This window comes from Mixophyes fleayi, chromosome 11, assembly GCF_038048845.1.
Source record: "Mixophyes fleayi isolate aMixFle1 chromosome 11, aMixFle1.hap1, whole genome shotgun sequence".
NCBI classification, from domain to species: Eukaryota; Metazoa; Chordata; class Amphibia; order Anura; family Limnodynastidae; genus Mixophyes; species Mixophyes fleayi.
Genome location: NC_134412.1, coordinates 24,244,810 through 24,388,988, shown reverse-complemented (window position 1 = coordinate 24,388,988; position 144,179 = coordinate 24,244,810). Strand labels below are relative to the sequence as shown.

General features: G+C 42.3%; 2 protein-coding genes across 2 annotated transcripts; one reads left to right on the top strand and one right to left on the bottom strand.

The window, feature by feature from the left end:
• Window positions 1-23,166: 23,166 nt before the first annotated feature.
• KCNA7 (potassium voltage-gated channel subfamily A member 7) lies at window positions 23,167-88,631 on the bottom strand. Its single transcript, XM_075191596.1, has 2 exons — window positions 87,563-88,631; window positions 23,167-26,331 (listed from the first exon to the last, which is right to left on the bottom strand). Exons 1-2 carry the CDS (start codon window positions 88,160-88,162, stop codon window positions 25,486-25,488), a joined length of 1,446 nt encoding a protein of 481 aa, XP_075047697.1. The 5' UTR covers window positions 88,163-88,631; the 3' UTR covers window positions 23,167-25,485.
• Window positions 88,632-124,982: 36,351 nt separating this feature from the next.
• On the top strand, window positions 124,983-138,419 carry SNRNP70 (small nuclear ribonucleoprotein U1 subunit 70). The gene is made up of 10 exons (XM_075190105.1): window positions 124,983-125,122; window positions 127,383-127,538; window positions 127,645-127,707; window positions 129,418-129,472; window positions 129,618-129,682; window positions 129,965-130,027; window positions 130,842-130,923; window positions 136,037-136,138; window positions 136,327-136,414; window positions 137,343-138,419. Exons 2-10 carry the CDS (start codon window positions 127,392-127,394, stop codon window positions 138,091-138,093), a joined length of 1,416 nt encoding a protein of 471 aa, XP_075046206.1. The 5' UTR covers window positions 124,983-125,122; window positions 127,383-127,391; the 3' UTR covers window positions 138,094-138,419.
• The last annotated feature ends 5,760 nt before the right edge of the window (window positions 138,420-144,179 follow it).

Below are 144,179 nucleotides of genomic sequence, written 5' to 3'. Positions count from 1 at the left end.
ATCATCTGGCGCTATGACTACTGCAACCTCCTTCTATCTGGCATTCCCCTTGCCCATCTATCCACGCTTCAATCCATCTTTAATTCTGTAGCAAACTGATTTCTCCCACATTTACAGCACCTCTTTGAAAATTCATACACTAGCCCCCTTATCCACCAGAATCCAAATCAAATGACTCACACTTATCTGCAAATCCCTGAAAAATACCAGACTTTCATACATCTCAAGTCTCATTTCAAATACTCTCCCTCTTGTCCTCATAGATCTGTGACCTGTGCCTTGCCTCTAACTCCCATCTCCAAAACGTCATCTGTGCTGCTACCCACTTATGGAATGCTCTACCGCTATAATGTATAGTTCATATTTTTTATTAACCCTTTAATAATATTATGATTATTGCTGTTCCCCTTTGACCCCCATGATTACAACCTCATCTTTTCCTCAAGACAACTCCATTTCAGAAAGTAATTTCATATATAAACTGTATTTTTCCATTTACATTCACCATTGACTAAGGAGAAGTACAAATAAAAGGCCTAAATTATCAGCAGGTCAATGTATAGAAGAGATATTTTGGCACATCCATGGAAGGAGATCCTGAAACCTTGCACTGTTTAGAAGGTTACAGACTTTAATTGGGAAACCTCCCAATCTTACATAGTAAAGGGTTTTTAACTAATGGCTTTGATGGGTGCTGATCACATAAATGCATAGCTGGGAACTACTCACCCAGAAGATTTAACAGTGATTTACACTGGCAATTGAGAGGCAGGGATAATTGTGGGAGATAACAAAAAAAATAATTGGAGAACTCTCTCGCTTTCCACCATGCTACACCTCCTTTTCACAGCACAGTGCATCCATGGCAACAGCGATTACTGCACAAATAGTGCGCTATGCACTGTTGTGGCTTTGCCATGTTACAATACAAAGGATGAAAATTACTTTATTATTTTGCACATAAGGAAAACACTCGCTGTTTTCTCATGTAGCACACAAATACTTGATAGCTTATTTGTACACTGAAATTTAAAGTTGATTCCGTCACTTTCGACGGCTCCATGGTCATTCCTGCTGTTAAGTTGGTAATTTAAGGAGGCGCTGGCTGGACAATGTTGTTTAGAAAGCCTACTACATTGTCGAGCCGGGGCCTCTGTGAAAGGATTTCTAGGTCCTCAACGATAATGGTAATAATGATATGTGAAGGAGTTAAATATCTTGGTATTTGCCTTAAAAATATATTCAGCGTAATCACCAGCTCTAGCCTTGAACTATCTCAAAGACCCCGGATGGAGGCCTAGGACATGGGATCACGAATGATGGCATTGGGAGTACTGGCGCCAGCAAAGATGATAAGAAGAACCCATGATAAGAAGAACCCATAAAAGTGACATGAAGAGAACTAACTAACTTTGTCAGAAGATTTATATTTACTCAGGAAAATATCAATCATGTGTTTCTATCCTATAACCAGATCAAACGCTTTTTCATGTATAAATGTAACCCACTAATAAACGAGCACAGTTCAGTATACATTTTGACATTGGCATGTCTGTGTCTTGATTACTGATCTCCTGGTTAACCAGCATCTTATCTCACTGATATCTGAAGGGACTTGATAAAGGAAAGGTAAAATTACCCTAACATTACGTGGGGGCTCCAATAGCCGGGATCTCGGACAACCTATACAGATGACAAACAACGCCTGCAGCACCAGCTAGAATCACGGACAGCTCAAACCCCTACGGTGAGTAAATTCAGCTGTGATTTTTTTCCACTGATTTACTCTCTGTCCAGTATTCTTGTTGTGTGTCATGGCTGTTCATCTGTATATGGTAAGAGAGATTTCCTGAGCCCAGATATCTGTTTGATAGCATAAAAAACATTACCCATATGGTTGAATTTAATACATGTCAAAAGTACTCACGATTGCATTTTAATAATTCATTTGGTTATTGCTCAGACTGTTCATATGCTGTTATACTTAGAAAGCATTCTGGTGATACTCTTCTAACACTGAAAGCTGTAATTGATAAAACTGTTTTTGGATGTGTTGTGGATGCAAAGCAATATTATTGTATGGTAAATGGGCATTTAAATAAGGATATATATTGCAGCAAAATATAGGGTATTTTTGGTCTCAAGTGTTACTATATTGGCAAGTTAATCACATACCCCTTGAAGGGAAGCCTATCTGTCTGTACAGTATAAAGAAATTGCCATCTGGGTTACGTAATGAAATTGTAAAAGGATATTCTGGTGATTATGAAATAGGAAAGCAAAAATGGTTACAGCTGCAACAGAGATTTGCACAATTGTTCTTATTGTTTGTTTTCTGATTACATTTCTTTGTATAGTATGCAAATATTTTTCAGCCGGAATAGAAGGAATTAAGAGGTTTTTGAACAGTGGTATTGAGGTATAATTCTCTGCAAAGTACAGGTAACTGCTATAAGAGTGCATGCGGTAAAGCAACCCGACAGTACAGTATATTCAGAGATTGATCAACTTCGAATAAAATGGGGGCACAGACTAGCAAAGTTGTTGGGTCTATAAAACCCACAGAGATTAGAAAACAGAGAAGGAAAGAAATCTCTAAAAAATATAAAACTAATATTTGACAGAGCAGGTTTCCCACTAGAGGGTACACTAGATCCAGAAAAGTGGAAAAAGTTTCAAAACACTAATAAAGCATGGGTAAGCAGAAAAGGACATGCAGATGCGGTTAACATGTGGCATACAGTATCATTAGAAATTGAAGATGAGAAAAGGAAAAGAAGAGAGGATGCACACATAGGTACAGGTCTATCAGACATGCTACCACCTTATGTGGACCCTACAGCTCCACCGCAGCAATCAGACAATAAACCAGATACACCACCAGTACCTCAACAGGCAGGTCACATAGAACAGTTAGCAGCACAAGAGGGGCATTCGCAATTAGAAACTCATTCAGTGATTTCAGTGGACGCAGGTAACACTCCATCAATCACATTTCAAACCCCAAGTCAAATCCATTCTCAGTCTGCTAATAATTAAATAAATGATTATCCTGAGAGACAGTGTTTGCAATGTGAAAGATGTGTTCAAGGAGACTATGAGGAATGTCCATTTTGTGATAATCAAGCAGAATCTAATGTGCCTCCTTGTACAGATAATTATTGCAGGAAAAAGGAAAATGTTTCCAAGATACCAATGATGGTAAGCCGGTTGAAGGATCACAATATCAGTCCATTAAGAGAAACAACAAATCCAGGGGTGAGAAGGAGAATAACATTGGAAAAGCAGGTATTGCATGCTCACACTAATATGTATCCAGTCAGAATACAAAGAGTGCCTAACCCAAATTTTGATGTTAATGAGGCTGAAGGTGCTAATAATAGGAGACACTTACCTAACCCACAAGAAACCTATTCACCCTGGTATAAATCTGATATGCATACAATTATACAGGAAGCACCAGATCCTAGGAAAAGTCCGGCTGCATTTTCTGCCTATTTAACCAGAATACAGACAGTGTGGAATCCCTGTTGGATAAACCTGCAACAAGTATGCACACCGTTATTTGGGGTAGGAGTGATGACACAAATAATGGGGTTAACAGCAAGAGCCCCAGAAGGTGACAGGGGGGTTATTACTCATCCTGCACCCCCTGTAGAAGAAATAAATACGTATAACAGTGGTCTTGAATTTCTAGCTAGTACAATGGTGGTGTCATGAACAAAATTAAAAGCACCAGCAGCACCAGACATAACACAGAGAAATGATTCAGTAAGAATGTATTTGGAGAAATTAACAACCAGACAAAATGATGATGGTTTTTCTACAGAAACCCCAGATGGTCAAAGAATGTTGAAAACCAAGTTTTTGAATGGTTTAAAGAATGAGGTAAGAAGCCAACTCTTTACAGTAAGACCTGAGGCATTGTCTATGAAAATGTCATCTTTGCTACAGGTACTTGAAGGACTGGAGGACCAGGAAGCAGAAAAAATGGAAAAGAAGGCCCAAAAGACTCCTCAGGTAACTGTACACCTGGTACAGGGAAAAAGGAACATGGCAAGTAAGGCAGCAGCCTAAAGGAACAGAAACAGTAAGTGGAAGACAAAGGAATCAAGGTGAGGACATGACTGGCAGATGCTTTTGCTGTAAATTAACAGGTCACATGAAGAAGGACTGCAGTAAATACAAGAAATGGCAGCAGCAGCAAAGAGAAACTGGCAGTCCCCAGGGCACCATAAGCAGCAATCAATAAAGATATGGCTCCCTGTTGTCAACACCTTGTAGAGTTCTTGTAAACACCTCTGAAGAAGGTAAGCTGCCTGGAACTACTGTGCAAATTACACTGCCCACTGGTCAACAATTTGACTGCCTGATTGTCATGGGAGCAAGCCAAACAGTATTGAGACAAGATCAAGTACCACAAGAATTAGTGACCTCAGATTATGTAAAAGCATCAGGGTTGACAGGACAGCCTATACATCTTAGGAAAAGTAAAAAAGTGAAGATACAAGTAAACAAAGACTGTACTCCTGTCCCTATAGAGTTTCTCACTTCAAACACTTGTCCTGTAAATCTACTGGGTGCAGACATATTACCAGAGCCGTAACGACGGCGGTGCGCCGGGCGCAAGCCCAAGTGGGCGCAGCCGCCCGATACCTGACTCCGTGCCCAGAGGAATCGCCGCTCTAATTCAGCTCCCCTACAAGCAGCAATCCATTCCCGGCAATGCAGTGAAACGCATGTGAAAGCAGGAAGTTCGGCATACTATTGCAGTATGTTGATGACTTGCTGGTAGCTGCTGATAGTGAACAACAGTGTAAAGAAGAAACTGTTTATCTACTAACCTTTTTGGCCCAGCAGGACTGCAGAGTGTCCAAATCCAAGCTCCAAGCAGCTCAGAAGAAGGTAATTTTCTTAGGACACTGCATTTCACATGGCACTAAACATCTGACGCCACAAAGAGTACAAACGATACAACAGGTAAAAACACCTCAAACTGTAAAACAAACAAGGGCCTTCTTGGGCCTAATTGGCTACTGTAGAGACTGGATTCAATTAGCCTCAATATACATGCAAACACTATATAATAGTACAAAAAAGGAGGGCCCGTACCCAACCACACAAGAAATTGAAAACGCAGTACAATATCTTAAACAGGCCATTATGAATTCTCCAGCCCTGGGACTGCCAAACTATGACAAATCATTTAATCTTTTTTGTCATGAACATCAGGGACATGCAGCAGGGGTCCTTACACAAGAACATGGACACAAGCAAAGACCTCTGGCATACTATTCAGCAAATTTAGATCCTATAATTAAAGTTGCACCAACATGCATAAGGGCAGTAGCAGCTGCTGCAATCCTCAAAAACAAAAGCACAGATATTGTCCTTGATCACTCATTAATAATCCAAGTCCCCCATCCTCAGAGACATATATGTACTTGCAAATCAGTCACTGGGTCAGAACTCTCTCTAGGACCCCCCACTCCCTTACTTCACTCCCAACACCTGTCATTGATAGATTGACGAAGGGTAGCGGGAGAGGTGGAATAACATTCTGGTACCATTACATTTATTCCCTGATCCCCCCAATTAAAACATCTGCACAAACCCAGTGGGAGACGGATGTGAAGTTAGTGCTTACTGAGCGACAATGGGAAAGAATTTATGTAACTTCCTACCGTATGTTTAAATGCATTAACCATACCGAGATGCAGGTTAAAACTCCTCAACCGGCTATACCTTACCCCGGAACAGTTACACAAGTTCTGGCCAAGCCAATCAAAACTGTGCTGGCGTCAATGTGCCCAAACAGCAGATATCTTCCATGTATTCTGGTTATGTCCAGTGATCCAAAAGCTGTGGAGTGAGGTGTTTGCTTTGATTTCTTCAGTCTTGAAGACTCCTGTTGCTCCAGACCCAGCTTTAGCTCTCCTCCACATCTGCCCGACTTCTATTCCAAAGCAAGATCACTACATATTGGGTCACATTTTGATTGCTGCTAGAGCAGCAATAGCACAAAATTGGAAGTCTCAGGCTCCCCCTACCACTGCTCGTATCATCTCAAAGATACAGTACAGCTTTGAGATGGAAACAACAGACACGCCCTAAGCCTCGTCTGCATCAGCTCCCATCATGAAGTGGTTTAGGTGGCACGTTGTACATTACGGACGGCCCTGGGTCTCCTCAGGATATTTCTGCATAATCACATATGATGAAAAAATAATACTAACCTACAGGCTGACCTACCCATTTTCTGGGTGCCTTATGAATATAACACATTTACAATGGCAAGGGAAAGTGTTGATATTTTATAAGGACCAAATGTCACAGGTAGACTAAATGTTCAAGTATAATAACCTAAGTCTGCCTCAGTTAACCTTAATTATAGAGGAAATAGTAAAAATTATAAGTGAAACAATAATGCTGAGTGAACATTTAAAGCAGTTAAACTATACTAACAATCACGCAAAAATGGTAACGGTTATAGAAGGTAATGAATTAAAAGCTTTAGCCACCAAACTGAAGGATGATTTAGAGAAACATTGGTGGGATGTATTTACCGGATCATCTCCATCTATGACTGGTCTACTTAACTTACTAGTACACCCACTACTCATTATCACTGTGGTATTGATCATATTGATAGGATGGAACTGGTATATGTCATGTACGTTCAGAAAAGATATACAGAGATTACAGCAGAGGCATGAAGAAAAGATACTTTTTGAATAAACAGGGGCAGAAATGCTGATATCTGTACACGGTCCTGGGTGAATGGTGAAAGACCCTTGCTTTCTCACAACAGACTGTACAAAAGTAGTCTGGGCTGCGTTAGGCGTCACCATTTCCGGCCTTAACATTTTTAACCTTTTCTATATATTATTAAAAGGAGGGAGAATGTGAAAGGATTTCTAGGTCCTCAACGATAATGGTAATAATGATATGTGAAGGAGTTAAATATCTTGGTATTTGCCTTAAAAATACATTCAGCGTAATCACCAGCTACAGCCTTGAACTATCTCAAAGACCCCGGATGGAGGCCTAGGACATGGGATAATGAATGATAGCATTGGGAGTACTAGGACATGGGATCACGAATGATGGCAATGGGAGTACTGCAAAGATGATAAGAAGAACCCATGATAAGAAGAACCCATAAAAGTGACATGAAGAGAACTAACTAGCTTTGTCAGAAGATTTATATTTACTCAGGAAAACATCACTCATGTGTTTCTATCCTATAACCAGATCAAACGCTTTTTCATGTATAAATGTAACCCACTAATAAACGAACACAGTTCAGTATACATCTTGACATTGGCATGTCTGTGTCTTGATTACTGATCTCCTGGTTAACCAGCGTCTTATCTCACTGATATCTGAAGGGACTTCATAAAGGAGCGGTAAAATTACCCTAACACCTCCTTAAATTATCACCTTAACAGCAGCAACCACAGTGTGGCCCTCGAAAAGTGATGTAATTTTAGCGTGTCGGGATGTTCATTCATCGGAATTGTTGCACGTCTTTTTTCCAAGCTGCCGCGATTTCAGCTGTCGGGAATTACAGGTTCATTGTCATCATGTCGGGGATACGGATGTCGGAATTTTCAGCATCGATTTAAGGTACCAATCTGCTACAGGAAAGAGTAGGACACGACGTACACTTGCTGATGGGAGGGGCGGAACAGATATGTGCATCGTCGGCAGTGAAGTGGATGGTCCCAAGTTAGGTACCAGCCTGAAAGTAGCTGCTGGACGGAGGGGGTGGGGGTTCAGGGCATCTCAAAACTCCTCCCCTAAGTGCGGCCTGTGAGTGTACAGTCATATCATGCAAGTTCGGAATAGATCAAAAGGTTGATTAATATGTACTACAGAACGATAAAAATTGTGGATCTATTTAATCTGACCAAACAATTTTTGCCTGTAAAAGACAGAATACCTTATTAAACGAATTATTTCAATCAGATGTGTCACAGAAATTAAAACAACTTTTATTGTCAACAACAAAATATGGAACTCTCTGTTTCTGGTATTTCCAGTCCTTTTATCATGTATCCCAATTGAATTAAATAATTAAATGTTTTTCTCTTGCAATTTTAGGGTGGTGATAAATCTCTTAAAATGCCCATGTGGAAAGTCATACATGGATCAGACACGTAAATTACACTTACCATAGCATAAGAGTAAAAAGAGGTATTTTTCTGATATTGATATGACAAAGTCTGAGATATATGTATAGCGCAGCAGTTATTCAAATCTATTTATGACCCCTCACTGGTCAGGTGGTGTATATTAGAACAAATTAAATTACCAAAAAGGGGACGAGATGGTAAGATGGTGTTGCTACATTGTGACTGTTATTGGATAGGAAATAAAATACTTAATTTATCCAAGGGGTTGAATAAAGATTATGATCTTTCTTGTTTCCTGTAGGAATTAAGCCTGAGGTGATATAATCCTAGGGAAAAAATTTGTATATTGATCATCGCCTGTGTATTCCTGATATTTTCTGTACCAAATAGACGGCAATGTCATGATGTCTTTTTTTTGTACTTGCACCCCTTATTTTTGTCCCACTCTGCTACTTTTTCCTTTTCTGTACCCCCCTGCCCCCCTGCCTGTATTCAAATACAAATGCACCTCAGTAATACGTTTGGAGATGATTACGGTAGCAAGTCACGTGATGTAAAAGCGAACGCACGTGTCATAGTGTTTGTAATTGCTTTTTTACTTGATTTAGGAGCAATTGCACATTTTTACACTACATCCGTCTTTACTCCTAATTCACATCTGAACGCACATGGGTGCATTTCCTCAATTGCCCTCCTTGACCTTACTACTCCTAAACACTCATGTTTCATGACAGGACATCATATTACCTCTTTCACTGTATTACCCCATAAACCTGCTGTCAGGCCCCGTCCCCACACTCATCATCGGCGCCAGAGACAGACACCTTCCTCTGCCCGCAGCTCATCCCATTGCTAGGCAGTATACTTCAGTCCCCTGTATCTTGTGACACCTGCACTATTCCATGATAACAAAAAGCTCTTTAAAACATACTGTATGTCTTATTACACATTTATCAACAATAAAAAACAAACATTTAAAAAATGTTAATAACATAAATAAAATAAGAATAATATTTTTTAACTAACTAAATATATTGTAGAAGTATAGATTTGCTTTATGGGTATAGTTTGTTCCCACATTTTTCTAGCTCTGCAGATTTCAGAGGTGCTACCTCTGAATTCTTCAAAAGATTCATCTTAGTGTGAACACAGTACTAACCAGAGGACTGCATTTTGGAGGCACATGCAGATGTATTGGGGTATTTGGGGGAGGTGTTGCTTTACTGAAGGGCAAACACTGATTAGGCCCATTCAGGGCCTCTAAGAGGAATTTGGGTTCCCCAGTACAGAAAGTTTTTGGTGCCCCCTTCACAAATGAGTAGGATAAGGGTTGTGTGCTGCAGCTACGCAACGTGTCAGGCGCCGCACCGCTGCCCTCTGAGGGCGGATGCCTCTCCCTGCTTTCATCACGTCTGGTTGCCAGGTAACCAGACGCGACACTTCTGGCCAGACTGCCGGCTTGTCTGTGCAGGCGCGTCCCGTTGCAACGGGACGCTATTCTTATTCCAGTGCGTCCAGGGAATGGTTACCCATTTTGAGCTTTGCAAAGTTCTCTGACCGCCTCTCCTGCGGTAACCTCCTCTGCAGCAGCATCGTCCAGTGTGACCACAGTCTCCACTTCTTCGTCCAACTTGCGCATTCCGGCTCCGGAAAAATTTGATGGAGATCCTAAACGGTGCAGAGGCTTTTTGAACAAATGCGCCAAACAGTTTGAATGTAATCACGGGGCGTTTCCTTCGGAGCGGACCAAGGTAGCTTTCATCATTTCTTTGTTGACCGGCCAAGTCCTTGCCTGGGCCTCCCTACTGTGGGAATGTAATATGACCCTATTCTTGGTAGTTCTGTATCCTTCATCGAATCCTTCAGGAAGGTCTTTGACGAACCTGGGAGAGTGTCTTCTGCTGCTGCAAGTCTGCTATGTCTGGTACAGTTCTGTATACTGGCATCAGAATTAAAATGAAATAATGAAGCTTTGGTAGCAACATTTTGGAAAGGGTTGGTCGATCGGATCAAGAATGAACTCATTTTCAGAGAACTAACGTCAGATTTAGACACACTCATATCTCTGTGCATCAAAGTGGATCTGCGTTATCTAGAATGTACGCAGGAATGATCTTCCACCACGCGTTTTGTTCCACAACTGGCAGCCCAATTCCAGAATTCGGTCCTGCACCCGGAAGAACCAATGCAAATTGGACATTCTCAACTGTCTCCGGAGGAACGATTTAAGCAGTGACTCTGCCTTTACTGCGGTGATTCTGGTCACCTTCTCAAGGTTTGCCCTAAGAGACCGGGAAACCCCTTCTACTAGACGGTAGAAGGGAGGCCGCTTTAGGAGAATCCACTTTTGCTCCCTATTCCAAAAACACTTCTGGACTTCTCATGGCTGTCACCCTGGACACCCCTAGAGGACTTTATCCCACCACGGCTTTTGTGGATTCCGGCTCCTCCGGGAACTTCATCTCAGCAGTTCTCGCTTCTGGGCTCCAAATTCCTCTACAATCTTTGCATCAGCCGCTCTCACGGCAGTTGATGGTAATCGTGTCAGCAATGGTTCCATCTCCTTCGTTACTTCACCCATTCGGCTGATGGTAGAAGCCTTACACAGTGAGACTATCCAGTTTCTGGTTCTGCCTAAATCCATTAATTTACTCATCTTGGGTCTGCTGTGGCTTTGGATGCATTCACCTCAGTTGGACTGGGATTGTGCTCAGGTTACAGCTTGGGGTTCGTAGTGTCGTCATAGATGTCTGTCCTTGGTGTCGTTCCCCATGGATCGGGTGGCCTGCCATTCTATGTCTGCTGACTCTACTCTTCCTACAGTGTATGCTGCTTTCCAAGATGTCTTTAGCAAAACTGAGGCCGAAAGTCTTCCTCCTCATTGTTCTTGGGATTGACCTATTGAGTTAACGCCTCGTAATGCCCTTCGGCCTTTGTAATGCTCCTGCCATCTTTCAGTCGTTTGTCAACGAGATCTTCCAGGACCTATTGTATACTTTCATGGTAGTCTATCTGGATGACATTTTGGTGTTTTCCAAGGATCTTTCCTTCCATCATGAGCAGGTCAAAGAGGTCCTATTCAGACTACACAAACACTGCCTTTACTGCAAACTATAGAAATGCATCTTTGAGGTTCCAAAAGTGTCCTTTGTTGGATATTTATTGTTTCCGGCGAAGGATTACAGATGGATCCAGCTAAGCTGTCTGCTATTCTGTAATGGCCCCAACCCCAGGGTCTCAAAGCTATTCAGAGATTCAATGGTTTTTCCAAATATTACCGGCAATTTATCCAAGACTTTTCTACCGTTATTGCACTTATCACAGGATTAACGAAGAAATCCGCTAACCCCAGAGTTTGGTCTCCGGAGTCCATAGCAGCTTTTGGCACCTTAAAAAAAGCTTTCTCCTCTGCCCCAGTTCTTGCTCAACCTGATCAGGAACGACAATTCTTCTTGGAAGTTGATGCATCCTCTGTTGGTATTGGATAAGTTTTCTTTCAAAAATCCTCTTCGGGTACCCATACTCCTTGTGGATTCTTCTTCAGACGGTTTCTCCCCAGCAAAAGTAACTATGAAATTGGCGATAAGGATTTTCTGGCCATCAAATCCGCACTTGAGGAATGGCGTCATTTACTGGAGGGCGCTCTTTATCCAGTCACTGTATTTACAGACCATAGAAATCTGAGATTCTGAGGAGGCTCGCTTCCTTCTTTGCACGGTTCAATATGATCCTTACATTCTGTCCAGGGGCCAAAAACGGGCGGGCTGATGCGTTATCACGATTTTTTGATGATTCTGATCACTCCTCATGTATAGTAGCTCTCACCAGAACAGAGACCTGTACCCCCCCTTGTGGCCGATCCTGGGTGGAGGTTCATCATTGACTCAAGACCTTACATTGGACGCACTCTTCATGCATTGCTGGTCATGCAGGGACTAAGAAGGCCACCGCAATACTTTGTCGCCGGTTCTGGTGGCCTACAGGACATTCGTAAATTTATTGCTGCTTGTACAGTCTGTGCCCAACAAAAGTCTTACAGAAGAGCTCCTGTTGGCTTGCTTTATCCACTACCAATTCCCAATTCTCCCTTGAAGAATATTGCCATGGATTTTATTACAGACCTTCCCTCCAGTGCTGGATATATCACCATCTGGGTCGTCATTGAATGTTTTCCAAAATGGCTCACTTTGTCCCTCTATGTGGGCTACCTTCTGCTAGTCGTCTAGCTGATATCTTCATGAAGGAGATCTTCAGGATTCATGGCTGTCCCAAAGAGATCATCTCAGACCGAGGGGTCCAGTTTACTTCTTTTGGAGAGCCTTTTGTAAAAACCTTGGCATAGATCTAAAATTCTTTTCTGGATACCACTCGCAAACCAATGGCCAGACCGAACAGATAAACCAAGAACTGGAGACCTTCCTTCTGTGCTTTTCTTCTGCTGGCATACAAAGGGGCGTAGCCACATAGTGTTGGGGCGTGGTCAATATGGGGCATGGCTGCGCCTGTTTTGACATGAAATATTATGTATTAAAGCTGTGTTGCTCTCACCTACCAGTTTTTGCAGTTTTCACAACTTGGTACTGGATTCTTGTCTAGCTCCCGGAATATTGGGACCAGTTTGAAAAATGTATAGATACATAAAATATGGGGAAACTAGCAATACGTGAAGACAGTACATAACACAAATCATTTAGTATATAATACATACATTATAATAAAACATTACATTTATCACACCTTCCCCAGACACATCACGCCCTCCCCAGTCACATCACCCCCTCCCCCACGACACATCATGACACGCCCAGAAACATCATGACACGCCCAGCCCACTGTCTGTACTTACTTATGCTGTGCTGGTGCTGTTGACATCCAGAATATCTCAGTCTTGTGAGATTGCCTAATTTTGTGAGAATAAGAGCTCCTTGGCTCGTTCTGCAGCCAGTAGGAAATAGCTAGACAGTGTGATGTCTCACATTGTCTGGGCGACTGGAAGCAGCTAGCAGTTGAGAATATATATTTTTGTATGCTATTGTGTTATAATGTTATTGTGTTATATGTAATATTAGATTATATTGTCTCCGAAGGACAGAGGAAAAAACAGCTGGGCAAAGCCAATCCTCAACCAAGCGTAGGCAGCCCAACTTTGCCTACAGAAAGGTTGACATTCTGGTGAAGAGGTTGCACAATACAAGCCACCGGTTATCCGACCCAGCGAAGCACCTGATTTGGGAGGATATAACAGAGCAGGTCAGTGCTCTGGCTCCTATTTGGAGGTCCGTGACTGAGGTAAAAAAAAACTATAAGCGAACCCAAATGTTTTTCATTTATATTGTGCTCAGAAAACATTAGCAAAATGGCCACCTTCTTTCAATATTGTCAAAAACAAAAATGTTGTGCAAGACATGGAAAAAAACAAACCCAAAACATTTTCGAAATTACATTGTGACCTGTTTTATGGCTATGTAGCAGTCTGTAATTATTGTGCGACCTTGAAACCCCAAAACATTTATTTCTATATATATGTTTGCACCAGTATTTTTAACTTGTTTTAATATACATTGCAACATTCTTCAGTTTGGACTTTAAGCGGCGTCTTAAAGACAAACTTAGAAACCACCGTAGACATGGGGACAGGTGACTGTCACATGGAGTCCTTAGACCTCAGTCCTCTGAAGCAGATGTATTACTATGTATGTCTGTGATACCTTGGAGAATAACCAAGTTAAATGGATGCAAATGCAAAGTGAATACAACTTGCGTTTTTGTAAATCGAACGGGAATTGCACGCACGTCCGGCCGTATTATAGTATAAACGGTTATCAAGAAACATTTCCACTGGAAATCAGGTGTAGCATAAATTGCTATACAGTCCATGTATTGATCCAAAGCCGTGGCTTAGGGTGTGCAACAGAATTTCACAGAAATATGTCAGTATGTGGTGAGCAATGCCTGAGAGTAAATATAAATATTTTGGCATCCAAAGAAAGGACATTTAAAGGTTCTCATTTGTTGACCACATATGAAAATATTTAGGTCAGATATTTAGAAAGATTAAATTACACCTGAAAGAGCATAGGAGTAAAATTTGTTTCTTTTTCTGTTACTGATATGACCAGGTCTGAGATATATGTAGCATTTTTTAAAAATCTATTTATGACCCCTCACAGGTCAGGTGCTACAATACGTTCAGAAATTTATATGTTCATTGCATTTTTATTTGATCTTCTACTTGATTTCAGAGCAGTTACACTTTTTTGCACTACATCTGTCTTCACTCCTAATTCACATATGAACGCACATGTGAATCTGGAGGACAAGGATTGACGTAATTTTCCTCCTGGCCAGCAGCCTCTGCCTCATCCACCCATGGAACTCCACCCTGGATGGCAATACTGTAAAATATCACATACATAGGAATGATGTCGCCAACAATCTCCGGTGCACAAATAAGTGCTCCACCAGTCTGGTCAAGGGAATGGAATCTGGCTTTTAAAAGCCCCAAAGTCTGTTCTATAACCTTACAGGTTGAGGTATGGATGGAATTATATTCCATGTCCCATTCTATGGGTGTAAAATGGGAGTGGGGAGCCAAGGGCGGAAAGGGTAAGCACTGTCTCCTTTCAAGAGAGAGACAAAACATTTTTTTTTAAGAAAGAGTTTTGTTGAAACAATGTTAGAAAGAGTGAGGAATTTTACATGATATGCACTATTTAATCCTACAGTACTCCGCACTTTTTTTTATGTAAATACAGCATAATGCAAAGAGTGTTAAAATGTTGTTAATGTGTAAAACAAACTTTTATTACTGCAATGTATACAAATCTATTTAGGTTAGAAAAAGGGCTAACAATAAACAATTAGGTGAATGGCAATAGTACCTAATAGCCACGTGTTTCCAAGTGGTCTGGCCCCTCTTGCCTCTGTGCTAATATCCGCCACGTGCCTGATTGTCTGATCAAGTGCAAATGCTGTCTATTGGAAAAAATAGATGCATTAACCCCCGATGGGACCAGGACTATATATGAACCGTCTACTGCCCCTATAACATGCGGAAAGCCAGCTATGGTGGCAAACTGACACTTTATGGGCACAAGGGACTTCTCATTAAGTTATACAAAAGAAGCAGAAGTGTATATTAAGGAAATAGCAAAGCCTATTGCAGTTTTTTTGCAATTTTTAACCACTGTACACTTAAGCTAATCACCACACATGATCTCATTTTGTTTTTAATCATCATTTCGAGACTGTTTGAAACCAGCAACAATTTCTTTTAATGTATATCAATAAAATTAATGATTTTAACCACATGTGAACATCCCGGAGTGCCTTGATATATACTTCTGCGCATGCGCCATTTGGAAGACAAATAAATAAGTGGGAGTTGCTCAATCAATTTATAGGCCAATTGGAAGACGCAGCGGCCATCGTGTCCCTTATTTGTTGCTGGCCACCGCATATGTATGCGGCGGTCGTTACAAGGTTTCCCATGGAGGCCCCGCTGTGATTACGTCATACTGGGGGGAGAGGTACGTTTTCAGGAGAGCTCGCTCCTTCATAGTAATGTTGTAAGATTCTGTGTTAAAAATTCAAATACTAAAAAAGTTAATGAAGCGTGTACGTTTTTTAAAAAAATTTTAATTTTTTTTTATATCTCATGAACAGGGCAACAACACCGCAATGCTAATATAGTCAAAAAAGCATAACATTTTAAATAATGAAACCGTACTGCTAATGTATGGAAATGGAAGAACAGACAAACTAAAAAACATTAATAAAAGTATATTGCTATGCAAATGTCTGCAAATGCTTTGAACCATGAGAAAGACAACTTAACACATCAGCACATGCTAACGTATGCAATGCTTTGGAAATAGATAAAATTATTTTGTTTTGTTGATATTGAGACACACCTGTGAAAGTTTCACCTACCTTTTTTTAGTATGTACTATTTTGCTTATTAGTTGTTTATGTTTTGTTTGGCACATTGGCATCTCCCTCCCATGATCTTATATAGTGTTGTTTAATGAGATGAGTGGTGTCAGGTGTTCAAGTGAATTGTCAAGCATCCCATTGGATTGTGAGAGGCAATGCCGTGTTTGGTCATCACTATCATCTGTGTAACCCCTGTTAGTGCATGTAGTATGAGGTGCACAGTTTAGGCAGTGCACCTCCTTCTCAGCCCTGGGTAGCTCCTGGCGTGGATGTAGATGACCAGGGGGTCACATGCAGGATTTTTTTTACGCAGTCCCTGTGAAGATGATGGGACACAGGTGATGTAACTGGGTGGTGCAGTGCAATCAAATGCCGACCATCTCTATATTGCAAAATAAACTCTTTATTTACAACTCTTCTTCACTCCAGCACATTCTTAAACTGTTGTCGTGATAAATATGTACAGTTCCTATATACATCTCCTGTCTCCTCCTCCACAGTACTTAGGGGCTACACGGACAAAAGATTAATGGGGCAGTCACATCCAAAATGGTGGTTCTCTAGCTCACCCTCATCTTTCTCTCATAGCAGTGTTCACTCACCCTTCCTCTGCGGTGGTCATATCTCTCTCCCGCCCTCTGGGGGGGTAATATCTCTCTCCCGTCCTTTGGGGAAATGGGGGGGAGGGGGAATATCTCTCTCCTGTCCTCTGTAAGGGTAATACCTCTCTTCCTGCAGTTTAGTAAATATACCCCTAGTTCTCTATCAGTGCCTCACACTAATATAGTTCACCATTTATCAAATCATTATTATTAAAAGAAACAGTTTATTTATTTCTTTTTTTAAAGCCACTGTTGTTATTGGCACTAATTCTGTTGGGAGACATTGACAAGTGATCCCCGAGGAGAGTTTTAATGAGAAACCGCTGTCAGTTATTATTAAAATAAAAAAGTCTTCATAAGATAATCAAAACTACACATATTTTCCACAGTTTTGCAAAGACAGACATCATCCTCAAAGCAATAATTGTTATTAATAGTTACTGCTTTACAGATCTATTTAGAAGAAAACATGGAGTCAAATAGCTCAATGAAAAAAAACCAATATACCCACCTGAAGTAGCTCCAGTGTGAGATTAGGTAAGTAGAAAAGAATAAAAGCTGCTTCTGTGTACAACCAAAATAAATAGCATTTTAAATGTATGTCTTTAATTTTATACAGAACTGCGTTTCACACCACAGTCGTCCTGCATTAGGACCCTGACATCACTACTTTGTGCTGTTGGGAACCCTGCTCCTTCCACTATCTAATTCTCAGTCTGTGGCTTTCTATGTGCCTCAGTTCAACATACCATAGCATTGCCCCCATCACATGTAACTCTGTCTTTGCTAACTATTTTGTTTGTAGGGTGATGGTGGGGCAATTTAATTTTATAGTGGGGACTATTAATTTAAGATGGAGTGGTTTGGGGGCTATTAATTGAATGTGGGGCTGAGTTTGAGGAGCATAAGGTCTATTTATTAAATGTGAATATGAATTATTTAATGACAGTAACGGTTGCGGGAAATAGGTATATTTATTATACATAAATGCTGTTAATTTATTGCTGGGGCTATCTGGAGGGAGGAAAGTAGGTTTATTTTTTAAATCGGAATACTATTACTTTAATGTTGGGACTGGAGGAAGGCCTAAGTATTAATCGTGGGTCCTATTTAATTTTCTAAATGTATCCATTTTTTTTTTCCAAACGGGGTCCCCAACATTCCAGGATCCAGACAAGCTGCAACTAAAGAAACCAGCAGCCACAGGTGGTGAAAGTGACAAGAAACAGTAGGACAGTCTATCAAATGTTCTGATTTTAGTGGGACAATCCCGATTTTTGGTGACTGTTCTGCCCAATCTAAGGGGCAGGTTAAAACTGTGTAGTCTTTATATGCACACTGCGTTCTTTATATACTACACTATGGAGCTAGCTGTCCTTCGTGGGCTGACCACTCCCCCTATAGCTTCTGGTCTCGCCTCTATGATGGCTGGCCACACCCCCTCTGATGTGCCCCTAGCGTTGCAGTATCCCAGTGGGCCCTTCATGCTCCAGTCCCAAACTGCTTACAAGTGCAGTAGTAGGAAAAGTTCGGGGCATTGTGGATAAAAAAAATTGATTAACCCTCCATATAGCACAGTAGGTGCTGTGAAAGGTAATGGTCCCAGGCCTGAGAGATTGAGTGTTTTAATAACATATTTCTCTCTCTGCATAAAGGGCCTGTATAGTTCTAATTGATTCTTTTGGCTGGACCTGTTGACTTATATTTACCAATGACCTCCAACAAGAAGTTGGTTATTTATTTAAATCACAGTGCAGGGAGTTGTGGCTAGAGCTATGGTCCAGCTGCAAGTGACGAACCTCCCTTAGCTTAACACTACATAACTCAGGAAGGGCAGCTAGGAAGACTCCCTAGACATAATGAGGCACATTTGTTAAAACTACATACCACCCAACATTTGGGTAGGCAGCATTAGGATGAGGGGCATGGCCACAGCCTTAGGCGCGTGCATAATGCTTTTCTATCACCTGGCTTCCTCTTTCTCTCCTCCCATCCCCTTCAAACCCCTTCATTGTCATGAGCACCAGTGCCATGCAGAGCAGCAGTAAACAGAATACCTACCAACTTTCCCACCGATTGGGACAAAGCTGCCTTGCCAAATTGGGCACTGCTATTCCAGGATCAAGACAAGCAGCAAATGAGCTTAAGACATCGGCAGCCGCAGGTAGTGAAAGCTGCAAGAACAGGTAGGAGAGAGGAGGATGTAAGAGTTATTTTAATTTTACAAAAGTCAGGCGTGTGATGGGCTTTGAAGTGGGTATTGGGGGAGCAGGCTGAAGCTTTGACTTATGTGCAGAGAAACCTTGCACCAACCCTGGGTGGAACCCATGGTGTAGAAACAGATGGTGTGTAGGGGGTCTTCGTCATCTCCTCTCCTGAGTTGTGAAGATTGAAGGATGTTTATGTGGGAAAGAATACATATGAATGAGTAATCGCCAGAGCTGCTCTCAAACTACCTCCTGCCAGATTGCTGCCAGAGCCTTAACGAGGCAGGTGCGGGCGGTGCCGTCGCCTAGGGCGCAGTCCCTAGGGGGAGCAGTGGCCGACCGCACCTGCCTCTGAGGAGACTGAAAAAAAAAAAACAGACCTCAGAAACAGACTGCCGGCCGCCCGGCGCATCCAAAATGGCGGCCGGCACCCGACTCCACCCCCTTCTGAACTCTGCTCTCTGCCCCTCAGCGTCTGATGTCATGATGTTGCTAGGCAGCAGAGAAGCAGAGAGGAGCCAGGCAGTGACGGCTGGACAGGATGAAAGAGAAAAAAGGTAAGCTTCAAAACAGTGGAAGGGGGATGTGTGTTGCTATTATGGAGGGAGGGGATGGGTGGGCATGTGAGCTGCTATTATGGAGTGAGGGAGGGGAGGGGGGCATATAAGCTGTTATTATGGAGGGAGGGGAGGGGGGCATGTAAGCTGCTATTATGGAGGGAGGGAGGGGAGGGGGGCATATAAGCTGTTATTATGGAGGGAGGGGAGGGGGGCATGTAAGCTGTTATTAAGGAGGGGAGGGGGGCATGTAAGCTGCTATTATGGAGTGAGGGGAGGGGGGCATGTGAGCTGTTATTATGGAGGGAGGGGAGGGGGGCATGTAAGCTGCTATTATAGAGGGAGGGGAGTGGGGCATGTGTGATGCTATTATGGAGGGAGGGGTGTGTGCTGCTATTATGGAGGGAGGGGAGGGGGGCATGTAAGCTGCTATTATGGAGGGAGGGGAGTGGGGCATGTGAGCTGCTATTATGGTGGGAGGGGGGATTTAAGCTGCTATTATGGAGGGAGGGGAGGGGGGTGTATTAATATAATATATAACACAGGCTCGACCACAGGGTGCATTATTACAATGGGCATCGTTTGTATCAAACTGAGATTTATATATATGTGTGATCCTTTAAATTCAAGCCACTGCAGCCAAGACGCCATGAACTTGACATAATGATCTGCTTCAGACAATGAGATATCATCCATATCTATATAAACGTCTATCCTTGCTTACCACTTTTTTATGTTCGGGGGAGAGGAGGAGGACTCCAGTGAACAGGGATTACTGCTGTTGCAGTGTCATTGAGATATTTGAGCAGAGACTTCTTGTATTTACATATGGAAGTGTTGCATAGCCAGAAATCCATCCCATCTGGAACATCGGCTCCCAAGATCTGGCTGCGTACAGACAGACTTTTTGCCAGAATGGAGCGATGTTAGTACCATACATGAAGCATGTGCCATTCTTTAATTCTGTGTGCTAAACCCGCTCCCAATGGAGTCAGACTCCACCAATTTTTAGCTCTGCGACGCAGCAACGATGGAAATGAAATGTCCAGAAATGTTATACAGGTAGAATCACAAGGTCTGGGAATGTCCACCAATCCGTGTGTTGATTATTCCCTTAGTTTTCTATCCAATGGAGAGATTTTTTTCCACAAATGTTAAAACTTTAAAGCCAGCTCTGAGGTGGCACTAATATGCATATAATTTAGACATTATTTAATTGTGAATCACCTTTGTGTATTTATTTTTTCTGTAATAATTTTATTTTTGCTATTACTGCCAATCTAAATAAAGCAGCGAACCCATGAAAAAATTAGATGTGTGTTTTTGGGTTTGTTTTTATGTTTTTTTAACATAAATCACTTTGGCAGGCTACAAGGAGAACTATGTAGGATAGCTGCTTTTTTGTAGTGTGATGTTTAGATAAACGGGAGGGTGAGTTTGGTGGACCACACAGTCATTTTTGGACTTTAATAATGGTTGAAAGCCTTAATAACGCTGCAGTACCTCATCAACGTTTAGTGATTTGTTTCTCAGTCAATCTTTTAGATGTGTTATTTTAGGGGTAAATTTAAGAATCGTGTTTGGTGGCGGTTTGAAATCGCCGCCAGTTTAGTGCTCCAAACCGCTGCCTTTACTATATTGCGGTTTGAGGCTGCGATGTAAAATGCTTGGCAATGTGTGGCGGATTGGAATCAGCTAGACCACCGGCAGTTTAGTAAAATCGCTGGCACTTTGGTCAAAACTGACCTCAAAACCGCCAGGGAAAAGACAGGTTTTTCTGTACTTGCTTCTGATTGGCTTAATCACTCAAACATGCTGTTTGAGCTATCTGGCCAATCAGAACCTAAGAGGAGGCACTACTGACATATAAGTTATGGGGGCAATCATTATTTATTGATTAAGGGGCAAAATTAATTTATATTTGACATATGTGGGCAAATTTTATTTTTCATTAAATTAAAGAGTCAATATTATTGTACTATTATATCATGGGGGCACTATGTAGTGCCGCATGTGTGCATCATAAATAATTATTGCCCCCATTAGCAATCAAGTAATACTGCCCAGTTCATATAATTATATATTCATATTCCCCCCACAATATAATATGTCCCCATGATATAAAAAAAAATAAAACTTACCCCCATAAGCTAATTATAATATCATTTTGCCCCTTAATAATGATTACCCCCATTATTTATGTCTGAATTACCTCCTTAATTTATTTGTGAATGGTGCTTCCTCCTATGTATTGAATGGCCAGTGAGCGCAAACTGCATGCGGTAGGAGCAATCTCGCCTCTCGCAACCACCACTTGTTTTGGCCGTTTGGATGGCGGTTTTGCAGTACCCAGCTTAGTAAACCTGGCTGTTTGTATGTTCATCATTGTTAAAATCGGGATGACGATCTGTAAAGTGATGGATTAAAAAATGGTCATTCTGGACGTTTTAATGGCGGTTTGGCCTTTAGTAAATCCAGTTTCATCAAACCGTCCTTTAGTAAATATAGCCCTTAGACGTGCAAAATCTCATTGAAAGCATAGAGCAACTCGCAATCTCTGGCAGCTCCTAAACAACCATAAATTACCAGTTGTTTTGCATGGGAAATGTGGCTTTGCAGCTGCTTACTGACCCCTTGTATGCCATTTATAATTTTCATCCTGCAATATGAGGTGAATTGATGCACCTAACAAGTACTAAACTAAATATTAAAGGGACTCCCTGATCCGCTCAACTCTTCCCATTCGAAATTAAGTATCTGTGCGCCCCCTCATGCTGCTAGCTTGTCGAGCAAGTCCATTCACGTCCCATAGAAACGTCTCATTTGTTCAAAAACAGGCGTATGACTTCACGAAACGGCCTTTGCGCTGTGGGACAATGGCCACATTTTGCAATTACCCTAAAAGTGTTTATATAAAACAGTGAAACTATATAAAATGAAGCTAAACACAAAATAGGAAAACATCTATTTTAAATCCAGTGCTAACCTATATATGCCATTGAGATCAATAAATGGGTATTTCATAGGAATTTAACCAGTTCATTAAGTTCAGCTCTAGGGGCCTGATTCATTAAGGATTTAACTTGAGAAACTTCTTATTTAAGTCTCCTGGACAAAACCATGTTACAATGCAAGGGGTGCAAATTAGTATTCTGTTTTGCACATAAGTTAAATACTGACTGTTTTTTCATGTAGCACAAAAATACTTGATAGCTTATTTGTACACTGAAATTTAAAGTTGATATTTGTGTGCTACAGTCAGTATTTAACTTATGTGCAAAACAGAATACTAATTTGCACCCCTTGCATTGTAACATGGTTCTATCCAGGAGACTGAAATAAGAAGTTTCTCAAGTTAAGATCCTTAATGAATAAGGCCCTAGATATCTATTTTGAAAGAACATTATATGTCATTAAATAATGTAGGTAAAATGAAATAATGTAGGCATAAATTGCTATACAGTCCATTGTATTGATCCAAATCCGTAACTTAGGGTGCGCAATGGAATTTCACAGAAATATGTCAGCATGTGGTGAGCAATGCCTGAACAGGGTAAACAGAAATGTTTTGGCATCCAAAGAAAATACATGAAAGGTTCAATTTTCTTGACTTCATATCACAACATTTTGGGAGGCTTTAGTTTAATTTTAAAAATGTTTGTAAGAAACCGTTGTCAAAAACCCATAGAAAGTAGAGCCCCGTCCCTCCAAGGAATAACAACGTCTCTGCAATAAATAAATGGTTTATTATTAGATAAATATACATTTTTCCAAGATGCTGTTGTACTTACAAATATTAAGAAGTGGCCCATGACACTGGCCGAAGTGTATGTCTCAGTTTTATATAACAGTCTTGTGTAAACATTTTTCATAAGTATCTTCTTTTGCCCGTTACATTATAACAATCATATATGCACAAAAGCACTCAAAGAAAAAAAAAAACACCACCGTGGCTCTCTTAACAACAGAATTAATGCAGCTTGCAATACTGACAGCAAATTTGAAAGCGATGTCGGCGTTAATAGTCCACACTCTGAAGCCGCAGTCGTTGTTCTACAGTATTTTTCCTGGGAAGCTCTGAACTCCGAGATGTTTTCTATTATCCTATGTGTCATCAGGCCGTCACATCTCACAACACCACCCACCTCCGGGAGCAAAAACTTCTCCTCATTTGCTGCCTTGTAGGAGTGAAAGGCTCATTAAAACCACATAACTATGCCGTCTATTTCCTCCGGCCTTTTGGCAAGCTGGTTGATTGAATCAATTATAGCCCTGTGGTGGGTTCTTAATGACCATGACCTGACCACCTTCAGAGAGTTGTCAGAGGTAAAGATGGAAATTAATGCACCCCCCCCCTTGCACTTCCTCCTTGCAACACAGAAGTAATATATGGGATCTTTTGCTCCCAGAATGCTTCAGGAGTTGGGGTTTTAAGGATAAGGGTATCCCCCCTCCCCAGGATGTGTATGTATGTGTGTGTGTGTATATATATATATATATATATATATATGTGTGTGTGTAAGTATAAATATATATATAATACAATAATGCATTTATACTTGCGGTATATATTTACATTTATTCCCCGTTTGTCTATTCTTCTTTAATGTTACTGAGCTATGTGTATGATTTCCTTCACCATTGTCAATGGAGAAATAAAGAATTAACGGAGTGTCCGATGTCTCTTACAAGCTTTTCATGTCCTAATCGCACAATGACGTGCTATGTTAATGTGAGCCCTCATAACATGACGTCAGAGCGTGTGTTCCAGTAATCTAGGCTAACCTGTAACTATAGGAGACCATAATCCAGCCTTTGAAGTACTGCCATGTTGCACACATCACCTGTGCACATTATTAGGTCACTTTGAAATTAGAATGGTCAGGTGGAGACTAAAAGGAAACATTCTGGGGGAGATTGAGGCTTTGAGAGGATGGGTAGAACTAAGATCTCCAGTGAATAAACATACAAATGATTATTATGCTATGAAATGAAGACTTTCTGCTAAACTCTGAAAAAAATTATATGACCGAAGTTTATATTTCCTACACAGCCATTGGCGTGGGGCAAAAAAAAATGTGGCGTGAATGTTAATCAGGAAATACCGCAGGAGTTTTTTTATTTGGTATTGCATTAAAGAGGTAGCGGAAACTAATTTCTCCATCACACATGAATAGAGATCGCCTCTAGGTATTGTAGTGTAGATCATATATAAAAAGAAAGAAAACCATTGACAAGAATTTTGTAAACCCCAAGACTGTTAAACGGATTAAGTAAAAAAAAATATTTCCTATACTTACTATTTTTGGTTCCCTTCTAAGTGAAAACCAAGTTTTCCAGTCTTTAAGGATCACATTGTAATATTAATGTATAGTGGAGCAGTGTAATCTCATCGTTACATACAACTAATCTGGACAGGCAGACGTAGTTCGTTCTGCATTCCTACCCTAGGGTACCTATGCTGTCATATTTTTCTATTTAGTCACTTGCTGTTATTTGAGTCTGCTCTCCACTATCTGTTCCCCAGGCTCTCCAGCCTTTGTAATTTAATAGTATAGTTCTAATATTTCATTGCTGTGTGATGGCCAGCTGCAACCTCTGGGACATCGGTGGGAACCTCTTACTGGTATAAATGAATCTCCTTGTTGCAGAACCTCCAACTCGTAAGGATAAGTGCCAATCTCCAGGTCCAAAAGTCTTCAGCGTAACTCCCACATCATTTGTTTTTCTTGTGCACTCAAATGAGGTGTCTTGTGTTGTCCCTAATTTTGCATCCACCGATGAAGGCACTTCCTCAATACCATCTTTGGAAGCCATTGTGTAATATCGATGAAAACTATTAATATATTTCCAATGTCTGTGTAACTTAAAGAAAGCAGAGTATTATTTAATAGTTCAGCATGGTACTATGCATACATATCCAAATATTTGGACAACAAAATAAAAAAAGATGTAATTGGCTCTTCATGAACAGCTCTTAATTTAAGACTCCAAAATAAAGGATGATCAAGCGATATTAGTTGAGACCAAGCCACATTGTAAAAAGTCACACTTGCGTTATTATATGTGACTGTCCAGTATTCATATATTTATCATCCGTAAGTCCATCTAGGAGTTCACCCTTGGAATTACTGAATAAGTTCTTAATTTTGTCCTTCGCTCTGGGCTTTGGAGTATGTGGAGGACCGTTCGGACATGAGCCAACATGATTGTACTGGCCGATGTCTGAGCACTCAGTCTCACGATGGTAGAAGTAACTGAAGTTGGATACAATGACTGGCACAGGAAGAGAGATGGTTAACACACCTGCAATGGCACAGAGAGAACCGACCAATTTACCACCTACTGTCTCAGGAGACATGTCTCCGTAGCCTACCGTTGTCATTGTGACCACAGCCCACCAAAATGCCTCGGGGATACTTGTAAACTTTGTTTCTGCATGATCAGCTTCGGCAAAGTACACAGCGCTGGAGAAGAGAATAACTCCGATAAATAGAAAGAAGATGAGAAGCCCCAGTTCCCTCATACTTGCTTTCAGTGTTTGACCTAAGATCTGTAATCCTTTGGAGTGTCGGGAGAGCTTGAAGATACGAAAGACTCTGACCAAACGGATAACCCTGAGGATGGCCAGTGACATAGCTGGTTGGCCCACGCCTCGGTGACGAGCCAGTTCTGTGCCCAGAGTAACAAAATATGGTATGATTGCCATAAAGTCGATCATATTCATGATATCCTTGAAGAAGGCAGCTTTGCTGGGGCAAGCCATGAAGCGCACCGAGAGCTCAAACGAGAACCAGCAGATACATATTGTCTCCACAATGAAGAAAGGATCCTCAAATGGACTCTTCTCTTTAAATCCAACTGTGCTGTTAAGCCTATGGTGGGGCTGCACCTGCAACAAAAATAAATAAGCTATAATAGTAATAAAAAGACATGGAGACATTTAGAAAATCTGGAAGAATGCCATTCTCTTTAGATAGTGCTGAATAAAATACTACGTTACAATTAGACCATATTACTCAATAATACTAACTTGTAGTCTTGTGCCAAACTAATTTACCCCAAATGTACAATGTGTATATACAAATAAAAAAAAGAAACTATTGACAATAAGATGGTTAGAAATTGATTACTAATGTTCCTTCTGCCTTCTGGTAGTATATAAGTATATATTAGAATTGTAACTGACCTAAAAGAGTTGGAGATTTTACCTGTTGCCTTATTTCAGTTTAAAAAGACGTTAGTCTGAGCTTTTCATAGCCCCACCCCTTTCTTAATCACTACAATAAAACTTGGCAGGAAGCCAGGACTGTTGTAAGTTTCTTTTTCTTTTTTTTTTTACAGTTGTTGCATCAATTTTGCATGACTGTGCAAAACAGATAATTCTAAGGAGCACCTTCATGGTGTTAAGATTTTCCCTCAATCACCTCAATTTATATATAGACGTGGTGGCTGAGCGATACTCAGCTGCTCTGCAGAATACGTCCCTAGAGCAGTAAGGGTTAATGTAGTGCTTCATCAGGGAGGTCTCTCTAGTTGTACTTCCGTGTAAGCACAGTGGAACTGAATGCCAAGGCATCAAATCGTTCTGCATTGCTTAGTGATGTGCGATGTACTACGTTTATTTATTAGTGTATAATATATATATTCAGTATATACACAAGCACACACATACAATCAGGGTCGGACTGGCCCGCTGGGAAGCCGGGCTATCCTCCAGTAGGCCCTGGCCCCTGTAAACTCTGCCCCCTTCGTTGGTGAGGGGAGCAGGGTTTTTTTTAAAACAAAATATATATATATATATATACATATATATGCTTACCACGTCACAGTGCCTGTGCCCCTCCTCCCTCCTCTCTGCTCCATTCAATTTGAATGTCGGGCGTGACGTCATTAAGTCACGCCCAACATTGAGTGAGGAGCAGCGCAGAGAGGACCCAGCATGGAAGAAAGAAGACAAGAAGAGGAGAAAAGAGATGAAAGAAGCCAATAGGAAGGTAAGTAAAAGAACAGAGACAAGGGGAGGGAAACAGAAAGGGACAGAGTGATGAAGAAGAGGGAGGGAGGCACAGAGTGATGAAGAAGAGGGGGGACAGAAAGCCACAGAGTGATGAAGAGGAGGGCAGAAGGGGACAGAGTGATGAAGAAGAGGGGGGAGGCACAAAGTGATGAAGAAGAGCCGGGAAGGCACAGAGTGATAAAGAAGAGAGGGGGAAGGCACAAGTATTAATTGTGGGTCCTATTGATTTAACGCCGGGGCTGGTTGGATTTTTCTAAATGTACCCATTTTTTTCCCAAATAGAGCCCCCAACATTCCAGGATCCAGACAAGCCGCAACTAAAGAAACCAGCAGCCACAGGTGGTGAAAGTGACAAAAACAGGTAGGACAGTTTATCAAATGTTCTGATTCTAGTGGTGCAATCCCGATTTTTGGTGACTGTTCTGTCCAATCTAAGGGGCGGGTCATGACTGTGTATTCCTTATATACACACTGCATTTTTTATATGCTACACTATGGTGCTAGCTGTCCATCATGGGCTGACCACTCCCCCTCAAGTGTCTGGTCTCGCCTCAATGATGGCTTGGCACACCCCCTCTGGTGGGCCCCTAGCATTGCAGACCCGCGGTGGGCCCTTCATGCCCCAGTCCGACACTGCATACAATGGACACAAGGTTTACTTAATAACAGTACAGAAAGCACAAATGTCCCCCCTGTAAACAGTAAGTTAATTCTTGTGCAAATTTATCATGTGACTGCGGTTGGCGCTGCCAATATGAGAACTTGAGTGCCACAATGTCCCTGTCCATATGTTGTCATGTGACAGAAGATCAGCAGCAGCTATTTATATAGCGCCTCTAATTCCGCAGCGCTGTACAGAGAACTCACATCAGTCCCAGCACCACTGGAGCTTAAAGTCTAAATTCCCTAACATACACACAGACCAAGAGTGACTAAGGCCAAATTGACCTTAGTCACTCTGATAACAGCTAATTAACCTACCAGTATGGTTTTGGAGTGTGGGAGGAAACCGAAGCACCCGGAGGAAACCTACGCAAACCCGGAGAGAATATACAAGCTCCACACAGATAATATGACATGTCCCTATGCTCCACACAAGGTAAGAGAAGGAGGGGGCACAGTAGGAGTGGGAAGTGCATCAGAGGAGGAGATAGAGTTGCCTAACGCGCCCAGGTCTTTTGCGTCTGCCCTGCCTGTGGCATCTGCATCATGTTATATTACGTATCTATAATATCTACATAAAATGTATACTAATTAAGTTTGATGTATACATGAGTTTCCATTTTGAAAAGATCAGACACCTCGAATCGGGCAGAAGTATGAACAATGGAAGTGAGTGAGAAAAAGCGGAATTTAGGAGATAAAAGACAAAGGGGGAGTATGGATGGTGATCATGGCCGGCCTCCCATTTCATGTGATACTTAACAGTATAAAAGTAAAAGTAACGACATTACCAGTTACAAGAGGAATTATAATTATACAGACTCAATCAAGGTTGCACAATATTCCATTTCAATATAACAGGTTCTGTACAAACTGTCAATTAAATGTTACTTATCTTAGAACTCTGCGTTCAGAACCTGCTGTACTAATTCAGACATGAAAACAGACCCTGTGTAAGTGATGAGTACTAAAGAAAGTGAAATACAAGTTTCACTCATTGCCGCAAGCCGGAAATATATACTGCTGGGCAAACACACACAGAGTGTGGCTTAAATCGGGATCAGGGGCATTTGAAAATGTAACTATTTTATTTTTGGATACCGGTTTCCCTGAAACGCTTCATAAAACATCTGAGCAGTCAGAGTCACTTAATTCTGTAGTACCGCTGACCTTGCTTGTTCTCCCCACTTATGTCAGTAATACGGGTTTCATGGGGACATAACCTTTCACACCATAGAAATGGAGATTTATTTTCCAAATAAATGACTCACAGTCAATACTCATAGCCCTGTGTTTTTCCTTTCCAAGGTATGGTATGCTCGTAAAATGTAACTCTTGTACTCGGCCGAGTTTTAAATATAAAACGTACCAGTAAAATCATTTTGGGGTTTTAAAAGGGCACTCTTATGAAATTTCATCTCTACATGACTCTTAAAAAAAATAAATAAATAATAATAACCTCTTCCTCTAAGCTACAGCACCAATCAAACATTTGCTTTCATAAATCTAGTTTGCATTTCACTGATGAAAGCTGACATTGGATTGGTTGCTGTGGTTGTGTTAACTGTCTGATGGCATTTAATAAGCCTTATTTACTAATGTATTTGATAATTATTTTAATTAGAGTTAAGGTTGTTTCGTAATCAGAGGTGAGCGTGAATCTTCCATACTTCCTTATTTAAATTATATACTGTTTAAATAAGGGCATCCTGCAGCAGGCTACATCTGTTGCTTATCATGAGTTACTACCTATGCCAGTGGTTCCCAAACGGTGCGCCTAGGCTCACTGGGGTGCCTCAGCGATCTCATTGGGGTGCCTCGTGCCAGGGCCACTGGTAAGCAAGGTGGGGGTCTACTTGGTAATTATTTTGGCTTAAGGGTGCCTTGAAAAAAATATGTAAACCCTAAGGGTGCCTTGAACTGAAAAAGTTTGGGATCTATGCTGTCCTTCTCATAACAGCAGGTTTAAGATGTGAGACTGTGCTTCTGTACCATGAGCCTCTTAGAAATGGTTTACCCCACGGCTAAAAGTTGACTGCCCTTCCCTTTTCACAATTGACTTGGCGGCTCAAGACCTCTGTATTGTGCCTAACTCCAGTGCAAGACACAGGAATAATGATCTAAATTGACAAATAATCTGTCATTTTGTCATTTATGAACTTACATCTAGTAAAATGTTTTATTTACATGAGGAAATCATTAACAGCATTCCATAGAACAGCACTCACTCATTCAATGATCGATGCATTGCTATCCCGCCCCATCCTAAATATCTCCCTCCTCTCACTCCACCTACACTATATGGAAAAAAGTATTTGGCCACAACTGTTAATTATTGAATTGAGGTGTTTCAATCAGACCCGTTGCAAGAGGTGTATAAAATCAAGCACCTAGCCATGCAGTCTCCATTTGCAAACATTTGTGATACAAAATGGGTCTGCTAAGGTGCATGATGCGTAAAAGTCACCTTCGCTCTGCTGATTCCATGGATGAAGAGTTCTGAACTTCCACTGGCATTGATGTAAGCATGGAACCCCATTCCATTAAGCTCCGGACACAGTTTTTGTGTGTCGGGAGCTTAATGGAATGGATTTTCATGTACGAGAAGCTGCATGCAAGCCTCACATCACCAAGACCAATGCCAAGCATCGAATGGAGTGGTGTAAAGCACACCAACACTGGACTGTGGAGCAGTGGAAACGTGTTCTGTGGAATGACGAATCACGCTTCTCTGTTTGGCAGTCAGATGGGCGAGTCTAGGTTTGGAGGATGCCGGTTGAACGTTACTTACCTGACTCTAGTGAAGGGCAATCTTAATGCTTCAGCATACCAAGTAATTTTAGACAATGGCTATACTTCCAACTTTGTGGCAACAGTTTGGGGAAGGCCCTTTTCTATTCCAACATGACTGTGCCCCAGTGCACAAAGTTCGGTGTGGAAGAAGTTGACTGGCCCACACAGAGCCCTGACCTCAACCCCATCAAACACCTTTGGGATGAACTGGAACAGAGATTACGAGCCAGGCCTTCTTGTCCAACATCAGTGCCCGACCTCATAAATGCTCTACAGAGTGAATGGGCACAAATTCCCACAGAAACACTCAAAAATCTAGTGGAAAGCCTTCCAAGAAGAGTGGAAGCTGTTACCACTGCAAAAGGGGGACCAACTTCATATTAAAAAATATATGTTTTTGAATACAATGTCATTACAATCCCTGTTAGTGTAATGGTCAAGTGTCCGAATACTTATGTCTATGTAGTGTACCTCTCCCTTTCATTTCCCTGCACCTCAATCGTCTGCCCTTACGTCCCTCCTCTTAAATGTTATCTCTCACAAGTTTGGCCCTCTCTACCTCTTTCTATCTTCTCATCCTCGTTGTAATGTTTCTCTTTGTCCAAGTTGCTGAGGATTCTGAGGCGCCATATAAATAAAATAGAATGATGATGATGCTTTATATAAGAGAGCTAGCAACATTACTTCACCCTCCAACATTCCAAAACAAAATCTGATCTTGGTGGACACACCCTGTTTTGGCATGTGCTGGGAAGTCTAGATAAGTGTGTACCTCCCAACTATCGTGGTTTCAGAGGGACAGAATTTAGGGCTCTGTCCTACTGTCCCGTCTAGGGACATGTTTGTCCCGCAGGTGGGAATGTTGGTGTAGGTAGATAGATAATTGGCAGCTCTCTGGAGGTATGGTCACACCCCCATCATGGCGTGGTCATGCCCCCTCAAGATGTGGTCATGACCACTGAATTACAATCACTAGTTACCAAAGATAATCATATATTTCATAGTTGTTTATACAAATATTTACCATTGCAATTTCTTCTGGATTGCTAAATCTTCCCCAAACCCTCTCCCATAAAAACAAGATTCTAGTTCCATAGAATCTCGTGACAGTTGGGTGGTTTGACAGTATTCTAAAGCACTCATCTGACACTGCCGTAATGACTATATTACATTTAGAGATTGCAATCTCATATTACAGCCTGAAGCTCCAGCGGAACTCAACACCACGCAGCTAAAGAAAATGAAGGCCTTGTAAGTTAGCAGAAACTGGCCAGTACAATACATTTGTTACTGGCCCTTAAAATGTGTGATTGCCCTTGTCAACAAGGCTTTTCATAGGGTGCTCAGGGCAGCAACTTCTTGCCCCCCCACTAACCCCCACTGCTATTACACTCAAAAAGAAAGTTATATTAAAATTTCACTTGCTGTGGGTTGCACATGTCCTCCTCCGTGTTGTCTTCATGTCCATCCTTCTGCTACACCTGGCTCCCATACAAACGACACAGACAAACATGGCCCCCAAAAGCTTGCCCAGGACCCTACCACTACCTCGCCACCCCTGATTCTCAACACTTTGTTATATATACATATATATATATATATATATATATATATATATATATATATACTCCAGAAAGCAACAAAAATCCTGGCCCATTCACTCATCATTTCTTGCCTCAAACATTGCAACCTCCTTCTCCTTCTCGACTCTCACATTCCTGACCTTCAAACCATACAGAATGCTTCGGCTAAGCTTATCTTCCTCTCCCACCGCACCTCTTCCATTTCTCCTCTGTGTAAATCCCTTCATTGGCTCCTTGGCTGCCTGTCCATTTCAGAATTCAGCTCAAGTTCCTTTCCCTCACTTACAAAACCCTTACCAACGCTTCTCCCTCTTACATCTCTGACCTTGTCTCTAGGTACATACCTACCCGGACACTTCGCTCTGCCTCTGACCTCCGCCTCAATTCACCTTTCATTACCTCCTCCCATGCTCGCCTCCCAGACTTCTGTCGTGCTGCCCCCATTCTTTGGAACTCCCTACTCCGTCTCACTCAACTCTTCCCCAACCTTCAGTCCTTCAAACGCTCACTCAAAACTCATATTTTCAAGCTCACCTATCCTACCACCTTCTAACCATTCTATCCCTCACCTCCTCTTCCTCACATACCATCTCCATCTTCTCCCAGTTGATCTCACCCCTACCTCTAGAATGTAAGCCCTTGTGGGCAGGGTCCTCTTTACCTATTGTCCCACGCCTGTCTACTGTCTAAGTCCCATATATATATATATATATATATATATATATATATATATATATATATATATATATATATATATATATACATATATATAGTTTTGGCACATTGCGAGACGGTTAATAGTATAGGAAATAGCTAAGAATGTATTATTCTTAGATTTTCTAACAACTTTCACTGCCTGTTTTTATTACACTATCATCAATGAGCAGTTATACTTAGAGATGGGCGGGTCCGATTCCCCGAGAACCGAACCCACCCAAACTTTGGGTATCCGAGTACCGAGCTGAGTACCTCGGTACTCTCCCGCCCGCTCTGAATCCAAATCGAGGCCGAACGTCATCGTGGCGTCATCGGATCTCGGGGCTCGGTTCTCGCGATACTTCAACATTATAAATACATGCCTCTGCAGCAATCCATCGCCATTTGACAGAGGGAGAGAGCAGAGTGTAGTCACAGGCTGATTAGAGCAGGGACAGAGAATCCAATATTCTTCTTGCAATTGCTATAACAAAAATCGCTAGAGAAGAGAGGAGGATAGAGGTTTATTTTTATTTTTAATATTTGGCACTTCCCAGTGCTTTTGGGGTGTCCCCCATAATTGTGCATAAATATTTCTGGCTGTCAAAAGTCATATCTGTCAGCAGTATCTACCAACTAATTTTTAGCACTCCCTAGTGCTTTTGGGGTGTCCTCCCTAATTGTGCATAAATATTTCTGGCTTTCAAAAGTCATATCTGTCAGCAGTATCTACCAACTAATTTTTAGCACTCCTCAGTGCTTTTGGGGTGTCCCCCATAATTGTGCATAAATATTTCTGGCTTTCAAAAGTCATATCTGTCAGCAGTATCTACCAAATAATTTTTACCACTACAAGTGCTTTGCGCTCAGAATGGATTCAAAGCAGTCCACATATGATCAGAATGAGCAACCAGGTTCTGTCACCAGTCCTGATGTTAGTGTTCCCAGTACGTCATCTGACCAAGGCGATGTCAAACAGATTGTTTCCAATTCAGTGCAAAAATCAAAAACCAAAAACAAATTTACTGTATTGAAGCGAAAAAGAAGTGTTACTGAGCAAAAGTTAAGTGCCGATAAAAAAAAAAATTGCAAACATGCCATTCTACACCCGCAGTGGCAAAGAGAGAATGAGGCCTTCACCTTTGGCTATTAGTGGCAGATCCCAAAAAGTTACCCAGCCTACAATTGGTGCACAACTACTGTTACGCATCAAAAAGCCGAGCTGCAAGATAACAGTAAGGCATTAGAGGAGAATGTTTGCTCTGATTCACAAATGACAACAATCCCTGTGGAGAGGCCATCCAACAGTGGGATGTCTAATCGTGAGCATTCTGCTGATGTGTGCCTTAATAGCCCGAGTGTAGCTGGTGATACCCAAATTGAGGATGCCACTTTGGAATTAGAAGAGGATGAGGGGGAGATTTGTGTAGGCGACGAGGGCGCTAATGAGGATGTTGGTGAGGATGAGGTTGTTTGTGTAAGTCCTGCACCAGTGGCAGCAGTTATGGCACGTGACAAGAAAAAGGCCATTGTCATGCCTGGGCATAAAACAAAAAAATCCACTTCTTATGTGTGGAATTATTTCTACCCAAATCCAGACAACAATTGTATAGCAATTTGTAGTGTATGTCAAGCCACAGTCAGTTGAGGGAGGGACCTTAACCATCTTGGAACCTCGTCTATGTTACGCCATTTAACGAGAGTTCATGACAAAGTATTGGGAAAAGCTGAAAGTTCTTCCCAAAAGAATACAAGCACTCCATCATCAGCTAAGACCCTCCGCTCACCGACATCCCGACGGCTACAAAATACACCCACCACACCATCCTCATCAATATCCTCAGTAGTGCTCGGAATTAGCCCGGCATCCCACTTAAGGCTGGATGACTCCTGCACTATTATTGATTCCTCTGAAGAAAGCGTTAGTCCCACTGCTGCTGCTGTTGCTGCTGCTGGGGGTGAATCGTCATCCCAGAGGCAGGTCAAGAAAATGAGCAGTCCTACATTTCAGCAATTAACTGTGAAACAATCATTTGCGAGGGGAAGCAAATATGACAACAGTCACCCAGTCGCCAAGCGAATCACAGACGCCATGGCTGCAATGTTAGTGTTAGATCTGCGTCCAATCTCCACAATAAACGCAGCTGGTTTTTCACAGTTAATTGAGGTTTTGTGTCCGCGTTACAGAATTCCATCGCGACACCATTTCTCCCGTCAAGCAATTCCACAACTATACTAAAAAGTGTGTAAAAATGTAGAGATTGCGCTGAAAAATGCCATTCTGCCCACTGTCCACTTAACCACAGATATGTGGACAAGTGGAAGTGGCCAAACCAAAGACTATATGACTGTGACAGCCCACTGGGTTGGTCATTCACCTTCACCAGCAGGAACAGCAGCAGCATGTACACCACTACGTAACATTTTTCACAGGCAGGCCACTCTTTTATATCACCGGCTTCACTAACAGGCATACGGCTGACAATTTGTTACGCAAACTGAGAGATGTGATTGATGCATGGCTTATACCACTCGGACTCTCCCCAGGGTATGTCATTTCTGATAACGCCAACAATATATAGCGAGCATTACAGCTGGGTGATTTCCAACATATTCCCTGTTTTGCACACACAATCAACTTGGTGGTGCAGAGCTTCCTATGAAATAACCGTGGGGTGCAGGAGATGCTTTCGGTGGCTTGTAAAATTTCAGGCCGTTTCAGGCACTCAGCCACAGTATGTAGGAGATTACAGCAGCTTCAAGAGCAGTTTAACGTGCCCTGCCACCAACTTAAGCAAGAGGTGGTAACTCGGTGGAATTCCACCCTGTACATGCTTCAGAGGATGGAGGAACAGCGCAAAGTCATCCAAGCATATTGCACAAGCCATGACATTGGGAAAGGAGAGGGGATGTATTTCACTTTTGTACAGTGGGGAATCCTTTCAGTCCTGTGCAAGGTGCTGAAACCATTTGAAGTTGTGACGTGTGAGGGGAGTGCAGACTCTGCTAGTTTGAGCCAAGTCATTCCTTTAATTAAACTATTGGAAAAGCAGCTTGAGAAAATGCAGGAGGAGCTGAAAGCAAGCATTTCAGCAAAGTATGTTGGCCTTGTCGATCAAGTACTTAATTCGCTTCACAATGATCCTCGAGTTATTAAGATCTTGAACTCGGATCAGTACGTTTTGGCCACTGTGCTTGTTCCAAGGTTTAAAACCTACATTGAGTGTTTACTTGTAAATGAGCGAGATGTGAACTTTTGCAAGGAGCTATTGCTCAGCAAGTTGGCCGCTGAACTGGGCCTCGGCTTGACAACGTGTCCTCATTCACTTTCTCAAGCTGCTGCTGGTAAAAAATTAAATTTCCCAAAAAGAAGCAGGGAAGACGCAGGGGGCAGATCAGAATAATTTAACATCTGGGCTGGTTTGAAGGTTTTTTTCAAAAAAATGTGTCACTTTGCCCATAACTCCATCCAATACGAGTATAAACATGCAAAGGATGGTGGAGGATAACTTTCAAGAGGTAGTTGATATGGAAATGTCAGACTGTCCCTTTCTTTACTGGGAAGAAAAGCAGGCCATTTGGAAACCCATGTGCAAACTTGCTTTGCAATACCTTAGCTGTCCACCCTCCAGTGTGTACTCTGAACGAGTGTTCAGCATAGCAGGGAACTTAGTCAGTGATCGCCGTAGAAGGTTACTTCCCAAAAATGTGGAGAAAATGATGTTTATAAAAATTAACTACATCTTCCACGAGGAAGGCCATCACCATCCAAGACATCCAAGCACTGACTGTTCTCCAATGGCGGATTCAAGCGGCGATGAATTGATAGTCTGTGATGATGACGTACACACTGATGAGGGTGAGGATGAAGCTGAAGATGATGACGATAACATCTTTTTAAAACTTTCTATGTAAGTGTAGGGTGCAATCTACCCCCAAAGAGGAAATGGACTTGTGGCATTTCCATATCACGTACCGTCTTGAAAGGCTGCTGTTTGGCCAATTTCTCCTTAAGGGTAGGGTGTCATAGACAGAGTGACCCCAAACTGCCTTTGTCCATTTCTCTTAATATTGTACAGTCTATAATGGCTGAATTTTTTGGTATTTTATACAAGTGGAGGGGGGGCCTAGAGAGACAGAAACCAAACTGGCTTTCTACATTTAAATTAATATTGTACAGTCTATAACGGCTGAATTTTTTTGTATTTTCGACAAGTGGAGGGGGGCCTAGAGAGCCAGAAACCAAACTGGCTTTGTCCATTTCAATTAATATTGTACAGTCTGTAACGGCTGAATTTTTTGGTATTTTATACAAGTGGAGGGGGGGCCTAGAGAGACAGAAACCAAACTGACTTTCTCCATGTCAATTAATATTGTACAGTCTATAACGGCTGAATTTTTTTGTATTTTATACAAGTGGAGGGGAGCCTAGATAGACAGAAACCAAACTGGCTTTCTACATTTAAATTAATATTGTACAGTCTATAACGGCTGAATTTTTTTGTATTTTCGACAAGTGGAGGGGGGCCTAGAGAGCCAGAAACCAAACTGGCTTTGTCCATTTCAATTAATATTGTACAGTCTATAACGGCTGAATTTTTTGTTTTTTTAAACAAGTGGAGGGGGGCCTATAGAGACAGAAACCAAACTGGCTTTCTCCATGTCAATTAATATTGTACAGTCTATAATGGCTGAATTTTTTTGTTTTTTAAACAAGTAGAGGGGGGCCTATAGAGACAGAAAGCAAACTGCCTTTTTCCATTTCTTTACATATTTAACTATAAGTGTAGGGTGTAATATACATCCAAAGACGTTGGCTGCATTGCCAATATGCATAGATGGAGAGGAAGACAATCTGTTTTGTGTGTAGAATAAATGAAGGCCTACCAACGAAGAATTAAACAGTTTTTTGGATGATTTATTACCTCTACAATTAGATTACTTATCTTTAAAACAGTTGGAGCACTAAATTAGGTTATTTTAGGCCCAAAACCATTGATTTTCCAACAAAATAGCAAAACAAAACCAAAACCAAAAAATGCAATGGCGGTTTTGCAAAACCAAAACACGACGGTAATCCAGATCCAAAACCGAATCCAAAACCAAAACACGGGGGTCAGTGACCAGCTCTACTTATACTTAACATGTGGATACCACAGATCAACAGCAGCCGAACAATAAGAAAATATAAATTTTACCATTTTCTACAGAATAAACTAAGGTTTCAAAAATTCTGTCTCGGATACTGAGCAAACACCAACAACAAACTGTTCCATCATGTCCTGGATTAAGTGACACCAAGTAGTTGGTACACCTCAGAATGTTGTTAATCCTGACAAGAATAGATGTGTAACCATGATGATCCGTCATCCGACCCCAAACAGACCATGAAACGGGAGAGATCAGTTTCCTGCAGGAGAGCTCAAGTCGGAAACATCAAAAACATTTAGTTAAGTTATTTTTTGGTGGAAAGCATCGAATTTATTTATTTTTTTACTAATTCTTACCATAACTAATGTAGTAAATAAAAGCAAGAAGAAATAGGTGAATATAACTAAAGTGAGTTGGAAACAAACTACATAAAATACCCTGCTCAAAAAAGTGCCTCTTCTCGCGTGTGCATGGTTGATGATGGTGAAATGCAGGTGGTATCATGTTAAGTCATGTTGATACTTATGGTATGCACATAGAGCATACGAAGAAATGAGCTCTTGGTCAAGATATAGATAAAAATAGTCCTGTCTTCCAGCACAACCAAATGCTCTCGGCTGGCATTTAGTTCAGTGTCATGTGCTAACTGCCAGACAGATTTCAAGAATAGAATTTCACTTACGTTCCATAGGGCTGACCCTGTTTGAGAAGAGCAGATAAATTATATAACCATAGAAATGTTCTTCATTGAAGGCTTCCTGGAACTTCTGCAACACAATGGTCTTTTGTTAATAGTTTGTGCTATGTACAAGCTATAAGTACTGTGCAATCACAGGTGATAAAAGGAATGGGCATCAGAATGCATAACTTTATTACATCTTCTTTTCCCTCTTTCCTGTACAGTTATTTCATCAGATAAACATCCTACTTTGTGCTCCTTCAAACGTGCACTGAAAACTCACCTCTTCCGTAAAGCTTACCAACCATCTACTTGACCACCTCACCTCCTCCACTCGCTCTCCCTTCTCTCTTCTGGCTCCCCTTGTGCTTGTTCTGTCTACCCTCCTTTAGGATGTAAGCTCACATGAGCAGGGCCCTCTTCCCTCCTGTCTCCTCACCTGTTCTTCTGCTCCGTGCTTATTGCATCTGCCTGCCTGGAGTTTCTGAAGTATTGGTATTTTTTGTTTATTGTTCTGTACTGTTTCACCCTGTATAGTCTACTGTTTGTACTGTGTACGGCGCTGCGGAAATCTTGTGGCGCCTAACAAACAAAGGATAATAATAATAATAATAATAAACATTAAAACAGTTATTTACACAGGTGGCCACAAACAGGGGAGGGCTGGTAACGTTTATCCTGGGGGGCAAAACTCGACTCAACAGCCTATTAGGAACATTTTAAAGGAAAAATAATTTAAGTGTCCCAGTGACCAAGCCCAAGGTAGTCCGCTATGCGACCAGCCCGGCCTATCCCTGGCCACAAAAGCTAACACTCTTTTACTCTCATCCCTCATTTCTGAGCATCCAGTGTCTTCAGCTTGTCCCATGCTCTCACTCATCATTGGCACTCTCTCTCTGATGGCTGTCCTACTCTATTCCCCGACAGGACAGGGTTAATATAATCTTTACTGGCCTCATACATCGAACTCCCCCTCTGGGCACTCAGGCTAGTTTTACACTCGGCTGTCAGTACATTCTCTGCAGTCTAAAGGGAATTCTGCAGCACGTTGCTCATCTCCCGAGAATAGTCACGGTAGGGGCTCAAATGGGCTTGCACCCGAGTGCACCTTAGCTCTGCAATCCCACATGCACTACCTGAAACCCACCAGGGATCAGAGGAAGGACCTTCTAGGAACCTCAATCCTGCCACAGCCTATAACTCTGCATCCTGGGCCTGATTCATTAAGGATAACTTGATAAACTTCTTATTTCAGTCTCCTGGACAAAACCATGTTACAATGCAAGGGGTGCAAATTAGTATTCTGTTTTGCACATAAGTTAAATACTGACTGTTTTTTCATGTAGCACACAAATACTTGATAGCTTATTTGTACACTGAAATTTAAAGTTGATATTTGTGTGCTACATGAAAGTTAAGATCCTTAATGAATCAGGCACCCTGAGTTGATCCTTCACTCACCTAGGGCCTCACCCCTACTCCTGCAACTAAAACTCAGTTACATATAGATAATATATGCTGAGTGGCTTCAGTTCTGAACATAACAGATAACCTCCTCCAGCAGAGAATTATAGTGATCTTCCAGACAGTGATTACAGCCAGTTGCATACTGCACCTGCCGGTTAACAAGTTTACCATTCTATGTATAGAATATGTTGTGACGAGCCTTACCCCCAACCAGGAGCTGTATATCTGATCATAATCCCTCTCCCTGGCCACTGTAATTTACTGCTGAGTTCCCAGCTATGGCTAGATTTCCAGAAACGATGAACTTTCTCAAAGTGTGCTGCATTCTGTAATAAATATTAAGCGAAAAGAAAATTACATAGTAACATAGTTGATGAGGTTGAAAAAAGACACCAGTCCATCAAGTTCAACCTATTTTGGATCTCCTTCGATCCTGCACTTATATACATGGTAATGGAATTTGTTAGTCTGCAAGGCATGATATGTAAACCAAAAAAAAAAGTTCACTCTAGCATAGATTTCTCCTATAAGGACAGGTTTTTGTTGTATCCAAATCAGGGGCTTGGTATGTTAAACAGTCCGAGACTCATCTAGAAGTGGATGCATCGGCTCCTAACGTATGTATGAAAAGACGCACATAAAAAGAGCATGCATATATTCAGTCGGACTCATCCAAGATGTGCCTAGCTCAAACACAGTAGCATTGATGCCAGATATACATCAGGCATAGAAATAGGTATACTTAGGTCCCACAAAGGCACAGAGGTGAGGCAGTAAATGATGCATTACTGTACGTGTACACAATATAATCATGTGGGTGGGATACATATGTTCCACAGTTACATGATCACCATTTATATGGTCGACACCATCATATCGACAGGGTTGGAAAGTCAACAATAATGACATCGACTGTATTATTAGGTCGACAATTGAGATGTAGACAATTTTATTAGGTCGACAACTGAGATCTAGACAGTATTATTAGGTCGGCAATTGAGATGTAGACAGTATTATTAGGTCGATAATAAAATCCCTAATAGTAATTGTCGACCTAATAATACTGTCTACATCTCAATTGCCGACCTAATATTACTGTCTACATCTCAGTTGCCGATCTAATAAAACTGTCTACATCTCAATTGTCGACCTAATAAAATTGTCTACATCTCAATTGCCGACCTAATAATACTGTCTACGTTTCAACTGCCGACCTAATAATACTGTCTAGATCTCAGTTGTCGACCTAATAAAATTGTCTACATCTCAATTGTCGACCTAATAATACTGTCCATATCTCTATTTCCGACCTAATAATACTGTCTACATCTCAATTGTTGACCTAATATTACTGTCTACATCTCAGTTGCCGATCTAATAAAACTGTCTACATCTCAATTGTCGACCTAATAAAATTGTCTACATCTCAATTGCCGACCTAATAATACTGTCTACGTTTCAATTGCCGACCTAATAATACTGTCCATATCTCTATTTCCAACCTAAGAATACTGGCGCTTGCTTGCCTAGCATTTATTATTGCTTTGTTTTCTGTATAGGTTTTGGTGTTACCTATTGCTTTTGCTGCAAGCTGCCTATCAGTTTGTTACATTTTTTGCGCCAGGGACTTAGTCATTTTTGAGTTTTGACCTAATAATACTGTCTACATCTCAATTGTCGACCTAATAATACTGTCTACATCTCAGTTGCCGATCTAATAAAACTGTCTACATCTCAATTGTCAACCTAATAATACTGTCTACATCTTGGTTGTGGACATAATAATACTGTCTACATCTCTATTGCCAACCTAATAATACTGTCTACATTGAGATGCTCTCCTCGTGTTTGCGTGGGTTTCCTCCGGGTGCTCCTGTTTCCTCCCACACTTCAAAAACATACTTGTAGGTTAATTAACTTTTATCAAATTTTACCCTAGTCTCTCTGTCTGTCTGTGTATGTTAAGGAATTTAGACTGTAAGCTCCAGTGGGGCAGGAACTGATGTGAGTGAGTTCTCTGTACAGCGCTGCGAAATTAGTGGCGCTATATAAATAAATGGTGATGATGATGATGATATAGTATAGTTGGTAAGAATATTGCAGTAAAGTAAATGTCTTTCCCTTCAAACCCATAGTCTACGAGCATGATGCTGAATACCCCCCTAACCTCCATACTTCCCATATCACACACTCTCCACCCTTACATCATTCCATAATTTATGTTGCACTATACTACGCATTTTTTTGGTTTGCATTGTTTTTTCTATTATAAAGAGAATATAAAGACGACTATTGGTTATGAAATTTTCTGAACAATTTTTTTATTTTGTCTTTTATCTGATTCCACAATTTGAGTGATTCAGCTCTGAAAACATTGCATGCAACACCCAGGCCGACAGCACTAACTAATGTCTTAGTCTTTTTGGCCATATCCACTTCACATCCGTTCCATTAGCCTGAACATTAGCAGATGCAGCCAGTGAATGGGACAGGGCAGATTGGAACGTGCGACAAAATGCTGTACAATACAGTAACCTTTAGTAGAGTGATGGGCAACCTCTCTTTCTTCTAGGGCCGCACTTCCAACCCACCAACCTTCAAGAGGGCCACACAGAGGAGGGAGAGCCCACCAATGCTTAGTGCATTGCTGAGGAGGTACTTCCTCTTCCCCAATCTACACACAGGTCTTGCTGGTTATTACAAGAGAATAAACGTTGCTAGAATCAGAATTATCAGAATTCCATATGATGTACAGGTATTAGTCAGGTGCATGACCTTAGAGAAGGATACTATCTGACTCTCTGCCCCGCAACCAGAAGACCATCACTCATACAATAATAGACAGAACATTAAGCATTGAAGAGAAAACTGCCACAGCCTTTTATTTAAAATCACAGATATATTAAACAATTAATGGGAGAAACGTACCAGGAAACCCATTGCCCACCAGGCCATGTATAACCCCTCCAGATACTCCATAATCCAAGCATCACATTAAAAGATCCTTCAACCGGCCACCTAAAACCTCCCATCCTAGCGACAAATCCAAACAGGGGACTGAGAACAGGATCGCCACCCCAGCAAATCCCAGGCCGGCGCCACCATTACGCAGATTTAGGCAGCTGCCAAGGGTGCCAGCCTCTGGGGCATGGCACTGTGGCCAAGCAATCATTAATAATGTCTCAGTATGAAACATTATTTAATTTATCACGGGCGATATGATCGTTGCGGGCGCAATGTCCGCGTCCTATCTATTCTGCAGACTTTAAGTCTGCATTTCAAAACTGCCCAGCGCCAACGGACGGCTCCTGGTCCTGGCAGCATCGTTACGTCATGTCGCTGTCAGTGAAGAGGAGCCAACAGGCGCAGGTACTGAAAAAAGAGAAAAAGACTGAAGAAAGAAGCGAAGAACCAGAGAAAAGAAGAAGATAAGGTGAGTACATTAATAAAGAGAAAATAGGGGTAGAAGACGCTAAAGAAAATGGGGGGGGGATGCTACAGAAAGCGGAGGGGAGGAGGAGAGAATGCTACAGAAAACGGGGGGAGAGAATGCTACAGAAAACAGGGGAGTGTAGAGAATGCTACAGAAAACGGGGAGAGAACGCTACAGAAAACGGGGGGGGGGGGGGAGGAGGAGAGAATGCTACAGAAAACGGGGAGAAGTAGAGAATGCTACTGAAAACGGGGGGGAGGAGGAGAGAATGCTACAGAAAGTGGGGGGGGGGAGGAGGAGAGAATGCTACAGAAAGCGGGGGGGGGGAGGAGGAGAGAATGCTACTGAAAACGGGGGGGAGGAGAGAATGCTACTGAAAACAGGGGGAGAGAATGCTACAGAAAACAGAGGGGAGGAGGAGAGAATGTTACAGAAAGCGGGGGGGGGGAGGAGGAGAGAATGTTACAGAAAGCGGGGGGGGGGGGGGGGGAGAGAATGCTACAGAAAATGGGCGGAGGAGAGAATGCTACAGAAAACAGGGGGGAGGAAGAGGAGTCTATAGAAAACCTGGGGATGGATGGGGAAAGAGGAGGCTAAAAAAAATATTTTGACATTTACAGCACTGCATTGCTCGTAAATCAGATGGCAGACACTGTCTTGAGTCAGTGACAGATTTATTCCTGATAAAATAACTGTGGTTTTTAACTACCATGAATAGGTCACTGTAACCCAAGTGTCTGAGTCTGATCTGAGCTGACTAGTTCGCACTGACAGCTTGTTATATTGTTTTATAATCCTGAAGACAAATGCCTTCATAAAGGTTTGTGTGAGTGCAACAGGCACTATACCTGCCCCTCTCTCAGACTCCTCGTCCTGAAGGGCTCTTTTACAAATAATAATAAAAAAATTCCTTCTCCCTATTTACAGGGCAACTAAATATAAATCACAAGTTGTTTTATCCAAAATGAAATCGTTTACAAATAGGGGGGGGGGGGGGAGGAGAGGAGGCTATAGTAAATGGGGTGTTGGTATAGGAGACTACAGAAAACTGAGGTGGGGGTAGAGACTGGAAAATCTGGGGGGAGATGTGGCTGAAGAAAACTGCTAGAGAGGCGGTGGGGGGGGGGTGACGCTCAGAAACTCCCATGAGTTACAGATTATGGGGTTTATGTATTAAAACAATATGGTGACAATCCTTATGCAGCGAATGGCTGATCGCACTTTAATAAATAAACTCCTATTCATTTAAAGGAACTACATAGTTGAGGGACCATTTATGTTTTTTAATATTTGCCCACTATTTGGCTCTCCTCTGTTGCTGTCTATCATCATCATCATCATTTATTTATTTATATTAATATAATTAATTTTACATCTACAGAATACATTAACAATTGCAAATAAATATAGAAAAATCAGATTATCTGCATTTAGATTACCTTTCTCTATTTATTTGCACGTGTTAATGTATTGTGTAGATGCAAAATTAATTATACGAATATAAATAAACAAATGTTGATGATGATGATGATGATAGACAGCCAGAGAGGAGAGCCAAATAGTGGACAAATACTAAACAAATATAAATGATTGTTCAACTTTTAAGCATTAAACTCCAGTGTGCAAGAGTGGCATGTGAGAGGAAAGCAGCTTGGCAAGGAAGCATGTTGGGAGAAAAGCAGGTGGGCAGGAGGATGTGTGAAAAAACCTGGTTAGGGCACCTAGGGCAGGGGTGTATGTGAGAGATAAGCTGGTGGGCAGGGGTGTATGTGAGAGATAAGCTGGTGGGCAGGGGTGTATGTGAGAGATAAGCTGGTGGGCAGGGGGGCATGTGAGAGATAAGCTGGTGGGCAGGGGTGTATGTGAGAGATAAGCTGGTGGGCAGGGGTGTATGTGAGAGATAAGCTGGTGGGCAGGGGGGCATGTGAGAGATAAGCTGGTGGGCAGGGGGGCATGTGAGTAAATATGGTATTATGAGGGTAGCATGTGTGACAACAGCTGATGGGTAAGAGGTGGCATATGTGAGAATAGCTAGCGAGCAGGGGCCTGATTCATTAAGGATCTTAAACGAAGAGGATTCTTATTTCAGTCTCCTGGACAAAACCATGTTACAATGCAAGGGGTGCAAATTGGTATTCTGTTTTGCACATAAGTTAAATACTGACTGTTTTTTCATGTAGCACACAAATATCAACTTTAAATTTCAGTGTACAAATAAGCTATCAAGTATGAGCATGTATGAGAAATGTTGGTAAGCAGCAGGTATCGTTTTCAAATAAGCATTGCCCAATCGATTGTATGTGTTTCCGAAGCACAAAGTGATTTATTTTAGCAGATGTAAATAGTCAACAATTCAATACATTATTATATTATGACACAGTACAGTACAGCCAATACCGAAAGATAAATACATACCGCTTGCACTACGCTGCGCTAACCCCGCGGCACCAGTGGACAGTGATTCACCTTTGAATACTGTGATCAGTGAAGACTGAGGCTGGTGGGGGTGCAGCTATGATTATATATACAGTCAGTGTTATGGAGTGAACAATAGAGATGACGTGGCTTGCTTCTATAGGTTCAGACTTCACATGGGTCCAGGGTAATCAAGTCATAGGCTGGTTCAATCTAAGGAATCCAAAGGAGGGGGTCATCTCTCCAGGGGATGAGCTCTGATCTTCCCGCCAAGATTACTAATCCTAATAGTCCATAATTCCTTAACATTAATAACTAGCGTATGCACTCTGCAATCCCTTCGCAGAGTGAACCGGACAGTCGCAAATGTAAAGGGGATTAGTATGATATCAGACATGACACATTTATTATGACCTGAACCTTAAATAACACTAAAGTGTGCATATAATCATAATATATAAACTAATAATAAACCAAATACTATCTGCTCATAAATTACTGTGTAATGGATCCAATATAAATATGAATTTCATAAATAACTAAATGTTGTAATAAGAGTGTGTGCGTGCCTATTTTAGAGATGGTCACTGACCCCCGTGTTTTGGTTTTGGATTCGGTTTTGGATCTGGATTACCGTCGTGTTTTGGTTTTGGTTTTGGTTTTGCAAAACCGCCATTGCGTGTTTTGGTTTTGGTTGGTTTTGTTTTGCTATTTTGTTGGAAAATCAATGTTTTTGGGCCTAAAATAACCCAATTTAGTGCTCCAACTGTTTCTCTCTAGGCCCCCCTCCACTTGTTTAAAAAAACAAAAAATTCAGCCGTTATAGACTGTACAATATTAATTGACATGGAGAAAGCCAGTTTGGTTTCTGTCTCTCTAGGCCCCCCTCCACTTGTATAAAATACAAAAAAATTCAGCCGTTATAGACTGTACAATATTATGAGAAATGGACAAAGCCAATTTGGGGTCACTCTGTCTATGACACCCTACCCTTAAGGATAAATTGCCATAACAGCAGCCTTTCAAGATGGTACGTGATAAGGAAATGCCACAAGTCCCTTTCCTCTTTGGGGGTAGATTGCACCCTACACTTACATAGAAAGTTTTAAAAAGATGTTATCGTCATCATCTTCAGCTTCATCCTCACCCTCATCAGTGTGTACGTCATCATCACAGACTATCAATTCATCGCCGCTTGAATCCGCCATTAGAGAACAATCAGTGCTTGGATGTCTTGGATGGTGAAGGCCTTCCTCGTGGAAGATGTAGTTCATTTTTATAAACATCATTTTCTCCACATTTTTGGGAAGTAACCTTCTACGGCGATCACTGACTAAGTTCCCTGCTGTGCTGAACACTCGTTCATAGTACACACTGGAGGGTGGGCAGCTTAGGTATTGCAAAGCAAGTTTGTACATGGGTTTCCAAATGGCCTGCTTTTCTTCCCAGTAAGGAAAGGGACTGTCTGACATTTCCATATCAACTACCTCTTGAAAGTAATCCTCCACCATCCTTTGCATGTTTATACTCGTATTGGATGGAGTTATGGACAAAGTGACACATTTTTTTGAAAAATCCTTCAAACCAGCCCAGATGTTAAATTGTTCTGGTCTGCCCCCTGCGTCTTCCCTGCTTCTTTTTGGGAAATTTAATTTTTTACGAGCAGCAGCAGCTTGAGAAAGTGAAGGAGGACACGTTGTCAAGCCGAGGCCCAGTTCAGCGACCAACTTGCTGAGCAATAGCTCCTTGCAAAAGTTCACATCTCGCTCATTTACAAGTAAAGACTCAATGTAGGTTTTAAACCTTGGATCAAGCACAGTGGCCAAAACGTACTGATCCGAGTTCAAGATCTTAATAACTCGAGGATCATTGTGAAGCGAATTAAGTACTTGATCGACAAGGCCAACATACTTTGCTGAATTGCTTGCTTTCAGCTCCTCCTTCATTTTCTCAAGCTGCTTTTCCATTAGTCTATTTAAAGGAATGACTTGGCTCAAACTAGCAGAGTCTGCACTGACCTCACACGTCACAACTTCAAATGGTTTCAGCACCTTGCACAGCACTGAAAGGATTCCCCACTGTGCAAGAGTGAAATACATCCCCCCTCCTTTCCCAATGTTATGGCTTGTGCAATATGCTTGGATGGCTTTGCGCTGTTCCTCCATCCTCTGAAACATGTACTGGGTGGAATTCCACCTAGTTACCACCTCTTGCTTAAGTTGGTGGCAGGGCAAGTTAAACTGCTCTTGGAGCTGCTGTAATCTCCTACATGCTGTGGCTAAATGCCTGAAATGGCCTGAAATTTTACGGGCCACCGAAAGCATCTTCTGCACCTCACGGTTATTTCGTAGGAAGCTCTGCACCACCAAGTTGATGGTGTGAGCAAAACAGGGAATGTGTTGGAAATCACCCAGCTGTAATGCTCGCACTATATTGTTGGCGTTATCAGAAATGACATACCCTGGGGAGAGTCCGAGTGGTATAAGCCATGCATCAATCACATCTCTCAGTTTGCGTAACAAATTGTCAGCCGTATGCCTGTTAGTGAAGCCGGTGATACAAAGAGTGGCCTGTCTGTGACAAATGTTACGTAGTGGTGTACATGCTGCTGCCGTTCCTGCTGGTGAAGGTGAATGACCAACCCAGTGGGCTGTCACAGTCATATAGTCTTTGGTTTGGCCACTTCCACTTGTCCACATATCTGTGGTTAAGTGAACAGTGGGCAGAATGGCATTTTTCAGCGCAATCTCTACATTTTTACACACTTTTTGGTATAGTTGTGGAATTGCTTTACAGGAGAAATGGTGTCGCGATGGAATTCTGTAACGCGGACACAAAACCTCAATTAACTGTGAAAAACCAGCTGCGTTTATTGTGGAGATTGGACGCAGATCTAATACTAACATTGCAGCCATGGCGTCTGTGATTCGCTTGGCGACTGGGTGACTGCTGTCATATTTGCTTCCCCTCGCAAATGATTGTTTCACAGTTAATTGCTGAAATGTAGGACTGCTCATTTTCTTGACCTGCCTCTGGGATGACGATTCACCCCCAACAGCAGCAGCAGTGGGACTAACGCTTTCTTCAGAGGCATCAATAATAGTGCAGGAGTCATCCAGCCTTAAGTGGGATGCCGGGCTAACTCCGAGCGCTACTGAGGATATTGATGAGGATGGTGTGGTGGTTGTATTTTGTAGCCATCGGGATGTCGGTGAGCGGAGGGTCTTAGCTGATGATGGAGTGCTTGTATTTTTTTGGGAAGAACTTTCAGCTTTTCCCAACACTTTGCCATGAACTCTCGTTAAATGGCGTAACATAGACGAGGTTCCAAGATGGTTAAGGTCCCTCCCTCGACTGACTGTGGCCTGACATACACTACAAATGGCTATACAATTGTTGTCTGGATTTGGGTAGAAATAATTCCACACATAAGAAGTGGATTTTTTTGTTTTATGCCCAGGCATGACAATGGCCTTTTTCTTGTCACGTGCCAGAACTGCTGCCACTGGTGCAGGACTTACACAAACAACCTCATCCTCATCAACATCCTCATTAGCGCCCTCATCGCCTATACAAATCTCCCCCTCATCCTCTTCTAATTCCAAAGTGGCATCCTCAATTTGGGTATCACCGGCTACACTCGGGCTATTAAGGCACACATCAGCAGAATGCTCACGATAAGACATCCCACTGTTGGATGGACTCTCCACAGGGATTGTTGTCATTTGTGAATCAGAGCAAACTTTCTCCTCTAATGCCTTACAGTTATCTTGCAGCTCGGCTTTGACGCGTAACAGTAGTTGTGCACCAATTGTAGGCTGGGTAACTTTTTGGGATCTGCCACTAATAGCCAAAGGTGAAGGCCTCATTCTCTCTTTGCCACTGCGTGTGTAGAATGGCATGCTTGCAATTTTTTTTTTATCGTCACTTAACTTTTGCTCAGTTACACTTTTTTTTCGCTTCAATACAGTAAAAAAATTTTTGCTTTTTGTTTTTTGCACTAATTTGGAAACACTCTGTTGTTTGACATCGCCTTGGCCAGATGACGTACTGGGAACACTAACATCAGTACTGGTGACAGAACCTGGTTGCTCATTCTGATCATATGTGGACTGCTTTGAATCCATTCTGAGCGCAAAGCACTGGGGAGTGCTAAAAATTATTTGGTAGATACTGCTGACAGATATGACTTTTGACAGCCAGAAATATTTATGCACAATTATGGGGGACACCCCAAAAGCACTGAGGAGTGCTAACAATTAGTTGGTAGATACTGCTGACAGATATGACTTTTGACAGCCAGAAATATTTATGCACAATTATGGGGGACACCCCAAAAGCACTGGGGAGTGCCAAATATTAACAAAAAATAATAAACCTCTATCCTCATCTCTTCTCTAGCGATTTTTGTTAGAGCAATTGCAAGAAGAATATTGGATTCTCTGTCCCTGCTCTAATCAGCCTGTGACTACACCCTGCTCTCTCCCCTTGTCAAATGGCGATGTATTGCTGTGGAAGCGTGTATTTATTATGTTGAAGTATCGCGAGAACCGAGCCCCGAGATCCGACGACGTCACGATGACGTTCGGCCTCGATTTGGATTCGGAACGGGCGGGAGAGTACCGAGCTGCTCAGCTCGGTACTCGGATACCCAAAGTTCGGGTGGGTTCAGTTCTCGGGGAACCGCACCCGTCCATCTCTAGCGTATTTTACCGTGCGATCGCCGTATGCCGCGTGTAGCGTGGCATACTGAGTGCAATCGGCCAATAAAACAATATTAACCAATTATACGACTTCGACAGTAAACATCTGTGTGATGTCAAGTTTTATTTGTGTTGTTCAGAAATCTAACATTTGGTGCCTCCCCTCTAGATATCTTGCGTTTGCTCCTGGACAGCATTCTGCGTCAGACATCAGTACATCTGGACTGCAGCCCAGCTAGCCAGGAGGAGGTAAGAGTTACTATTTTTATTTTACAAATGTCTAGTGTGAGGGGCTGGAAAGTGAGTATTGTGGGGAAGAGGGGCGGTAGGCTGAAGCTTTACCTAGGGCGCCAATCAACCTGTTGCACCTGTTTCCAACTAATGTATATATATATATATATATATATATATATATATATATATAGTGGAAAAACTAACCACAACAGGACCTGGGTAAAGGATCCTGCTGTTACCTTGAAAAAGTTGTTTACACACATGGGTGTGGTATGTGTTTGTGTCTGTGGGTGAAGCTAGTGTGTCAGGAAGCCATGACAGCTTTACTGTTTGTGTTTTGGCTTTTATATATATATATATATATATATATATATATATATATATAAATGCCTAGTGGCGTGTGTGGGAAAAAAACCAAGCTGCAGCGCCACCTGCTGGGCAGAGTTATACACTGACCTATATATTTCTTGAAGGAGAAGTGACAGTTGGGAGTGGTTGGTGGTTTCCGGGGGTGACAGTGGGGAGTTTTTAACACCTTAAGTAGCTTGATGAAGGATGTGGCGATGAAGATGAAGGATGAGGTGATGGAGAAAAATGATGAGGTGGTGACATGTGGACAAAACCACGTTAAAAAAGGGCACTTGCGTCGGGAAGTAACGCTCTTCCCCTGAGGAGGCCTGGGCTAGGCCCAAATGCATGACAAGAACCTTTTTAACACCTTAAGTAGCTTGATTTGACTAGAATGCATGAGTATCATGCACGGGTTAACTTGTGTGTATATATATATATATATATATATATATATATAGATAGATAGATAGATAGATAGATATAGATATATCAATAGTCCCCCTGCCCCTCAGTGTATATTGTTAAGTTATTTTGCTAGTTCTTTGCTTATTCATGTCCACATCATAATCTTGTGCTATTTCTCTCTCACCGGACCCGTTGAGAACTATACACCCCAAATGACCTCATAACCCCCTTTATCACAGCAGCTCTTGCAAGGCTTGCCTGACTAGAGGGAAACTATGCATATGTCTGTTAATACAGTGCCTTCAAGTATACTTTATCTGTATACTATACATGGATATTAAAGAAAATTAAGGTAAAATGGAGGTGTTACCCATAGAAACCACTCAGATTCTAACTATCATTTATCTTGTACATTCTAGAAAATGATAGCAAGAATCAGATTGGTTGCTATGGGTAACACCTCCACTTTTCTTTTTTTTAGAAAATTTAGTAAATCTACCCCTAGGACTGGCTTTTCCATCACTTTTGTGTGTTTCAAGCCTATTATTACATCTTTTGAAGTGAATCTAGAAATGTGATTACCTCAGAGGAGCAAAATGTATCCCAATAAAAGTATAGGGATGAGACCAAATTAATGAAGTCCTTTTGCTGGAAAAAAAAAGGCTGTGTGCACTCCGCAATGAAGTATGTGCAGCTGTACACACACCTTCTCCACCTTTTTTCTTCAACTAGAAGGTTTAAAATGCAGGGCAAGGCGGAATAATCTTTTACAGAGAGGGAAATGCTGAGCACTTTCTCCACACGGCCTACTCATTTACAATAATCTCGTTCCACAAAATGAAATCTCGTTTTTCCACTTCAGTGCAAAACTAGGCACACACCCACCAAGTCGTACCCCAACCTGCCCAACTCTTCCCATCAGAATGTTTCCACCACCAGAGATGCCGCCATTTTGGATCACATGTGCAGGTAGAATTCCATTGAACTGGGAGCATATCTTGAGCGATACTGACACAATGAAAGCTATATAACTCTGCTCTGTTGGGCATGTGCGGGGTCCCGATTTGAGCCTCAGTACCACTGCTATGTTTTTCTTTTTAAGTTAAGGAAAAAATTATTATTTTTTTAAAAAAATCGTTTTTCTAGATAAAAACACAGCAGTAGATATCATGTATGTCAAGTTATATTTTACACCACTCGCCCATCTCCAAAATAATCACTACTTTCAGAGACCTGCGCTGAAAAAATAATTTATTTCATTTAATTAACTAATGTATTTATTTAAGATACAGAGCAAAACGAAAACAAGCCCTATCGCTGGTTAAAACATCCATTTTTGACCAGAAAAAAGGCTTTTCACCCTGTGGTAAATAGGCTCCACAATAAACTGATGCAGATATGGGAATCAGGATCTCTAGCTCTCAATGTAACTATTGTACAATACATTCAGCCTCTAGCTTCTCTATCTCTCCATCTGTATGTGCATACTATTATCTGACTACATATTTGTAATTTCAGTAGCCAGTTTACATTAATGGTCTGGACATTCATGAGCAATGTTTATTGCGTGTGGGATGGTGACAGACTGTTCTCTTTAAATATATCCTAGCGTGAGTCTTTGGAGCTCTGTGTCGACAGCTGTTACATAACTTAAGGTAAGGATGGAATCCTGCGCAACTTACAATGACGGGGAAAAAAAGTTTTGTTTATTTACACATAATTTACCCTTCTAAACCCGAGAAAATAAGTTTACTTTGAGATATATATTGAAAATTGAATTGAAAATATATTGATGACCACTATTTTGCTGACACAATATTATATGATGCCAAATAAATAAACCAAACTTTTTTTTTCAGATAGAGAGGTGATGGGCATGACATTTTATTGTAAATGTACAGAACACATAGGCAAACCGAGGGGGTGGGGGGTTCCTAGTGCCTGGAAACCCCCCTCCAAGCCTGGGGCACTGTATAATTGAGGTGACTGGACCCTGCCCCAGCTTCACACGGACCTGCTTGAAAAGGGAGAGCTGCGTGCACCTAACAGTAGTCCACGCAGCATTGGCCATGTATATTATGGGGATAGGAAGAGTTGGAGAGCAGCCAAGCACTGTCTAAAATTATAGCCACGCCCCCATGCATGCTAGTCACGCCCACTGGCGACGTGGTGTGGAAACCCCCCTCTACAAATCCTGCGTTTGCCCTACTACAGTATCACAGAAACTGAACGGAGAAAATTATTATAATACAGAACAAGATATTAACATTAAATAACTAAATAACCATAGTGTTAAAATGTAGACAATATGGGGGGTATTCTATTGACAGCGAGTTTGTTTTTTTCCCGCAGAGTTAAAAAAAAAAATCACACGCGGGTTTTTAACTGCTATAGCGACTGTTTTTAGTTACCGCAGCGTGAAAACTCGTGCAATTCAATTGAAAAACAGGTAACGCTGCCCCCGCACGTTAATCATTGTGTTTGCGAGTTTTTAGGGGAGTGAAGGGGAGTGTTTAACGCGGTCATGTATAACACAAAAAAAAGGATTGGCATACATTTCTATACATTAGATTGCATTACACAACCATTCTATTTGATAATATCTACATTACAGTACTTTCTTTAGCATATTTTTTTATTTAACCATTTTTACTATAGAATCATCTACACAATGTCAAAACACATTAGTACATACGTATTTGTACCAAAAACATACATAAATATATTTAATTAGTGATTTTTATTTTCTTATGTTTTTTTCCCATTATTTTTTCATAAGAAAATCAACTTTTACACGTTAGGCATTACTGATAAACATAGTTTATCTTTTTTTTTCATTATTACTTGATTTCAAATAGTTTTCTTAGGTTTTTTATTTGTATCACACCCCAAAGAGGTGCGAGATAAAAGAACATATTGGCCTGTTTAACGCGCCGCGTTAAAAAACAATTGAATAGCTTTTAACGCGGTAGCCTTTCGATCACCCTATAGTTTCAATAGACCTTCTACTGGACCGCGAGAGGACCGTTTCATAAAAAAAAATGAGCGTTAAAAATGGAATTGAATCGCGGGTAAAGTTGACCCACTCAAAAAAAACAGCATTAAAACGACTTAACGCGGTCTTACAAAAAACCTTGTGGTCAATTGAATACCCCCCTAAGTAATTGTCTCAATATCCTCAAACCATTAGCCAGCTGCAGTGGATAGGTAGAGAATATTTCTTAGGGCAGCACGTGGCCTAGTGGTTAGCACTTCTGCCTCATAGCACTGGGGTCATGAGTTCGATTCCCAACCATGGTCTTATCTGTGTGGAGTTTGTATGTTCTCCCTGTTTTTGCGTGGGTTTTCTCGGGTTGCTCCGGTTTCCTCCCACACTCTAAAAACGTACTAGTAGGTTAATTGGCTGCTATCAAATTGACCCTAGTCTCTGTCTGTGTGTTAGGGAATTTAGACTGTAAGCTCCATTGGGGCAGGGACTGATGTGAGTGAGTTCTCTGTACAACGCTGCGGAATTAGTGGCGCTATATAAATAGATGAACACATAAGCCCTAATCTTCTACCACTTCTAAGGGACAGTTACCCTCAGAGAAGTAAACATCACTTTTTTAAAACCATAAGAATCACCAACCACAAGGAGTTAGTCCTTCAGAACATTTCATTCACCTAAGTATGCAATGATAATTCCCTTCATTCTGTATACACCTGAAAGCGCCAAAGGCTCTCCAGGGCCTCAGCGATGTTGTAAGTTAATACATACAATCCTGTGTCAGTCCAATGCAAAACATGCCTCCCAAAGTCACTAGTGTCTGACTCTATCAACCAATACATAACAACCAGATACGCATTCAAACGAACCAATTTAGATACAGCCATGTTCATTTTTACTCTAGATCTATTCAAGGCTGCCAGTGAAACAGCATAACATCAAAACCATATGGGTACAATTTATAACCATTCCCGAAACCTAAAAAAAAATCTATATACTAAAATTAACAAGCGTTGTTGACCAGTGCGCCTATGACAGCAGCTAAATTTTGCTTACACAAGTGCTACCACACTTCAGCTAAGACATGTAAGTATCAAAATAGATGCAAAAAACAGCACTGTCAGATATCAATATTCAATTATTTTCATGTGTTTGTGTTTCCATATCATAATCAGCTGTTTATATAGCACCGCTAATTCCACAGCGATTCCGGGTGCTCCGGTTTCCTCCCACACTCCAAAAACATACTGCTAGGTTAATTGGCTGCTAACAAATTGACCCTAGTCTGTGTGTGTGTGTGTGTGTGTGTGTGTGTGTGTGTGTGTGTGTGTGTGTGTGTGTATGTTAGGGAATTTAGACTGTAAGCTCCAATGGGGCAAGGACTGATGTGAGTGAGTTCTCTACAGCGCTGCGGAATTAGTGGCGCTATATAAATAAATGATGATGATATTAGTCATTACCATGTGACATGTTGTGTTGCTCACCGCCCTCCCTCCTCTCTACGCTGAAATCCTTCATCACCTCCAACGTGGCAGAGGTCATCTTTACTCTATTTTGGAGCAGAACCGCTTTATATGTAATACCTAAATATTATACAGTATATGGTGATGCTCTGCACTGCACATTCCGTGCCGAAAGAGTCGCAGCCACTATGGATATGAACTGTACTTAGATGCCATGATCTGTACGTGTGTCAGAGTGGTAATAAATCCTATGGCAGAGAAGTATAAGAATGAGTATTTCTCAGATCCAGCCCATAACATCCTGCCTATCATTCAGTAATAATGAATCACCCAATGTCAACAGCATTTAATAGAGGGTTTTCTGGCCAGAGAGACCAGCAAGTGATTGGGCATGGGTGGGGGACGGAGGCACATGCTTCAATCATTTTCAGGCCCTCGCCCAACATGCCTTTTCCAATGTCTGCTGGGATGATGGATTGGGGCTGGCTAGTGTTTAAAACCCCTTTACACCCAACTAAGCATGTGTGTTAATGATTTTGCTAATAGGTTATGTTGTAAGTGCACTCCAAAATCAAAGCCTTTAAACAACACCAAGTACCGGAGTTGGGAATTATGATGCTGTAAGTTATTACATTTACAACAACCTACTGCTAGATGATTTGTCACTTTCTGTGACCTGACCCATAGAAATTAGGTTAACACCATCAACATCATATAATACTCATAAAACAATGGACTGCTCCAAATTTTCGCTACCTATTGCTTTATGTCAACTAAATAATTTATGTTAATTTTGACTTTTTTTAAAAAATCACCTAGCAAATCTAACTTAGGATACTGTAGTTGGAAAACAAGTGGGAAAAGCAGAAGCAGGTCTTGTTTTACAGGTGAATTGGACCTTGTTTGAAGGTATGAGCTATTATATGCTGAATACACAGCTGTTCTTGTTTTGGGAACCACTTACTGCAAATTATTAATGTTTTGAATGGTGCTACCTCTGTCCCTGTTTTGAGGGATTTTGGTAACGTATTTATAAGAATTGCACCTCTGCATCTACCAGTTGGTATTGTAGCAAGTCAGCAATACTTCTTTGCAAGTGGCAAGGTGCACTGTGTGCAATTAGGATATACAGGTAGTGACGATAGGTTCATTCTGAGCTGATGTTTAAAATATAAGATTTGGGGGTATATTTACTGAACTGCGGGTTTTGAAAAAATGGAGATGTTGACTATAGAAACCAATCAGATTCTAGCTGTCATTTTGTAGAGTGTACGACAAAATGAGAACTATAATCTGATTGGTTGCTATAGGCAACATCTTCCCTTTTTCAAAGTTTCGCAGTTTAGTAAATATACTCCCTGGAATAGTTCATTTAACTATTATGACAGCACAGACCAAATCCATATCTAGTGAGTTTGGTCTGCACATAATGCACAACTACAACTGATACATTATATAAGACATTCTGCTCTGCCCATCAAAGTGAAGACAAAGCCTTTTCTTTTTCCACTTTACTGTAAATAACTCCCATATTCTGTAGAACTGACTCAGATTTATCTTAATAAGTCCACTTATCACTTTCCTATGTATAGATGTCTTATGTATGTGTTTTTAAATTTTAAAAAACCTGGGAACCAGGCCTGGGAATAAGAAAATATTTAACTTGGTCCCCCGTCCCTGAATCACTGCATACAATGTTCTTGCCAATTCCACATTGGATTGGAGAGGGTAATTCTTCAGTACATGTTAAGTTGGCCAGCATATGCCATCTGGTCAGTCCCTACACTCAACTAAACATGAATTGAATATAGGGGGAAAATCTATTCCATGCCTCATACATTTAACTTTGACTATCAAGTCAAAATAAAATCTTCATATCTATGACATAATTGCCTACTTTTAAATTCTTCCTTCGGTCAGGTGGCAAGACCAAGAAGGGGAATTTTGCAATTCACAATTCGTGGCATAGCTCATTTGGTCAAAAAGGGGCATAATTTAATATAATGTCGGCATGACCATGATAAATCTGGCCAATGTGTGTTGGGTCATGATCGGGTTTGGCAGACGAGGGGCTGGGACCTGTGGTGGGACCAATAAGGTCCTACCTTTTTATATTGTAACTGTTGGCTGGTATGCTGGCTATGTGCAGACAAACATCATACAAGGGCACGATGTTGTTATAAAGTTTGGAAACACACTAAAGGTTGCCTCAAATTATCAAGCAAGGTAAAGGTGTTCATAGAACAGCGATGGGCAACGGGCAGCCCTAGGTCCATATGCAGCTCTCCTAGGGTTATATTTACTAAACTGCGGGCTTGAAAAAGTGGAGATGTTGCCTATAGCAACCAATCAGATTCTAGCTGTTATTTTGTAGAATGTACTAAATAAATGATAACTAGAATCTGATTGGTTGCTATAGGCAACATATCCACTTTTTCATACTCGCAGTTTAGTAAATCTAGCCCCTAGACTTCACCCGCAGTCCTCAATTGCTTGCTCTCAAATTTTCTTACTTTGTAACACTTATTTAAAATGCTAGTTATTTGTTATTACAAGTAGGAGTCTCTTTTTTCAAATACACGCATTGTTTTAATTCATTGCTGAGATTAAGGGTAATGTGTGGCCAGGGGCGGATTGGCCATAGGCCTTACCGGGAATTTTACCGGTAGGCCGATGACCTAATGAGGCCGTCTGTAGGCTGCTTGATGTTTTTGTTGTTTTTTTTCCATTCTTTTTTTTTTTTGTAAATCACTGGCTGCCCGGATCTACTTAATCCGGGCAAACCAACACTGTGCCGAATAGGGGGGGGGGGGAGGCCAGTCCGATATATACCAGCAGCTGGACACGTATTATAGTTGGTGGCTGGCCCCTTCCCCGGGACCAGCCACCTTCCCCCTAGTAGCTGCGCCTGCGATCCCTCCCTCTTGTGTGGCTGCAGTGGTCACATGGGACGCGCACCACATGACAGGTGCCGTCCCATGTGTGCTGAGAAGCGCGGCTGGAAGGTAAGTGTGTGTGTAAATGTAATGTAATATTTGTGTGTAGGGGACCTCTAAATGCAATATAATATTTGTCTAGGGGGTCCTAAATGCAATATAATATTTGTCTAGGGGGGGCCTCTAAATGCAATATAATATTTGTCTAGGGGGGCCTCTAAATGCAATATAATATTTGTCTAGGGGGGGCCTCTAAATGCAATATAATATTTGTCTAGGGGGGCCTCTAAATGCAATATAATATTTGTCTAGGGGGGGCCTCTAAATGCAATATAATATTTGTCTAGGGGGGTTCTAAATGCAATATAATATTTGTCTAGGGGAGCCTCTAAATGCAATATAATATTTGTCTAGGGGGCCTCTAAATGCAATATAATATTTGTCTAGGGGGGCCTCTAAATGCAATATAATATTTGTCTAGTGGGGTCTCTAAATGTAATGTAATATAATGTGTGTGTGTGTGTGTGTGTGTGTGTGTGTAGGGGGCCTCTAAATGCAATGTAATATTTGTCTAGGGGGGCCTCTAAATGTAATGTTATGTGTGGGTAGGGGGCCTCTAAATGTAATGTGTGTGTGTGTGTGTGTGTGTGTGTGTGTGTGATGGCAGGGGAACATATGGCAATGTAATGTGTGGATGTGATGGCAGGGGACATATAGCTAATTTAATGCTGGGGTGGTTTGTGGCTATTAATTGAATGTGGGGACGAGTTTGGAAAGGAGGGCTATTTATTACATGTGAATATGAATTATTTAATGCTGGGATGGTTGTAGGAAATGATTATAATTAATAAACGTAAATGCTATTAATTTATTGCTGGGGCTTGAAGGTAGGGAAATAGGTTTATTTATTAAATGTGAATACTATTATTTTAATGTTGGGTCTGGAGGGAGGTCTAATTATTAAATGTGGGTGCTATTGATTTAATGCCGGGAATGGTTGGAGTTTTCTAAATTTCATGTACCGATTTTTTGTTTCAAATAGGGCCTCCAACATTCCAGGATTCAGACAAACAGCAACTGATCTAAAGAAACCAGCAGTCACCGATGGTGAAAGTCATAACAACAGGTAGGAGAGACCAGGACAGTCTGTCAACTGTCCTGAATGTGTTGGGGCAGTTCCGAATTTGGGTGACTGTCTTGCTTAGTCAGGATTTGATCCAACAACAAGGACAGTTGGGAGGTATGTCTTGCTTCAAACTGTACTGCTCTTGAAAGCAGAGCTGCATGCAACTAACAGTAGTGCACACAGCTTTGTTTGTGTATTTGTCTAAAATGTATACAATATGATAACCCCCCTGTTTTAAGTCATCACATCTAGGTTTTCTTAAATGTAACTACAACCATATTCCAGTAGTTCTAAATCCCGCCTACTTTAGTGTTGGCCCCACCTACAGTTGATTTGGTCCCGCCCACACGAGGCCACTTCAATAATTTTTTCCAGGGCCACTTTAAGTTCCCAATCCGCCCCTGTGTGTGGCCATTTTGAAGGTTAGAGGGCCCCTGAAGTGTATCATGTTGCCTGTCACTGTCACAGCATATTGTGCCCTGTGGCACATAAACTGGTCTGTAAAACTATATGGGAGATGAAGGTGACATGTCGCTATTTTTGAACTTCTAAAAGCTCTAGTAGTATATTACATCAATGTATTAAATAAACTACATTTGTGACAAAGTTGTTTCTAACTTATCTACTTGTGAGCTGTAGATTTCCACCGACATGTATCAAATTAGTTTCAAAAGATAGTAGTCTGAACTCTCACGTCCCTTCACTATTTCCTAAAATAGATTTTGGCGGAAGTTACCATTTCTATTATTTATTTTTCCCGTTAAAACAATCATGCTGCATTCTGTGGAACACTTACCGGCTGATTAATGAAAGAGTGAAAAGCATCATTGGTGGCGAAAACGAGATAGGGCTTTTTTGTTTCCCCTACAGATAAAAGGGTTACCACCGGCAATATCACTGCTATAGTTGGTGGAAAGTTTTGCCGTATTTTGCCACAAAGGTTTCCCCATGTCTTTGCAAAAACTATCTCAGACACATTTGCACTGCAGCAATTACTGCAACAGGCGATAACAGATTAAAAATAAATGAAATGCGTTTCCTGGTGAAGGAAACCGGATTTAAAAATAGAGTTGGGCGGGTCCGGTTCCCCGAGAACCGAACCCACCCGAACTTTGGGTATCCGAGTACCAAGAGTAGCTCGGTACTCTCCCACCCGCTCCGAATCTAAATCGAGGCCGAACGTCATTGTGACGTCGTCGGATCTCGTGGCTCGGTTCTCGCGATACTTCAAGATTATAAATACACGCCTCCACAGCAATCCATCGCCATTTGACAGAGAGCAGGGTGTAGTCACAGGCTGATTAGAGCAGGGACAGAGAATACAATATTCTTATTCCAATTGCTCTAACAAAAATCGCTAGAGAAGAGAGGAGGATAGAGGTTTATTTTATTTTTGCAATATTTGGCACTCCCCAGTGCTTTTGGGGTGTCCCCCATAATTGTGCATAAATATTTCTGGCTGTCAAAAGTCATATCTGTCAGCAGTATCTACCAAATAATTTTTAGCACTCCCCAGTGCTTTTGGGGTGTCCCCCATAATTGTGCATAAATATTTCTGGCTGTCAAAAGTCATATCTGTCAGCAGTATCTACCAAATAATTTTTAGCACTCCTCAGTGCTTTTGGGGTGTCCCCCATAATTGTGCATAAATATTTCTGGCTGTCAAAAGTCATATCTGTCAGCAGTAGCTACCAAATAATTTTTAGCACTCCCCAGTGCTTTTGGGGTGTCCCCCATAATTGTGCATAAATATTTCTGGCTGTCAAAGGTCATATCTGTCAGCAGTATCTACCAAATAATTTTTAGCACTCCCCAGTGCTTTTTAGGGTGTCCCCCATAATTGTGCATAAATATTTCTGGCTGTCAAAAGTCATATCTGTCAGCAGTATCTACCAAATAATTTTTAGCACTCCTCTGTGCTTTTGGGGTGTCCCCCATAATTGTGCATAAATATTTCTGGCTGTCAAAAGTCATATCTGTCAGAAGTATCTACCAAATAATTTTTAGTACTCCTCAGTGATTTTGGGGTGTCCCCCATAATTGTGCATAAATATTTCTGGCTGTCAAAAGTCATATCTGTCAGCAGTATCTACCAAATAATTTTTACCACTCCCCAGTGCTTTTGGGGTGTCCCCCATAATTGTGCATAAATATTTCTGGCTGTCAAAAGTCATATCTGTCAGCAGTATCTACCAAATAATTTTTACCACTCCCCAGTGCTTTTGGGGTGTCCCCCATAATTGTGCATAAATATTTCTGGCTGTCAAAAGTCATATCTGTCAGCAGTATCTACCAAATAATTTCGAATGGATTCAAAGCAGTCCACATATGAGCAGAATCTGCAACCAGGTGCTGTCACCAGTCCTGATGTTAGTGTTCCCAGTACGTCATCTGGGCAAGGCGATGTCAAACTACAGAGTGTTTCGAAATCAGTCCAAAAAACAAAATAAAAATAAAAAATTACTGTGTTGAAGCGAAAAAGAAGTATTACTGAGCAAAAGTTAAGTGCCGATAAAAAAAAATTGCCAACATGCCATTCTACACACGCAGTGGCAAAGAGAGAATTTGGCCTTCACCTTTGGGTATTAGTGGCAGATCCCAAAAAGTTACTGAGCCTACAGTTGGTGCACAACTATTGTTACGTGTCAGAGCCGAGCTGCAAGATAACAGTAAGGCATTAGAGGATAATGTTTGCTCTGATTCACAAATGACAACAATGCAATGCAATGTGGAGAGTCCAATCAACAGTGGGATGTCTAATCGTGAGCATTCTGCTGATGTGTGCCTTAATATCCCGAGTGTAGCCGGTGATACCCAAATTGAGGATGCCACTTTGGAATTAGAAGAGGATGAGGGGGAGATTTGTGTAGGCGATGAGGGCGCTAATGAGGATGTTGATGAGGATGAGGTTGTTTGTGTAAGTCCTGCACCAGTGGCAGCAGTTCTGGCACGTGATAAGAAAAAGGCCATTGTCATGCCTGGGCATAAAACAAAAAAATCCACTTCTTATGTGTGGAATTATTTCTACCCAAATCCAGACAACAATTGTATAGCCATTTGTAGTGTATGTCAAGCCACAGTCAGTCGAGGGAGGGACCTTAACCATCTTGGAACCTCGTCTATGTTACGCCATATAACGAGAGTTCATGGCAAAGTGTTGGGAAAAGCTGAAAGTTCTTCCCAAAAAAATACAAGCACTCCATCATCAGCTAAGACCCTCCGCTCACCGACATCCCGACGGCTACAAAATACACCCACCACACCATCCTCATCAATATCCTCAGTAGCACTCGGAGTTAGCCCGGCATCCCACTTAAGGCTGGATGACTCCTGCACTATTATTGATTCCTCTGAAGAAAGCGTTAGTCCCACTGCTGCTGCTGTTGCTGCTGCTGGGGGTGAATCGTCATCCCAGAGGCAGGTCAAGAAAATGAGCAGTCCTACATTTCAGCAATTAACTGTGAAACAATCATTTGCGAGGGGAAGCAAATATGACAGCAGTCACCCAGTCGGCAAGCGAATCACAGACGCCATGGCTGCAATGTTAGTGTTAGATCTGCGTCCAATCTCCACAATAAACGCAGTTGGTTTTTCACAGTTAATTGAGGTTTTGTGTCCGCGTTACAGAATTCCATCGCTACACCATTTCTCCCGTAAAGCAATTCCACAATTATACCAAAAAGTGTGTAAAAATGTAGAGATTGCGCTGAAAAATGCCATTCTGCCCACTGTCCACTTAACTACAGATATGTGGACAAGTGGAAGTGGCCAAACCAAAGACTATATGACTGTGACAGCCCACTGGGTTGGTCATTCACCTTCACCAGCAGGAACAGCAGCAGCATGTTCACCACTACGTAACATTTGTCACAGGCAGGCCACTCTTTGTATCACCGGCTTCACTAACAGGCATACAGCTGACAATTTGTTACGCAAACTAAGAGATGTGATTGATACATGGCTTATACCACTCGGACTCTCCCCAGGGTATGTCATTTCTGATAACGACAAAAATATAGTGCGAGCATTACAGCTGGGTGATTTCCAACATATTCCCTGTTTTGCTCACACCATCAACTTAGTGGTGCAGAGCTTCCTACGAAATAACCGTGAGGTGCAGTAGATGCTTTCGGTGGCCCGCAAAATTTCAGGCCATTTCAGGCATTCAGCCACAGCATGTAGGAGATTACAGCAGCTCCAAGAGCAGTTTAACCTGCCCTGCCACCAACTTAAGCAAGAGGTGGTAACTAGGTGAAATTCCACCCTGTACATGCTTCAGAGGATGGAGGAACAGCGCAAAGCCATCCAAGCATATTGCACAAGCCATGACATTGGGAAAGGAGGGGGGATGTATTTCACTCTTGCACAGTGGGGAATCCTTTCAGTCCTGTGCAAGGTGCAGAAACCATTTAAAGTTGTGATGTGTGAGGTGAGTGCAGACTCTGCTAGTTTGAGCCAAGTCATTCCTTTAATTAGACTATTGGAAAAGCAACTTGAGAAAATGAAGGAGGAGCTGAAAGCAAGCAATTCAGCAAAGTATGTTGGCCTTGTCGATCAAGTACTTAATTTGCTTCACAATGAAGCTGAAGATGATGACGATAACATCTTTTTAAAACTTTCTATGTAAGTGTAGGGTGCAATCTACCCCCAAAGAGGAAAGGGACTTGTGGCATTTCCATATCACGTACCGTCTTGAAAGGCTGCTGTTTGGGCAATTTATCCTTAAGGGTAGGGTGTCATAGACAGAGTGACCCCAAACTTTGTTTGTCTATTTCTCTTAATATTGCACAGTCTATAACGGCTGAATTTTTCGGTTTTTTCGACAAGTGGAGGGGGGCCTAGAGAGCCAGAAACCAAACTGGCTTTGTCCATTTCAATTAATATTGTACAGTCTATAACGGCTGAATTTTTTGTTTTTTTCGACAAGTGGAGGGGGCCTAGAGAGCTAGAACCCAAACTGGCTTTGTCCATTTCAATTAATATTGTACAGTCTATAACGGCTGAATTTTTTGTTTTTTTCGACAAGTGGAGGGGGCCTAGAGAGCCAGAACCCAAACTGGCTTTGTCCATTTCAATTAATATTGTACAGTCTATAACGGCTGAATTTTTCGGTTTTTTCGACAAGTGGAGGGGGGCCTAGAGAGCCAGAAACCAAACTGGCTTTGTCCATTTCAATTAATATTGTACAGTCTATAACGGCTGAATTTTTTGTTTTTTTCGACAAGTGGAGGGGGGCCTAGAGAGCCAGAACCCAAACTGGCTTTGTCCATTTCAATTAATATTGTACAGTCTATAACGGCTGAATTTTTTTGTTTTTTAAACAAGTGGAGGGAAGCCTATAGAGACAGAAGCAAACTGCCTTTTTCCATTTCTTTACATATTTATCTATAAGTGTAGGGTGTAATATACATCCAAAGACGATGGCTGCATTGCCAATATGCATAGATAGAGAGGAAGCCAATCTGTTTTGTGTGTAGAATAAATGAAGGCCTACCAACCAAGAATTAAACTGTTTTTTTGGATGATTTATTACCTCTACAATTAGATTACTTATCTCTAAAACAGTTGGAGCACTAAATTGGGTTATTTTAGGCCCAAAAACATTGATTTTCCAACAAAATAGCAAAACAAAACCAAACAAAACCAAAACCAAAACACGCAATGGCGGTTTTGCAAAACCAAAGCCAAAACACGACGGTAATCCAGATCCAAAGCCGAATCCAAAACCAAAACACGGGGGTCAGTGACCATCTCTATTTAGAAATAAGGACACTTTTAAGGTTGTGTATTAGTCTGGCGTGGAAGGTGTAGGGTGCTAGGAGCATTTTAGACTAAAGTGGCCTGAACCCTTAATCAGGCCCTTTAGACATATTCAACAATATGGCAGTAACAGGATGGAAGTTGGCAATCCTTAATTCATTTGCATATTAAACAACATGGGATCTTTTGTTTATATAATGTATTTGTTTCTCCCCCTTTGTGCCGGAATCCCTGTTCACTTCTTCTTTCACATTCTGCTTGTCATTGACCTCATTAGCGCTGACTCTTCATAGAATTGTCTGTTGTAGCAGGTCTACAGCACAGCTGTCAGTCATACTCATGAACCAAGCCCCTTACATCAAGGCTTCTCTGCAATGACCTCAGCCTCTTCTCACTGAGGATGATAGGGCTTCTCCCTCTACATCAAAGGGGTACAATGTACCATTAATGTCTCATTCATACTGGCTGGTCGTGGTAAGCAGGGCTGCCACCAGAAATTGTGGGGCCCAGTACAAATGTAACAGGCAAGGCCCCCCCTTCTTCCTTTTCCCGCGCCACCCTCATTTTTAAATTATTTTCTAGCCAACAGTTGCCACCCCCCATTCTCAACTGTCACCCCCATCCCTGGCTCCATCTAACCCCTGCAGTAGTTTACTTACCCCTCTGATTCTTCTTGCTGTCCTCTCTCGGCTCTCCTCTATTGACAGCGCTGTGACGTTATTAATCACATGACATCAGAGAAGCTGCAGGGAGCCTCTTTGACTCGTCGCGGTTCTCTGTCCGGGAGCCGGGCACCTGGGAGGCTGGGACTGAAGCAAATGGCAGCAGCTGTGGGGCCCTGACATCTTGGGAGTGGAGGCAGCAGACCTGCTGCTTACAAGATGGCCCGTTGCCGTATCCGTAATTACGTGTAGAGGTCTCTACCCACCTCTCACATCTCAGTAGTAGCTGCTGCCTAGAAATGGCGCCCACTACCTCCCTTAATTCACTGTGGATGCCCCCTCCTCTAATAAATTTGTTAAGGCGCAGGGCTGGTGGGGCCCCACTCTGCTGTTGGGCCCGATACTGCTGTACCCCCCTTATGGTAAGACTTAACGTACCACTTTGCCGGCCCTGTCTGAAAGGGTGCGCCGACTAGTTGGTTTGTGCATGTGTAGTGGAAATGAATTGCGGACTTTCACATCCATTTAGTGAACAATAAATAAATAATTGTTAAATAAATAAGATAAAAGTATGTAAAAAAATATATAATTTTAAAAATATTGACCAATGAAAAAGGCTTTACTCAAAAAATAAAGCATTTTCCCATTTGCTTCTATTGCCAACATCCTGAGATGACGATAATGGAACAATGATGGCGGCTGTACGAGTACAATAATTTTACAACTATTTTAAATATCATACAAGATCAGCAATGGGAAGGGCCCGTGGTAGGAAAGATAATCAGAATAACAGCGGATTTTCTGTTGCAAGTTAAGACATGTGAGACGGTTTAATGGCAAATTGACAAAGGTGCAGACTGTCTAAGGGAGATTATATATCTCTTATTTTTAATAGCCCATGTCCTGATCTGACATGCCCAGTCATTTTCATGAGTACTAAATTGAATCTCTCGCTGGCACAAACAAACCTGCAGCTGTATAATACACACACAAATAAGAAAGCAATATGTGGATTCTTTAATGAAAGCCTATCTAACACAGCAGGTCCAACTCTCTAAAGGTATTTTACGAACGTGCAAATCTGCATACCTACAGAGCAAATAAAGTTTTATGACATTACATTCCTTCTCTTGCTCGAATGCACTTGTTCTTACAGGAATTGTATAGATCTCCATGCCTCTTGCAGGGGGTGGGGATGAGCAAAATCTTTCTTAATGCAGCCAATGGTGCATCTGCTATTTTGCCTACACGGAAAATCTTGATTTCGGTTTGTGGAGCAACAAAACCATGCTCGACTACTCCAGATCGTGGAGGAGAAGTCATGTGACAGCGGTGGAAGGGGCGTGGCGACACCCCGCCCCCAGCTAGGAAGAGCCGAAATTCATCATCAAGGATGCCTGCTCTTCTGGAAGTCCGGTAGGACTCCCCAAAATTCAGGAGCTTCACGGAAATTCCAGGAGAGCAGGCAAGTATGAGCAAACTACTTAAGTGAGTTTCAAGGGGTGAAGGGCACGCATTTACAGAGCTGTTCCATGTTTAGTAGAGGGACATTAAGGTAGCAGAGATATACATTTAATGGGACATATTTTGCACCTTCCAGGGACACTTTATAGGAGAAAGTGATTTCAACCAATTTAAGGAAAGTGGTAGGATATAGGATTGCTATGTTCCATCTCCTAATTACAGCCCGATCCCCCAGTGGTCTAGCGGAGGGAGTGGGGCAGAGGCAGAATGTCCACGATGCGCCGCTGCGCATGCACAGACAGCTGAAGCCGGAAGTTTGGCTTTCGCACCGGCACTTCCAGCCAGACAGTGAGGGAGCAGCCGCAGTAATAATAGCTACCTGACCACAAGTATATAAAAGTCCCAAAGCGCCTGAAACAGTGCCCGGAGGCACTATATATATATATATTATATGTAATAGGAGTCTATACCACCACAACAGTACGAGCTTGCAGGGACATTTAAGTGCTACAGTATATAACAGTGTATACAAACAAGCCTGCACCTGCATATGTAAGTACTGCATGACTGTATTACCTGAACTGCTGCTGTACTGAATATGAGCACCTGCATAACCAAGTGTTCTTACCAAGTTGTAGGTCTGACCTTCTCTACTAGACAGGACACTACAGGATGCATCCAATATTTATGTGGAATTTTAAGTCACAGAAAAATGCACAAAAAATTGTAAAAAAAAACAACTATTCAATTAATGTATGTTAGTAATGACAAAATATTAAAATAAAATAAAAAAATGTTTTTGTTTTCCATAATATACATGTAATAGGATGTTCTTAATGTCTACTACATAAAATAAGTGTTTACAGTTGCTCCTGATTGCAAACACATGTAATAGCATGCATACATAGCCGTCATCACTAGTAATCGGCACTTAGACTAGACCTGTAGCTGGAGCAAGAGATAGGGCTGAGAAACAATACCTTTTGGTATGCGCAGAGCTTGAAATGAACGCTGCTGCGTGTGCGCGAGATTGGCACGCCCTTACTTTATATTAACTACGGGCAAACAGCCTTTCCTCACCCTATTCCCTACCTGAAATCGTAGGCTGTAGTAAGTGTCCTTTTTGCTCGAAGATGAATTGAACGTTGCTGCGTTCTGTGGCGCATGAGCTACTTCTGGGAATGCGCAGTGTAATTTTGCAGATTCTACGCACAAAATCACTATTTACGTCCCATAATGAATAAGGCCCCTGATCTCCATTCCTTATCAGACTTTTAGACCTTCTATGTGGTTAATAGTGTGATTAGGGTATAAAGTACAGCTAAGAGAAAGTAGAACATCTAGATCGCTAACACTGAGCAGGATCTGCGGATCCGTCAGTGAGGCCGCTGTGGGAGCTAGTATCCCAGGCCAGGAGACAGAGGACCGCTCCTGGCGCTAATGCGCAATAGTACCACGTACCTATGTAACTCAAAATTGGCAGTGGAAAGTCTCAGGCTGGAGACTAGGCACCACATAGGGTAACTACCACCTAGGGCTAATCAATTGGCTGTAATTTGCTAATGTTATTGTATCACCATTATTCTTATGTTGTTCCTTGTGTATTTATGCAAATAAATAGCACGTTTATATTTGTACCTAATCCTTTGCCTGAGCGATTTTTACCCACGTGTAGACACCCCAGACACGTGTCTCCACATGCAAGCAGGATATTTTATACAGTGAACTGATATCTAGGTCTGTGTATATGTTAGGGAATTTAGACTATAAGCTCCAATGGGGCAGGGACTGATGTGAGTGAGTTCTCTGTACAGCTCTGCAGAATTAGTGGCGCTATATAAATAGCAGATGATGATGATGATGTGTACATTAGAAGAATACATTTATTGGGGCATTAAAGTGAATACTTAGCACGCAAGCTATGGTCAACAAGATATACTTTGGTATGCCGTGTGCACTACAGCCCATGGTATGGTTAAGAAATGAATATTTAGCAAAGATAATTAGAGATGCTCACTGACCACCGTCTTTTGGTTTTGGTTTTGGATCTTTATTAACTGTGTGTTTTGATTTTGCCAAAACTGCCCTCACGTGTTTTTTGTTTTGGTTTTGAATCCCTATTTTTTTTTTTAAAAAAAAAAATGCTAAAATCACATTACTTGGCTCTTTTTTTGTTCCTACATTATTATTAACCTCAATAACATTAATTTCCAGTCATTTCTAGCCATTTCTTGTCAAGTGACCCCCTCCACTTTCTGTCGCAACAACGTTTTGCCTTAAATCAGACTTTCAAGGACACATTAAAGTACCAAGCCGGCTCAGGTCGGTACTCGGATTGCCTAAGTTTGGGGAGGTTCGGTTTTCAAAAAACTGAGCCTGAGCATCACTAAAGATAATATTGCAAAAATGTAAATTCAGGTCTATAATGTATAACTTTACTGTACCACCATACAGTCACGTAATGCCATCATATAGCATAATAAAGCCACCATATGCATCATTTTATCACTATATGCATTATGTTACAAAATATCCTCATGATGCCACCATATAGCTTGATCGTGTCTCAATGTGCCCTTAAACTCACTCCAGAAACATAACAAATGGGCACCAGACAAACCAGGAAGTAATGAGTACTTCTGGTGAACTATGATTGGCTGTAATTCAATATAACAGGAAGTACAATCTTAGTGATGTGTAACCAGTCATAGAACTAAAGTTGGGTGGGTTTTTTTTACCCCACCATGTACAGAGCTTGCTGGGTGATGAGGTCCTGTCAGTTGACTAAGTACTGAGGGCTGAAGTAAGCAAGAAGGAAATTAAAAGCTGAGGCTGTGCCATGTAACAAAATGTAATTGTATCCCTCTATGCTTAAAAGTTTAACTGAGTATGTGTACGCTCATCTGATATCATATGGGAGGGCTAAGGAATAGTGTATAAAAGTGATGAGCGGAGAGTAATCATTCTCTGGAGTTTCAGGACACTGAACACCCACCCTCCCTGGTTTGGATGGACCTCTGTGCCTGCTGTGGCTTTCTGTCGGGTTGTTCTCTGGTTGCCTGTTACCAGTTCCGGGTGTGTCTGGCGTTTGACTGTGAAGGTCCTGGATGGCGTGTTGCCGGAAAATGCAATGCAGTCAACGGCCAGTGGTTGAGGCGCACATTCATTATCATCATCTATTTATATAGCGCCACTAATTCCGCAGCGCTGTACAGAGAACTCATTCTCATCAGTCCCTGCACATTACAGTAATGGGCATGCTGAATGCGCCTCTCTTCGATGAGCCGGCTATAGTTTCAGTGCAAGTATCGTCTGTGAATCAGCTTGTAGTTGCAGCTTCATGGAGTGCCCGGGATTGCGTAAGGTAGATATGTGCGCCCGGGATGTGTTTTGGTTGTCCGCCCCTGTTTGCGGATATCCCATGGTTAATGCAGGGATATGCTGGTTGCTTGGTGTGTCTCGTACCGACTGCTCTTTTCTCCACCACCATATTTGGTTTGCAAAATCCTTTTATTATTGCTACAATTATGGCAATTGTGTCAATTATTCAAAGAAGTTAAATAAGTTATTAAGAAATTTAAGTGGAGTGAACGATATCAGCCGTTAAGCATTTTAATGGCCCCGTCACGATTTGGCAGGTATCCCCTCATAGGTGGCAGGGGGATACAACTGAATGGAATTCCCCCCTCTAAACCGGAAATACAGTTTAGAATATGAAGGAAAGGCTTTGCAGTGTAATTTCAAGTACTGCACAAGCTCCTACATTGGCTTCTCTTTGCAGTGTGATTTGTAGACTGTTACAGAGCTCTTACCATCAAACTCATCCGCTTCCATGGTCGAGTAAAAACACACGGCTGGTAGTTTAGAGCGCTTGTTTCCAGGCTATCGCCAATCTCTACGCTTATTAATGGTAGAGTAGATTGTAGATAGGACAGACATCATTACTTTTGCAGCGTGGTTGCAGTTCCTGACTGTGTGGTGTGAGGTATCTGATTTTGTCTTCAGAGTCAGCCTGAGGGCTGTGTGAAATGTGATCAGTGCTGTATTTAGATTTTGTGCTGTGCGGGGCCTCATGTATGAATTCGCTCTGTAATTGTGCACCAATGTCGCACTGTCGTCTGACCACCCACAATATTGCCGGATCAATGGAAGGTTTCCACGAAGTAAGAAGCAGAAGCGGTGAAAGAGATGAGAAAATTACACTGATGTGACTTGTACACTGCTCTCCTCTGCCCATGTCATGATGACGAGCTATGCTGGCAACTGATTAACTGCAATGGGATCTTTATAAACAGGATAATACTGAAACACTTCATGGCAATATTACAATATTTTCTTAAATCTTTGGTTCAATGGTTCAATTGTATAAATAAGTCGCACAAAATAAAAAAATATTTACTTTTTCAATTGTCCATGAAAAACCCCCACCAGTTTTAGCCATACTTGCCAACCTTTGCTCTTTGGCATCCAGGAGCATAGGAAGGGGAGGTGGGCGTGTGGGGGCGGGCCTTTACAAGTTGTGTCATTTTGGCCCCGCCCCCTGTTATGAAATGCCAAAATTCACGACATTGCATAGCAGGGGTGGGGCTTAACGTTGAGATTGCATCATTAAACTTCGCCCTCAGGATCCAGGAGGATCATCATCATCATTTTCATCATTTATTTATATAGCGCCACTAATTCCGCAGCGCTGTACAGAGAACTCACTCACATCAGTCCCTGCCCCATTGGGGCTTACAGTCTAAATTCCCTAACATACACACACACACAGACACACAGACTAGGGTCAATTTGTTAACAGCAAATTAATCTACCAGTATGTTTTTGGGATGTTGGAAACCGGAGCACCCGGAGGAAACCCACGCAAACATGGGGAGAACATACAAACTCCTCACAGATAAGGCCATGGTCGGGAATTGAACTCATGACCCTACATTTCCAGGAGTCCGGGAGCCTCCTGGAACTTTCGGGAGAGTAGTCAGGAATCCTCTGTACAGCAGTGAGGAATTAGTGGCGCTATATGAAAAAATTATGAAGATGATAATTGCACGTCGCGTCCTAGAGACTCACATATTTAGTAGAGCCTGCGTTTCTCCTCGATCTATGACAGGGGCAGTACAGCAGTCTAAATGACTCAATTTGTTGTGAATCACGTAATTTTGGCCCACTTGACCTTCCCTTCAGGATCTCACGGAGGGGATATTTATAAAGTTGCCAGTATGTAACTGTGACAGGCAAAAAAAAAGTTAGAAGAGGGAAGTGTCATTAGGAAGTAAAATGAAGCTTACATTATTTTTTTGTATGGCAATAATTTTCCCCCTTATCTCCCATAGGCGCCAATGTCCTCCTTTCACTTTCACCCTTTCAGGATGGCAATAGCAGGAGTAAATTATAGAAAAATGCTTAATTAAATTAAATAATGCATTTTTTTACACATGGGGAATATTTTAAATTAATTAATATTTTAAATATATTTTTTCCATTTTTATTTTTGTCATACTGCTCACCAGGTCAATCTGCGCATGTGTGCGCTGGCTTGTCGGTCTTGAGATTCCAGTTTCCGATATGTTTAATAAAGAATAATAAATGTGCTTAAAAGAAAACAGGAAAAGAAAACTAACTTTATTTAAAAAAAAAAGAAAAAGAAAAAATGCTTTATTTTAATCATTAAAACATTTTTCTTGTTCTGTCCCCCAGCTATCGCCACCCTGAGATGGCAAAAGCCCTAAATCCTAAATCTGGTAAAAAATCCAGTTTTCGACGGATTTAGGGTCTTTTCCTATTTGATAAAGAGATGCCATAGTATATTTCATTTGACGCTGTAGTGGGCATTGGCATACATTACAAACTGTCTTCAGTCTTTTTATAGTAGACAATTTATGAGCGTTATTTGCCAACGGCGTCTAGGCAGATCCTTTGGGTCTTATCGGTAGAGATGCAGTTCTGGCCTCACCTGCAGTGAAGCAACTGGCCATAAAGATTGAGAGAGAATTTTGTTTTTTTTAACAGATTGCAACATTTTTATTATTATTATTTAAAGCCTATTATGTAGAGAAAAATAGGTGAAATTAGGGAAAAACTTTTTCCAAGATTCTGCTTATATATACAGTGACTATAAAAGGTACCCACACTGATGTGAGTGAGTTCTCTGTACAGCGCTGCGGAATCAGTGGCGCTATATAAATGGTGATGATGATCAACACTGTGTATGCTGATTGGTGTGCCAGGAACCAAATGAAATAATCCTGGGCACTCACACTAGATTCCCTGCTATCACTAATAACCAGGACAAAGACAAGAGCAGAGAATGTTAAATACTACAAGCTAGGACTAGATGAGAGATGTTCACTGACCTCAGTGAACTGGTTTTGGTTTTGAATCTGAATTAGCTTCGTGTTTTGGTTTTGGCAAAACTGCCCTCATGTGTTTTGGTTTTGGATTTTTTAGGAAAAATTCTAAAATATACTAAAATCACATATTTATGCTGGGTTTTTTTGTTCCTACATTATTATTAACCTCAATAACACTAATTTCAAGTCATTTGCAGTCAATTTTGACCACCTCACAGATCACAATATTATTTTCATACACTTTCGGAAAAATACTGCAGCGACCTGGCTGGATGGTAAGCGACAGAGCATTGACACAAACACACGGCAGTTCCTAGCACATCTAGGACACATTGGCACACAGCAGGGGCAGAAAAGAAAAATGGGGGTACGTCCTCCCTCCCACTCTCCGTTATGTTGGATCTTAAAAAGGAATCCAAAAATCGCGAGATCCGAGGACGTAATGATGACATTTTGCTCGTTTTCGATTCCAAGGGCGCGCGAAAGTACCTGTCACGGTTCTCAAACAGAAGTACAGCTAGGAGTCATGAATTCGGTGAAAAACACTGTGTTTATTTGCAGAGAGGTGATAACAGGTAATAAGGAGCAGTGATAAATACCAGGTTCCAGCTGATGCAGCAAGTAGCATGAAATGTCCAGAAACAATCAGGTAAGGACAACAGAAAATGACATCAGGATTAGGACAACAGGAAAGGACATCACAGGATGGGACAACAGGAAAGGACATCACAGGATGGGACAACAGGAAAGGACATCACAGGATGGGACAACAGGAAAGGACATCACAGGATAACTCCTTAAGCACAAGAATAATGCACAATAGCAGCACCTCTGGGGAAAAGAGGTACTGCTGGAACACAAAATAGAAATACAAATAATAGAATGACAAAAAGGCAGGAGCTGCCATGCAAAGCAGCATGTAATGCATACGCTGTAGGCAGATCATGACAGTATCCCCTCCCTTAAGGGCGGATTCCAGACGCCCAATTACCAAAAATGTCTGAATTCATCGGAATCATAGTCCAGAATTGGGGGCCCGGCAGAAAAGTCCTCGTCCATGGGTGGATGGGCAAAGGAGACTATGCCAGCTGCCAGTTCAAGCTCTGTAGACCTTGCTCTCTTCTTTCGCTTTTTCTTTTTGCGAGAATTCCATGGAACAGCAGTTTGAACCAATTGGGTGGAGCACAAAGAAATCTCTAGGGCAGGTGAGATGGGTGGACCTGCTGACAATACAGAGGCCCCGTAACAAGGCATAGCGGGAGGTGTTGGTGAAAACTTGTTGATCACTGCCTCGACAAATAGTTGTAAGTCAGAAAGAATGGGGTGATCAGACTCAACAAAAGGGTTTGCCCATTCCATAGCCTCTCCTCTAAAATGTGTTAACAAAAACAAAACTTGCCTCTTTGGGTCACTGGCAAGGCTAGGTACTGAGGGGAAATAAGAAGCACAAAACCTCAGTAGAGCACTAAATTGAGAAAGGTGCCCCTCAAAGGTAGATGACAGCTCACACTTTGCACCCTTGGCAACGGATGGTTCGGACTTGGCAGCAGGCTTAACAGGAGACCCGGACTGGGTGGCAGGCTTGACAGCAGGCCCGGACTGGGCGGCAGACTTGGGAGCAGGCCCGGACTGGGCGGCAGGCTTGCCAGCACTTTGAGAAGACTGAGGGCAGACAGCACTTTGAGAAGCCTGAGGGCAGACAGCACTTTGAGAAGCCTGAGGGCAGACAGCACTTTGAGAAGCCTGAGGGCAGACAGCACTTTGAGAAGCCTGAGGGCAGACAGCACTTTGAGAAGCCTGAGGGCAGACAGCACTTTGAGAAGCCTGAGGGCAGACAGCACTTTGAGAAGCCTGAGGGCAGACAGCACTTTGAGAAGCCTGAGGGCAGACAGCACTTTGAGAAGCCTGAGGGCAGACAGCACTTTGTGGTAACTCGGGCTGGACCGCATGGACTGGCAACTCGGGCTGGACCGCATGGACTGGCAACTCGGGCTGGACCGCATGGACTGGCAACTCGGGCTGGACCGCATGGACTGGCAACTCGGGCTGGACCGCATGGACTGGCAACTCGGGCTGGACCGCATGGACTGGCAACTCGGGCTGGAGGGACAGAACCCCCTCTGGAGCAGACTGTAAGAGCAGCGCCCCCTCTGGAACAGTCGGTAAGGGCAGCGCCCCCTCTGGAGCAGATGGTAAGGGCAGCGCCCCCTTTGGAGCAGACTGGAAGGGCAGCGCCCCCTCTGGAGCAGACTGGAAGGGCAGCGCCCCCTCTGGAGCAGACTGGAAGGGCAGCGCCCCCTCTGGAGCAGACTGGAAGGGCAGAGCCCCCTCTGGAGCAGACTGGAAGGGCAGCGCCCCCTCTGGAGCAGACGGTAAGGGCAGCGCCCCCTCTGGAGCAGACGGTAAGGGCAGCGCCCCCTCTGGAGCAGACGGTAAGGGCAGCGCCCCCTCTGGAGCAGACGGTAAGGGCAGCGCCCCCTCTGGAGCAGACTGGAAGGGCAGCGCCCCCTCTGGAGCAGACTGGAAGGGCAGCGCCCCCTCTGGAGCAGACTGGAAGGGCAGCGCCCCCTCTGGAGCAGACTGGAAGGGCAACGCCCCCTCTGGAGCAGACTGGAAGGGCAGCGCCCCCTCTGGAGCAGACTGGAAGGGCAGCGCCCCCTCTGGAGCAGACTGGAAGGGCAGCGCCCCCTCTGGAGCAGACTGGAAGGGCAGCGCCCCCTCTGGAGCAGACTGGAGCTCAGGAACAGAGACAGCGGCTGAAGACTCAAAACTGGACACAGTGGCAGGAGACTCGGAACCGGACACAGTGGCAGGAGACTCGGAACCGGACACAGTGGCAGGAGACTCGGAACCGGACACAGTGGCAGGAGACTCGGAACCGGACACAGTGGCAGGAGACTCGGAACCGGACACAGTGGCAGGAGACTCGGAACCGGACACAGTGGCAGGAGACTCGGAACCGGACACAGTGGCAGGAGACTCGGAACCGGACACAGTGGCAGCAGGCTCCAAGCTGGAGGCAGATGATGTGACCTCAGAGCTGGAGGCAGATAATGTGACCTCAGAGCTGGAGGCAGATGATGTGACCTCAGAGCTGGAGGCAGATGATGTGACCTCAGAGCTGGAGACAGAGGCTGGCACCTCGGCACAGGAGACAGAGGCTGGCACCTCGGCACAGGAGACAGAGGCTGGCACCTCGGCACAGGAGACAGAGGCTGGCACCTCGGCACAGGAGACAGAGGCTGGCACCTCGGCACAGGAGACAGAGGCTGGCACCTCGGCACAGGAGACAGAGGCTGGCACCTCGGCACAGGAGACAGAGGCTGGCACCTCGGCACAGGAGACAGAGGCTGGAGCTGGCAGATTGGGTCTCTTCGCAGAGAACAGGAATGCTGGAGCATAAACAGATTTGGAGTGCCGAGAGGAAACAACAGGGGATGGTTCAGTAAGCTGACGTGGTCTACGGACAGGACAGTCCTGCAAGAAATGTGCATTGCTGGCACAGTAGATACAGTTTGTTGGTTACTCTGCGCTGTCGCTCCACTTCGGTCAGATGGGGGCGTGGCCCACTTGTGAACCGGGCATTAGTTAAACTGCAGTTGTTAGTTAAATGCAAATTTGACATGGTATTATTGCAAGGTGTTGGCGGCACGGATTCAGCAGCAGACAGAGTTGGCTGGGTCAAATCAACAGCATTAGATTTCAGTGAAACCGTCTCTGATAGTCTCCTGAGTGGGTCCGAAAGCAAAGCGGAAAATCCGGCCAGCTGGGAGCGCAACAATATAATGTCCATTTGTAAGGTTTGTAGCAGGGGTGATTCCATGATAGGTAAAACAGACATGTTGCAAAAGACAAATGAAAACTTGATTGCAGCAAAAAAAAGTCCCAGAATAAAACAAAACTTTCACCTGACTCCAAAGCTGTTTTTTTTAGGCTGGTTATACTGTCACGGTTCTCAAACAGAAGTACAGCTAGGAGTCATGAATTCGGTGAAAAACACTGTGTTTATTTGCAGAGAGGTGATAACAGGTAATAAGGAGCAGTGATAAATACCAGGTTCCAGCTGATGCAGCAAGTAGCATGAAATGTCCAGAAACAATCAGGTAAGGACAACAGAAAATGACATCAGGATTAGGACAACAGGAAAGGACATCACAGGATGGGACAACAGGAAAGGACATCACAGGATGGGACAACAGGAAAGGACATCACAGGATGGGACAACAGGAAAGGACATCACAGGATAACTCCTTAAGCACAAGAATAATGCACAATAGCAGCACCTCTGGGGAAAAGAGGTACTGCTGGAACACAAAATAGAAATACAAATAATAGAATGACAAAAAGGCAGGAGCTGCCATGCAAAGCAGCATGTAATGCATACGCTGTAGGCAGATCATGACAGTACCGAGCCGAGCCGACTCGGTACTCGGATCCTCTAAGTTCGGGTGTGTTTGGTTCTCAAGGAACCGAGCCTGAGCATCTCTAGACTAGATATGAGCAAAATGGCATAAACATTTAGAATCTTGCTGGGAAAAAGGCCGATTGCAGAAGTGTAAGGATCCAGCCATACAATCTTCCAGTTCCATTTTTGCTATGCCATTTTGTGGAATGCATTCACTACTGTATTGGTACATTTTTCAGTGTGTGGTATAACAACAATTTAGCGCAACAGTTTAATTTTTCTAAAGATGTTTGGTGTGTTACATTTTCTTCCGGTTTTTCACAGTGATCCGTTTTGCTGAGTCTAATACAAGTCATGAGAGCACTAAGAAGACATACCTCTCAATTTATTCATGATCTGCAGAGGTGAGAGTTTAAAGGAGCATTTAATTTCCTAGTAGGAGTAGCAAATACCCTGGGTGCTAACGACTGCTCCGACGCTAGGAAGAATATGGGCCTGATTCATCTTTGAATGCAATATGAACGCAACTTGCGTGTACAAAAGCAGACATAACTTGCACGCATGCACACCCATATACAAGTTAAAGCGGATCTCAAGAAACGATTCCATTTGAATCTGGGTATAATTACGCTCTGGATATACGTTACTTGCCATATGCAGATAGACAGGACAGACTTCAGAATATGCACATGTGCATCATAAAGTCACATCAGAATGCATTTTTTTGTTTTAAATAAAATTAATATAATATAAATATTATAATATATTAATATAAAATTAATATGCAGTATAGTTCTGGGCACCACTCTATAAAAAAGATAATTTGGAATTATAAAGAGTTCAGAGAAGGGTGACAAAATTGATAAAGGGCATGGAGTCATTAAGTTACAGGATAGATTAGCCAGTTTAGGCATGTTTACTTTAGAAAAGAGGCGTCTAAGAGTAGATATGATTACTATGTACAAATACATTAAGGGCCAATACAGAGAACTTTCATGGGAACTTTTTACCCCAAGGACTATACATAGGACACGTGGTGATCCCCTAAGGTTAGAGGAGAGGAAATTTCACAACCAGCAAAGGAAGGGGTTCTTTACAGTAAGGGCAGTCAAGATATAGAATTCATTGCCAGGGAAGGTTGTGATGGCAGATTCAATAGATATGTTTAAGAAAGGGTTAGTCAATTTTTTTGCGGAAAAGTGTATCCAGGGATACGACCGTTAATTAAAATGAAGGATAGTAGTGGATATAGGGTAAAAATAGGACTGCAATATTGGGTCTGGGGGGATTTTCACAACTGAAACAGATTGGCGGTTGCTTACTCTGGATCATTTTCAAATATAAGTGCAGGATCGCAGGAGATCCAAAATAGGTTGAACTTGATGGACTGGTGTCTTTTTTCAACCTCATCAACTATGTTACTATGTAATTTACAACTAGTAATACTATAATCATTATTATAAATATATGTAAAATAAATGTTTTTATTTGTACATGAAATACATAAATCAGAATGTTCTTAATATATACTGTACACAAAATGTATTTTTGCAAGTAAGCAAACACACGTCAGTCATTCCTATCAGTCAGCACTCACACCTGCCCTGTAGCTGGTGCAAATGAATAGCTAAAAAACATATACTTAAGAGATGTCCAGAGCTTGAATCAGACGATTGTGCGTGCGCTCGACCTCTGCACTCCCTTACTGTACATTGCCTATGTCCGTCCCCGCCTTCCTGTCCCCGTTCTGCCCTTCGAGTCATAGGCAGGTGGAAGCGTCATTTGTGATTGGACATTAATGAGATGCATTTACATTCACTGGTGTAAACTCCCTTTTCGAGCATGTGCAGAGCAGTTTCACACAAGATACAGCTCTCAACAGGACTTACGAAGATGAATCAGGACCTAGCAACGTTAAAACTGCTCCCGCTATGTAGACCATTGTTGTCCAACTCGCGGTCCAGCATGCCTGTAAATGCGGCCCAACAGGAGCTTTGGTTGTGGCAAGGGGGCAGCGCTGAAAAAAAAATCCTGCAAAAAAAAAATACTTACCTTGCGGTCACGTCAGCTGGCGCTCCGGCTCCCTCCCTGGTCTCCTCCTCCGTGTGGCACTCTCAGTGAATGTCGGGGGTGACGTCATCACACCCGACATCTATTGCGTAGCGCAGCACAGAGGAGTCACCCGCGCGAACTATCAGCAGCAGTGAAAGATTATCCAGTATCTTATTGTTGTTACTCTGAATTTGGACTTTCTGCACCATGCAATTATGAACTAGCTGTGTTCTCTGTATGTATCTAATATAAATATTAAGAGATAATTGTATTTTGTATATTTTAAACCATTTTAAATGTGCAGTGCTGAGTAGGGTGAAAATATCACCCACTGTTACCCTCATCGGAGGCTGCTCCATGAGCCATTTTTCCCGCCACCCTATCATTAAATCTCTGTAGATTTCTATTAGTCCTCCTGATGCTACCTATATCCGTGACCATTTCAAACTGGTCAATAAAAAAAATTATTCATGGGTGCAAAAAAGGGAGGAAAAAAACGTTTTTGGCATTTAATTCCCCGAACCCCACTAAGGGGCAGATGCAGGTAAGTTAAATTGCAGCTGGTAATGGGACTACTGCTTTAATCATGATTCTGCAACAGGTTTCCTAACTCTTACTAACTTCATTTCCAAGTAAGTTTAATATGTTAACTATGTTTTCTATGTTTTTTTCGATGATCAGCTATCGTTAGTGTTAGTGTATTTTATGTGTGGCCCAAACCAACTCGTCGTCTTCCAATGTGGCCCAGGGAAGCTAAAAGGTTGGACACCCCTGATCTAGACAGATCCAGCGTTGTGCTGCTGTACTAACTTTCTAAGGTTTACCATTAGAAGCTGACAGAGGATTCTTCAGGGTTCTCTCTGCGCTCCTTTCTTGTTAATCCATGTAACCTTCAGGCTTGATTGGTAGACAATTACTGCATGCTAACTCACGACTAACGTAAATCACTTTAAAGTGTCCAGTTTCTAAGATCACTGAATCTTGGACAGTATTCTGAAAATAGAGAGCGATAGAAACCCTTCACCGAGAATTGGAATTTTTGGATAACTTCCCAGTATTCCATCAGGTTTCTTGACAGTGATTGAAAAGAATGGAGTGTTCCAAATCATGACTGCACGTGAGCTACAGCTGATAAATTGTGTACCACTGACCGTAGCTCACTTTCAGTCACATGACAACCTCTTCTGCCTGGAGTGCCCTACTCCATTTATGTGTTTTTCCAGGTTGATCACTAGTAAATATAGCTATGGGGTTTAAAGTTGACCTTTTGGAGGCATCAGTTTTGTGGACTGCACCAGTGGGCAGCAATCAATTTGTAAGAAACCAGTTAAATCCCTGAGACACTGCCTGACTTATATTCATGAGACCTGACTAATATTCATGAGGCCTGACTTATATTCATGAGTCCTGACTAATATTCATGAGGCCTTACTAATATTCATGAGGCCTGACTTATATTTATGAGGTACTGGTTCCTTTAGAGTTGATAGGTTTAATTCTTATTAATATTAATTCAGGCCACAAAATGGCTCTGGAATGAAGCTTCATGACCACATCTAGATCTGACTGAGACACCCTAAGAAAGAGACAGTCGGGTTCAAAGAGACCATTGTAAATGGGGTGATTCAAGTAGCCGTGAATAGAGATATTTTCCACATTACAGCAATGTTCGCTATCATTGCACAGTTTTTACATGTTTTAGCGTGAACTGTTTTGTGCGTTTCAAACAAATGTTTTATGCGCATATCACTTTTATTTGCCACAATATTGGCGCCTATTACTAGGCAGTCCCTTAGCCCACCTAGCCCCTGGTGTTATTGCTGGCAATAGCAATGTTATCACTGGCAGTAACCCCTAGATATATATACTACAAAGCAAATATAAGCCCAGCCCAGTTGATGGCTAAAACTCTAGTCTTCATTAGCAATAGGGTTTTTTGGCTCTTTGATAAATAGCCCTTTGTTTTAAACGCAGCAGACTTATTCTGAGGGTCACAATATTTTGATGTTTAATATAACTACAATTTACATTGGTATAAAACTCACATATACACAGGGAAAGCAGCCTCCCCTCAACTATGGTCCTAAAGGTGTGGGCAGAGTTGCAACTATCTGTAGTGGAGTGAGGAGGTAATACTTTACATTTTAACCCTTTCGGTGCTAAGGACTTGAACATAGCACACAAGGGGTTCATAGAAGTTAAAATTATACTTACCTGTCCTCCACAGTTATTGCCTGTTGGTGGACGATGGGGAGGGGACGTGGATTGATGACATCCTAACTGTGTATCATTATACCCCGCCTCCCTCACCCACTGCTTACAGAAAAATAATGACTAGCCAAGGAAACGTTTCTTCCAACTTAGGTGCCTACTTAATAGTTTTTATCTGGTAATCAACAGACAATAATAACATACACTACAGAAAGCTTTATTAAGTTCAGAGAGAAGGGGGCTTTACATACTTGCCAACATTTTTATTCTCCCGTCTGGGCGATATGGGAGGTTTGATCATACGAATCACATCATTAAGCCACACCCTGACAGCTCAATGCTGCTATTTCCTGAATAGTATAGCGGGGGACATTCACTGCTACCCATATTGTTCTTACACATGTTATGCTGTTCATTCAAGACAGTGCAAACTAGCAAACAATTATATAAATATAGAATGCTCTATAATTTTCAAGTGCAGATTTTATTATGAAAAACTATTGTAGAATCCCACCTTTTGCTAAAGAAAGAACCACAAAATATTTAAAAATACATTTTTTTCAGTCCATTTCAGATAGATTCTTTTTTTTTTTCAGCGACAGGTAACGGCATTAAGCAAACTAATGGTATTACCTGAAAATTCAACGCCTTTGGAAAAAAAGCAAGATGTAATTTGTGTGGGTAGCGCTCAAACAAATTACTTATATTGATGTTGGAATGTGACCAGCCCACAAAGAGTCAATATAGGCTCAGCGACGTAGGGGTTAGCAGAGTTGCAGTGTAATGTCAGGTGAAAATAGAACTATGTATGTTGTCTTCATGATTCATGCCTGAAAATGGAGTTTAGTCACACTTAATGTAAAAACTACATTTAATGAAATCTCCGTTGATACACAAACTATTATACCTAGAATGGAAAATCTATTTTTTTCTCCCCTGGTACTCAAACACCTGGGGGTATATTTTCTAAACTGCGGGTTTCAAAAAGTGGATGTTGCCTATAGCAACCAATCAGATTTTAGCTATCATTTTGTAGAATGAACTACATCAATCTGATTAGTTGCTATAGGCAACATCTTCACTTTTTCGAACCCGCAGTTTAGTAAATATAGCCCCTAGGCAGGCCCGGCGCTCCCATTAGGCAAGGTTAGGCAGTTGCCTAGGGCGCCGGGCTCTGGAGGGCGCCACAGAATAAAAATTACTTTAAAACTGTGCGGCGACCGCTGACCATACCTTCCACGGCCGCCGCACAGCTTCCGATAAATCCACGGGGAGGGGGAAGGGGCTATGGATCATCACCGCCGCCTGTCTGCTCCGTCTCCTCCCCTCCACTCACTCACTGTCGGGCATGACATCATCATCACGGGCCGACAGTGTCAGTGAGTGGAGGGGAGGAGACGGAGCAGAGAGGAGCAGCTTTATGGAGGCAAGTAAAGGTAAGGAAAGACGTGGGGAGGGGGGGCACGGATTTTGAAAGTGTGCCTGGGGGGGCGCAGATTGTGAAAGTGTGCCTAGGGCGCCAAGGACCCTAGCACCGGCTCTACCCCTAGGCCTTATTCCCTGTGTCAAAGCTCTACTACATTCACCCACTGAAAACGAAGCACGGAAAAGGTGCTAAACAATAAGTCTATACACGTGTAATTAAGACGTGTGCTTGCAATGTTTTCATTCCTATGTGTGCTCTCTTATGTACTTCCTCTAATTTCCATTTACATAGCAAGTTGCTTTATGAAAGAGAATGAAACAGAGCTCACAGTGGGGAATTACAAGCAGAAGTCCTTGTATTTATACTTATTATAAAGAACTTCTATTTGGAAGTGCTGTCCTTTCTAAGCAAACCCTCTGTCCCTGAAATGTCTTAGTGGAGCCCAGAAACCTCAATCACTTAAAGGACAAACAAACACTTCTCTTCAGTTGTGTGTGTCTGTGTTCATGTGTGTGTCTCCATGATTGCAGTTTAGTCAAGGAAGCTGCCCGTTGTGAGTCTTTGGTTTTATTAATACCTCCAACCCCCTTTAATTTGTATCTAAGGGGGTAAACAGTAAAGCAATAAAACCCCCAAAAAAGTCAAAATACAGAAAAAAACGAAAACATGTCCAAGCACATAAAACTCACATTAAATGATACTGGCTAAAAAATATGCATCACATTTTTATATAAAATGTCTAAATATTGTTGATTGTTGATATATATTGGTTGCCCTTGCTTTGGCAAAACTGTCAAAACTGCTTTAATCCGTTATAACGCAAATGGTTTAATTTGCCCAACTTGCATTAGTCTCATTAAAGCTAATACTTGATTGGTTGTTGTACGTTATTGGTGCCATGTATTAAGTAAACCTGTAGGTCAGTGTTGGCTAACCTGTGACATTCCAGGTGTTGTGAAACTGCAAGTCCCAGCATACCCTTCCAGCAATAAGCTGCTATATATTGGCAAAGCATGCTGGGACTTGTAGTTTAACAACACCTTGCCTTCACAAGCCATCGGCGCTTTAAATTTTCGCTGCAAAGTCGCCGATTTCCGCTGAGTTGAAAAAACCGGACTTTCATACATTTACCCCCTGTAGTGTCACAGGTTAGCCAACACTGCTATAGGTCAAGCTTTGGCAAACTGTTAATGGGGTAGCACATACTTACCCACTGTTCTGGAATGTACGGGAGACTCCCGAATTCCGTGTAGGTCTCCCAGCCTCCCGGGAGAGCAGGACATTCTCCCACATTCCTAGTGAAGTGGGCATGATGGGAGCCCTCATGACGCAATTTGTGGTGAATCATGCCATTTTGCCAATTACAAATTCAATGTATTTATGTGGTCATTCGTTATGAAGAGTGAGAGCTATGCAGGATACAATGCATTGACTTGACTCACCACTTGACAGTGGCTTTTTTCTTTGACACTGAAGTTTGAAGAGCTAAATCCATTATTTTAAACCCTTCACAGTAAAGTAACCCTATTAAACTAGCAAAATTGACCAATAACAATGAAGATATTGTAATTTAGGCTAAATTAAAAAACTATATGTCTATATTGAAAAATGCCAACTATGAGCCTGATTCATTAAGGAAAGGAAATAAATAAAAATAATAACTTTTCACCTGGGCAAAACCATGTTGCATTGGAGGGGGAGATAAATTTAAAATGTGGAGACAAATTTATAGTTGGGGTAGGGCATGTCCTAGATTCATTTTAAATTTCAATGTACAAATAAAGCTATCAAGTATTTGTGCACTACATGAAATAAAAGCCAGTATTTAACGTATGGGCAAAATAATAAACTAATTTGCACCCCTTGCATTGTAACATTGTTTTGTCCAGGAGAAAACTCACTCAATTTTTTTGCCTCACTTTCCTTAATGAATCAGACCCAATATGTTTCCATGGATAAAAAGTACATAATGACCTGTGCAGAGAGGTGTATTGACTTATGCAGATTTACAATTCAAATACTCAGGGCAGGGCTCATTCACCATATGTGGTGGTAGAAGTGCTAACAATGCATAAAAACTAATATGCACGTTTTTAATGTATTACTCTGCTTATTTCCTGCTTTGCACTTTTACCAATACATTATCTATTGTATTGGTATTATGCATTAACACATGAGAAATAGGGCGTTCGGGATAGGTGTGAGCGAGCACTCATAGAGGATCTGTCACAGGACGTCCCCTCTATTATATGTAATTCTACTACTACTATTATTATCACAACTACTACTACTACTACTACTACTACTACTACTACTACTACTACGATCATAATATCTTTCAGTATTTTAACAATATAATCAACTACCCTGACTAATTACATGTGGATCATCTGTGAAGTTCATATGAGAAAGGTACGAAGTGTGACTTTGAATGATCTTTTGGACATTTCTGTAAACTGATCCTGGGTTGTCAAACCTGTGTGAGCCCCCCACCCCCTGAATATCTACTCCTATAGTGATGTATTTTTGTATAGCTTTTCACGCTCAGATAGTTCCTCAACAAATGCATCTCAAGAATTTCTCACCTGATTTTCGCCTTAATTACACTACTGTATTCGTGGTGACTTTGGATTAAAAAAAAATCCATCTAACAAAGTGAATGTGAAAGTAAATAAAATATAACTCTTACCGGTAAGGTCAGATCCCTTTCATCACGGAATTCGGGTAGAGTTTCTAAGCAAAAGATGACTATGGAGATGAGGATGACCATGACCGAGATAATGGCAATGATACGGGCAGCAGAAGAACTGTCTGGGTGTTCAAAGAGGAGCCAAACTTGCTTCATGAACTCACATTCAGGAAGAGGTCTTTCCTCCTCTTTAAGAAATCCCTCATCTTCCCTAAATTTCATGATCACCTCATCTCCAAGCTGGTAGAACATCAGCTCCTCCATAAAAACGTCTAGGGGTACATTAGCAGGTCGACGTAGACGACCGCCTGATTGGTAAAAGTACAGTATTGAGTCGAAACATGGGCGGTTCCGGTCAAAGAAGTACTCATTCCTTAATGGATCAAAGAAACGCATTCGTTTCATTGGGTCTCCCAACAAGGTTTCAGGGTACCTACTGAGTGTCCTTATCTGAGTCTCAAACCTCAGCCCGGACACGTTGATTACCAGTCGTTCGCAGCAGTCTTTCTCACGACAGAGTTCATACTTCTTCTCATCGGAGACCACCATAAGGTTAGAGCTCCCAATCACTTCATCCCCATTCTCCATGACCGAGAGCATTCGTGTGTCCTCAGGGTAGTCCCAGTAAAGCTAAAATATCCATATCGTCCTATGTACTGTTTCTTTATTCGGTATTCTCCTTGCTTTGATACCTTTCACATCCCCTCTTTAAAGGAATAGTTCTTCTTTCTCTCTTCACATTGCGGTTAGTTTCAAAAACGTTCTATCTGTCTAGCTGGGAGAGAGAAGTTTACATATCAGGTCTGCTTGACTTTCCTTTAAAGTTTGTCTGACTTCCCTGAGATTCCACACTTCTCTCGTAAACTTTACTTCCATGAAATTAGGAGACACTTCAGCCTTCCTTCTCAAACTTTGTCTCCCTGTTTTGTGATTCTGTCTGCCTCCACCAAGAGATTAACATTATGTCACATTTGCTCTTGCTGTCTGTATACTTCTTCCCAGACCTTCATACCAATAGCAGCACTTCACTCTGTGCTGTAAACAGATTTGCAGAGCTCAAGGTATCGGTTTCTCCCTACTGCATAAGCTAACAGTTCCATGCAAAATAAAAATACACATCTACAGCTCCTCCCTCCCAACTCCCCTTCCCAGTTAATGTCCGAGAACCCATTGAAGGCTGTAGGTCAGCCCAACCCCAAGTCCACCACCGTGCAGCCTCTAAAAATAATACCTTGCTAACTAGACTCCTTAGAATAGCCTGCTGGGGATTTAAGACTGTTTTTAAATTTCGTTGTCCTTTATATCATAGGGTAAGAAGTTGGGTACTTCAATTCTAACCATAGTGACAGTTAGCTTTAGAAATGATAACTGTCCTGAAGTTGGAGACATAGGGGTATATTTACTAAACTGCAGGTTTCAAAATGTGGAGATGTTGCCTATAGCATCCAATCAGATTCTAACTGTCATTATGTAGAACGTACTAAATAAAGGATAACTAGAATCTGATTGGTTGCTGTAGGCAACATCTCCACCTTTTCAAACCCGCATTTTAGCAAATAATATACCCTATACACTTTATCTGCTGTGTCGCAACCTCTTTGGCCAAAAATTTATAAAGATCAGGAACACTTAGACCTAAAGTCAGATGTTTACTAAAAAAAAAATTGTTTTTAACTTCTAAACATAACAAATAGCGAAAACGAAAATGCCATTGCTAAAAATGTCATGATTTTTACAGAGTTTTTAGTCAAAGCATTGTTGTTTTAGATTTATCTTGTTCTCTGATTTCTTGTTATCGTGTTACCTTTTCATGTTATACATCAAAATAACCTTTTTACTTTTATAGCAGCAGGAATAAATTGCTAATCTCCAGTTTCCTTTGTTATCTTAGTATATGATGTCATGTGTCAGTTTATAATGCTGCATATACAATGTATACAATGTCTGTTTGTGTCTTGCTAAGTACAATGCCCAGGAAGAACTTCACATCATGTTCCCACTGCAAGCCACAGTCTAATGCTTCTCATTTGCAATAGTGAGCAATTTGTGGAGCGATTATTTGGAGCAATACAAAGTATTAACAAAGAATTCTTTCATGTATACATTATACAGGAATTTATCAAACTACACATCTAGTATTTTCATTATGTTTCTGACCAAATAATACCAGCAGATCGAAATCTGCATAATCCCGTCTGGTAGGACAAAAGATAATGCTTCCTACACACATCAATTGAAACAATCTACACTGCAGTAAGAATTTGTGATGGGTAACCTAGCAGCACATAAAATAGGAGGATTTTTTAGCAGTATTGAGTCAGTTAATTTAATGACGACCCCTATGGTGTACCAATAGAATTTCTGGACAAAAGCAATATATACACACACACATATATATATATATATATATATATATATATATATATATATATATATATACTTAAATGCTATTAAAGATTTTTTCCATGCTCAGATTACTTTAATTTTTTGTTTTGTACCGGTCATGCTGCAACTTTTACTAAATGTTATTTTTTTTTTCAGGTTTTTCAGGATTCCTTCTGCACTTTTCAGCCATAGTTTTAGAACATCACTAGAGTTCTTTATTTTCATTGCTTGATTATATAAATGTATGTCTGAAACATAGAGAAGGAGACCAAAAAGATAAGCAATGTATTTAGTGAAAGCTTCAGTAGTGCAAGTAGTAGTGAATATATTATATTCAAGTCATGTAAAGTACAAACTCCCATTAATACCCCATTCATACTGCATCAAAATCCGGGGTTTTTACTGGGTGGAGCTCAAACGACCCGGGTCTTGGTGCAGTATGAATGGTAGAAGTGAAAAATCACCAGTCTAAAAACCCGTGATTTATCGAGGGGTAATTCCCGGGTTGCCTGCACTATCAATGGTGCAACCTGGGTTTTGGCATAGTTGCGTGGGGTGGGGTGGGGTGGAAGGAGAGAGAGAGAGAGAGAGAGATTTTTTTCATATTCCAGCTATCAGCCAATGAAAAGTGCTCTGGTGATGACTCCCACAAATTGCCAGGGCACAGACTTGTGCAGTATGAATGGGGTCACGTACCAATAGGGTAGAGAAGTAATAGCAGGATACCATTCAACATGTCACAAAATAAATAACATTTTAGGAATCTTGGTTCAACAATATGCAAACATGAATTGACACAATACATAGGCCACTGAATAAATATATCCCATTTTAAATTTAGGCATTGTGCTTCAGTGAAATAGATTTCACTGGATAGATACTTTAGAAGACAACCGGTTGCTACAAGTTATTTAGACTATTACACTAAATGCTGTGCCAGCAGATAATTTAGTCCAATCAATCACAATACTTTCAGTGCAATTATACCGATTATACTTATCAGACAAAAATCAGTAGAGATGCAATCCAGGTTTTACACGTTAGATGCTTTGTAATTCACTTTATGATATACAGAACCCAAAGGGGTAAATCATAATCCACAGGTTTAAGCAAAGTGACAGCTGGCACATGAAGCTTATTTACTTGTGCAAGTTAAAATCAGTAGCCATCTTGATGCATGCGTGACTTCTGAGCTCCGTAAACAACAGCAATTCTGCACAATAAACGATTTCCAGTGTAAAGGACAAGCAACTCTCTCCCAGTAACTGTAGGGTTAAACAACTTGCAATTCTCAGCATCCATTTTAGGCAGTTTCAGTCAGCTTGCAGATAACTTTAAATACAGCAGATTTGGCTGGAACAAACTCTTCCTTTAGCCAGTGCTATAACACCTCTCAATAACAATATTACAGTCCAGGTCAGAGGTTTTAATAACAAAGTTTGATGTTTCACTTAAATACCTTGAACATAGGAAAGCAAAAGAAACGTATCTGTCTTCATATTAGTCCTGCTGACATCTCATGGGCAGTGGCAAGTTAAGTCTTTTCCTATACTGCAAGGTGCTTCTTTCTGAGCTGGCTGCAAACATCCCTCAAGACAACAATTCAGCCATAGCATTCAGTGGCTCTTGGTGGGAAGATCCTTCGTTAGCTCAGCCAGCAGTCACAACCAACACTTCTCTCGCTAGCCAGTCAGTTTTTGGTTCCTCCCCTTTTCACCAAGAATCTCATGCAACCTTCTAGTTCATTCACTGCAGTTTTCCAACCCCAAAATAGCAGATGCAATTTGCATTTAGCTTCCCAGAGGCACTCTGGGGAACTGTAGTTTTCTGAATGATTGCATACAGTAATATGCCTGTTATTTGCAGGGTATTACATGTGCCTGTCTCTAATATGTTATGTGCACCTTATGTCTCCCTGTCTTTCTTTGTCCACCCACTTTGTGTTTTTGTGTCTCTACATTGTTGGTGTCTATCATTCTTTATCATTATTCCCCTTTTTTGGTCTGTCTCCCTTCACCCCTCATATTGTACTTATTCCCTCCTCACACCATCTTCTGCCAATTGCCCCACCACTCAATTATCCCCTGTGCTGATCACCAACCATTTTTCCTCATTTCCTGCCCCTTCTCCTGCCTCCTCCTTCTTCCTCCATCTCTCCCTTCTTCACCCCTTACCTTCCTCCTCTTCTTCTGCTGAAGTTGATGGAGTCCTGGTGGCTGTGATCAGTAGCGCTGTGGATGAACCTGAGTATGGCAGGTCTTCTGATTTTAATAATTTTTCCTCTCATCAGTGAGGCATACTTGCCCACTCTCCTTGAATGTCCATGAGACTCCCAAAGTAATTCCGGGTAGGTGTCCGGGACTTCCAGGAGAGCAGGGCATTCTCCTGCATCCTGCCTACTTCCTAGTGAAGTGGGCAGGATGGGAGTCTCTAGACGTGATTCGCTTCATTTTAGCCCTGCCCCCGGAACCAAATACCAGCGCGTGTAAATTTTATAACAGTTCTCTTGTATACCTGCATTAATGGAGACCTTCGCTGTTCTAGTACGGATAGAAGACCACTCCTCGCTGTCCAAAGGCTCCCCCAAATCCCGCTGCCATGCCTGTTCATGAGGCTCGAGAGTTTGATCAGGTGGTGCTGTGAGTGTGCGATATATATGATTGAGATGTTAGATGTTACCCCTACGACCTGCGGAGCATATACAGCGTCGTTCAAATTGAGAAAAGCTACGGGGACGGGAGGACCGGGTTGGTGACTGTATAAAGTTACAGATTCGCCACCATCCAGAAATTGCGGATGATCTCCCTGGTGGAAATAATAATAATGAGTCCAAATAGGAGTCAAGGGAGATGGGTATGGGGCTAGATTGTGTCTTTTATTAGGGGATCTCATCTTTTTCAACTTTGGTGGAACCAAAAGCCTAAATCTGGCAAAGCTGCTGGGTCACACATTCGCACATTTGAAAATTAAGAAGTAAGTTAACCCTTTCTGCCTAAGACCAGTATCGCCAGGGTAGCTGAGTATCAATGAGGTGTCATGGTGATATCTATTTCTTAAATTGATATGTTAACAGATTTTTTTATCAATGAGATAAAAAAATCTTTCATTTTGCCATGAAGACGGGCTCTTAGTGGTTTCCAGTTGCCCACAACTTCCCAGCCCAGGAATAGATTTAGCCCAAGGTACTGCAGTTTTCCTGGTACTTGGCCTCTAATCCAAGACCAGCCACCTTGGTTTATACAGCCACAAATTTTCCTTATCCATTCCTTTCCTAACCTCCCTTATATATGTTTCACATAGGACACCCACAACATGACAGATGTACCGTCCTACATGTATAGGCACCAAGAGAGACAGACAGAAGAGTATGCCTCTCTAACACAGTGCTGGACGGAAGAAGGTAGATGTGGGGTGAAGGGGAGGCTCTTAATCTAATGTGTGGGGGCTATTAGTGTCACGGGCACTAGGAGTCTTTACCCAGGGATCACCAGGTGATAGGCTTACCAGAGCAGTATAGGTGGTAATATGGTACTCTGGTAGCAGGGTGATCACGGAACAGGAAATAGCAGATGATGAGATGCTCAGGAAAGTCTATGACTAGCAGCACTGGCAATATGGAGGTAGTAATACACGAGGAACTGTATGGACAAAGGACACGTGAAGGTAGTCAGTGGTCTGCGGTAGCAAGTTGTACCACTGCTATAGTGAGGAGGAATGTCCAACAGAAACGAGGAGGTGATGAGAGTCAGCGGTCTGCGGATAGCAAGTTGTACCGCTGTCTGAGTGAAGGAATGGAATCCAAGTTGAGGTATCCGGGGAGTCAGTGGTCTGCGTTAGCAAGTTGTACCACTGCTATGTGAGAGGATACTGGAACAGGTGAACTGTAAACAGGAGTCAGTGGTCTGCCACTAGCAAGTTGTACCACTGAATATATATGTGAGGAGGTGCACGGGGAGAGACTGCAACACAATATATACACGGGCACCTTGACTTTGATCCACAGTAATATGCACAATATAAATGTATAAATGACTGAACAACACTGCCAATATAGAAAGTCTCTTGAAGTAATCCGGCATGAGATAACACAGTCAATGATGGCAGTAGAGTCAGCAGATAGTACACTCCAGAGGAGAACCAACACAGTCAATGATGGCAATAGACTCAGCGGATAGTACACTCCAGAGGAGAACCAACACAGTCCAGCAAGGTATGCAATACACAGCACAGTCAATGGGAAGTATGCATACCGTGGTTCAGGAGAAGGCAGTCAGACAGGAGTGCAGAGATACCTGAAGGGCAGGAGGCCAGCAGGATACAAGTCCCTGGATGGGTGAAGCGGGGGTCTAGCAGGTGCAGCGCACAGGTAGGTAGACCAGCAGGGAACACAGGAAGGCGTGGAGAGCGGATCAGCAGTAGATGGATGAGTAGCGCTGAGAAGTAACAGCAGCGGGTCTCTGCGGGAACACGGAGGTAACCAATAGCAACCAGCAGGTGCAGTAACGATGGGACACCGGAGCAGAGTTGAACTGGAACAGATGATCACGGAGAGTAGCGGGTAGCAATAGTGGCAGCAGACTCAAGGAAACACGGTAGAGTTGACAAGGACTGAAGACTGAAGCGCACAGAGGCAGCGGATAGGAATCAGCTAAACAGTCACGATGAAACACAGACGGGTTGCAGGTTGAAGACTGTAGTGCACGGAGGCAGCGGATAGGAATCAGCTAGCAGTCACGATGATGAAACACAGACGAGTTGCAGGTTGAAGACTGTAGTGCACGGAGGCAGCGGATAGGAATCAGCCAAACAGTCACGATGATGAAACACAGACGAGTTGCAGGTTGAAGCCTGTAGTGCACGGAGGCAGCGGATAGGAATCAGCTGGCAGTCACAATCATGAACAGGTGAGTGGATGTGGTTGAAGCCTGTAGTGCACGGAGGCAGCGGATAGGCATCAGCTAACAGTCCCAATGATACATGGTAGAGTTGAAGTGATAGAAGACTGTAGTGCACGGAGGCAGCGGATAGGAATCAGCTCACAGTCACGATGATACAGTAGATGGTAGAAGTGGTATGGGAACCACAGTAGTAGAAGTGGTTTGGAAACCACAGAGGTAGAAGTGGTTTGGAAACCACAGGAATCAGCAGGGCTGAATAAACAAGGAAACACAGGAACACCTTCAGAGACTCATGGGAAATGAGACTCCAAGATCAGGCAACGTGGTGTTGACCACAGGTGCTTAATATAGGGAGGTTGCCTGATCTGCCAATTAAGTTAAAGGAACATACACTGGAGGTATAGAAAGGGCTGCGCATGCGCAGTCCCTCAGGATGGAGGACGGCCACGGTTCCTAAATGTCCGGGAAGAAGCACTCACAGTCCGGTGAGTGACAGTACCCCCCCTTTTAAAGGTGGGCACAGAACGCCTGGAACCGGGCTTGTCCGGATTTTTGGAATAAAACTTCTTCAGAAGGGCAGGAGCATTAAGATCTTCAGCTTTGATCCATGAACGCTCTTCAGGACCGAAGCCCTTCCAATGAACGAGGAAACGGAGGACTCCTCGCGAAATTTTTGCATCCAATACCTCAGTAATCTCGAAATCCTCCTCCTGATGAACTTGAACTGGCTGCGGTGCTGAGGGAGGAGTCGAGAAACGGTTGATGATGAGAGGTTTGAGCAAGGACACATGGAAGGCATTGGAGATCCGAAGATTCTTAGGAAGAAGAAGTTTAACACATACTGGATTGATAACTTGAATGATCCTATATGGACCAATAAAACGAGGGGCGAATTTCATAGATGGAACCTTCAAACGAATATTTTTGGTGGATAACCAGACACGATCTCCAATTTTTAGTGGTGGAATAGCCCGCCTCTTCTTATCTGCGAAAGACTTATATTTGTTAGATGTCTTCTTTAAACAGGTTTTGACCTGAGACCAGATATTTTTGAAGGTCTGACAAGCAGTCTCCACAGCAGGAACTTGGGTGGGCGGGAGGGCAGGAAATTCCGGAAAAGACGGATGGTGACCGTAGACCACAAAGAATGGAGTTTTGGATGATGACTCATGGTACATGTTGTTATGGGCGAATTCAGCCCAAGGAAGCAATTCTACCCAGTTGTCTTGGTTGGCTGAAGAGAACATCCTAATAAAGGTCTCAAGATCTTGATTGACTCGTTCCGTTTGTCCGTTAGATTGCGGATGGTAAGAAGATGAGAGTGCTAATCGTATGCCCAAGGTTTTACAAAGGGCCCGCCAGAATCTGGAAACGAATTGTACTCCTCTATCCGACACAATCTCAGACGGACATCCATGGATACGGAAGATTTCTTTAATGAAATGTTCAGCCAGAGTAGACGAGGAAGGTAAACCGGACAGAGGGACGAAATGGGCCATCTTCGAAAATCTGTCTACCACTACCCAAATAGTATTGTGATTCTTACTTGGTGGCAAATCAGTAACGAAATCCATACTAATATGGGTCCAAGGCTTGGACGGAATGGGTAGTGGTCGCAGCAACCCTGCTGGAGTTCTGCGGGAGGATTTGAACTGAGAACATAAATCACAGGAAGCAATAAACTCTTTGACGTCTCTCCTCATTGAAGGCCACCAGTAACTACGAGAGAGAATCTCAAAGGTCTTGTGTTCACCGGCGTGTCCAGAAAAACGAGAGGCATGGAACCACGAAAGGATTTTCCTCCTCAGAGTAGGAGGCACAAGGGTCTTCCCAAATGGTAGCATTTTGGTGGATGAAGCAGCCAGAGAAATACATTTGGGGTCTAGAATAGCATGGTTGGGAACCTCTTCTATATCAGAGGACGTCACAAAAGCTCGAGATAGAGCGTCAGCTTTCTTGTTCTTAGCGGCTGGTTTGAAGGTTATAATTAATTCAAAACGGGAAAAGAAAAGAGACCATCTTGCTTGACGAGGGTTCAAGCATTGAGCAGATTGCAAATATGACAAGTTCTTATGATCCGTGAAGATCGTCACCGGATGGCGAGCTCCTTCCAACAAGTATCTCCATTCCTCTAATGCAGCTTTGATGGCCAGCAACTCCTTGTCCCCGATAGTATAGTTTTTCTCTGCGGGCAGAAGACCCCGAGAGTAGAAGGCACAAGGATGTAATTTTTGTTGCTCCGAGCGTTGGGAGAGAATAGCTCCTAAGCCCACATTAGAGGCATCTACTTCTAGGAAGAAGGGGAGTGTCACATCAGGTTGTCGCAGAATGGGAGCAGACGAGAAGGACTCTTTGAGGATTTGAAAGGCTTGGAGAGCCTCAGATGACCATTGCTTAGTATTAGCCCCTTTCCGAGTTAAGGCCACAATGGGAGATGCAATGGATGAAAAGTCTTGAATGAAGCGTCTATAGTAATTGGCAAAACCTAAAAAACGCTGGATGGCACGAAGAGTAGTTGGCTGAGGCCAATGTAGTACAGCATTTACTTTGTCTGGATCCATCTTCAGGCCAACTCCGGAAACTATATACCCCAAGAATGGAATCTGGGGTAACTCGAATGAACATTTTTCCAATTTACAGAACAACGAGTTTTTCCGTAGTCTGGAGAGGACCTCTGCCACATGTTGGTGATGAGAAGGCAGGTCCTGTGAGAAGATCAATATGTCGTCCAGGTAGACAACGACACATACATATAATAAGTCCCGAAAGATCTCATTGATGAAACCCTGGAAAACCGCGGGGGCATTACACAGCCCGAAGGGCATTACTAAATATTCGTAATGCCCATCTCTGGTGTTAAACGCGGTCTTCCATTCGTCACCGGAACGGATTCTAATTAAATTGTAGGCACCACGAAGATCCAACTTAGTAAATATCCGAGCTCCCTTGATGCGATCAAATAGCTCAGTGATCAGCGGAATGGGATACCGATTCTTGATAGTAATGGCGTTGAGTCCACGAAAATCTATACAAGGGCGTAATGATCCATCCTTCTTTTTGACGAAGAAGAACCCAGCTCCAGCGGGAGAGGTGGAAGGTCGAATGAACCCACGCTGGAGGTTCTCCTGTATGTACTCAGATGTGGCTTGAGTTTCAGGTAACGAGAGAGGATAGACCCGACCCCTGGGAGGAGTCTTGCCAGGTAGAAGGTCGATCGGACAATCCCAAGAACGATGAGGAGGAAGACGTTCAGACTGAGCTTTATCAAACACATCGGCAAATGAAGCATACTGAGGAGGGAGTCCCGGGGAGGAAGATGAGATGGAAGATTGCTGTACTTTAAGAGGAATAACTTGAGAGAGACAACGATGGTGACATTCAGACCCCCAAGACGTAACTTGAGGGGTGCGCCAGTCAATCTGGGGAGAGTGACATTGAAGCCATGGAAGGCCTAAGACAATCGGACTTGTCGTAACTGGAAGAATTAAAAACGAAATTTCTTCATGGTGTAGTACACCAATCTGAAGGGTTACTGGAGACGTACTCTGGGTGATGAGACCATTGATGAGACGTGATCCATCTATAGCCGTCACAGTAATGGGTGTTTTTAAAGTGATCACTGGTAGGGACCATTGATTCACTAGTGATTTAGAAATGAAATTTCCTGCTGCTCCGGAATCAATCAATGCCTGTGACTCAAAGGATTTGGTAGCAAAGGAAATCGTAACATCGAAAGCGCAGACTTTAGATTTCATAGACAATGGAGAGGACTCCAGGGACCCTAACTTCACCTCTCCAGAACTAGTTAGGGCCTGGCATTTCCCGATTTCTTAGGGCAAGAACTGAGCATATGTGTGGAATCAGCACAATAGATACAGAGTCTATTCTTTACTCTTCGTTTCCTCTCTTCTAAAGATAATTTGGAACGTCCTATCTCCATGGGAATCACAGAAGGTGAAACTGGACGAAATTGAGGGTTTAAACGAAGAGGTGCTTTAGCAGAAGTTGTTTTCTCAGATTCTCTTTCACGAAATCTCATGTCTACACGATGGCAAAGAGAGATCAAATCTTCTAGTGACGAAGGAAGCTCTTGGGTAGTCAGTGCATCTTTAATTTTATCGGAGAGCCCCTGCCAGAAGGCGGCAACTAATGCTTCAGTGTTCCACTGAAGTTCAGAGGCTAAGATCCTAAATTGAATGACATACTGTCCTACTGTATGGGAGCCTTGTCGCAAACGAAGAATGCTGGAAGCAGCGGAGGTCACACGACCTGGTTCATCGAACACACTTCGGAACGTGGAAATGAATTTGGCGCTATCTTGTAGAATTGGATCGTTTCTTTCCCACAGAGGGGAGGCCCAAGCCAGGGCTTGTCCAGAAAACAATGAGATAAGATAGGCCACTCTGGAACGATGGGTAGAAAAATTTTGAGGTTGGAGTTCAAAATGGACTGAACATTGGTTAAGGAAACCTCTACAAGTTTTGGGGTCCCCGTCATATTTTGACGGAGTAGGCAGGTGAAGCGTAGGAGCTGTAGACACCTGGGATGGCACTGGGGAAACGGAGGAAAGCACAGGAGCTTCAATATTAGCTGTAACAGTCTGTCCAGATGTTCCTTGGGAGGTTAACGATTGGTAACATTGAAGTAACAGCTGTTGGCGAGCATCCTGTTGCTCCACACGGCTGACCAGATGCTGCAGCATCTCTTTAGCAGTAGGTTCCGTATCTGGGTCTGTCATGGCCTGATCTTACTGTCACGGGCACTAGGAGTCTTTACCCAGGGATCACCAGGTGATAGGCTTACCAGAGCAGTATAGGTGGTAATATGGTACTCTGGTAGCAGGGTGATCACGGAACAGGAAATAGCAGATGATGAGATGCTCAGGAAAGTCTATGACTAGCAGCACTGGCAATATGGAGGTAGTAATACACGAGGAACTGTATGGACAAAGGACACGTGAAGGTAGTCAGTGGTCTGCGGTAGCAAGTTGTACCACTGCTATAGTGAGGAGGAATGTCCAACAGAAACGAGGAGGTGATGAGAGTCAGCGGTCTGCGGATAGCAAGTTGTACCGCTGTCTGAGTGAAGGAATGGAATCCAAGTGGAGGTATCCGGGGAGTCAGTGGTCTGCGTTAGCAAGTTGTACCACTGCTATGTGAGAGGATACTGGAACAGGTGAACTGTAAACAGGAGTCAGTGGTCTGCCACTAGCAAGTTGTACCACTGAATATATATGTGAGGAGGTGCACGGGGAGAGACTGCAACACAATATATACACGGGCACCTTGACTTTGATCCACAGTAATATGCACAATATAAATGTATAAATGACTGAACAACACTGCCAATATAGAAAGTCTCTTGAAGTAATCCGGCATGAGATAACACAGTCAATGATGGCAGTAGAGTCAGCAGATAGTACACTCCAGAGGAGAACCAACACAGTCAATGATGGCAATAGACTCAGCGGATAGTACACTCCAGAGGAGAACCAACACAGTCCAGCAAGGTATGCAATACACAGCACAGTCAATGGGAAGTATGCATACCGTGGTTCAGGAGAAGGCAGTCAGACAGGAGTGCAGAGATACCTGAAGGGCAGGAGGCCAGCAGGATACAAGTCCCTGGATGGGTGAAGCGGGGGTCTAGCAGGTGCAGCGCACAGGTAGGTAGACCAGCAGGGAACACAGGAAGGCGTGGAGAGCGGATCAGCAGTAGATGGATGAGTAGCGCTGAGAAGTAACAGCAGCGGGTCTCTGCGGGAACACGGAGGTAACCAATAGCAACCAGCAGGTGCAGTAACGATGGGACACCGGAGCAGAGTTGAACTGGAACAGATGATCACGGAGAGTAGCGGGTAGCAATAGTGGCAGCAGACTCAAGGAAACACGGTAGAGTTGACAAGGACTGAAGACTGAAGCGCACAGAGGCAGCGGATAGGAATCAGCTAAACAGTCACGATGAAACACAGACGGGTTGCAGGTTGAAGACTGTAGTGCACGGAGGCAGCGGATAGGAATCAGCTAGCAGTCACGATGATGAAACACAGACGAGTTGCAGGTTGAAGACTGTAGTGCACGGAGGCAGCGGATAGGAATCAGCCAAACAGTCACGATGATGAAACACAGACGAGTTGCAGGTTGAAGCCTGTAGTGCACGGAGGCAGCGGATAGGAATCAGCTGGCAGTCACAATCATGAACAGGTGAGTGGATGTGGTTGAAGCCTGTAGTGCACGGAGGCAGCGGATAGGCATCAGCTAACAGTCCCAATGATACATGGTAGAGTTGAAGTGATAGAAGACTGTAGTGCACGGAGGCAGCGGATAGGAATCAGCTCACAGTCACGATGATACAGTAGATGGTAGAAGTGGTATGGGAACCACAGTAGTAGAAGTGGTTTGGAAACCACAGAGGTAGAAGTGGTTTGGAAACCACAGGAATCAGCAGGGCTGAATAAACAAGGAAACACAGGAACACCTTCAGAGACTCATGGGAAATGAGACTCCAAGATCAGGCAACGTGGTGTTGACCACAGGTGCTTAATATAGGGAGGTTGCCTGATCTGCCAATTAAGTTAAAGGAACATACACTGGAGGTATAGAAAGGGCTGCGCATGCGCAGTCCCTCAGGATGGAGGACGGCCACGGTTCCTAAATGTCCGGGAAGAAGCACTCACAGTCCGGTGAGTGACAATTAGATTATATGTTGGGTGATGCTAGGGGCTGTTTAATTTAACAGTGGGCACATGCTGGAATCCATTAATTTAAGGTGAGGTGATGGGACCTTTAATTTAATGCTGGGTTGGTTTGGGGGCTATTAATTCAATATGGGGACAAAGAGAATTATTTATTACATGCAGGACCGGACTGGCCATCGGGCTCTTCTGGCAAATGCCAGAAGGGCCGATGGCTAGATGGGCCGGCCGACACTTCTTGGATTCCTGGGCAGAAGTGGCTGGTTCCTGGGCAGGAGCCAGCCACCTCTGTTGTGCGACGGACAAGGGCTCCTCTGCTCCCTCCCCCTTATTCTGTGCACTGTGGACACAGTTTGTATTTTTTTTTCTGAATAGGGAGAGGATCGCGGGAGGGGGGTGCCGCGATTTTTGCACAGGGGTTGCAGTGGGTGCCACGATTTTTGCAAGAGGGGGGTGCCGCGATTTTTGCACAGGGGTCGCGAGGGGAGCATGATGCGATTTTCACGGGAGGGAGGGTGCAGTGATTTTTGCACAGGGGTCGTGGGAGGGGGGGCAGGGTTTTCACGAGTGTGGGAGAGCCAAGGGGGAAGGGGGTGCAGGAAGAGGGGTGAGAGCCAGGAGGGAAGGGGGTGCTGGAAGAGGGGTAAGAAAGTCAGGGGGGAAAGGGGTGCTGGAAGGGGGTGAGAGAGCCAGGAGGCAAGGGGGTGCTGGAAGAGGAGTGACAGCCAGGAGGGAAGGGGGTGCTGGAAGAGGAGTGAGAGCCAGGAGGGAAGGGGGTGCTGGAAGAGAAGTGAGAGCCAGGAGGGAAGGGGGTGCTGGAAGAGAGGTAAGAGAGCCAGGGGGGAAGTGGGTGCTGGAAGAGGGTGAGAGCCAGGGGGGAAGGGGGTGCTGAAAGAGGGAGAAGAGAGCCAGGGGGGAAGTGGGTGCTGGAAGAGGGTGAGAGCCAGGGGGGAAGGGGGTGCTGGAAGAGGGGTAAGAGAGCCAGGGGGAAGTGGGTGCTGGAAGAGGGTGAGAGAGCCAGGGGGAAAGGGGGTGCTGGAAGAGGGGGAAGAGAGCCAGGGGGGAAAGGGGTGCTGGAAGATGGTGAGAGCCAGGGGGGAAGGGGGTGCTGGAAGAGGGGTAAGATAGCCAGGGGGGAAGGGGGTGCTGGAAGAGGGGTAAGAGAGCCAGGGGTGAAGGGGGTGCTGGAAGAGGGGTAAGAGAGCCAGGGGTGAAGGGGGTGCTGGAAGAGGGGTAAGAGAGCCAGGGGGGAAGGGGTGCTGGAAGAGGGGTAAGAGAGCCAGGGGGGAAGGGGGTGCTGGAAGGGAGGTAAGAGAGCCAGGGGGGAAGGGGGTGCTGGAAGAGAGGTAAGAGAGCCAGGAGGAAGGGGGTGCTGGAAGAGGGGTAAGAGAGCCAGAGGGAAAGGGGATGCTGGAAGAGGGGTAAGAGAGCCAGAGGGAAAGTGGGTGCTGGAAGGGGGTGAGAGCCAGAAGGGAAGGGGGTGCTGGAAGAGGGGTGAGAGCCAGGAGGGAAGGGGGTGCTGGAAGAGGGGTGAGAGCCAGGAGGGAAGGGGGTGCTGGAAGAGGGGTGAGAGAGCCCGTGGGGAAGGGGGTGCTAGAAGAGGGGTGAGAGAGCCAGGGGGAAGGGGGTGCTAGAAGAGGGGTGAGAGCCAGGGGGGAAGGGGGTGCAGGAAGAGGGCTGAGAGCCAGGGGGAAAGGGGGTAAAGTGAGAGGGAAAAAGGAGAATATGGTGCAGGGGCATAGGTAAAAGAAAGTGTAAAGGGAGAGACATCTTAAGAATGGGAATGTCAAGGAAGCAGCCATCATAAAACACAAGTAGTAATGAAGAATGGGAATGCACAGAGGGGACAAGTGTTAAAAGAAAATAAAAAATCAAGCCTTCATACTCCATTCACTTATATTTTCCATACCCCCACTTCTAAATTTCCACTTTGACCACTGCCCTCGGCCCGTGCTCCCGACTGGCTGTGTGAGCTGACAGCTGTAGATCCCTTCTCGCCCAGCGCGCCCAGTAGGAGAACAGAACACAGGATGCCATAATCAGGTAAGTTCATATATTTTCTCGTGTGCAATGTGTTTTTAACCTCCTTCGTTGAACTGGGGGCACTACTGTGTATCCAATGACGTTTAAAACACTATGCATTGCTCACTATTGCGCTGTAATTTTCTTGCATATTTATCTGTACAGAGACTTTTAATTAAGAGGAAAAAGCGCTGCATGTCATAAATGTTATCTGTGATTATGTCAATACATCTATTTTTGTTTGCATTGTAAATGGTGTATTAAGTTGCTCCGAGGACTCACACTCTCAGTATCTGATATGCTGTACCAATTTTTATTTGTGAATGAGTTTTTTTGTCTGGGCACTACTGTATGGCATAATGTTATTTGGGGGCACTTCTGTATGGCATAATGTTATTTGGGGGGCACTATTGTGGCATAATATGATTTGGGGGCACTACTGTATGGTATATGATTTGTGGGCACTACTGAATGGCCAAATATGAATTGAGGGTAATATTATGTGGCATAATATGACTTGGGGGCACTACGGTGTGGTATAATATGAACTGGGCGCACTAGGGTATGGCATAATATGAACTGGGCGCACTACGGTGTGGCATAATATGAACTGGGCGCACTACGGTGTGGCATAATATGAACTTCTGCCATTCTTGAATATGACGGGGGCCCAAAGAAGTTGCTGTACTGGGGTCCAAAATTCCTCCTGTCAGCCCTGCCTGTGAGTCAAGGGGGTAGATGTCTCCAGGTAAATAATCTAAATGTTTCCTATCTAATCAAACTGATGGATCACATCCAATTATCTCTCACCCACCTCCTCTATCCCCCTTCATTTATACACTTGTTAGGAACCCCTCCAGCCGGCACAACACAACCCGGAGTCTACTCTGCCAGTCAGGTGTTCACTGGAGCCCCTGATGGTGGGGACAGACTGGGCTGCAGACTGACAGAGGGTTGTGAAGTGTGTACCGGCTGGGGAGAACCCAGGCAAGCGGAGTGGAATCCAAGCAGAGGTCAGGGGCCGGCAGCAGACAACAGTACCAGTATACAAGCTGAGGTCAGGGGTCACAAGATTCACAAGCAAAGTCCAAATCCAAGCCAAGGGTCATACACGGGTAAACAACAGCAAGTCCAATAGACAGGAACAAGGCAGAGAGCAGGTCTAGCAGACTGGATACAGAAACTATAACCGGCAATGAGGCAGCAGGCTAATTGCCAGATACTCAGAAAGACCAATCAGGGCTTAGCCCTGAAATCCACACTTGCAGGCTAATGCCTGCTAATTCAGCCACAGGCTGAATCTGATTATTTGCCCCTAGTGCGCATGTGCGCCCGGCTGCTGACACGCGGCGCTGAGGAGGCGTCCGGCCATTGCCTTGGCAACGATCGGGAGTTGGAGGGAAGTGACGTCCCAGTCGTCATGGTGACGGCCGGGACGCTGGGGCAGACAGGAAGCGAGCCGCGGCGGCTGTGAGTACCGCCGCTGCTCGTGACAGTACCCCCCCCTTGAGGAGGGGTTAAGGAACCCCGACATCCAGGTTTCCTTGGAAATTTTTTGAAGAATTCCTTCAACTGTTTAGGAGCATGGAGTTGTCTCCGCAGAATCCAAGACCGTTCTTCTAACCCACGATTCCTCCACTGCACTAAGAAGTGCACCTGCCCTTGCACTTTTTTCGAATCCAGGATTTTCTGAAAAACGTAACTCTGTGGCTTGCTTGAAGACTGGGCTTGAGTTGGATAAAGTACTGGCTTCAATAGAGAACAATGAAATATGTTGGGGATTCTCAATGAGTACAGAATTTTTAGCCTAAATGCGACAGAATTCACCTGCTTAATGATAAGGAACGGACCGATGAACTTAGGGCCCAACTTCCTGCAAGGCTGTCTGAGCTTAGGGGCATATTCAATTCCGATCCCGATCCGCGGGATCGCGCCGGAACGGCCGCGAACCTAATCCGCGGTACCGCAATAACATGGATTTTCGTTCGCAGCCCATAGGACTGCGTACGAAAATCCGCGTTATTGCGGTACCGTATTACCGGCAGTACTGCACATTTTCCGCTGTAACGCGCGTTACCGCGGATCGGATCGGAATTGAATATGCCCCATAATGTTTTTTGTAGACAGCCACACTTTCTGGCCCACCTTGAGGGAGCAGATGGTACGGTGACGGTCCGATTTTTTTTTTGCGACAAATGAAGCTTGTCTCAAAGATGACTGTACTTTCCTCCAGATAAGTCTGAGATCCCTTGCAGTGGAGCGGATCTCCTGGACACCAACTGACTTGAGTGAATACAAAGAGTTAGATCTGGGGGGAAAACCATAATTGCAAAAAAACGGAGAGGTCTTGGTAGATGAGTGACAGGAATTATTACAGGCAAATTCCGCCCAGGGTAACAAGGAAGACCAGTTATCGTGGAACTCCGATGTGTAGCATCGTAAAAACTTCTCTAAGGACTGGTTAACCCTTTCAGTTTGCCCATTTGACTGAGGGTGGTATTTGTATGACAAATAGACCTTGATTCCGAGAAGGGTACAGAAGGATTTCCAGAATTGTGCTATAAACTGAGAACCCCGATCGGAGACAATGTCAGTAGGGAGTCCATGGAGCCGGAAAATATGTTGAATGAATAAGACGGCCAAATCCCGAGCAGTAGGCAGTCTGGTTAATGGAATGAAATGTGACATTTTGCTGAACCGGTCTACCACGACCCAAATGGTATTGTGTCCTGCAGAAGGTGGTAGATCAACTTTAAAGTCCATGGACAAGTGTGTCCATGGTTATGCAGGAATGGCCAAAGGAACTAACTGACCTACTGGACGGATCCTGGGGACTTTGTTTGTGGCACAAACCTCACATGAAAGGACATGACTCTTGACGTCAGCAGACAAGGATGGCCACCAGACCGTACGGGAAAGGATTTCCAGCATCTTGTGAATTCCAGGGTGTCCAGCAGACCTACTGTTATGCGCTTCTGCAAGAACCGCCTTCCGTAAATGGACTGGAACAAAGAGACATCGCTCCGGAGTAGTATCAGGGGCTAATCTCTGGAATCTCTGAAGTGTGATACTCAGATCTTGGGTTAACCCAGCATGGCTTACGGAAGGAGGAATAATAGGCTCTGGGTTTGTGGCTGGAACGTGGTGTGCCAAGAAACTTCTGGACAGAGCATCTGCCCGAACATTTTTGGAACCTGGTCTGTAGGTGATCAGGAAATTAAACCGGGTAAAGAATAACGACCAACGGGCCTGTCTGGGATTTAAACGTTTGGCTGATTGTATATATTGCAAGTTCTTGTGGTCGGTAATGACAGAGATCTGATGTGAAGCACCCTCAACCAATGCCGCCACTCCTCGAAGGCCCATTTGATTGCCAATGGTTCTCTATTACCGACATCATAGTTGGCTTCTGCTGAAGAGAACTGACGAGAGAAATAGGCTCATGGGTGTAGACGATTAGTATGAGGATCCTTCTGCGATAGGATGGCACCAGCACCGACGTCCAAGGCGTCGACCTCAAGAACAAATGTCTTAGCTGGATCCGGGTGTCTAAGGACCTGAGCGGAGACAAAGACCTTTTTCAGGCTTTCAAATGAGGCTACTGCTTGGGGCGACCAATTAGTTGGATCCATTCCTTTGCGGGTCAGGGCGACAATGAAAGCCACAATGTCAGCAAAGCCGTGAATGAATCTTCTATATTAATTGGAGAAGCCCAGGAACCTCTGCACCGCCTTAAGATTGTTTGGTTGCACCCAATCCAAAATAGCCTGAACCTTAGTTGAATCCATGGAGAATCCCTCAGAAGAGATTACGTAACCTAAAAAGGATACCTTCTGCACCTCGAACTCACACTTTTCAAGCTTGGCATAAAGGTGGTTCTCTCGCAATTTTTGTAGAACTTGTTTGACGTGACTCCGATGTGTGGACAAAGATCTGGAATAGATGAGGATATCATCTAAATAGACGACCACGAAACAACCAAGGAAGTCCCGAAGAACTTCATTGATCAAGTCCTGGAACACTGCAGGTGCATTGCTAAGGCCAAACGGCATGACCAGATATTCGTAGTGGCCAGAGTGCGTATTGAATGCCGTCTTCCACTCATCTCCTTCCTTGATACGGATGAGGTTATACGCTCCATGAAGGTCTATTTTTGTGAAGACAGTAGCACCTCTCAATTGGTCAAATAATACCGAGATGAGCGGAAGGGGATAGGTGTTCTTAATTGTGATAAGATTCAATCCCCGCTAGTCTATACAGGGTCTTAGTCCTCCATATTTTTTGGATACAAAGAAGCATCCTGCTCCTACGGGCGATTTGGATGGCCTGATAAAGCCTTTCTCCAGGATTTCATTGATGTATTCCTGCATGGATTTGGTCTCTGGACCAGAGAGGGAGTACAAGCGCCCCTTAGGTAACTTGGAACCTGGAATAAGCTCGATGGCACAGTCAAAGTCACGGTGTGGTGGTAAGGTATCAGCAGCCCTCCTGGAGAACACATCCCAGAATTCATGATATTGTGAGGGAAGCTGCTCCGGAATAGACTGAATCATACGCAGAGGCAGTGACAATCAAGACTGTGAAAAATAAGAGCTCCACTGGACAATTTCTCCTTTTACCCAGTCCATGACAGGGTTATGACGGGAAAGCCATGGGTGGCCCAGGATCAAGGGAACCGACGAACAGTCGATAAGTAAGAAGGTTATTGACTCTGAATGGAGAGCTCCGATATTCAACTGTAGTGGCGGGGTCTCCCAGGAAATCTTGCCACCAGGCAACGGACTTCCATCTAAACCACAGACAGTAATAGCAGATTTGAGTTTTACTATCGGAATTCCAGCAGAGCGGGCAAACCCGATGTCAAGGAAGTTGCCTGCAGCTCCTCTATCAATGAAGGCCGACAGGTCCACAGAACGAGCACTGAACGTGAGCTGTGCAGGGATCAACACAGCATTTTTCGGGGAGACAATTTGCAGACCTAGGTGAACTTTCCCCTCATTCCCTAGGCATGCTCTTTTCCCGGCTTATTTGGGCAGGAACGGGAGAAGTGGCCTTTAGTGCCACAATAGAGACATAGACCTTGTGATCGTCTCCTGTCTCTTTCCTCGGGAGAGAGACGATACGCTCCTAATTGCATAGGCTCCTCATCATCCGTGGAAACAGGAATCAAGGCAGATGGAGGAGAAGATGCCTCCTTTTCAGATTTTCGCTCTTTAATTCTTCTGTCAATTTTAATGGAGAGGTGCATCAGATCCTCCAGTGAGGTAGGAGACGGATATTGCACCAAGGAGTCTTTAATCTGTTCCCACAGACCTAGACGAAACTGACTGCGCAAGGCAGGGTCATTCCATCTACTGTTAGGTGACCATCTACGAAATTCAGTGCAGTATTCCTCTGCCGGCCGCCGGCCTTGTTTCAAGGCCTGTAGATGAGCTTCAGCGGAGGCCATTCGATCCGGATCATCATACAGTAGAAAAAAGAAACAATATGATCCATCACATATTGCAGTAAGCCAGGGAAGAAGGCGTGCAGGGGAGGGGGGGGGGTGTATGCGTAGCCCATATGAAGGTAAAAAAAAAAAAACACAAAAACCATGTAACTAATGAGGCCTTGATCGAAGGGGAAAAAAATGAAAAAATCCATTCATGCCCTCACTAAGAGTGACATGCTGCAAAGCCTTGAGTTACTGAGGGTTGAGAATCGTCACTTTCTGATATGGGCCTGATATATCTTCTGTACACGGCAGTCTTACATCTCCCTAATTGCTTTATTGCCTCTATGGAAGATCCGTCTATGGCTAGCCACCTCGATTCTAAAAGAGTGGGTGCCATAAAGGCTCGAATCTAATCTGATAAATTTAATGGACCGCATAAAAATGGAGCCAAACTGAAATTTAGTCAAAGGTGTACTATCTCTATGAATCAAGCATGCCTCTTCCCCTTGTGGTCTGACCTTTATGTACCTCTTACACAAAGGATTTATTGGCTTGGCAAGGGATGGTGACCCCATGTCCCTTACACAATTGGTCCATTATGGAGTTTTAAATTTTGCAAGTAATCCGTGTGCCACAAAGGACGTGCGCCTAGCAATCAACCCTGCTGCTGCAGCACTAAGACTGAGCCACTAGTTTTCTTACTCTTAAGGCACCAAAAAAAGTGATAGGGATTCCCAGTGTGAAAAACACAGACAATAGTTGTAAATGAACAGTGTCTTTATTTAGAACACCGGTCACACAGGTTATAAACAAATGCAGTCAATGGTAATATAGCTATCACAAGTCCATAGGTACAACAGGTAATGCTGGTAAGATATATCTGCAGACAGGAACAAGGCACTTGATAATGCTGGTAAGCTATATATTGCAGACAAGAACAAAAGTACTTTCTAATGCTGGTTATGAGGTTTAGCAGATTAGCTGGAGACCAGGCACAATAGGTGAAGTGCAGATTCGGGTTTCCAGGTTTAGCAGATGAAGTGCAGGCACAAGGATACTAAATTACCAGTTTAGTGAGGAGGCATGAGGCACTGGATGATCCATGGGAGAATAAGGCAAGCCAGGGTCAGAAGCTGGGAGGTCCACAAACAATACCGGGGAGTAGACAAGAGAAAGGTCAAACAAAGTCGGGGTCTGGGTCACAACTAAAGAAGCAAATCGTTGGAACAAAGAGGGAATCAAATTACAGGAAGAAGTCAGGATCTAAACAGGAGTACAATTTAGGGGTATATTTATCAAAGGAAAAGCCATATGGCCGGTGCCCCTATACATCAATAATTTACTGCTATTCGGACACTCAGCTGCATCAGCAATATTATTTTGTCAAAACTGCAGCGATAACTGATTTTTTCACTGCAAAAAACAATTCCTACTTATCGCTGGGATTGGAGTCAATTTATTGCTGCTGGTGTGTGCAGCACTTCAGAGGTTATTACAGTGGAGGGCCTAGGAGGTTAGGGGTGACCATCCCCCAAACATGGAACAGCCATACCCCCTTTTTATCACTAAATGTTGAGAGCTGTATAGAACTTAATTTTGTAAACTTGTGACCAAAGAAAGACCAGCGTGTTACCTGAAGCATAAGTTAGTTTCATATTCACATGGTAGACACAGCTACTGCACCATTATAGATCCTATAGATTGATTTGTATTGTAAACAAGTCCTCACTGCAGTTCTGCACCCACCTGGAATGATGCATGTTTCATTGTTTCATTGTTTTACTGAGCAAGATAATGAATCAGCAAGTGTGGTGGAAATTATACATATATATAAAGGTGTTCCTGATTTTGAGTAGTGCTGCATACCTTTTAAGTCATGCAAAATTACCCAAAAGTTACACTACGGTGATGGTGTCAGAAATCAGTACTCTACATAAAATGTTATTTGATCCCTTACTTCATACAAGTGCAAATATCGCAAGAGTTAAGAAGAATGTGCACCGATGTATTTGGAAAATGTTAATTATATGTAGCCCCGACCTCCCGACATGTACCTGGAAGGGGGTTGGTATAATTTCACAGGTTAGGCTCACCTGAAATACAGAGCCTCCACCAAGTCATGTTATTTATTTGAGGCCGCAGATCTTATCAAGGTTTACCACATACTTAACCACTTTCCCGGAATGTCCAGGAGACTCCCGAATTCCGGGTAGGTCTCCAGGACTTCCGAAAGAGTAGGCAATTCTCCCGCATGTGCCCATGCGGAAAAATATAATGGTGCTCAGCACAGTGTATGATGTAATGCAGTATGGAGCGGGTTACTCACACTTGTCTTAGACAGCTAACTGTTCTGGGGACCTGGTAGGTATTTAAATTGTGAATCAAAGGTTGGACAGGTCTCCAAGGCTCTTCTCACTAGGCCAGAAGGTAGAAATAGTAGTAGGTTAGAAAGGTCCCCAATAGCTCTCCTCACTAGGGCAGAAGGTAGAAGTAGTAGTAGGTTGGACAGTTCCCCAATGGCTCTCCTCACTAGGCCAGATGGTAGAAGTAGTAGCAGGTTGGACAGGTCCCCAATGTCTCTCCTCTCTAGGCCAGAAGGTAGGAATAGTAGTTGGTTAGAAAGGTCTCCAATAGCTCTCCTCACTAGGCCAGAAGGTAGAAGTAGTAGTAGGTTGGACAGTTCCCCAATGCCTCTCCTCTCTAGGCCAGAAGGTAGAAGTAGTAGTAGGTTGGAAAGGTCACCAATAGCTCTCCTCACTAGGCCATAAGGTAGAAGTAGTTGTAGGTTGGACAGGTCCCCAATGGCTCTTCTCATTAGGCCAGAAGGTAGACGTAGTAGTAACAAATTCAGGTATCTGGAACAAATCAGGACACTCTGCACACTACTGGAACAGTTCTGGACTCTGGATCGACTTGGACTACCACTGGACGTCTGGACTAGACCAGGACTCCCTCTGGACCCCTGGTTTGGTCCTGTAAGTGCTATGAATATACTCCCCTATGAAGCCACATACATTAATTTAAACAACCACACCCCAAAAACATTGTGAAAATTGGTTCTAAACCACCGTTTTGAATTAAAAGGAGAAAGACTGCACTGAATTTTGTCCCAATGTGGCAACTGCGAAACTGGAGAAGGTTATAAAAAAAAATCTGCTTCTAGATAATGATGAGCTAATGAAATTCATACAAATTTCATCAAACCAGACAAACTGGAACTATTATTGAGTAAGGTCTAATTCAGACAAAAATCAGATAAATAAGTTGCACCACTTGTAGAAACAGACCTAGCACAGTAAAGTTTATGGGCAAGAACTAGTAGCAGCCTCTGAGACACTCCTAAATTTCTGCCCCTCCTCTCTCTCATGAATGCTCCTTTCCTAACTTCTGCCCTCCTCCCTACTTATCCTTTCCCTGGGTATGGGGCTAGCACTGTCTCTTTCCTCTTACTTGCTGTGCTTTTCCCGTTTGGGTGAGTTTATGTTCATATAACTTTGTCTCTTTTAACCACTGATCTCTGTTGTCTCTTCACTCCAGCAGTCTCTTCCTCTCTCTCCCACATTACCTAACGACAGCACAACAGCGGTTGAAAGCAGCATCTCTCTCTGTCCCCAGGCTTAAAGTGCTAGCTCTTCGGAACAGGGATGTCTGCAGTCACTTCCTATAGAACGTTTGATATTGTGCAATAGTGTGCCGCGGAATTCTGTGAAGGGCTTAGGTGTGCAGAGGGTGAGGAAAGGTTGCGGAGCACTGCACTATGGGACCCCCACAGGAAAGGTTCTAGGTGGTTTCAGCGATCCAGAATAAAAAAACACCTTTATGTGCACTGAGTAATGCTTAAGTCTGCGTTCTTATGTTCTGAAAAGGATTTAACCATTTGGTTACAGAAGGGATTCAGCATAATATACTAGTATTGTTATATACTTCTCTGTGTAATTGGTAATAATATCAGGTAGCAGGATCTCCTGGAGTAGAGGAGTACACAGCAGTACATGGGTTCACCACTGTGATAAAACTAGGCAGTTACATGTTCGTCGGGACAGCCATTTATCAGAGGTGTTGCCACAAAATGATAAATTGGTCCCCCCAAAAATTTTGGATCGATATGATAAGCGGCAATAAGAAATGATAATCGCTTTACTTCTATTTTTTCAAATATTTTTCCCAGATTGTAGTAGACATTACTTCCTGAGGGTTGTCTAATTCTGAACTACCTCCACTACTACCACTGGCTACACTGCATAAGATCTTACTGTATATCTTAAATTTTTATTCATTTGTTTTCTTTGCTCAGAATATCTTGACCTAGACCCTTGAACAGGGAAACCTGAGAAGGTGGGAAGGAGGGCTCTTCCTTTCCACTGTCAGGACTTCGAGTCCTGGAGCTTGATTCATTTAAAAAAAAATCACTCTTATACGCCAAGGAATGCAGCAACGTTTAATTCATGTACAAGCACAAAGGACTCATACTACAGCCTAAGATTTCAGAGGCGTAATGGGGAAGGGACTGGGCGTATGCTCATAGTCAGTGTACAGTAAGGCTGTGCCAAGCTTGAGTCCAATTCAAACTTTGGGCATCTTTAAGGTACGTGTTTTTCTGCCACATCACCTGCATCCACTACAGGTCTTGATGTCATCAGGTGGTGGCTTGGTCTCTAGATGTCGCTCCGGGGCTAGTCCTCCTCTGACTTTTCCGGGTCACATGTCATATCTCATCCCTGGGTGGTGGTGGGGGAGCCAGAGGGACGAGACAGATTGCCAGTCCGGGTTCTGATAGCTGGACTATGAAGGGGAGGATATTAAAGTCAAATATGTAATCCAAAGTAGTTGGGATCTGGATACCAAGGTGTGTTATAGAATATCTTTTTAATGTGCATACAAGTTTATATTTTGGTTAAGGAAAATTGGAGATATTAAAAAGAAGGGCTTCAATTTAGTGTTATTAAGTTTGTACAGAGAAGCCTCACTATATTGCATACTTGCCCACTCTGCCGGAATGTCCAGGAGACTCCTGAATTTTATTGAAACATTGATCCCACAATGTTTCCATATTGGAAGAGGTTTGATCTGCGGCGGCTGCAGTGAATTACCCGAGACTACTGATGGAGTGGAATCTATTTCCAGAGGGCAGTCATCAGGACCGGTGACAGAAAAGCGGTGTTTATTTTTATTTTGTATTTATGGTATGCATATTACCATTAGGATAGTGAGTGCAAAGGAACACCTACGATTGGTTCTTGGATTTTCATTGTGTTGTATGGTTTTGGATTCCTACACACTCTTGGTTAACACAGATTGACGTCCACAAGTCAAGCACATTTTTATTCTTTATTTCTTATTTTTGTTTGGTACGTTTAAACACATCACTGGGTCCAAGGCACAGGTTTAATTAAGGTAATGCACTATTGCTGGTTTCTATAATATTCTGTTGTACCTGGTACATATTTTGAGATCCTTGATGACGTCCTGAGGAAAGGTGTGAGGACCAAAATTTGAAACATTTAACAAACAAGCTAGTATCTGGTACGTATAATAATAATCACCACCATACTTATAGGTTTTGGTTCCTATAATACTACACTATGAGGCGCCCTGCCGTCTTTCCTTTCTAGAATTGTTTCCTGACCTACCATCTGGTACTTCGCAACGTGGCAGCCACTTGCAAGCTAGAAAGGGATATTGGTGTTGAATCTTGAAAGACTATTTGGGACTTGAGTTTGGAACAAGCGCCATTGTATATCTTTTCATTTTTCGTGTATATATATATATATATATATATGTATGTGTGTATATACACACTTTAATTTATTGGTGGGACAATTTAATTTAATAGTGGGGCGTATTAATTCAAGATGGAGTGATGGGACCTTTAATTTAACGCTGGGGTGATTTGGGGCTATTGATTGAATGAGGGACTGAGTTTGGGGAGGAGTGGTGTTTATTAAATGTGAATATGAATAATTTAATGCCGGGGATGGTTATGGTAAATTGTTATATTTATTAAATGGAAATGCTATTAATTTAATATCAGGGCTAGTTGGAGGGAAATAGATCTATTTATCATATGTGCATACTATTATTTTAATGTTGGGGCTGGAGGGAGGCCTAATTATAAAATGTGGATACTATTGATTTAATGCCTGGGCTAGTTGGACCACATCCCCAACACATTGTGGCCACACCCAACAGAGGTGGGCCTGTGTGCTTTAAATGCCAAGGCCGATTTTTAGTCCCAGTCCAGTTTTGCCTGTGTCCCACTACTTACAAATAAACTTTCTAGTAAAATACCTGCATGTGCAGGGACCCCCTGGTCATTTACGCCCAAGAATTTTCCCACACTGTCCCTGACATTCCCATCCCCATTAAATTGTTTACCGCTGCTTCCGAAAGGTGACTATAGAAGCAAATTCTCAATGATCATATCTGTTGTCTGTGGTTATAGCATTAATACAAAAAAAAGCAATTATTTAATTTTTCACCTTTCTGGATAATGGCTTTACAGATATTTATATCTATATATGTGCCTCTCATAGCTGCCAAATGAAGAAGTAGAGACTGTAACATGGAACTACTTTCCTAATAGTTTATGGAATTGGTGCACAGTCTGCAAACAACAGATTTGCTAAAGTTACTTTTGTGCTAAACTTGTCCAAATTATTCCTGTTACTGTGTGTATAGTGTTGGTTATTTGCGCCATCTAGTGTTCGTCATGTGCTAATATCTCTTCAATGTGATGTTGAATACTTTTGTGTCAAAAAAAGACAAAAGTATTATAGGAGTGATACCTTTATTGGCTAACCAAAATAAATTATTATATTTGCAAGCTTTCAGAGCACAGAGGCATCTTCATCAGGCAAGTTTACAAATGGATGACTGAGAAAAGGGCACAACATTTAAGAGATGTTACATCAAACAATTTGTACAGGGGGGGGTACATCATCAAGATAAGCTAAAGTAATAAAGCAGAGGATTTCGTTACGGATGGAAGAGTGAAAGTCCTAGGAGTTCAATGATCTGGGGGTAAATGTATCAAGCTGAGAGTTTTCCGGCGGGTTTGAAAAAACATTCAGAGTCTAGCTATCATTTAATTAGTACATTCTACAAAATGACAGCTAGAATCTGATTGGTTGCTATAGGCAACATCTCCACTTTTCAAACCCGCAGGAAATCTCTCAGCTTGATACATTTACCCCATGGAGTCACTCTGCTGTGGGTGTGAAGTATATCTATGTAGTGGATCATAAATCCATGTGTTAGGTTGAGTCCTTGAGCCAATGACTGGAATGTTCTTATCAGCTTGAATTCCCAGATTTTTCTCTCCCTGTCATTTTTTTAAAAAAACTTTCAGTTTGAAGACTTTTAAATCTGTCATACTGTGTCCTGGTCCAGAGAAGTGTTTACCCAAGGGGGTGTCCAGAGGCTTCTTTATTATGTGTCTGTGTACATTCATCCTGTAGTGCAGTTTCTGCTTGATCTCTCCAATGTAGATGTATTTAATTTTGTGCAAAATAATAAACTAATTTGCACCCCTTGCATTGCAACATGGTTTGTCCAGGAAAAAATGTACTCCTTTTTTGCCTTACTTTCCTTAATGAATCAGGTCCATAGTGTTTTTGTAAAAGGGTTTCTAGGGTGACTGGGGTTTTAATCTCCTTAATAGTGTGGCAAATATATAAATGAACATTTAATAACGTTATTATGACTATTACCGTCAACCAACTCCTCACAAAGGTAATTCTGATTTAATCTAAGAAATATAATTCTTATTTTCCCTTAAATCCACAAGATCAATATTCATATAATAACTTATGCTTATCTCTTCAAGAATAACAGCAGACAATATATAGCTTAATTTAAAACGTGTTGTATTATTAACATTCTAATTGTAAAACTTATGTATATATTATAAAATGAGATATAAAATAATAGATTACTTATATACTCTTCATCAGTTTTACACAATAGAGGCTGTAATGTTAGTAGCACTCAGTTCATAAATTTGCACTGCCTCCTATCATTAATCTGACTGTCCGTTCAAAATTCCTTATAGAGTCGCGAATTTGTTCGGCAGTGTACAGAGCATTTCTAAGAGTGGTAAATAGCACTATTTGAAGACATCAATAGAAGTATAAGACTTCTGAAAATACTGTTCTACTTTGCGAAAAAGTTTGTGAAGGCATTGTTTTTTTGTCCGCTACGTCAAAAAATAGCTTCAGACAACTGAACAAGGGCAGTTGCTATGATTTGGTACTGCCAGACCAGGAGATAATAATGGAGAAATTGGGGAGAGAAGTTTGTTGCAGGGAGTTGGAAAGCTGTTTATAATTAACTGAGAATTCTGTAGGTATGAGTAGACTTGGTAGAACCTGACAGCAGAGAGGTACATGTGATAAGCTGATGATTTGAGAGAAGGAACGGAGTGTTAAAGGATTGAAAAACTGTATATAGTCTAGAGAAAACAAGATCAAGTCAGTGGCTATCCCAAAGAGTAGAACAGTAAGTCCATATGAAGAGGCCGAGAAAGGAGGTTAGCAATAGAAGTTTGGAGGCACAAGAAAAGTATGGACAATCAATGGGGATGTTGAAATTACCCAAGATGATGGTGGGGATGATGAAAGATAAGAAATGAGGGAGCCAGACAGAGAATTGTTTGGGTGGTCCAGAGGGACGACCATATTAACACTCAGGGAGAATGGGTTTAAAATCTGGATAGCGTGTACTTCAAAAGTTGAAAACATGAGTGATGGGGTATTTGCTAGAACTGTGAATGTACAACAGGGGGGTAAAGGTTAGTCCAATCCCACCTCCTTGTCTGCTTCCAGTGTCTGATTGTGTGAGCCATATTTCTGCTATTGACAGAAGTTTGAGGTTGTTTGAGAGATGAGGTCATGGATGGAGAATAATGGAGGTTAATTTGTTACAAACAGAGCATGTATTCAATTAAAGGATTTTGAAAGTGATGGAAAACAGGTGATGTGTTTAAGTTTTCTGGATTTCTATAGTGTGCTGAATCAGAATGACAGGTATAGGAGATGTCTGGATTTAGTGATATACTACCAACTAATGGAAGCAGATGACTGAAATATATGTGAGCATTAATTATTATATATTTATATTTAGTTTATTAATATATCGCCAATCATATAACACAGCGTTGTACAGAGAATATGTAATCATTCATATCAGTCCCTGCCCCATTGGAGCTTACATTATAAATTCACAAAAACACACACACAGACACACACTAGGGTCCATTTTGTCAGAAGCCAATCAACCCTTGGGGAGAACATACAAATTCCACACAAACAGGGTCTTACTGGGTATAAAAACCATGACCTCAACGCTGTGAGGCAACAATTCTAACCATTGTACCACCATATCACTAAGAACCTGGTATCTCTTTTCAAAGTCAGTCATCATCATCAACATTTATTTATATAGCACCACTAATTCCGCAGCGCTGCACAGAGAACTCACTCACATCAGTCCCTGCCCCATTGGGGCTTACAGTCTATATCCCTAACACACACACACACACACACACAGAGACACAGATTAGGGTCAATTTTGTTAGCAGCCGCTTAACCTACCAGTATGTTTTTGGAGTGTGGGGGGAAACCAGAGCACCCAGAGGAAACCCACGCAAACACAGGGAGAACATACAAACTCCTCACAGATAAGGCCATGGTTGGGAATTGAACTCATGACCACAGTGCTGTAAGGCAGAAGTGCTAACCACTGAACCACCATGCTTCTCAGTCATTCTCGCCTCTTGGCAACCATTAAGTCAGATTTATTAGCATGGAGCAAATTATTTATTTTCATGGATTGGCCATAACACCTCAATTAAAATGAACATCGCCCTGAGACTTTTAGATCTATTTGAAACATTTAGAAATATCCCTTGGAAAACCAGATGGTATCAGTGTTTATTTGGTCCTGACAAAAATCTTATAGCTCCATTAAACATCCTTCAGCATCCAATAATAGCAGACATGTTGAGTGTCCCTGACTGCAAAATTAACATACAATGGCACTCTCTCCCTGGGTCAGGGGTCTGAATGGGTATTGAAACCATACTCTTCTCATCAACTACTTCTGCTATACTATGGTTCCCTCACCGCAAATTGCAATTTTTAAGAGTGTTTCTTTTGTTTGTTGGGGAGGTTGCCAAGAACAGGCTCCGTCATCCACATGTGGTGGCCTTATTCTATTATTCAGACATTTTGAAACTTTATTGAAAATGTCACAGCTACAGACATTCCTCCCCAACCCAAGTACATTTTGCTTCCACTTTCCATTCCAGACCTCTCTAAATACATTTATTAAGCATGTAAATAGTGTAGCCACTTGTTTCATCACTGCCTCCTGGAAAAGCCTGAACCCAACAAACATCTCAGCCCTTAGGAATAAGAAGTGTGCTTCCATCTACAAAACCTGAGCCATTTCAATTCAATATTTCACCACTCCCGTTGTTTTAGCCCAAGGCAATTCCAATTCTAAACTTCGGGTGGAACCTGCTATTCTTAGTGTTTAGCCTTGTCCAAAAGGAAACCCTTATTCCCTTCTCCACCCCTCCTTTCTAATGTCACACCCTATATATCTATCTCCCCTCTCCTTACACAAAAAAAAAAAACAAGCACTGAAATTTATTTATTTTTCATTTTGTTTATTATACAGTTACATTCATCTGCAAACACTGTCTTGTATCTCATATTCTTCTGGTTCTGTGTATCCTCTGCAGGGTGTTTGTTTGTTTATGCAGTGCATTGATTTGATGTCTCAGTATGTTTATAAAAGTATTGTTTCCAAGAAAGCTAAGAATTGTTACAAAATTAAATGGTGACACAGAGAAAATAAGCAGTGAAGGCCAATTATGCATTTAGAGGCTCCCTACCCTCTTATCTACTCCAGAGTGAAGCAACAATAGAGGTTATAAGATATGGATTCTCCTAGTTCATTCAGACAACCTGCATGAGATTTTATATGCTTAAAATTAAATATTCCCTATCGGAATGGGTCTGAGTAGTCATCCGAGTGATACAATTTGATTGCATGAGTAGACGAGCATCAGGATCAGTGTCACACACAAAAGTGGCCAACTTGGATCCCCAATAATTTTTGGATGCTATGGCCACATGCACAGGCCAATCGTAGTTAGTTGTCATTATTCAACCGTACATGCTGCCATATCAGGCCAACTGCCCCATCTCTCTGCTCGGATTGCAGAGTATGCGACCAGCTTATATCTCTATATAAGTATATTTATTTTTGAATAGCTATGAGAAGGTGAGACTGAATGTCCAGTTGGAGGGTGGAGTTTGGGCAGTTTGTGTGGGGACTGGGTGTAGTGTGGGCAGTTTGGATGGGGACTGGGTGTAGTGTGGGCCATTTGGATGGGGACTGGGTGTAGTGTGGGCAGTTTGGGTGGGGACTAGGTGTAGTGTGGGCAGTTTGAGAGGGGAGTATGGGAAGTGTGAGGGTGGAGGGGCAAGGTCAAGCTCATTTCCCTGGGGGGATCCCGACTTTGCCTTTAATCAAAATATTCATATATGTACATACACACTCTACAACATTACATACATGGCAAAGAAGCTGAAAGTTAGTGGACTCAGGCGCTACAATAGTGACAAACAATATTAAGCAATAACCAACACAGCGTTTATAATGTGAATATTTTAAAATTAATTTCAATTAATTCCCTTATATATTCAGAGTGGCGGCCTTTCTTAAAAGCACTTTTTTCCCCAAGTGTAAAGAATCTGTGAAAATAAAACTTAAGAGGTCCTCAATATTTAACTGTGTTCAAATTAAAATGAAGTGCACTGTATAGATTTATAGGTGGTTTTTCTACCAAATATATAAGAAAGCAAGTTTATCTGTGAGGATTTTACAGATCCCATGATTCCCTTACAGGAGGTGGAAAGACAATAATTACAAATTGTATATGAAGCAATAATAATGATAATAATAATATTACTAATAATTCTTTAATGAAGTATAAAATTGCACATATATTAAAAACGTATGTAAAGGTTTATCTGGATATGCAGTCAAAAGCGGAATCTGTGGCGCTATATAAATAAATGGTGATGATGATGTAATGCACAGGTATGGATTAGATAGAAGTTCAGTATCCCTCTTTGGGTTGAGAGTACACTATAAGCAGCATAGGCAATGCAAGGGGGCAGTTTGGAAGTGGAGCATGGGCAATGCCAATTTTTTTTTAAATCTAAATAAAGTTTTATTTTGTTAATTTTTTGTCCTGAACATTTTAACATAGGAATGAAATAAAAAAAAAATATTTATAAAAAAAAATGATCCCAAGTATTGAGATTAGTAAAAGTATTGGTAGTGCTGCTGACTGTCTCTCCTCTGTTGATTCACAATAGCCAGGATCAGACTTCACTTAATGCAATTAGCTTTTGGAGATCACTGAGAGCAGCAGCAACCAGCAGCTCTCCCGTGAGCAAACAAGGGTGTGGTCGGGATCCATAGATCCTTTTGTTTCTCTCAGGCTTTATTTGTACAGCAGGTTATGCATTTTATTGGTCTAAATAAGTGGTGGCTAACATGTGACACTCCAGGTGTTGTGAAACTACAAGCCCCAGCATGCTTTGCCAGTAGATAACTAGCTGGCAGAGCATGCTGGGACTTGTAGTTTCACAACACCTGGAGTGTCACAGGTGAGCCATCACTGGTCTAAATGGTAATAGTGGCTGCTGAATTAGTGTCCTGGTTTGCTTTACTGCTTGTAATCCTGATACTCTGCCTTATTTTTTTGCTTTGCCCATTTGCTGCATGCTCAACCTTGGATTGGGTTCTAATTTTGAACCTGAGCAGTCTGCCCTGACCCTGACTTGTGTCCACCTTTCTTTTATATGCTGTTCCCTAGGGAGCCTAGCCTGCAAGCTGCAACCTTTAGCTTACCCTGAGGGGAAGTACATCACTCTCTTGCAGGGGCCCCATTGCATACCTCCCAGCATTTATCCAGTTAAAATCAGGACACAAACTTCATCTGATCCATCATTCACTCCCACTTTCCAGCAGAAGCTCTACCCACTTCAGCAAAAGCCCATTCCTTTCAAGACACACAAATTAGGACCATCCATCCAAAACCGAGCAGGTGATAGCTATATCACTAGGCTCCACACCAGCGGTCAGCCAGAACCAATTTCTGGTGGCATAGTGGGTCCACATCTGGAATGTTCCATGACACTTACTTTAAACACTGTGTTTAGTTTCACATTGCTAAAGGTTTATTTCATATGAGTTCTGGGGGTAAATGTATTAAGCTGGGAGTTTCCGGCTGGTTTGAAAAGTATAGATGTTGCCTATAGCAACCAATCCGATTTTATCAATTTGTAGAATGTACTAAATGCATGATAACTAGAATCTGATTGGTTGCTATAGGCAGCATCTTCCCTTTTCAAACCTGACTCTCAGCTTCATACATTCACCCTACTTTTTTTTTTAAAATATCAGTAGACCAAAAATAAATGCCAAATATATTTTGAATACTTTTTAATGAAAAGGATTTTTAATGTATTTAAAGGATTTAAAGCCATTCCAAATATAAGAGTACGGGAAGACCGTGAGAATGTCTGTCTGTCTAATATCGCCATCACTAGGTATCGACGAGAAATGAACATGAATTATTCCGCAAATATAATATGTTTAATAAAAACATCACATACCATTTTGGATCGTATAATTTTAATGTCACATGTTAAATTTCCCTTATTTAAAGATTGTTTTGCTTTATTTCAAAATCATGTTTTTTGCAAACCTTTTATTTCACTCCATTATACTTTTTGCCTTTCACATTTTGAACTTATTTAAAAATATATATATTACTTATGTTCCTTTGTATTTCCATTAAAATGTTTTTGTTTTTTTTCATAAAGTAGACCTGTCAAACTACAGCTGGATGTATAAGGGAAAACCAACAGGATAGATGGACAATTTGGACATGATCTGATAGGATCAATTTTGGCATGACTGTACACATCCCACTACAATGTGCCTGATATGATAAGAGTGATTTCAATCAGATGTGTGATTGGGTATTGCAGTTTTTTTAAGGCCCCACACGCTGCAATGTTCGGCCAGCTGACATTGAGCACAGGTTTCCTATTGCTCGGACATCTGACTTTGACTTGTGGTTTGACCATGCATGCTCATTTGGACTCTCTAACCCAGGGGTCAGGGAACTTTTTTACCTTTTACCCCAAAATATATTTAAATATGCCGACGTTACCCCCTTGATTTGAAAGGAAGGAAATCATATATTATTATTGGAATTCAACATTTTATTGAATCTATTCAAAATTTCTTTGAAAGCTAAAACTTCAGAGTGGAAAATCCTTGTTCGCAAAGGTAGGTTGTTGCAGAAGGCAGCAATTTTTTGACTGCCTCCTCATGTGCAATGTTGAATGCCTTTTGCAGCTGTTGACATCCAAAAATATGACAGATCTGCTTTGTTTTCAAATGCAATATGTGCTTCATTATTGCATCGAAGCTCAAGAAGTGCCTCTGCCAACCCTTGAGGCACTTCTGCTACAACAGAATTTTCACATGTAAAGGGGTCTACAATCCAACTGACAGCATGTGAATCATCAGCATTACCCCCAGGAATTTCATTTTTACCCCATTTGGGGTAATTTACCCCTGTTCCCTGACCACTGCTCTAACCCTATCGCGGTGGATGGTGTTCATTCTGTGCTTAGGGAGCTCTAGATGAACACTAGGAAGTGCACAGTATGGACATGCTGTGTTCCTTGTCTGTGGATTCCAAACACCACTTTTCTGGTACCTTTGTCCTAGTTGGAAGGAACAGGTCAACAAGAAAGAGTGAGGAAGGAGAGATCACCATTTTTCCCAGGCCTAGTGGTGGAACTACCTATACAGCAGACTATGCAGCTGCTATGGGGCCCATCATTTGAATGGGGGTCCAGTGATGCTGGTCTATCTTCCAGTGCAGGGCCCTGCTCTGCTCTTCTGGGCATTTGTGGAGCCAGTGCAGGGCGATAGCTAGGGCTGTGCGAGAGTGGTGGCCGCCCATGGCGCCACGCTGAAGAGGGGTGTAGTTTATTCATATTTTTTCATTCATTAGGTTAATATTGAAGACTGCGCTGACTCGCGCACAGAACAGTGGCCAACCAGACAACTAGCGGATCAGCAAGTCCTCTGCACAAATTTGCTTGGCGAATGATTATTACATCCTTACCTGGGATCCATGACTTCTGATGGCGGCCATGCTCTTTCAAGTGCATGAGATGTTCTCCCTCTCTCTCACATTAATATCAATATGTTTTAAATAGTATTTCTCAATTGCTAAAAAAAAATGGTATAAAAATGAATTAATCATATAATAGCTACTGTACTTCAGGTTAGACAGTAGTATATGGGTCAGAAGCAAAATAAGCGAAAAACATACTGGTAGGTTAATTGGCTGCTAACAAATTGACCCTAGTCTGTGTCTGTCTGTGTGTGTGTCTCTCTGTGTTAGGAATTTTAGATTAGGGATGCGTTAGGGAATTTAGACTGTAAGCCCCAATGGGGCAGGGACTGATGTGAGTGAGTTCTCTGTACAGCGCTGCGGAATTAGTGGCGCCATATAAATAAATGGTGATGATGATGATGAATAAGCATTAACATTTTTAATACATACCATATTACCAAGTATCTTATTTAAACAACAGGAACATCAATATCTATTATAAATAATATTTCTCAATTGCTAAAAAAAAAATTGCATAAAAATGAATTACTCATATAATAGCTACTGTACTTCAGGTCAGACAGTAGTATATGGGTCAGAAGCAAAATAAGCGTCGAAATAATTAATACATACCATATTAGCAAATATCTTATTTAGACAACAGGAACTTTTTTTTCTTGATGTCGTCACTGGCGCGGCAGCACAATGACTCCGTCTAATGGGTTCGTGTAGTCCCAGGGTGGGCGTGGCCTCGCAGTGCGGGGATGTTATTGTTGGCGGACGGATCCGTGCACATGACGCGCTGAGGCCTGTTCACGCGCTGTGCGGCCTAGTCGTACTGGCAGACGGGAGAGCCCGCTGAGGAGAACGGAGCTGTAGCGGCTGAACCGGGGACACCGCCTCGGTAAGGACGGGTAGAGGGCATGAGGAGTGGGGGCGGCTGGTGGTGTTCGGTGATATGCCGCTGTGTGTGGAGGCAGCGGGTCTGCTCAGCCAGATGTATGGCGGTAGGCCTGAGTCCTCGGTGCTGGGCGGGAGCGTGTGACGGGGGATCAGGTGCTTCCTTCCCGGGGGGGGGGGTGCTCGGTATAAACTGTGACTGCAAAGCTGCTCTACTGCTGCTTGACCACTTGTGCCCATGGAACGCTGGGACTTGTAGTCCCTCTGACCCCCTAAGCTATAGAATTGGTACACAATGCGTCCTTACCCCGGCCCAGCAGGGCGGCCATATGGAGCCCACAGTGATTATTAGGCTACAGTCTTATAAAATCATCTGGTATATGTGTATATGAAGCAGGAATCTGGGCTGATCAAGGATCAGATCTTTAGGGTTTCATTGTTTTGGGGAAACCCGCCATGTGTTACCTTCATATATACCCCCTATAAGAGATGAGTAACCCAGTGCAACATTTACTGCTGGGCCCCTCAGCTTGTATGTACAGAGATCAACAGAAGGGCATATGTTTATAATATTAATATATATATATATATATATATATATATATATATAATGTGTGTGTGTGTGTAACTTATGTTACCTGTATAGAATATACCAGTGGATCCCAAACGGTTTCAGTTCAAGGCACACCTTAGGGTCTCCATAATTTTTTTTTCAAGGCACCCCTAAGCCAAAATAATTACCAAGTAGTCCCCCGCCTTGCTTACCACTGGCCCTGGCCGGGGCACCCCTGTGAGATCACGGAAGCACCCCAGGGAGCCTAGGCGCACAGTTTGGGAACCACTGGAATGTACTAGAATATTACAGGTCAGTGTATGGCTCTAGTATAAATAATTACTATACACGATGTATTGTATTATCACTTTTTTGATAAGTAGTTGTACTTACATTTCAGTGAAGGGCATGTTTAAGTTAATGGGTAAGTGATTTTTATCCATTTTAACACTGGAGAGCTCTGCACATGTTTGTACTTTCTTGGAACAAAGACATGGCAGACTTGAGGCCTTCAGCTTTGTAACAAGCCTGTGTAAAATATGCTCATATTAGGACTGCATTCAATTCAAAGTATGAATAGTTTTTTTTGGTAAGATCAAGAATGACTACAGGTCTACTATACTAGTTACCATATGTAAAATGGCCATGTTGAATGCAACTACAGTCCTAACTCAGTGCTGCAAGCTTAAAACACAGGCCTAAGGTAGTTTAGAAAGTGCACTGCGAATAAATGCAATACATTTTAATGTACAGTACTTTAGATAAAATATCTGGTGGTAAGTGAAGGGTAGTTTTATAATAATAAAAAAAAAGCCTTGTATTTTGCTGTACATTCAATTTGGTAGGAAAAATAAACTGGATGCTGAAACATTTGCTCAACTGCCTTCACAATTAGGTTTTTAATAACGTCATTTTAGATGGGAAACTTTACTGATTCTGAAATAATGTGTAAGGCAGGCAAAATTGAATGGGAAAGTGGTAATTATGTATTTAAAGGTGTTTTCCAGTATTTGAGATCCCCTCCCAATAATCAGTGTTTTCCCCACATAAGGGGTAGTAGTTACACCTACCTTTACTTTATATAACGCAATCACAGACTTCTGGGAATCACAGTTGGTGTCAGGAGTTGTGGAAAAGCTTTTTGTCTAGCAAGGCGTTGTATATCCGAAATATGGAATTAACCTGCTACTCTTAATTGGAAAGTCATGGTTCCATTCCAATGAGATTCTGGTTGAGCTGCAGGTGCAATGTCAGATTATTTCCTTCCAGATGCTGAAAACCTTGACACACTAGCTTTCTAATGCTGCAGCCTTATGTAAGGTGATGTAGGTGGTCATATGGGAGTACTCGTGTCTGTGTGGTATATTTGGGGGAAACACATTATTCAGGAGTTCTCTGGCAATGTAGTACCTTTTTTTAGTCGTATAGGGTAGGTGCACTGCTAAAGATGACTTGAGGTGATGATTAACTTTTAAAAAATGACTTTTATGTGGAAAACCTAATATGCTTGCTCAATCACATTAATTGTAGATAACTATGGACTTTCTTTTGCTGATAATTCACTAGAAGCATATCCTTTTGTTTGTTTTTAATGTTTTGTAGGCAGTCTGATGCATTTAAACACACTGAAAATAATCCAGTAGCATTCTTTTTAATAAAAAAGAGGGTGTAGGGTTGTAATTTTTTAAATAAAATATAATTTTTTTTACAGTTCTTCAAAATGACGCAGTTTTTGCCCCCCAACTTGCTGGCTCTGTTTGCGCCCAGAGATCCAGTTCCGTACCTGCCACCATTGGAAAAGCTACCTCATGAAAAACACCACAACCAACCGTACTGTGGTATTGCTCCTTATATTAGGGAATTTGAGGTGAGCACATTCTCTATTTACTGACAGTCGTTTCATTTGTTACCTTTTTCTAAAAAAAATTAATAAAAAAAAATTGTGCTTTATTTTTTAATTCTTCTGTGCACAGGACCCTCGTGATGCCCCACCCCCAACAAGAGCAGAGACTCGTGATGAACGGATGGAAAGAAAGGTGAGAGCTACATGTTGCCGTAACTGAAATCTGAAGATATTTACAGTAGTTTGTGTAAAGCGCTATAAACACATACAGATTGAATACTAGTAAGGTCAGATAGTTGTTTACTGGTGTGCAGGGAGTCATAACACATACTTTGAAGGCTTTCTGTGGCACACAAACACTAGTCTTACGCCAGTTGCTTATTGCAACTAATTTTATGCTTGAATTTTGTGGTCACCATGTTCTCATCCCTTATAGACCTACTCTATTAAGGAGGGTGACATGAAACTCTTGTTTCCATATATTTATGACAACACTTGTGTGGTATGCAACACTTTTCTCAAAAGTGTGATGTAGGGGAATGGTTAAGTGCGTAGGTGTGCATTGGATGCACATGAGGAAGAGATTCCTGCCCCAACATCTTAGTCTTACTGCTTTTCATACACCCAATGAATCACATTTTGGTGCATATGCCAAGCTGGATGATGGGTCATAGGCTTATTTCACTGCTTCATTAAGCAAGTTGTATTTGAGTGGGGCCTTGAATTGATTATACTAGGCAGATATTGTAAGTTGCGGGTACCATATATTTGTGCCCCAATAAAGCAAAGTTGCTGTGGGAGTGATGAAATAGAGTAGTTTTTATTTATTTTCTTCAGTTCATTTATTGAGGCCCTGTGCAGTCCCCAGTATACATGCCTTGCAAAGAAATGAAGGCATTGCATTTAATAGTACATTTGAATAAAGACAAAGATGATCGTTCTATGCAGAATCTTGTTCTTTACTGTTACAACAAACCAATTGAGCAATTTGATCACAATGTTTTCTGTTCACTTATGTGATCGGCTACCTCCAGATGATTCTGAAGCAAAGGAATTGTCAGGCATCTTTCAGTTGGAATGTTTTCTTTTAGAAAGGAAAGCACAAAAGGGTGCTGTTATCAATTGGAACTTATCAGAGCTATAGTCCACATCAATCACTGAATGGAACCAGGAATAACTATGGGATCTTCTGAGCCTTCTCTATAACTTGTGCTGAACAGTCACAAGAGGCAATAAAATAACAGCATCTGGATTAAGGGGTCAGTTGTGAACAGATAGAGCAGAGTATCATCTGCTTTAGTGATGATTGAAGACAAATGAAGTAATAGGCTGCCCAGGCTATATTGTATAAATAGGAGAGTTCATAATAGAAACTAAGAAGCACATAAAATCTACTTGTGTTTTTGAGATTTTATGGTTTTCTCTGCATGGAAATACTAGATGACTACTTAGGGCTAGATTTACTAAGCTGCGGGTTTGAAAAAGTAGGGATGTTGCCTATAGCAACCAATCAGATTCTAGCTTTCATTTATTTAGTACATTCTACAAAATGACAGCTAGAATCTGATTGGTTGCTATAGGCAACATCCCCACTTTTTCAAACATGCAGCTTAGTAAATCTAGCCCTTAGTGTTTATCAGGACCTTTGGTTCTATGAGACTTTTGTCCTCTGTGCAGGAAGGAGAAAGGATGTTACAAACTTCACTCTGCAGCCTGAAATTATACTTGTTAGTAAATTTTACAACTGGCAGTTCAACTTCAGACTTGTATACATTGAAGCTCTTTCTTATATCATCATAGTCTGTATGATTGGTATTAGATTTTACTGGTGTGTAACTTTATGTTCAGTATTTCTGGAGTCCGTATGTAGCGCCTGGAATTCATTTTAAACACATTTTTGCAGAGGCGAGAAAAGATTGAGAGAAGACAACAGGACGTGGAAAATGAACTGAAAATCTGTAAGTCCTCCCTATACTTGACATGAGCTCTCTGGCCTGTGCAAAAGGCTCTTATTGTTAATGCTGTTTGCTTACCTTTTGAAATGCCTGTTTATCCTGCAAATTAGAACTGTGACCAGATATCTAATTTTTCCTTTGTAACCAGGGGATCCTCACAATGATCCAAATGCTCAAGGAGATGCCTTCAAGACGCTGTTTGTTGCCAGAGTGGTAGGTTTCAATATATGTTGCATCTTCCCAGGAAGCCCATCCTATGATAGCAGTAAACACAATTGACTTTGTAGAACCCTAGGTTTATGTTGTCACTTAAATCTTTGGCTTAAGGTTTATTTTGTCTTGCTATGCAGAGACTGGTGTATGATCAATACATATAACTTGTCACAACACATATCATCCTTCTGTTTGCATTATAAATATAGTTATTTTGATAATTGGGTTAAGTCTGTTTAACCTTTTGTTAGACCTGTGTAACCTTTTATTAAATGTTTTCAGAACTATGACACGACAGAATCTAAGCTGAGACGAGAGTTTGAGGTGTATGGACCTATTAAACGGGTATGTATTGGCGCCTCTTCTAGACCCTGACTGGACTGTTGGTTTTAAATGCTTCAAAGAAATAAGTTCTACTTCTCTGCACTATTTTAACTGTAGAAAATACTACTGTTGGTGTATCTTGACTATATATTATTTGAAATAAAGTCCTACTGCTACTAACTCGAAGACTAAAAGCAATGTTTCACACCTCTACAGATTGTCTTGGTGTATTTGACCAGTCTTTCAATGAATTTTAATATTGAAGGATAACATTAGGAGCAACTTATATGAAGCAATACTTTCTTCTGTTCTTACACTGATAGCCTAGATGTTATGATTTCCTAAATCCTTTACTGTGTTTTATTGGAATGTGCCGTATTAAGTGTATGTATTATATATTTTTACACACACACGTGTGTATGTACGCCGTTAAGACTTTAAAGTGACATTCCTAGGTCCCAGTTGGGTGCAACCCAATGTTTATCAGCCACCCCAGCGCAATCCTTCTCTTAATTTCTACATTCTTGCACTTGCTAATTACAAGAGGTGGTAAAAGGACTGCTGGCTGGACAAACTGAAGAATACAGCAGCTTTTCTAATATGCAGTTTCTTGATTGGGGTGAATAACTTGATAACTGAACCTTCGTGGATTTTAATTGTTGGGAGTGTAGTTCTCCTTTTATATAAAGCATATGATTTCCTGGCTTAGTCTCACTAGCTGTTGATTGAGCGGCTGTAATACATAATGCTGATTGTTGACTTGAAATCTGTTGCGCAGAACTTTCAGCTGTTCGTAGTTTTAAGAGTGTTAAATGTATTTTTCTGTAAACTTCAGATTCATATGGTTTATAGCAAGGATTCTGGAAAGCCCCGTGGATACGCCTTCATAGAATATGAACACGAACGTGATATGCACTGTAAGTTCCTTTTGACATTCATTTCACTTGTAGCATTTGTACATGTTAAATGTTTATACAATGTAAATGAGTATAATGCCCTTTAACTTAAAGGGCTGTTTCCAGAAGGTAAGTTATCATTTGTTCATGTGGGCACCCGAATTCCATTAATCCCACCGCCACACTCAACACATAAGAGAGGACATTGTTTATTCCATACAAGTGATTGGTTAGTGTGCCAGTAGTAAGTTATTTTTCCCCTCAGTGTGTATTGGGTTACCAATTTGTCCTCTGTAGATGATGGCCCTTGTGCTCTGACGTGAAAGTGTTTTAAGATCCGTTCATCATACAGTAAAAAGAGGTTGAGTAGTTTTTATAGGAAATCTGTATTTTAGCTGCACAGGGTAGAGATTGACATTTCCTGCACAAACTCTTGTGGAAATAACCAAAATTGTACCCAGGCCGCAATAGCTTCCAGTTCGGAATCACTATGGATCTAATTATTGTTAGAAAATAACCTGGGATTATTGTAATGCGGGTCCTACTATATGGGCATATTATGATGGGCAACAATGTTTTAGTTATGCCATGATTTACGTTAATGTTCTGAAGCCGTAATCCCTGCAAGATTAATGTGCTTTATGCATCTGATTGCACATGGCATTCATTTTAAATACTAAGGACCACTTTACTTTCTATGTTTGGTCCCCTTAATGCAGCAATTTCCACTTCTGCTCAGTAGACTCTAGTTATGCTCTTTTGCAGTAGCTAACTGTTGCCCATCTTTGTACTGTAAAATGTTTTCTACAAAAAAAAAAAACTATCTGTACAAAGTGCAATGTGAGTGGGGTGTATTAATTTTGTGTTCTTATTGCCACTGCAGCCACCATTGTGATGGCAATTGCCACTGCTGGCTTGCAGCTGATGCTAATGCTCCCCTTTACAACATCTCATTGTATGGTTGGTATAAGGGTTTGTATGATGGGTAAGACTTTGCAGCACTTACACACAAGACACAGGGAGGGACTTTAAACAGCAGCCCAGCCATTAGTTACAATACAGTGTTTTTAACATGCATTACACAGGCATCATCAACCTGTCTAGTGAGACACATTGGGCAAGCAGAGAGGTAGCAATAATATGATTAGTGAGACTTGTATAATCTCTTCTTCATATTCAGTGCCCTGAGCTAAGATAATGTTATTTATGGCTTAGGTCTCTAAATTCACTGTGTCCCCTTGTTTATCCCAGGGCAGCACACAAGACCAATGTTTGGGTGGTGGAGGTTAAGGGAACACTGTATTAATTCCATTGAAGTGTAGGATTCATTAATAAAATATTTTCTCCAAAAAATCACCCAGCTGCTTCTAGTGATTCTGACTGGGAGATGTAGTGTAGTAAGCCTTAAAGCTAGCTTTCTCCATGGCTGGTCTTTCTCTAGCAGCTAAGTGCTTGGACATACACAAGAAGGGGTGCATGGGGGGTTTGTATTTAAACCTGCTATCATGACCTGTACGGCTTCAGACCTTTGTGATAACACCGCTGCAGGGCAATCAAAAATGCTAATGCCTTGCATTATTTTTATTGAAACTACACATCGTGGCCTGAATAGACTTCATTACATTTGTATTTATTTACATTTTGGTAAGTGTAGATATACATTCGAAAAAAAGGCCCACTGTAATTTGCCTTGTTAAAAGCACACTTGTTTTATTTTCCCCCACACATAATTGTCTCCTAAGTGTGCCATTAGATTTATTTTTGCAGTAGATTTTATTATTTTTTTTACATGAAAGATAGTTGTTTTTGAACAATGCCGTACAATAGGTTTTTTGTTTTTTTTTGTTTTGTTTTTTTTTGAGATTTTCTTTTTAAAATTTCCTTATGAAACCCAATCTGGCCATGACTCTTCCACTAAATAATCCATTTTTGGTTACACTCCTGACTTGCTTAACTTGGGGTATTATATCCCTTATTCTTTGTCAAAAATAACCATCCAACAATACAGCTTGGAAAGGTAAGGTTTCTAAGTAAAATTAATTCTATGCTGTGTAACTTGAAATTTTTGTCAGTTACATTTATGCCACAAGGCTTATTTTAAAGGTGGAGACGACCTCCAGAAAATTGCATCTGCCAGGCAGATTTGCTAGCTTTTAGTTGCCTTTAGTTGTATCTACGTGGCAATCGGTCATATCTGAGGCTTTGTCAGAGCTGGGTGCTGTATTTGGGCTGGTAGAAATGTAAATGTTCATAATGTTTAGTGTACATAGCCTGGGGGCATCTAAACTAAATCTGCCTGGCAGACGTCTGAAGGCTGAGTGTCCCTTTAAATTTCAACATGGGTTCCTTTGTAGAAGTAGTGGTGAATTTATTTCTTAAAATAGGTAGAACGGTTGCAGTCATGATGAAGTTAACATGTGAAATAGTTCAATTTTTATAGGCCAAATGGTGCGCTCGTCATCTTGGTAATGTCACCAGTGAGCCACCAATCTGTAGGTTTAGCTTCAGTTCAGGGATTTCATTCTCCTTTTTTGTCATAATTAAGACTAGATCCTAAATTAGAAACCTCTGCTGTTTTAGGTGAGACTAGAGGCAAAATTAAACATTCTTATAAAGCTTACAAGTTTAGACGTATTTAAAATTGTCAGTGTAGTTTAAGCAGTATTTTTTTTTATCGGAGTTTTAGAATGCAACATGAAGCCTTAGTTTAGGGCTACTTAGAAGCAAGATACCTAATTTATGTATGTGTGACTGCTCCTTAGCAGCAGTCACAGATTATAAAACTTACAACCTTGTGCAAGGTGAGATGATAGGGCCCAGGTAAGCCACAAGAAGTGGAGACATCCTTTCGCCTTCTCATTGGCGCATGATGCTTCAATCAAATAGAGGCTATTAAAGAATCGCCAGCCAACCAGCAATGGTAAATCTTCGCTTTTTAAAGGATGAAGCTGAAGACTGCTTGGATGGAGAGGGGTAGGTGTGGGAAATAGGTTTGTGTAAATTAAGCGGCCATGTTGCAGATATTGATTTGTTGATGGTACGACCACTTGATCAGGTTTCTGGTACACCAATTTATGATCCTTTATCCTTTGTCTGGACCTTCAACCCCTCTGTGTTTTTGGATAATACTTCACAGTGTACACATGGTGTCTTCTCCCCTTCTCACACATTTCCTGCCCCTCTTTCCTCCAACTTGCTGGCATGAGAAGCCGATTATCACCAGTGTTGCTTTTGATCCATTGATCAGTTAGTTATCCATGGTTTAAAGTTATTTCCCCCTTAGTGGACAACTGTCATTAAGGTAATGCTACAGCAGAGCTGATTTTGTTTGTGTCTCAGGGGCTGCAAACATGCAGCTTTTGGTCACTATCATTCAGGGGTAGTGAATGTTTAAATGCTTATTACCTAATCTCTATTATTGGAACACTGGATGATTGCAGTTTACTGGGTTACAAACTAGGTCAGTTCTCATCAGTCTGAACATGATCATTGGCCAGATACATGTCAATGCCCCCATGTCTGTTTCTTCATCTTAACTCTCCTGTTCATCATAAAGCTTTCTTACTAATCTCTAAAGGGTCGGATACCTACCATTGCCAATGTTGGTTTGGCTTCTTTCTAAGCTTGCATTTCAATTGGTTGAAACATGAACCATCTCTTAGGTTTAGAATTTCAAATCTTGATCATACAGGTACAGTAATTAATCCTAAAATCCAAGTGATATACATGACAGGGATTTCTTCCTCGGTGACGAGTTCCCCAGCTGCCGATCAGGTAATCTTGGTGGAAACTGGTAAAATGTTGCTCTAGATCTACGTCAACGTCATGAAGACCATTGTAGGGTAGTAAGTGTACATGCATATTGTAAATCCTAGTATAGATGCCCTTTGTATGGACATTTTTTATTTTTGTATATTCTATCTGTGGTTAGTGTGGAATCGACAGGAGTTTCCATTCCTGCCATGCATAATTCTTACAACAGAAACTATTTGGCCTGAGTAATCCAAAGGAAAGACTTTATATGGACTTTATACTTTGAGATGGCAGATAATGCCAGTTAAGCAGAGAAGCGGTGAAAGGCCTTTAAAGACCCAAAAGGAAGCCTGTGTGACTTTTAGCCACAATCAGCAGCCAAGGGTGTTCTGCAGCTGTCAACACAGTAAATGTTTGCAGTGGATTAAACTAGAGCAGCTGAGACAGGTAAGAGTTTCTCAGCTGTAAGAGTTGTCAGACTTTCCAAAAAAACAAATAAAAAAAGGACCCTCCAAGATTCAAACATCCTTTCCCAAGATATCGTCATGAAATTCGTTGAATTTGAGGCGGTAATTTGAAAATTTTTGTAAGTAGTTTCATCAGGTAACTTTTTTTTTATTATTTTAGTGGTTCTGTCTAGTGCTTCTTGCTGTATTTAACTGTAGCTACTGACTACCCGTGTTTGTACTTAAGGGCCTATAAACACTTAGGACACACCTCTAGCCGGCATGCAGTTTAATCTCAGGGGTTTTCCGTTTGTATTTATTTTTCTTTCCTACACAAGAGGACTAGTGAGCAGAAAGGGCTGAATTTGTTATTCCAGATTTAACTTAGTTTATGTAGTTGGAAGGCATACTGCAACTAGCAATCACATTGATAATAGTGCACACAGACCTTTTTTGTATAAAAAAAAAAAACTGGAATCATTTTCTATAACCTGCATTTTTCTCCTTTTCAGCTGGGTACAAACAAGTGGGGAAAAGGATTTGGGATGAGGGTGCTGGTAACCAGTTTCTTAAAAATGCTCTTTCTGGACAGAGGAGAGATTATTTTAATCCCATTTGACCAGAAAATATTGGTTATTTTATTGCTAAATAAAATGCAACTGACTGCTTAACTGCAGACTTGTGAAATCTAGTTAGAGCATTTATCATACCACAACACCTTTTTTATACAAGCTGGTACTGTTTGCTCCAGATTATTCCTCTGATCAACATGGAGGAGCAACTGCTTGAATGTCCTGCATTTAGTATACTGTTTTGTCTGTTTTTTATTTTATTTTTTATTTTGTTAGTTGAAGGTTAAGATAATGGGAGGGGGGAGATATGTTGTGCACCTTGGCTAACTGTTGTTGCTTTGCTCTGGTAACCATGTATTACAGCGGCATACAAGCACGCAGATGGAAAGAAAATTGACGGAAGGCGTGTGTTGGTTGATGTCGAGAGAGGGCGTACTGTGAAAGGCTGGCACCCACGCAGGCTTGGTAAGAACATTGTTGTCTGTCGGGAGCTGTGATTTAACAGATGGAGTCAATTGTGCCGCAAAGAAAATATCTATACAAAATAATTCACAAGTTTAATGCTGTAGTTGAATGAAGTTTCCTTGGTTTTATTTCACTCCGAAAGTACTTTTCCTTTTTCTGATTTCATTATACATTATTTTACGTCTTAGGTGGTGGTCTTGGAGGCACCAGACGTGGAGGAGCAGATGTCAATATACGGCACTCTGGCAGAGACGATACATCTAGATATGATGAGAGGTGAGTAATGATGCCATCTTACAGTGGATTTTCACTCTGCAGAATGTTTCCTAAGGTACAAGCTGTGGCAGTCTAAAATTATCATTGGTGGTTAATTAGTGGGTCCCCACTACACGTTTACCCAGCATCTGTTCATAAGTGTCTCCATCTGACCAATTTTCAGTTGTCGGCTCAAATCTTTCAATGCTGTAAACCCTATACCCCAAGTATATTGCAATAGACCAAAAAAAAAAATCGTCTACCAATTGGTATATACAGCATACTCTCTTGGTATGTATTTTGCATTGGTCTTGGTATCCTTACTGCCCTGGGACATGACATAAATATCCCTTTTATATTCTGCCACTCTACAAGGTTGTACCTGCTTGGCTTTAGCAACAAACTAGAAAACTACTCGTATGCCTGGATATTGAGTTATGTAGGCCCTAAGGTTAGACTTGGTAATAAAATCTGTTTATCAAGTCTAACTGCCTCGCCTGTCTGCATCATCAGTGCAGGCCCGGACAAAATCAGAGCAATGCACCACCACCTCTCCCCAATAGCCAGCTCCGATCAGGAAGTGTAGTATAATGGGGTTTCTCTTACAATATACAGGGGAAAAGATGGTTTGTCACATCCTTTCGTTAAGAGGACACATGTACTCTATAGTTGCTGTATATAAAAGTTAAAAGCAGACAAAGTGGAGATTTTCTGTGTTTGGTTTACCCCACCTATCCGCCATGCTTTGGAAGTCTGAGTCACTAATGGGAATATAAAAAACGTTAGATTATTTTTAATATTTGATTAACTTGTGTATTAGGTTTCTGGCCATTTTAAATATTAAGGTTTATGTAACTCTTTTTAAAATATACAAGTTCTCTAATTTTGTATAAGTACCATTTTTAAGAATAATTATCCACCAGTTAAGAATTTTGTTTGTATTTATTAGGGATCGTGACCGTGAAAGGGAGAGAGATCGCAGAGAACGGAGCCGTGAGCGGGATAAAGAGCGGGAGCGGCGCAGGAGTCGTTCCAGGGAGCGCCGGCGGAGAACTCGAAGCCGTGAAAAGGAAGAACGGAAACGTAGTAGAGAAAAGAGTAGGGATAAGGATAAAGACAAGGACAAGGATAAGGATAAAGACAAGGACAAGGATAAGGATAAGGAGAGAGATCGCAAGCGCAGGAGCCGTAGCAGAGACCGCAAACGTGATAGAGACCGTGATAGGGAAAAGAAAGAAGATCGTGTTGAGGGAGAAGTTCCAGATGCTGTGGAGACAACTGCTGAGGATTTGGCATCTGTTGATGTATCTGTGGATGGCATTGAGTTGAAGCCTGAGCCAGAAGAAAAAAGTAGAGATCGTGATAGAGACAGGGACAGAGAAAAGGACAGGGATAAAGATAGAGACCGCGATCGGGACAGGAGACGTAGCCATAGAGAGAGGGATAGAGATAAGGACCGGGAGAGAGACAGGGATAGGAGACGTGATAGAGACAGAGATAGGGATCGGGAGCACAAACGGGATAGAGATCGAGGTGACCGCAGTGAGAAGAGGGAGGAGAGGATTCCAGATAACGGTATGATTCAAGAACCAGTTGAAGAGACTAGTCAAGATATGTACTTAGACCAAGAATCGATGCAGTCTGGTGATGGATATTTATCCACAGAGAACGGCTATATGATGGAGCCTCCTATGGAGTGACCTTTATTTAATCTGTACTCTCCATCCTCCAATGAACTTTTCTTCCGTAGCCAGACTTCTGTGCATTCAGAGCCACAGCCACCGTTTTCACTTGTGCGTACAGCTTGGATTCCCCTCAACCATGGTTAAATGTGGAGTTACTAAACAGTAATGCTATTCAACATTAAGTTCAAGCAATTGCATTGGGATTTTTTTTTTTTTTGTAGGTGGGTATGTTTTACAAGTTTATGTAACTGTCATCCCTGAACTTGTGTAAACTTGCATAAATTTATTTTACTTTTTTTTTACGTCCTTTCGAAAATAAAATCATTTTAATGTTACATTCAGTATCCTTTCGGTTGTATGTGTTTTTTGGTGAAGAGGGGGCCGAATTGCAAAGAGAAGCCCTATTGTTGTTGTTGGGCCATTTGTTACCACATTTTTGGAACCATGCATAATAAGCGTGTTGCTGAAGCTTTTACTTTAGTGGCAACAGACCCACTTCTCTTTGAGCATTAGGGGAAACAGGTTATGGTTGACTTGACTATGGGTTTTAATCTGTAAAAGTTGGTAGTTCTAATTATTTACTGGTGGAGGCCAATTGTAAGGTCTCTTTCTCCCCAGTGTAAATGTAAAGCTTTCACAACACAGCGATTCGATACTTATGCACACATATTATTTTAAAAAAAAATAAAACAATTTTTGTAACATAAAAAGGGTCACATTTATTTTTTAAAATTTCAATGCCTTAAAATAAAACATTACAGCTGGTCGGAAAGGTGAATAGAAGGCCCTATATGGTGTGGACAATGACTGGCACAGATATTGGTAATATCAGTAAATTACCTGCATCTACTTTTAAGCCTAGTGGAAGGCTTAGGCTAGTAATTAAAGTGAGCTCCATGCCAATGTGGGCCTGTTTATTATTGGTACCAGGAAAAAGTCACTTTTTCATTCTGATTGTCACAAGTTAGTTTAGTCTTGTAGATTATTGTATGTTTTGTCATAAAATTGGATGGGCTAAGTGTCGCCCACAGGAGGCAGGGCAGTGGATGAAAGAAAACAAGCCCTTCCTATTGCCCAGAATTCCAGAATGTTGATAGAACAGTTTCAGAAGGAGACCACATGTCCTGTAGCATTTTTTTTCTCCACAAACCACTCCTCAGCCCATTGGTAGGTTCCCACCTTAAAGGCTAAAATTAACAATCGTTCATTGTTGGATAGGTGAGATCCATCGTCGCCAAGGGTTCCAAGCCCTCATTGGTAGAATAAGAGGATGTGATTGAGAGAGACGTCTGACCGGCTCACTCTGAATGAGATTGGTTTTCTTATTGCCACCATGGAACTGATGAGACACCTGAACTGAGAGAATGAGTATCAAGAAGAAATGTGTGCCTGTGTAGACCTTGTATCTTCACCCAGAGGAAGAAAATTCTAGTGAAGGAAGGTAGAAATAGTCCCAAAAAATCAGCTTGTGTGAACATGGTGTTTTGAACTCTCCTGAAAGAAGGCATCGATCAGAAGTGTGGTTTAAATTGTGTATGCATCCAAGTACTGTCTGTGATGCAATATTAATGTAATATATGGAAATTTAATGTGTTAATCAGATTTCATTAATAGTGGTATTGAGGGAACAATTAACCCTAGTGTTGCATAGGAGTTAATCTTGGAGCCCCTATGAGACAACAGAGCTGGGGGCAAATACCTCTGAGCCTCCGCAGAGCAGGAGTTTTAGGGTTATGCCACTGCTCAGCTGAGAGCCAGCAGGAAGAGAACAGAAGTGTGGAATAAATCTAAAAGGGAAAGCAGGAACAGAGTAGGAGTTGAGGAAAGAAGAGGAGATGGGGAAAAAAAAAAACTAAAATCCCACCTTTTTCTTAAAGCCTTTCAGTCTCCCACTTAACTTCCTACCTTATCTTCTGCCTCCGTCTCCCTACTCTCCCTCTCTCCCCTTCGTTTCTCTGTCCACCCCTCCCCTTAGATTGTACGCTCCTCTGAGCAGGGCCATCTCTCCTCCTGTTTCCACCACTTCTAACTATGCTCTCCAGCTACTTAGCCCTCCTCCTCGAGGGTGCTCCCTCCTCCTTCCTCTGGGGGTCTCCCTGTCTTCCGCGCCCTCCTTCTTGGGCCCCGTCGTTTGCGGATCCTCTCTCCCCCTTCCCCGCCCTCTCTAGCTGTGCATTGAGCTTACTGAGTTGCTGTGCTTACTGTACTGTGCTGTCTCCCATTGTATTGTAATTTGTTTGTCCCTGTACGGCGCTACGGACACCTTGTGGCGCCTTATAAATAAAAATTAATAATAATGGAAGTAGAACACAGGATAGTGAAGATATCCTGAGAAGAACTTGGAAGAGACATCCGGAAAGAGCATTTAGGCAATATAGTGAGAATAGGTGGTATAAGGGGAAAGTAAAGAGCCAGCTGAGGGTAGAGACGGGAGCATGATTACCTAGTATTAAGAGGGTAATGTTAAGTGCAGGGATTGGAGTAAAGCATGCACAAATAAAGAAAAAAAGGATAAGATTGCAGAGTAGCAAATACGAAGGTGATGTGTGACCAGGAGCAGCATGTTATATGGCAGCAGTTTAGCCAGAGAAAGCATAACCAGAAATGGATAGTTGGCAGGTTAATTGTGGAAACTTAATTAAGTTTTAAGTGATTGAAGCGGACCAGGTGATATGACAACCAGGATGTCTAGGTTAGTTGGGGGCATTGTCTGCACCTTTCATAGGATCTGATGAATCAGCAGAGATGTGTTTGGGGTAGAACAGGAAGACTGACTGAAGTGGCCACGGATATGCCCATGTGTCCATAGTCACTGCCTGTCTAAGGACCCTTGCATCTCCACAAGGAAATGCTTGCTTTGGTCCAAGCATCAACAGCTAAGTCCACCTTCCACTTGTCCACTCCTGTGAATTTAGGTTACAACTGCAGAAATTAAGATGCACCCTTTGTGGCCTATGGGGTGCAAGAGACCCTAGAGGTTGAATCAATTACTGTGACATTGCCTGTCTGAAATCTTGAGGCATGAAGTCCAAGGCCAGGTAGATAGCTCTGTATTCCAGACATCAGATTAGAATATTCATCTGAAAATTTAAATGCAGGACGTCATTTGGGAACGGAGATCTGATTGTCCCATTTGACTGAGCCAATCACCTTTTGTGTTCTTGAGTCATTTCAGTGTTTTTGTTTTTTGTTTCAGATCATTGTCCTGCCGAAAAACTTCTTTGCACAAGCGTTTTAGCAGACTGCAACAGGTTACAGTATATGATCCATTCTTCCTTCTCTTCTAACAAGATGGCTTGAAACTTCTGATGAAAAGCAGTCCCACAGCATAATACTGTACTGTAAATGTCGTTCTCTTGTGTGTTGGCAGTGCTAGATTTGTGCCACACATTTTGCATTGAACTTCTGGCCAAAAAAGTTCCATCTTGGTCACTTGACAAAAAAAATATTTTCCCACATTGCAGTTGGGTAACTCTAGACTTGATTTTACATTCATTTTGATTGATGGCTGCGTCTGTGCTCTGAATAGAGCCTGAACTTCAAGCCCTCACAACCTCCTTATTACTGTTAGGCCGACGGTCTGATCACCAACTCACAGAACAAGATGGCGGAGGTCTTCACCTATAGAAGCCGCCTTTCCCTTAGAGCTTAATATGCTCACCGGTACTCGGATGCCCTCAGGACTTAGCTCCAGACGTAGTGTGAGTTGGTAATGCAGGCCAGTAGCAGAAGGCCAGGAGGCTGAATAGGCAGAGGATCAGATGGTAGCTGAGGTCAAGGGTCACAAGCAAGCAGAGTAGTCAGTAAACGCGCCAAGGGTTAGGGTCACAGACAAGGTAGTGGAGTCCAAAGTCCAGGCAGAAGGTCGGCACAGTGGCCTAGTGGTTAGCACTTCTGCCTCACAGCACTGGGGTCATGAGTTCGATTCCTGACCATAGCCTTATCTGTGTGGAGTTTGTATGTTCTCCCTGTGTTTGTGTGGGTTTCCTCCGGGTGCTCTGGTTTCCTCCCACACTCCAAAACCATACTCCTAGGTTAATTGGCTGCTATTAAAAATTGACCCTAGTCTCTGTCTGTCTCCCTGTCTGTCAGTCTGTGTCTGTGTGAGTGTGTGTCTATATTAGGGAATTTAGACTGTAAGCTCCAATGGGGCAGGGACTGATGTGAATGAGTTCTCTGTACAGCGCTGCGGAATTAGTGGCGCTATATAAATAAATGATGATGATGATGGTCACAACAAGAAATCCAACAGGCAGAGTATCCACAGGACAGGGGCCGACAGACAGACAGACAGACAGACAGACAGACAGGAGCAGGTCAGCAAACTGGGTCAGAAGCGCTATAACCGGCAGGGAGGCTAAGCCCTCCCTGCCTAATATACTGAGACCAACCAATCAGTGCTCAGCCCTGCAATTACACACAGGTTGGTTTAATTTAATTGAGTGCCACGTTAATCAGCCCACAGGCTGGTAAAGCATCAGCGCATGCTCCCAGCTGCACTATTTGCTGGGGCGCGCTGTTTGGAGCGCTCTGCAAAGGTCGACCAACTGCAGGAAGTGACGTCCCGGTTGTCAAGGAGACGACCGGGATGCCAGGCGGAGTAAGAGTTGAGTCGCGGCTGTGCCCATGGCCGCCACGGCTCCTAGCAATTACCTGATATCTGAAATACTTGGCTAATTCCTCAGCAGGCTCCTAGTCAATTCACAGGTATGATCTGGACCCTGATGTCTATCAAAAAGAAGATGCCCGGAAGATAAAAGGATCAAAACAAAGTGGTCACAATCCTACATTGATGACTTAAAGGGTCCCTTTATCCTACAATAGAGCATCTTATTTTCCAGTTCCAGTATACTCAGATTTTGTAGCTTATTCATTATTATGTAGTTACTGAGAACTCACAGATAAAAAATAGGTTTTTCACAATATATATCGAAACGGTAGGCTCCTTGCAAAATAACACATCAGCTATGACAGATTTGTGTGATTAGTGTCCAATATTAGGATAATACTTTCAGCCATTAAGCCAAAAGTTCTTTCAAGAAGGATTTAATAGTGGCCTCCGTCTTCATGCCATTTGAGGCCAAGATTTTGTTTTGGCCGTGCTGTCTCTTATTAAGATATACCATTATGCATGAGCCATTTCTCTTTCCTACCATTGGGGGACACTGCGACATTGGGGTATAGTAGGGTGGTCAGGAGTTCTTGTCACTTAAACTGTTAATCTTTGGACTCCTCCCCTGCTATGCCCCTCCTCTTCAGAGAGATCCTCCGGTTTTTTTAGGTGACCTAGAGTTCGGTCACTGGAGTATAGGCTCCTGCCCATACTCAGTTTAGTTATAGTTTACACGTTTTTATTTTATTCTTTATAGGTGCAGCGCGGGATCCTTGTAGCCCAGCAGAGTGAGCAGGACTTAGCTCTACACACTCTGGATCCCAGCGCAGGTAAGTGAAGCCCAGCGCTCATGTTACCAGCACCTCTGCCGGAAGTTATTCATAGGGGCCATATTTTATTAGGAGATGCCACGGAAGAAGAAGCACAGACTGAGGATGTAGCATGGTGAGATCGGCAGCAGCCTTCCCCATAGAGTCCTCTGGCCGGCAGCATTGCTCCCCTAGGCAACGAGCACGGGGAGAGCACAGTACAGGGCAGAAGCAGCGCTCACACTCGCGGAGGTGAGCGGCTGCTCTGCCAGAATGAATCGCTGGGCACAACCGCACAGAAGCGCTATAGCGCTAGGGCACAGTTAATTTTGGCCGCGGTTTTTCACTCCTGGCGGCCATTGGAGGATGGCGCCAGGGAGTTCTCGGGAGGCAGAGGTGACAGCAGGAAGGGGAGGAGTGACAAGCGCTTCCTTCCCGCGCGGACAGAGGAGTCTGATCGCCATTACAGCGTGCAGCTCTGCATTTACTTTAACCCCTGCTCTGCCTCTTTTCTCCTGGAGAGATTCTACGGTCCCTAATCGGCTACACTGTGCATTAGTGAGCATTGGGGGAGACTGTATATGTGGGCTTGTATGTTCTTGTAAGTCATTTCAGATAAAGAGATTTTCACAGACAGTACTATTTTGAATCTGCTTGTATTGGAGTGGTGCTTTGTCAGT

Bases quoted from the DNA above. Each gene is read 5' to 3' on its own strand.
- SNRNP70 (XM_075190105.1), top strand. From the start codon at position 127,392: ATGACGCAGTTTTTGCCCCCCAACTTGCTGGCTCTGTTTGCGCCCAGA. The intron at 130,028-130,841 runs GTATGTATTGGC...TGTAAACTTCAG, and splicing joins TGTATGGACCTATTAAACGG to ATTCATATGGTTTATAGCAA. The intron at 136,139-136,326 runs GTAAGAACATTG...TTTACGTCTTAG, and splicing joins CTGGCACCCACGCAGGCTTG to GTGGTGGTCTTGGAGGCACC.
- KCNA7 (XM_075191596.1), bottom strand. From the start codon at position 88,162: ATGCTCTCGGTCATGGAGAATGGGGATGAAGTGATTGGGAGCTCTAAC. The intron at 26,332-87,562 runs GTAAGAGTTATA...TTTTTGTTGCAG, and splicing joins AAAGGGATCTGACCTTACCG to GTGCAGCCCCACCATAGGCT.